The 126135-nt window shown below is 49.2% G+C and overlaps 1 protein-coding gene and 2 long non-coding RNA genes across 3 annotated transcripts; 2 read left to right on the forward strand and 1 right to left on the reverse strand.

The window, feature by feature from the left end:
• Nucleotides 1-41485: 41485 nt before the first annotated feature.
• On the forward strand, nucleotides 41486-59810 carry GTF2H4 (general transcription factor IIH subunit 4). The gene is made up of 13 exons (XM_059715073.1): nucleotides 41486-41853; nucleotides 45870-45974; nucleotides 46740-46871; nucleotides 47532-47628; nucleotides 49020-49108; nucleotides 49536-49647; nucleotides 49769-49837; nucleotides 51418-51501; nucleotides 51630-51762; nucleotides 52183-52313; nucleotides 56590-56637; nucleotides 57016-57094; nucleotides 57619-59810. The coding sequence occupies exons 1-13, from the start codon at nucleotides 41723-41725 to the stop codon at nucleotides 57789-57791; spliced, it is 1383 nt and encodes a 460-aa protein (XP_059571056.1). The 5' UTR covers nucleotides 41486-41722; the 3' UTR covers nucleotides 57792-59810.
• A 21813-nt stretch (nucleotides 59811-81623) lies between these two features.
• LOC106740111 (uncharacterized) lies at nucleotides 81624-97898 on the reverse strand. Its single transcript, XR_001373544.3, has 4 exons — nucleotides 97191-97898; nucleotides 83639-84169; nucleotides 82699-82903; nucleotides 81624-82153 (listed from the first exon to the last, which is right to left on the reverse strand). It is a non-coding gene; the product is annotated as an uncharacterized LOC106740111 (long non-coding RNA).
• Nucleotides 97899-107981: 10083 nt separating this feature from the next.
• Nucleotides 107982-121542, forward strand: LOC106738046 (uncharacterized). Its single transcript, XR_009455686.1, has 5 exons — nucleotides 107982-108253; nucleotides 108396-108561; nucleotides 109327-109623; nucleotides 110603-110653; nucleotides 112721-121542. It is a non-coding gene; the product is annotated as an uncharacterized LOC106738046 (long non-coding RNA).
• The last annotated feature ends 4593 nt before the right edge of the window (nucleotides 121543-126135 follow it).

Here is a 126135-nt window from a genome sequence, read left to right on the forward strand (position 1 = left end):
ACTTTTCACTCCCTCGTCCAAGTCGCTGATGAGGACATTAAAGAGTATCGGTCCAAGGACCGAACCCTGCGGGACCCCACTGCCCACACCCTTCCAGGTCAAAACTGACCCATCCACCACGACTCTCTGGGTTTGACCCTCCAGCCAATTCGCCACCCACCGGACTGTGTAGTCATCCAAGTCACAGCCTCTTAATTTGTTCACCAGTATGGGGTGGGATACCATATCGAAGGCCTTCCTGAAGTCTATAGGGGAAGGCACATGTCCCCCAGTCATGGGGGACATGTGCCCGCCAGGTCTGTGCACAGGGCTTTGCGGAGGCAACTGCTGCTGCGGACTGGGCTCTGCACCCTGCTGCGGATGCGCAGCCAGCTCGCAGGAGGCCTCTGCTGTCGCATGGCTGCCAGGACACCGGCAGTGGGGCGCAGAGCCCAGCCCACAGCAGCAGCTGGCTTGGCAAAGCCCAGCACACAGAGCTGGGGGCTGTGTGTGCCCCATGCCTGCCTTGGGGGTGTGCACAGGGGTGGGACCCCCTCCGCACCTCTGCACAAGCTGCCCGGGCAACGACTCTCCCTCATCCTGCGCTGGCCCTGGGGCCCCGTTCACCCCAAGCCTTGCCCCTGCCCCACTCCCTCCCTCCCTCACTGCAGGGCCTCGATCTGCACCCACACCCCCTTCCCTCCTCCATGCCCCTTCCTCTCCACACCTTTACCGACTGGGTCATGTCAAATAGCTGGATGTGAAGTCAGTTCCCCAGCAGGCAAGTTTCAGTTTTACTCAGCCCCCGCAAATAATATTTTCTCCCTCCACCATTGACTCCTACTGAATGGTTCCTGGTGTCAGGCAGGGAAGGCTTCAAACAGTTGGATGCAAAGTCAGTCCCCGAGCAGGATGTGTGGTTTTTCTGTGTCTATAGCTGCACCATAACCACAAGGTTTTGTTAGACCTGCTGTATTTCTCATCTGCAGAGCTTCTGATGCTGTCCCCAGCGGGAACACCATATCTGGTGAGCAGAGCCCAAGGGGCAGGGTGGCGGGTGGCTTCTGTCCCAGGTTTTCTGCTCTTCCCCTCAGGGTCACTCTCAGGGCTGGGATCTTGTTCCGACCTGTAGTAGTTTTACTAAACTTGAAATTTAAAGCAGGCTAATTAAGCCATTGTTAACTGCTGTGAGAGCTGTCCTGATACTATCACCACTGCCTGTTTTGTTAGGTACTAGGAGCCCTGGTCTTTACATCAGCCTGCAAAGGTGTCTGAAATGGCACCTGATTTGTGTTCATCAAGGTGTTCAGATGCATTAGTTGGAGACAAGGAAGATGAAACTGCTTCACTGTTAACCAGTATTAGTTAATATAGCTGGAAGCCTTACTACTTATTTGATCTTTTTTCTCTTTTGCTTGGCACCTCCTCACAGGGGAGTGTGTGCTGGGGAAAGGCCAGCACCGCCAAGAAGGTAGCAAGCTCAGGGACAGATCTCACTCTACTTATTAGGCATCTAAGTGCACTTAGGCACACAAATGTGCCCTTGTTTCACCCTGAAAAATCTCCATTGCCAAGGGTGGGTGAGAATGAGTGTGTGTGTGTGTGTGTGTGTGTGTGTGTGTGTGTGTGTGTTTAGAAGTATCTTTTAAGTTTTACTCAGCTCCCCCAAAAAATATTTTCTCCCTCCAGCTATGGAAAGTAGTCTCCCTCCTGACCGCTTTTCTGTGATGTATACTTAAGACTCAGGTGATGGCATGTTGCAAAAGACCCTTTTGTGAAGGGACTTGCACAAAGTGGAGCAGGGACACTCTCAAGTGTATATAGGCTCTTGCCTGCACTGTCTCAGTAGTACTGTCTCAGTATTTTTCTGGCATCCTATTACCAATCTCACTTGTGTCCTTCCTTGTATTAGTTAGTAGGATTGCCTATCCTTTCCTGCATTAGTGACACTGGAAGTGGATCGGGGAGGATTATCACAGCAGACCTGACAGACAAACTGCTTTATCCCCCACTTCCCTGGCATCAGACCCCAGCCTCCCAGGCTGCATTTTATAATGTTAAGTGGAAGTGACAAGGTCTCTCACAGCTGAATGGGTTTCACCTGTTCCTGGTTGGCTCTCACCTTCCTGACCTGCTAAGAGCCTAAAACAAATGCTGGAGAATATATTTTATTTAGTTGCCTGTCTCACTGCTTAATAGTGTATGGCTTGTGTATGGCCATGCTCTTTGTGTATGGCTTGTTTGATGCTGCTGGGCCATTGGCATGGATATGAGTAATGAGTACATCTAGAGTTATGATAGACCACATTGAAAATTAAGAGTGTCTGTGTATGTTTGTGTGTGTCTGTGTAAAATTATATATAAGAATCCAATAAAATACGAGCCCTCCTGTAACAGTGTTAGAGATTCGGCCTCTAAGGGACAAGGCTTAGGAGTGCCTTGCTGTCAGTTTATCTCATTACAGCAGATCAGGACTGAGCTCGTCTGATCTGCATCCAGAATCGTGTTTCAGAAAACCACATCCGTAACTTGTATAACTATAAGCCCTGGCTGTCTGCCTGCTCTGCAGCCAGAGGGCAGCAAGGGGAACTCCATCACCAAGGGACGTAAGGAGACTCTGCTGCTCTCCTAAAGGTGTAAGAGCTTTGTGGGGTAGCCCCTAGGGGAAATTTTGCAGGACTTGCTCACAGAAGGAAGCACAGACTTTTTAATAGAAAATACAGGTTTTTATCTGGAATTTTCTTGTCAAACTGCGTGTAAGTGCCAAACATGGCAGTTTAGCCACACAAGTGCTGCTTAGGCACAAGAGGGCATTAACGATGTATGCAGTGACAAGAAATCTGCAAAGCAATGGAAAGTAATGCTGGCAGAAATGCTTTGCAAACCAAGCTTTGGGTTGCTATTTGTTGCCTCTAAGAGGGAATTTGAAAACTTAGCATTGTGGTTTTTTTTTAATTTGGACATGAGCTCTCAAAAGCAAAGCAGCTAGAAGCCCAGAGTTGCTTTTAATCAGAATAGCAATGTGTGTAGATATCCTGGCAGCAAATTGCTCCCTAGTTGTCACTGGCCACGTCTTTACAAGATGCCGGCTGTGCAGTAGCTCATTACAACTGCACAGAAGCGTTGAGTGGCAGGAAGTGTGATGAGGCTACTGCATGGCAGTAATTTATACAAGTTTGTTTCTACAAGTAATAATTGACTGCACAGGAATGACTGTGCAGCCAGTGTCTCATGTAGATGTAGTCAACTCATCACTAGGCTCAGGTCCACAAAGGGATTTAGATGCTCAACTTACTCTTGAAATCACTGATAAGTTCAGTACCTTACAAAAAATGTCTTCTGGGCTGTTTTTTTGTACATCATGACAAATTCACATATTGAGCCCTGGAAACCCACACATCCACCCATGGGTTTTTTTCTAGAGAGACAAGAATTTCTCTCTAGAAACCAGTTATGACATGTGAGTTGGTGAGGGAGGTGTGAGTCAAGAGGAAAATTAGGAAGGGTCACAAAGAAAGGGAGGTTCATGATCAGGAACAGAAAGGCAGAAGCGGGGGAAAGAGGAGGGGAGGTTACCAAGTGAGCCTTGTTTGTATTACCTGCCCCATATTATAAAGACTGAGAGTCCCAACTCATGGGGAAGAAGAGCTGATAGAAAAACCACAACTTTCCCTCAGAACTATCCTTTGATGGACATGTGGGTGTCTGCTTTTCCTCAAAAATTTCAGCTTTTTATTAAAAGTTTCAACAGTGCCTTAGGGCAGTTGTAGCCAGGGTGTCGCATGTACTCATACTGACTTGCAAGCTGAACTCCAAATCTGGGGTGTACGTCCCCGAGGTACCACAGCCAGCAGTCCCAAAAGGCCTCCACCCTCCTCGCCAAAAGGGATGACCAGGGCAGAGCAGGGAGTTGTGCTCTAGCGCCCTCCAGTTTCTGGCCTGGGCCACTGCAGGCATGTGGCTGCATTTCCAGAATTGAAAGTGAATGTCGGTTTGCTTATCAGTTCAATCTATGCAGTTTCGACTAACTTACGAAGATTGAAACAACTCAGCCTTGGGCTTTTTGACTGTACCTAGCCCAAGAAGTTGTGAGAGATGGAGTTCAGTGAAAGACTAGCCCCTACAGGACAGTAGGATGACCAGCAGGGATCTAGGTTTTCCATTTCCCACAGGAAAACAGAAAAAAAAATGTGAATTTCCCCTTTTACCCAAGAAAGACCTGGATTTTTTTATTATAATGGAGAAACATGTTGATTTTTCACTTTTGCAAAGAGCTGTCTGCAGGTTGGCAGAGGTCCACCCTGCAGGGGGCTGGGGGAACGGGAGGAGGGTGGTCAGGCAGAGGACACTATGTGCATGTATATGCACATGGCCCCAGGCAGCCTGGAAAGCAGCTCCTCAGGTAAGTCCGGCACGGGTGGGGAAGGGGGATTGAGGTCCCCATAGGGAAGGATGGAGTTGGGCAGGGCTGGGGCTGGGGCTGCTGCCCAGTCAGGCAGTGCCAGGGGCCTGGGGCCCAGGGCTGAAATGCACGGCTGCAGGGCCCTGGCAGGGAATGGGATGGGGCCACAGGTAGCTTGTCCTGGAGGCGGGGTGGATGAGACCAGCTCCCCCTGCTGTGCGCACTCCTGGGGCGGTAGGGGGAACCCATGCCCCGCAGCTCTATGCACGGGTTGGGTGCAGGGGCAGGCTGCCCACTGTGGGAATGGGATCCCCAGTCTGCTGCCCCACCCTGGGTCTCTGCAGCCCAGCAGGTTGGACCTGGCATAGAAGGGGAGGGCAAGGTGGGGCTGCGTGGGCAAGCTCCTACCAGCTGCGAGCCCCACTTCTCCCTGGCAAGGTGTCCCCTGGCGTCCGCACAAAAGCAGGTGGAGCAGTACGTTGTGCCCCTCGCTGCTGCTGGGGAGGCAGGGAATGCCTCGTCAGGGCAGCACAGGGCTTGCAGCAGCATGGAGCTTCCCCGCTCGGCCCCAGTCTGTCCTGCCATGCTGGGTCCCACCCACGGCGCTGCAGAGACCCAAGGGGCTGGCATCAGGGTGGGGAGCCTGAGCTCACAGAAGGCATCCTGCCCCCACCTCATGCACAGATCTGAGGGGCATGGGTGCCCATGCCCCTCTGGGAGTGCATGCATTGGTGGGAAGCTGCCCTCCCACACCTGAGCCCACAACAGGCAGCATACACCCACCCACCCACCCATCACCCACCACAGGCTCCAGTTTGGCCATGGTGCCCATGGGGGAAGGGGAGTTGGGATCCATGGTCCGCTCTGCTGCAGCAGCCACTACGTCCTATAAGAGGCAGCCCTCTGGCAGGGATGGGGGAGCATGGGGCTGGGGGTGTGGGGTGATGGCACCAGTAGGGCTGGGGAGGTTGTGAGTGAGGCGTGAGGGCACCAGCTGGGCTGTGGGGCTGTGGGTGGAGAGTGAGGGGCACCGGCAGGGCTGGGGCTTGGGAGGGAGAGGCCTTGACCTGCATTCTGTGAGCAAAGGGAGCAGGGGGAGCTCTGATTTTCCATTATAATTCCCCCCCCCCCCCAAAATCAACCCCCAAAATGTATAGGTATTTAGAATGTATTTGATTATAGTGATTGAGGCACTGGTAGGCCTCCAATTTGCTTTACAATTGGAAATATATCAAGAAAACATTGTGTTCAATTGATACCTATATATATAGTGGTGTTTCATTTTAATAATGGATTTTGTGGTCTTTATCAGAGAATTTATGATTTTTTTATTATAGGAAACCAGGACCCCTGATAATCAGACACCTGACTGATGGCTCGGAAGAGGAACAACACGAGCATCACCAAAATCCAAATATTTTGATTTTCAAATTTTTGCCCCAGCTTCATATTTCCCTCAAGAACTCAAACATATGAGAGTTAATTTCTCCAAATTTTCAGAAGGGAGATTTTTTTTTCCAGTCAGTTCTGGTCTCTTTCCAACATAAAATGATATTGTCTCTTTTTTAAGGTCTATCTGGACATTTCCAAGGAGGATATGGTAAACCAAAATGGAAAAAAGCATGTAAACATCCCACAAAAGGATGACGAGAGGGGCGAGAAATTTCCTACAGGTACAAACTATGCTTCTTTGGGACCTTTTCCCCTAAGTCAAGGGCTGCTCTTATTAATGGTGTAGGTCTTTATCCCTCTCTAGTGGATGGTTAGGCATCTGCTACTGATCCAAAAAGGTTGGTTCTTTTGGTACAGTGACAGAAAGATTTGTACATTTAATGAGGATTAAACCCTGAGATGTGTACAAGCGCCTTTGGATGCACAGATCCCAGATGCCACACCTACCTAATAACTCCCATTCTTCCTCCTGATGCTATCTATGTGCACCAGTTAAATTCAGCTCCCTCATCAGCCGTTTTCACATGACCCCTGTTTGTGTCCGCATATATGGAATGATTCGTAACAATGTAAATTTATATATAACTGAACTTCCCAGCTATCTGGGAAACTAAGTGAATGAACTGGGGATGGCCATTTAGGTGGTGGGGGCAAAGTTAGGCTTCATCTGAACTTCCTCTCACCTGTAGGGAGCACAAGGAAAAGTCTTTAAGAGGATGCTGTTTGGTCCAAAATAGCCAAAAGGCCTTCATAAAAAATATTTTGTTCAGTTTACTGAGGCAAACATTTTCTTTTTGAACAAAACAAACAAAACATTTCATTACAAATTTTTAGGGATTGATTTTCTTAAAAAGCAATGAAATGAATAAGGAAAATTTTCACTGAAAATTGTAAAAAAAGTTTCATTTTACATTTTCGTCTCCCCAAGCCAGAAAATGTTTAGAGCTTTTGATTTCATCCATTTGAATACCTCTCCCCTCCTTCCCTGTTCACTTCACTCATTTATCCCCTACTGAAAAAGTTACAAAAAAGGGAAAATACATCTAGAAAAAAATCTTACATCAACAATTATTTTTTTAAGTATATGTTTAGGTTAATGAAATTGAGAAAATGTATCTTAACAGGGAGAAGATCTATTCTTTAAATTTTAAAAAAATGTTTAGTGAAGCCGGTTTATATTACTTAAAATTTTGTACCATCTTGATACCGTTAACAACAGAGTGGTCCTAGGGTCAGTACTTTGGGAAGAGTAGCCATAAGCACCTTAGATGAATTGTATTAATGACTCTTTCTCTTTCAGCCTTTGTCCCTAGGGTCCAGCTATGCCTGTATCCCGTCGTAGTGATGAGCATGGCTCTCAACATTGTTCTGATCGGACACTTCATTGTACACATATGTGAGTAGAAACACTCCTTTGGCCCACCTCTGCTTTATTTACAGAGCTGAAAATGTCAGTATCTAACATTGGGCCGTTCCTCAGCTGACCATATTGTTTTAGTCAATGCCACATTTTCAGCTTTAATTTTAGGGGACAAAAGAAAGCCCTCCCCCCCCCCAAATCTGAGGCAGTAATCAAAGATAAAGACCCAGCACTGCTATGGCTCCTTATAAAATCCCACAGGAAACCAAAACACCAAGGAAAGCCCAACAGTTGAATACACTAAAATACTGGGGGGAAATTGCACTCATGGGGTTTCACACTTGGTATTTCTATTGCATGTGCAGAAGCACTGCAAGTGCAAATGTCAGTTTTGTAGGGTGCTGGAGGGTAGGTCAACCCTGTATATAAGGCAAATATGAGTGTTATGACTTTCTGGAGGGGAATGGGAGGAAGGGCAGATTTTTCATCACAATACTAGTGTAAAGCACTGACTTTTCACCAAGGCCTCCCCCACCACTGTCTCTTGAATGGCTCAGGTCATACAGGTGACTGCCTCACTGCAAGGTGACTGAACCATCCAGTGGAAGATGTCCACACTGGGCATGACTGTACTACCATGGGGCGTCCCCTTTGCAGCTTGTCTTGAGACCGCGGCCTCTGGCCACTGGCGATGACCCCAGATCATGCTCACCACTTCGGAAGCTGGAGGAAGTGGTGTGTAAGACATGTTGGGAAACATCAGAGCGGGGGCAGGGTGTCACTACAGTGTAGACATGTTCTTTGAGCACATCAGTGGGAGAATTGCAGTGAGGAAAGCCCCTTGCATTTCCAGGGCAGGGTGCGTGATGGGGAAGGTGCCTTGTGATGAATAGTAGAGGATTGCTGGGAAGACGGGGTTGATGTTGAGAGATGTGTCTGTTTGGTGTCTCTAAGATGCTTTCTCCCGACCAGGGAGAACACCTGAAATACATATGGCCAGCCCATGCTGGGATGACTGGATTGTGTACAGGAAGAAATGCTACTATTTCTCAGAGGCCGAAGGGAACTGGACGCAAGGCCAGAGCCACTGCTCTGCGCTCAATTCTTCACTGGTTGCGATTGACAGTGAGGAGGAACAGGTGAGGGAGGGACCCTGAGATGCCCAATCCAGGAGGTGTGGAGTGGTTTGGGATGACCAAGGTGGCTTGGTGCCCCTTGTAATCTAGGGCTTCTCCCAGTGTGGTCAGTCCCGCATCAGCTACCCAGGTACCACACACGCAGGCGCCTACACTCTCCTGCTTCAGCCTGCTGCTTTGTGAGAGGATGTGACATGGAGTGGTTTAGTCTACAACAGGCAGTTATTTTTAGGGCATATGCTGCAGCTCAGCCACCTGCTGCTGGTTTGCATGAGTAGTGCCAACTTGTCCTGATGGTGGAGAAACTCTCTGGGCTGAGGGATTTCCATCTGGGGGTATCCCGCTGCTCTCCAGTCCCGCCTCTCAGGCAAGGAGACAGGCACTTTTTAGATGCACGAGACTGGGCTCGCCTTGCTGTGTAAATTAAATCCAAGCATGACTGAGTACAGCCCCTAGAGGGGCAGAAAGGTCAGAGCCCAGGGAGGAAGCCCAACACCTGAAGCCCACTGCTGTTTTAATGCCAGGGATGGGAAGTAGGGAGTAAAACAACTTTGAAGCTGCTGCTTCTCCAAAAGCCTGGACAGGAGGGGGAGCCAGACAGCGAGAGCCTTTTATGTCAGCAGGAGTATGGACAATGCGGATTATTTAATTTGAAGAGAGAACTCGAGGGTCGTGATGGGGGTTTGAGAATAGTCTTCAAATGCAACAAAGGCTTCTGTAGAGACAACCATAGAGTCATAGGGCACGTCTACACATGCATTTGGCATGCCTAAATTTAATGCACATTAGTTTAATGTACATTAGGCAGTTTGGACTCACAGCTACACATGCAGACGTTAATAGCACAATAACGCCATGTGCACAGACTGGCATAGGACTAAAGTTAGTCCCAAATCAGTCTATTCATAGCATTAATGTGCCTGAATGCATCAACAGCATGGTGATGCACTTTGGCTATTTGCACCTTAATTTGATATCTGCTTTTGCAGGTTTCAATTTGAGGTATGAATAGCCTAAAATTGCCATTTTAAGGTGCTTTTAAGGGCGCACATATGTAGACCAGTGCCCTTAATGTTCCTTAAATCAGGCTAAGGCGCCCTAGTTAGCATGTGTAGACACACCCATAGAGAAGTAGGGCTAGAAGGGATCTCCAGAGGTCAACCAGTCCCACTCCCTGCCTATGGCAAGATCATCCCTAGCTACATTAGCCACACACTCCTGGATGGAGACTGGACTAGAAGTCACTTCTCTAGAGCCACGCCAGTCCTCTTTTTTTCATGATTTCATGAGACTACCTGGGAAGGGGACAATATGGTTTCAAAGGAGACGAGGGTGCCACGCTTCAGGAGGGCTTGCTGCTTGGATGGCAACATTCAAAACTTGCCCATCTCTTTTCATCACCACCTGCTGCCATGCTAGGCTTTCCCCTTGGTAATATGTCCATCCTAAGGTGGGAGACACCTCTGAGCAGTGGAAACTCTGGGTGAAAAGCTCCCAGTGAGGACCTTCGGCCCAATGACGCATGTGGCAGCTTTCAGCAAGTCACTTCAGCAAAGCAACAAAGTCCATGAACTTTCCTGGGATTATTCATGTGCTTCAAGTTAGGCAGGTGCTTCAAACAGAGTACAGAAGTGGGGACTGTAGAGAAAATTAGGAAGATTGAGCTTTTCAATGTACATTTACTTATCTCTTTAAAAAGGTGTTCATGCTGCGTTACAAAGGGACTTCTGATCATTGGATCAGCCTCTGGAGGGATCTGGACCAATCCTGGAAATGGGCCAATGGCACAACATTCAACGAAGGGTGAGCTTTTTGTCCAGTGAGTTAAAGCACGCATTTGCAATGCTCCCCATACACAAAGACTAGCTCTTGGTTTTCTGTGTATTAGATGCAGACTAGTATAGTGGTGGCTCTCGATGTTCTTAGATGTAGAGCTGGTTTGAGAGTGGTGCTTTTTAGGTGGGACGTGGGAAAATTCTGCAGTCACCTTCAGCTTGAAAGGTAGGACAAGGTGCAGGTTTTCACAAAAAAATTGTTTTAAAATGTTGGGTTTGAGATGTCACCGCTGCCTCTCTCTCCTTCCCTCCTTCTCCTCTGCCTTTAAAGAAAAGGGAGTATAGAGATAAAATAATTATGTGATTTTATCCCAAGCTAGAATATATACATATTTTAATCTAAACATTTCATGGAAATCTTTCATTTTTTTTTTTTTAAAAGAAACTTTTTCACTGGATTTTTCATTTGAAAAATTTCAACCCATTCTGATGATACCTATTATAGCAGCTCCCAGAGTCCCTAAACAAAAACAGGCCTCCTGGTTTTGGGCACTGCAAGTGCACAGACACATATGAAATACCTCTCTTCTAGACAATTCTTCCCCAAATTTTGGGCTTGATATGCGATATTGATTTCTCAAAATCCTCACTACAGACAGCAGTTCCAGTTAACGGGGCCCAGACAGTGAGCTTCTGGGCTGATTCTGTTCATCAGTGACATGCACTGGTAGGCCCATGAGCAGATGGTTCACCATTGAATTGTTCTTGGTGAGCAGTTAGTGGATACATAGAGGGAGTGAAACTCATGGGCAGCTGGTGCCCCCTGAGTCAGTGGTGACACCAGATTGCAGACGGGGCAGGGGACCCCAGCCACAGATCACCGACCCGGGGGGGCCGACCCCCAGTGTCTAATCACTGAGCCAGCGGCAAAACTGGAATTGCGCTTCTGCCAGCATTTCTGGTTTCACAGCTGGTGCTTCCATGGGGTTCACAGCCAAGCTCAGGGGGTGCACATGCACCCGCATGCACCACCTACACATCACCAGTGGTTACACTGGACCCTTCTCAGCCTCCAAATATCTAGTGAGCGAATCCAGAACTCATTCCCTGAGAGCACAGAACAGGGCTGAGTATTTATTAGATAGGAGCTGTGTCTACAAGAGACACTGATTGTGCAATTGTTACTGTGCAATCATTTAGTACTTGCATTACTAGCAGCGCCAAACGGCTTTTTGGTGACACTGACTGCACAGCATCTCATGACTACTGCGTAGTAGCATCATGTCACGCTTCATGCCACGTGACGCTATTGTGCAGTAGTAATTAGCTACTGCACAGTCAATACCTTGTGAATATGCAGTCCCTGAGTAGCAAGAATAATTTGCTTCTGTTGGTGGTGCAGGATCACAGTACAAGGTGGAGGCGACTGTGCTTTTCTGAATAACGGGGAAATTGGCAGTTCCAGTTGTTCCACAGACAAGAAATGGATTTGTAGCATCTTGCACCCACTCCTCATCTGATCACCACTGAGGCAAGTGAGCCTTCCAATCGTCCCCTTCCCAAATAGACTATAACTTTTTAAGGTAAATCACTATACTTGCGTGTTCCTGCCCCTGCCATTGAATGACCTTTAGGAGCTGATGCAACTCTGTTACTTGAAGTAAGAAGGAAGGCAGTACTCAGACCCTGAACACCTTACACTACAGGACTTCAGAGGGAGACAGAAAAAAGATACCAAAGTGCTGAGTGGGCCTGTTCCAGCCGAGCCATCCGGTGCAGTTCCGTCACTTTAGGTGTGTGAAGAGACATTGACTAACGCTGCAAGGATAGAGAACGAAGTGACGAAAAGAGGAGAACGCCACTTCCAGAGCAGCTGTCGCTTTAGGACAGACCAGCTGGGAAGAGGGTGCAGCGGCGTGCGGAGCGAGTCTACAAAGATGGTGCAGAAGGAGAGGGAGAAGTCCACAGGGGGGAAGGGAACACCCGAGGACTAATCCTGTGAACAGTGGTGTAACACACCCCCCGTTTTTCTTTTTCTTTAATTTTAAAATTAATTCCCTCCCCTTCCCCAACCATTTCTGACTTTCTCTTTGCCCTCTCTATCCCTTTTAAGTGATTACATAGACATTAGGGCTGGAAGGGACCTTGGAAGATCATTGAGTCCAGCCCCCTTCCCCAGGGGCAGGAAGTCAGCTGGGGTCACAGGATCCCAGGAACATAAGCATCCAATTTACTCTTGAAGGTGCTCAATGTAGGTGCTTGAACCACCTCCGGTGGCAGGCTGTTCCAGACCTTGGGGGCTCGGACAGTAAATAAATTCTTCCTTATGTCCAGCCTGAAACAGTCTTGTAGTAGTTTATAACCGTTCGACCTCATCATCCCTTGGGGAGCTCTAGTGAACAAACATCCCCCCAGATACTGGTGGTCACCCCTGATAAACTTATAGGTGGCCATCAGATCACCCCTGAGCCTGTGCTTTTCCAGGCTAAAGAGCCCCATAGCTCTCAGCCTGTCATCGTAGGGTCTGCTTCCCTGACCTCTGATCATGCGCGTGGCTCTTCTCTGGACTCCCTCAAGCTTCTCCACATCCTTTTTGAATTGTGGAGCCCAAAACTGGACGCAGTACTCCAGCTGCAGCCTCACCAAGGCTGAGTACAAGGGGAGAATGATGTCCTGGGATTTGCTTGAGAAGCATCTATGGATGCAAGCCAGCGTTTTGGCCACTTTACTAGTCGCAGCATTGCACTGCAGGCTCATGTTCATCTTGTGGTCAATGATGACCCCCAAGTCTCTTTCTTCCGTAGTACTAGCCAGCGTAGCACTGCCGAGCCTATATGGATGCTGCAGGTTTTTCCTCCCAAGGTGGAGAACCTTGCATTTTTCAGTGTTAAACACCATCAGGTTCTCATCTGCCCATTTGCTGAGCCTGTCCAGGTCAGCCTGGATCGCCCTCCTGTCTTCAGGTGTGGATGCTTTGCCCCAAAGTTTGTTGTCATCGGTGAACTTGGCCAGTCCGCTTCTGACTCCAATGTCCACATCATTAATGAGATGTTGAACAATATGGGTCCAAACAGAGCCTTGAGGAACCCCACTGGTCACAGGGTATCATGATGATTGACTTCTGTCAACCACCACCCTCTGGGTCTGACCACAGAGCCAATTTCCCAGCCAGCGGATCATAGTGGGCCCAAGTCCACAATTGGCCAGTTTCTGGGATACCAGATAGAAGGCTTTTTTGAAGTCAAGATATATGACATCAATCTCTTCTCCTTTGTCCAGGTAATAGGTCACTTGGTCATAAAAGTAAATGAGATTGGTCAAGCAAGACCTACGCGCAACAAACCTGTGCTGGCTATCCCTCAGGATGTTGGCATCAGCCAATCCATTAAGGATGGCCTCTTTAATAAACTTTTCTAAGATCTTCCCCAGGATAGAAGTCAGGCTGGTGGGCCTATAGTTTGCTGGATCCACTTTCCTCCCTTTTTTGAAGATAGGCACCACATTGGCCTTCTTCCAATCTTCAGGCACTTCACCAAAGCACCAGGAGTACTCAAAGATCCGTGCCAGAGGCTGGGCTATGATGCTCGCCAGCTCCTTGAGTACCCTGGGGTGTAGATTGTCAGGGCCTGCTGACTTGAAGGTATCCAGCCTCTCAAGATGTTCCTTCACAAGGTCAGCATTGAAGGAGGGCAGGGGATCTCCCTCACCTGGACCACCCTGTCCTATAGTGGGCATGGGCGTCCCATGGGACTGATGAAAGACCGATGCAAAGTACCCATTTAATAGGTTGGCTTTTTCCTGGGCGTCAGTTGTCAGTTGTCCCATCTGGTTCAGCAGGGGTCCAGTGTTGCCCTTGCTTTTCCTCCATCTCCCCGCATATCTGAAAAAGGACTTTTTATTATCCTTGATGCTCGAGGCTAGTTGGAGTTCAGTTGCAGCCTTGGTTTTCCTGGTTTGCTCCCTGCAGGTCCGGACCAGTGCAGATTATTCCTCCTTATTCATAGATTCATAGATTCATAGATGTTAGGGTCAGAAGGGACCTCAGTAGATCATCAAGTCCGACCCCCTGCATAGGCAGGAAAGAGTGCTGGGTCTAGATGACCCCAGCTAGATGCCCATCTAACCTCCTCTTGAAGACCCCCAGGGTAGGGGAGAGCACCACCTCCCTTGGGAGCCCATTCCAGACCTTGGCCACTCTAACTGTGAGGAAGATCTTCCTAATGTCTAGTCTAAATCTGCTCTCTGCTAGCTTGTGGCCATTATTTCTTGTAACCCACGGGGGCGCCTTGGTGAATAAAACCTCACCAATTCCCTTCTGTGCCCCCGTGATGAACTTACAGGCAGCCACAAGGTCGCCTCTCAACCTTCTCTTGCAGGGGCTGAAGAGGTCCAGGTGCCCCAGTCTCTCCTCATAGGGCTTGGTCTGCAAGCCCTTAACCACATGAGTGGCCCTTCTCTGGACCCTCTCCAGGTTCTCCACATCCCTCTTGAAGTGCGGCGCCCAAAATTGCACACAGTACTCCAACTGCAGTCTGACCAGCGACCGATAGAGGGGAAGTATCACCTCCTTGGATCTATTCGTCATGCATCTGCTGATGCACGATAAAGTGCCATAAGCTTTTCTGATGGCTTCGTCACACTGACGACTCATGTTCATCTTGGAGTCCACTAGGACTCCAAGATCCCTTTCTGCTTCCGTGCCACCCAGCAGGTCATTTCCTAGGCAGTAGGTATGCTGGACATTTTTCCTCCCTAGGTGCAGCACTTTGCATTTCTCCTTGTTGAATTGCATTCTGTTGTTTTCTGCCCACTTGTCCAACCTGTCCAGGTCTGCTTGTAGCTGTTCCCTGCCCTCCAGCGTGTCCACTTCTCCCCACAGTTTTGTGTCATCCACAAACTTGGACAGAGTACACTTCACTCCCTCGTCCAAGTCGCTGATGAAGACATTGAAGAGTATCAGTTCTAGGATCGATCCCTGTGGGACCCCACTGCCCACACCCTTCCAGGCCGATACCGACTCATCCATCTTTGGAGGTGAATCCCATCCTCCATCCTTTGTAAGTCTTTCTTTTTAGCCTCAGGAAGTCTGCTAGATCCCTGGAGAGCCAGGGGGGCTGCTGTGCCCTCTTGCTGCCTTTACTCCGAGATGGACTAGAATTAGCTTGTGCTTTGAGGATTGCTCCCTTGAGGAGCAACCACTCTTCCTGGACTCCCCTCCCCCTGGGGTCATGGTCCCTTAGGGCCTGTCACAGAGTACGGAGGTGCCCTGCTCCTAGAGAGGGGAAACTGCCAAGGAAAGAGCCCTAACAGGGAATAAGGAGCCCAGCTGTGGGTTGCCAGGGCAACCAGGAGGTCAGCTGATGGAAAGGGGCAGGGCCTGGCTCCTATATAAAGCACAGACAGGAGGCCAGCAGCAGTTCCCTGCCAGCTACCAAAGAGGAAGGAACTCTCTGCCCTGGGAGAGAGGGGAAACCTGATGCAGGGGCTGCATTTGAGACTTAAAGGGTCACTGGTAGGACCGAATGTTGTTTGGGCCGGTTGGCTTCTGTTTTGTTATAGCCGAAGGGCTTGTGTTTATGTTGATGTTTGTTACACCGGGGGTTTGGGTGAGGCTGTTAGGGGTTGGAGGAGGCCTCATAGGGGACCCCCAATAGCGTGAGGACCCCAGTGCCAGTACGGGCACAGCATACAGGGTACATAGACCCCGGCCCCAGAGAGGGGGCACTGTTGAGAAGCCCCAGAGCGGGCGTGGCGAGCCCCAGAGAGGGGGCACTGTTGAGAAGCCCCAGAGCGGGCGTGGCGAGCCCCAGAGAGGGGGCACTGTTGAGGAGCCCCAGAGTGGGCGTGGCGAGCCCCAGAGAGGGGGCACTGTTGAGGAGCCCCAGAGTGGGCGTGGCGAGCCCCAGAGAGGGGGCACTGTTGAGGAGCCCCAGAGTGGGCGTGGCGAGCCCCAGAGAGGGGGCACTGTTGAGGAGCCCCAGAGTGGGCGTGGCGAGCCCCAGAGAGGGGGCACTGTTGAGGAGCCCCAGAGTGGGCGTGGTGAGCCCCAGAGAGGGGGCACTGTTGAGGAGCCCCAGAGCGGGCGTGGCGAGCCCCAGAGGAGGGGGCAACACTTGAGAAGGCCCAAAGAGGGGCCTGATTGTGATAAGGCCAAGACATAACAGCTATTCCATCGGCGAGGTGTGGACTGCGGTGTAGGGGAGGAAACGGAGCCGCAGATAGAGCCCCCTGGCAGTGGGGCAGTATAAGGGCAGCCTCTTGCTAATTAACATCAATTAATTAACAGCAAGGCATGGCAGGTGAGAAGGCGGGTGGCTGCCCCAGGAACAGGTGTGCGGGCCCCATTTTAGCCCTAACCAGAGCAGTCACCTGTTACAGGGCCTCACTGACAAGCCTCCTGAGCTTGGCAAAGTCAGCTTTCCTGAAGTCAAGGAATTCAGTGTTGCTGACTAACTTGCCAGCTTTATGGCGGATGGTGAAGGTGATCAGCTCGTGGTCGTTGTCACTCATCTTCCCATCGGTCACTAGGTTGCCAATTAGGTCACTCCAGTAGCCAGTACCAGGTCAAGCAGTGCTTTACCTCTTATTGACCCATAGACTTCTTGAGACAGGTAGAGGTCATCCACACATGATAGGAAGCTTTGCGACCGTTCAGATTTTGCTGAGTGATCCTCCCATGAGATGTCTGGGTAATTGAAGTCACCCATGATGACCATGGTCCTGGAGTATGCGGCCACAGCCAGTTCCCGGGCGAACTCCTGGTCAAGCTCTTGACTTTGGGTGGGAGGTCTGTAGTAGACTCCCACTGTTTTGTCCCCTGTGCCGTGTTCCCCATGGATTTTAATCCAGAGGCTCTCCAGTTGTCCACCCTGGTTGCCAACATCTCTTTGCAGGGACATGTAGCTTTCCTTAACATAGAGAGCTACACCCCCACCCCTTTTATCTACTCAATCTTTCCTTTACAAGGTATAGCCATCTATACCCGTGGTCCTGTCATGGGTGGAGTCAACCAAGTGACCATCACTTGGTCGAGTTCACTATCCAGCGAAGGGTGGGTAAAGTATCTAGTGAGGCTAAGGTGTTGGACTTCAGAAGGGCCAACTTTAGCAAGCTTAGAAGGCTAGTTAGTGAGGGGCTGCAACTCAAGAACATAGAGCAAATGGGGGTCCAGGAGGGTTGAAGGTATCTCAAGGAAGTGATCCTTGGGGCTCAAAAGGAATCTATCCCATTACATAGGAAGGGAGGTAAGGAGGCAAAAAAGCCCCCTTGGCTGAACCAGGAACTCCAGGAGAGTCTGGGGGCAAAGAAAGTGATGTATAGGCAATGGAAGCAGGGAGCAGCCACCAAGGAAGAAAATATCTCCCTGGCGCGCTATTGCAGGGAACCAGTTAAGCCAAGGTGGGGCTATCACCTAGCTTGGAGACCTTCAAGAGGAGGGTAGATAGTCACTTGGTTAGGGTCATCTGACCTCAGTCCTCTTTCCTGCCGGGGCAGGGGGTTGGACACAATGATCCATTGTGGTCCCCTCCGACTCTACAATCTATGAATCTCTGAGTCCCACCAGGTCTCCATTATCCCTATGACATCGTAAAAGGGGTCAGATCCCTTAAGTGCTTTGGCCTGCTGGCTTTGCAAGGGTGGCTCAGTGGGCCAGCAGTGGCAGTAGTCGTCCCTGCCCCCGGTCCCTCGCTGGGCTTAGTTTAAAGCCAGTCTGACCAGTCTGACTAAGAGCTTCCTCCCCATGGGAGAGAGGTGGAGGCCGTCCCTTCCCTGCAGACTTCCCGGGCAAAGGGGTCGGGGTGGCAGATTACCCCCTCAGCCCCCTTCAGGATGGAGTCTCCCACAACAAACACTTTACATTTTGTCTTGGGGAGAGCAGGGGCAGTAGCTGTAGTTGGGCCTCTGTTGCTCTGCTGGGGCAAGAGAAGGTTGAGAGGCGACCTTGTGGCTGCCTGTAAGTTCATCATGGGGGCACAGAAGGGAATTGGTGAGTATTTATTCACCAAGGTGCCCCCGGGGGTTACAAGAAATAATGGCCACAGGCTAGCAGACAGCAGATTTAGATTGGGCATTAGGAAGAACTTCTTCACAGTTAGTGGCCGAGGTCTGGAACAGGCTCCCAAGGGAGGTGGTGCTCTCCCCTACCCTGGGAGTCTTCAAGAGGAGGTTAGATAGGCATCTAGCTGGGGTCATCTAAACCCAGCACTCTTTCCTGCCTATGCAGGGGGTCGGACTCGATGATCTATTGAGGTCCCTTCCGACCCTAACATCTATGAATGAATGGGGATGAATGAGGGCTCTTGAGAGACAATGGCAGAAGGGCTAAAAATAGCTCCCTCTTAATGACCGAACCATCAACTTGACGACCCAACCATCACCCTGCATTGCCCCTCCCTGGCTTACAATTTGGAAGACAGGGTGCTGCAGAAATCAGTGAGCCCACCACCGCAGACACCTGAAATTGCCTGTTCTTACCTAGGAGTGCACATGCTTAGTGCACCAGGGGCTCACTCTTCCCTGGGCCTGACCCTACTACTAGGGTCATGGGTAGTCTCCCCCATAAAAAGGGTGGTGAAGAGCCAGTGGCATGCCCTCTCCATCTGGACCAGCACCATGCCACACCACCTATCCACCCAGAGGCCCTGCCGGCAACCCCTCTCTGGACAACACCTGCTAGACAAAGACCCCTTTCCAGCCTGGATACGTAGCTATCACCCCCACTATCTCTTCAACCAAAGACTTGGACTCTATTTCTCTTCCCTACCTGGACTCCAACCCTTCCACTGAGTCTATTTTTTTTCTGATACCATTGTGAGTGCTTGTGTGTGTGCAGGAACCAAGAACTTCATGGGGTTGTGTAGTGTGTTGTCTGTTTAATAAACCTTTTCTTTTGAAACCCTGATTTGGGCTTTTGTCTGTTTCCTGACTGTTTCCTCCTTGCCACCACTTATCTGCTGCCTGAGCTCCCAGCTTCCTGCCGCTCTCTCTTTCCTGGCTGTCTCTTCCTTGGCACTGGGCTTTTTCCCTTGCACCAGTGACCTCAAGTAACCCTGGGCCCACTTGACCTTAAGTAACCCAAAGATTCAGTTCCTCAGCCAGCTCCTCTCTAGTCTACCAGTTGTAATCCCAGTTCTGGCAACTTTCACTCCTTACACTTTTTCTCTCTCACCTTAACCTTCCTCTAAGTATCCCAGGTACCCTGCGCGCGCGCGCGCGCGCGCGCGCGCGCGCGCGCACACACACACACACACACACACACACACACACACACACACACACACACACACACACACACACACACACACACACACACCCTATACCATCCAAGTTAGGAACTTACCTGTGTGTATGTGTAGGTGGGTGGTGTGTGTGTGTGATGGTGCAGGAGGAGACAGAAATCCATAGAGGTGAAGGGAATACCTGAGGACTAGTCCTGTGAACAATGGATAGCTTGATTGAAGCTCATTGAGCTGAGGGTGAAGAGAGAAGAAGCTTCATCATCAGGAAGAGACTCCGAGCAGCACAGGAATGTTGACCGAAGTGACAGCGAGATAAGAGAAGGCAATTAGTTTCCAGGGTATACACGACAGTTATGTATTGTTTCCTTGCTTGTGTTTGGACAGTTTGTGAAGTTAATTAGAATTTAGAGAAGTTCGTGAGTGAGAGAGCGCGAGTAACAGATACTCCATCACTGTGAAGAAACAGAACTATACGGAGGGATCTGGCAAGATAAGATCTCTACAGTAGACAGAGCATCCTGTACAAAGAAAAGAAAAGGAAAGAAGAAATTTCATTATTAATTTTAACTGTTAAGTTTCAGTTAATTTCCACTGTTCTCTAATATACAGGGGAGTCAGCCAATTGAAGATGTACTAAGTTAAAATTGAATACATACTTGAAAAGCATACAATAAGCATAGTCTGTTTAACTCTGAGTTGATTATAAATGTAAAAAAAAAATACAGAAAAGTGATTAACCCAAAGCAAACTGTACTCCCATAATTGATTTTAATCTTGGGTGTCATCAGGAAGAGATTCAGTGGAGATGGTGAACCAGTAAGTTCATACGTAGATTATTGTTGTGTGATTGCAGTAGAAAATAAATAACACCTCCCGACTAATAACATTGAGAAATCATCAAGACATGGCAGGCGAGAGTAGGACTATACGGTAAAGTCTCAAACAGTGGCAATCACACAAAAAAAAAAAAAAAAAAAAAAAAAAGAGAGAGAGTTAAAAAGTGAACATAAGCAGAATCAAGAGTGAACATAAGCAGAATCTCCACAAGGTGGCTTTCAGAACAGATTTTTTTTTTCTTTTTTAAATATATATATTTTGGGTTCCAGGTTGAATTAGCCAAATCAGTACCAAATCATGCCAAATGAGCAGAATTCAATCGTTCCAAAAACTATATCAGGCAGAACTCAATCATTCTAAACACCATGTACAGCGCTATAACTGACGAGCATCCTCCATCCCAACCTCTCACCCTGGGACTTCAGATACTCCCAAATCCATTGGCAGGCATCCTATGTGCAGGCCCCAGTCTGGAGGTTTTGGGATTTGGACACCCTCTACACTTGATCTGAGCCAAAAGGCCAAAGCAAAAACCATTTATGGGTCATGGTATTGCCACAGGTTCCTACCTCTGCTGCTGGGGGTTACTGCAATTACTCTTAAGTAGACCTGAGGAACAGCATCCTTTCATGTGCTTAGTCCCACTTATAATTTTCTCCTCTAACTTGAAACTAGCTGTCTTCCACTGCTCCAGTTTTGTTCAGTGACAAAGGAATCAGGACTCCTCCTCTTAGCACTACTTTTGGCTGTGGGGTCTTGTGGCTAGAACTCAAGTCCCAACCCCTCCTGCTCTGATCTCTATGTACAACAAAGCCTTGGACAAAAAGTAAACTCAGACAGTTCAATTTCTCTCTCCCTTCCTCCCTCTTCATAAAGGCAATGACACCACCAACTCAGTACGCACCCTGAAAGATGCTACAAAACAGAAAGGGTTTACATCATTTTATTACTATTTTAGGAAATTGAAGAAAAATCCCAGTTCATACTAAGATGGCATCTTTCTGGCATATCCGTGGAAATTCAGCACTGCACATTTCAGCTTGAAGCTGATTCCCTTTCACTGCCCCACAGCTGCTCTTCTCTGTGCTGCCTGCCACCTGGTACCTGCAGAACAAAGCAGACTATTAGAGGAGGGTGAAATTAGCAGGCGCCTCCACCACAGCTATTCTTCACTGTAATGTCTGTAGTGAGTTTTACTGAAGATTGTCCTTCTTTTCCTTTTCTTTCTCTCCAAAATTTTTTGTTTCATTTGAACTTTTCCCTTCCAAAAAATTGGGGAAAATGGTTCCCCCCAAAGGTCATGGAAAATATGTGCCATTTTTTCATGATCTCCACTTCTGGTATGTTACATTTTGATTTCTTCCAATTGTGCCAATGCCTCCCTACACATGAAAACAATAATGAGATCAATTCATTTGTGTTCAGGTAAGCTAAAAGGGGATAGAAACCATATCTGTTTTAGCTAATTTTATCCTAGGTAAGTAGACTGTGTTGGGAGGAAATATAGGGAAAGAGTGTGACCTTAAATAGTAGGGAAAGGGTGTAACCTTTTCTGCTTAAAACTGGTGAGGAGGATTTCATATTTCCTTACACCACCATGCTGTTTGTTTGGATCTCAAATTCAGAAGGTTTCCTTTTCAATCTGAGAGCAAGGGAAGACACTTCTCTGTCTGCAGGTCTGCAGATGTGACACAAGAATCTAGCAGCTGGAGATAGTTTACCACATCCACTCTCTTCCCTGGCAGTCTGCGGTCACACCATCTCTAAATGTGATGGCAAATGGTTTCTATATTTCTAAATAAACTCCTGTCCTCCCCTCTAACAGGACAGCTATTGTAGTAGTGAGTCTAAGGGCTACACTAGCTCCCCAGCTTTACCCTAACATCTGATTCCCTTCAGCTCAAACAAATTGGTCATTTCAGGGGTGGGAGTGACTGGCTGCAGCTCAGAAACCAGATGGGAACAAGAATAATGCCAGCAGCCTCCTTTCCTTTTTGAGCAATTTAAATTAAACCATTGAGAAATAGGTTATTTTGTAGTTTTGAAGTGGAGCCATTACAAGGTTTCTCCTCCAGTGACTGCTCTTGTCCTCCCATGATCTGTCCTTCATTTGTACCTACAACCCCAAGTCTGCCCACTGGAGACACCAGCACCCGGTCAGATGCCACTCAGGACAGAATGACACTCGGAACAGAAAATGCCCAAAGTGCAACCCAAGCAGCAGTATATGCCCAAGCTTGCAGGGGGGGTTAGATAGTAGCTCTGAGGATGCAGACAGAGGTAGCATCTGAAATATTTCAAAGTATAACAGGATTTGAAAAATTTTAAAAATAAAGCATTTCAGCCATGGATGGCTGCATGGTTCAGAAATGCACTGCATCCTCTCCAGTCAGGGGCATGACTGGAGGCTGTGGCAACCTGACTCTTCTCCTTCCACAGGGCAGGGGGAGTGGAGCAGCCTGGCAGTGTAGCTCTGCAGCCTGTCTCCCAGAAGCTGCAGCTCCTCTCCTCTGGGAAATGAGAAGGGAAGTGTAACTGATGTCAGGGAATACTTTCCAACTGTTCTACCTCCTCTCTCCCAGAGCACCCCTCCGGGAACCAGGCTTCCTGCCCCTCTCCCCAGGATGTATGGAGAACCAGCCAGCAACCTACCATACACCTGCAACATGGAATTCAATGCTACAAAACAGTACCTGCTCCCTCCAGGTACATGTTCTCAGGCTTTGGAGCATGTGCATTTGCATGCTAGCCGTTTGAAAACTTTCAGCACCTTTTTCCCTCCCCCTGACCCATCCCTGTCTCAAACCATCCAATGGGGGAAGGGAAGCTGTTTCACAAAGGGAAGCACTCACAGGGTCTGGTCTAAGCAGGAGCCATTCAGCCAGGTCCAGCTCTGCTCTGCAGCGGGGATGGAAAGTCCAATCCAAAAATAAGTGGATTTGCGTGTGATATTTCTGATGACCTCCTGTGTTAGAGAGAGCAAATTCTGGATAATTCCCCTGGGCCGGAGCACAAACCTTCCTGGTCTTATCCTTTGTTTTCCAGTTCTGAACAGCCTCAGCTCCCCATCTGCTGCCCTCTGTGCCCCCATTACCGTAATCAGGAGCTAACTCTCATCTTCTCCCACCAGGTTACTTCTTTCCCATAACCATGGGTGACTGGCTAGGAAACTGGCTAATGTGGTCCCAATTTTCAAGAAAGGGAGGAAGGAGGACCCAAGTAACTATAGGCCTGTAAGCCTCACCACAGTGCTCAGGAAGATCTTGGAGAGAATCATCAAGGAGCACATCTATGGGGGCCAGCAGGGGAGATCATGCTCTGGGGCAATCGGCACGGGTTCATCAAAGGCAGGCCCTGCCTGACCAACCTGATTGCTTTTTGTGACCAGGTGACTAAATCCTTGGATGATGGTGTCACCGTGGATGTAGTCTTTCTAGACTTTAAGAAGGCCTTTGACACTGTCTCTCACCCCATCCTCATCAACAAATTAAGCGACTGTGGCATTGATGCCTACACAGTTGGGTGGGTAAAAAATTGGCTGATGGGGCGCACCCAGAGAGTAGTGGTGGACGGGTTGTACTCAACCTGGCGAGATGTGAGCAGTGGGGTACCCCAGGGCTTGGTCCTCGGGCCTGCACTGTTTAACATCTTCATCAGCGACTTGGACGGGGGGATGGAAAGCACGTTGTCCAAGTTTGCTAATGACACTAAGATGTGGTGCGAGGTGGACACACTTGAAGGGAGAGAGAGGCTGCAACTAGATTTAGACAGACTACAAAAGTGGGCAGACGAGACTAGGATGGGGATCAATGTAGACAAATGCAGGGTGCTGCACCTTGGGAGAAGGAATCCACAGCATACATACAGGCTGGGGAGTTCCCCTCTTGAAAGCACAGAGGTGGAAAGGGATCTCGGAGTCATTATTGACTCCAAGATGAACATGAGCCGCCAATGCCACACTGCAGCCAGCAAAGCCAACCATACCTCGTCATGCATCCAAAGATGCATCTCAAGCCGGTCTAAAGAGGTGATACTCCCCCTCTATGCGACTTTGGTCAGGCCGCAGTTGAAGTACTGCGTCCAGTACTGAGTGCCGCACTTCAAGAGGGATGTGGCCAGCCTGGAGAGGGTTCAAAGAAGGGCCACCCACTTGGTGAGAGGGCAGCAGGACAGGCCCTACAAGAAGAGACTGAGGGACCTGAACCTGTTCAGCCTCAGCAGGAGGAGGCTGAGGGGGGACCTGGTGGCTGCCTACAAGCTCATCAGGGGAGACCAACAGCAAATAGACAGAGCCCTTTTCTCCCCAGCACCGCCTGGGATGATGAGAAACAATAGTAATAAGCTGATATCAGGAGAATAGATTTAGGTCGGAGATCAGAAGGCAATATTTTACAGTTAGGGTGGCCAAAATCTGGAACCAACTTCCCAGGAAGGTGGTCCTCGCCCCTACCTTGGACAAATTCAAGAGGAGGTTGGATGATTACCTGTCTGGGGTCTTGTGAACCCAGCATTCATTCCTGCCTGTGGCAGGGGGTCAGATTAGATGATTTGTTCAGGTCTCTCCTGACCCTAGCTACTATGAAACGATAAAACTATGACTGGTGCCTCCTAAGTCAGGGGGCGCACATGCCCCCCCAGCAGCCAGTTAGCACCCGGGGTGGGGGGTCCCCCCAAGGCTAATCACGCCGATTGCTGGGGGGGGGGGGGGGGGGCATGTGCCCCACCTGACTTGGGACGCACCAGTCGCCTATGGTTACGGGAAAGAAGTAACTTGGTGGGAGCAGATGAGAGTTAGTTTCCCCTGTGGCCGATTACACTGACCCAGAAGCGTGAATGGGGCACCCGGAGTGGCAGCAGCGCTACTGGAAGTGAGACCCCCACCCCAGTGCTCCCACTCCCTGGCCAGCACTCACAGGGGGGGCACCGGCAGTCCCGCATGCACCAGCGCTCTCAGGGGGTGCACGTGCATGCTTGTGCACCCCCAACTCATTGCCACCACCCATAACCATGCCAGTGGAGGAAAGTCACAATCACTTAAAGTCACTACTGTGTCCTCCTGGCCCAGAGTCTGGCTGGATCCCATTCAGAGCTGCCTGGGGCTTTGCGACACTAAATAAAACCCTATAACGTGCAGTCTTTGGGTCCTTAGTGGCTTTGAGAGCAACAAGTCCCCGGGCACTGTTCTGTAATGAGGGCCCATATCTGTGAGTGATGGCCCAGCAGGACATAGTCGTTCACTTTACCAGTTCCTCCCGGTCATGGAGCATCAGCAGATGGGAGCTCCTGGCTGCACAGTCCTCACGGCTCCAGCTCCAGTGCCCCGTGTCTCTGGAGACCCAGTAGCACTTGTCCCTGTGTAGCTGCCAGTCCACGGGGCAGAGTCTGCACCCAGGGCCCTCTGGAGGGGGAAATGGAAAAGAGCAGTGACTGCTTGGGAATATTCAGGCTCATGCTCCTTCCCTCCCTTTCTGCCTGGGGCAGCAGTGAGAAGAGGGGCCTGTCAGAGAGAAGATCATTTATTACTGTTACAGCTGTGCTGGCTGCCCAGGCGAAGATCAGGGCTCCGTTGTGTCAGGCACGGGGATATACACAACTCGCCCCTACTGACAGCAAGACTGTGTTGAGTTAGACGCTGCCCAGACACAGAGACAGCCCCACTTGACTCTGAGACCTCCCAACAAGTGAGGCAAAGTCCCCCGAGTCCCCAGGGCCTGAGGCATTTGACAGAGTTGATCGGTGGCCTGGCCACAGCACAGGGACGTGAGGCAACACCATGAAGAGAAACAACTGACTCCATCTGCCATAGCCACTGGGAGCTTCACCTGAGACACCACCAATGAATCTGAGTTGGGCAAACAAATACTCAGCCACCCTGAAATCAAGGCCCTCCAGACGGTATGGCTAATGTGGGCTCACTTTCCACGCAAGAAGCTACTGGAATTGCCACAGGGGCCATGTGTAGATGACACAGGCATTAATGTAGACCACCCAAAAATTTTAATGCGGCTTTTTTTTTTTTTGGTGCAGTGCATTTCTGTTTGCATGACACAACCTTCGTGTTTGCAGAAACAGCACTTTTGACTGAGTTAAACCCCCGTGTGTCATTCCCCACAGATGTCAGTAGAGGGAGTCAAATACCAGTTTACCCCCTAGAATGTCTTTCCTAATGTATTATAGCAGGAGGCGCATGTGAACCACCTGGAGAGGGAGAGGGGAAGGGAGAGGAAGAACAAGTGGAAAAGGGGTGGGTAAGATAAAAAGACCCTTGCTATCAAGACGAGGTCTCCCCCATGGAGATATTCGATAGAAAGAGGTAGTACCCATGAAGTCTGGAAGGTGTCACCATGCCATGCCTTCTATATGGAAATACTGGACTACCCTGTATCAGCATTTCTCAACCTATGGGTAGTAACCCAAAACGGGGTCACAAGAATATATGAGAGTGTCCCGAACAAACTTTAAAAATGGATTCTCCTTTAAAGAAGAAAAACATGGGAAATGGTGGCTTTTTCCTTGCAGGCTGGCAGAGCTCCATTCTGCCAGGGGCTGCTTGGAGCTCCCCATGCGACACATACACCCTCCGTGCCCCACACCCTGGAGGGCTGTAACCTGGGGGCAGCAGGTCAGGAGAGAGGGACACTGGGTCAAGACCGGCCATTGACATTTACAAATGGATCCTGGTACAAAATAGGTTGAAAATCACTTCCATATATCATTTCCTCACTGCAATTCAGCATTACCCTGAATGGCCACTAAATGCTCTAGCTCCCCAGAGCACCAGCTGAAATGGGTGCAGGTCCTGAGGGGTGCAGGCAGCCAAAGATCACAGGAAGATGAAAGGAGGGGACCTTGTGGGGGAAGAGGGCAGTGCAGAAACCCAGTGAGCAGCGGTTACCTGCAGAGCTGGTCCAAGTCAGGTGGCACAGGCTTTTTACCAAGTGGGATCGGAAATCTCTCAGGATGCTTTCTGGGGTGCAGATGTCTCCGCTTCCAGCACCATCGCTCTCAGGGACTGCCAGGGCCTCTTCTCTCTTGGATACCAGCTGGAAAACTTCAAAGCAGCAATGTATTGAGACTGAATTAAACCTTGTTGCCCTGCTTTATAATTAATCAGCCTTTGAATCAATAAAGCAAAATCTGGGTGCTCAACTTTGGGCAGAATCCTGTTTCCCTTGGTGTGCAAAACATGATCATGCTTTATAGCACAAACAAGATACACAGCAACTTGAAACCAGAACTTTATTATAGCATAGGGGTGGGCAAAATGCAGCCCATGGGCCAGATGTGGCCCACTAGCCCATTCTATCCGGCCCGTGGAGCCCCTAAAACATTTAGAAAATTAATACTTATCTGCCCTGGGTTGCCTGTCACGTGGCCCTCGATGGCTTGGTAAGAGGCCCTCCGCCCAAGATAATTGCCCACCCCTGTTATAGCACAACATCGTTTGTACATTTTGGGCATACTACCTTTATATACAGCATAAGCTTTCATGAATTGAATCTGACTTCATCACATACTGTGAAAGGATGTGTGCAAAAGGCAAAAGGGAGGGAGAGAGAGAGAGAGAAAGACAGGGGGGGAAGACGGTTGGGGGGGGGGGGCAGTGCTGGGAGAGGCCAAAGAGCAAAAAATAATCCTATGGAAACAAAGGAGTCATATACACCATCACCTGTTCACAGTGCCCCTGTCCTTTCTACACTGGACAGGTGAAGCAGTTCCTACGTGAAAGAAGAAATGAACACAGACCTGACATCAGCTGCAGAAAGACATACAAGCCCATGTCTGGGCCCTGGGTGTTTATCCTTAGGCAGCAAACATTTAGAAACTGGTTTGAAAGGAAAACTGCAGAACAAGAAATCCCCAGATCGGAGTGTGTCAAGTATGTTTGCACAAGGACTATGGATTCCCATTACCTGGATTAGTTTTTGTGAGTCCTTTTTTTAATGGACTTATTGCTTGCTTCTTTGCTTCTTCTAGCACTGCTCCTCCTCCCCTCTCTCTCTCCCTGGCCCCCATCCCCAGGGCCTTGGGATGCCTTCCCTGCCTACAAAGTATTTGTGTTCCTCTCTGCAGCATTCTGGTGCTGGCTCTCTTCAGAGGTATGCTGACACCCTGTCCCTTTTCTGCTCTCATGCTCCAAACCCAGGGATGTGGCAGCAAAAGTTGCTCTGGGAGCCTCCCCCTCAGCTGTTCTCAAGATCCATCTGAGACAGAGATCTCAAGAGCAACTATTGAAAAGCAGCTTCACTACCACCTTTCTGGGTTTGGTGCATGCTGGAGGGAGTCTGTGGGCAGGGTGTGCTCAAGAGCATCCCTCCCTGAGAGCACCAGAAACGTGAGGTAGACATAATCTGAGTATGCGTGTGTGTCTTTGTGTGTGTGTCCATGCATCTGCTTCTCCACAAACACACACACACACAGAGCATGATCTCATTATAATGAACTCCTTAGGATTTATTAAAAGGGGTGTTGAGTATAATAAGTTTAGTTCATTTGCATCGTCATCATTCTGAAAAAAATTGGTTCCTGCTGCTGCACAAGATTAAGAGCACAAGATTTCTATACGCAGGTTTTGTTGTAATGAAGTTCTCTATATATTTTACATGGGCACATATGTGTGTCTCTGTGTCGGTGTGTCTGCTTCTCCTATGGAAACATAATATTGGAAGGGACCTCCAGGGTAATCTAGTCGAAACCTCCACACATTTCTCTTTCTATCTCACACAAACCTCTCTCACCTCTCCCACCCCTCCACCCCCGGCCCACCCTCTCCCTAGCCCACTCAATCAACAGCCTTGTGTTATTTGCCCACAAGAGGCAGATGATACACAAAGGACAAATCCACCTGGGGGAGTGGGAGCATCCATTTGACATCAACAGACACCTACCCATATAAGTACATAGCTTTTCACTACTTACCCCAAATCCCCAGCACTAGAACAGCCATGCCAAGGATGGCATTCCCTACCCATGCGACCCAGAGAGCAATCCTGTGCCAGTGTGGCTGCTGGGGGACATCTGTGGGAGACAACATTTGGGGAGACACAATCACGATCTAGTTCTTAGGGCTGTGACTGCAAGGATGACATGGTCTTGAGCCAAAAGTGTGACATCAAGACCCCAAAATGCTGTGAAGGTACAGGGATCTGCTCATGTAGGCTCTATTGCTGTCATGGAGGAGGGCTGGTCCACTTTATGGCATACAGCTTAGGACATGGCAGAGCCAGGTTCAGTTCCCTGCTCTGCTATGCCCTGTTTGTGTGTCTATGGGCATGTCACTTTGGGGGCCAATCTGGAAAAGAACTTAGGGCCAGATCCTCCTCCAGCTATTAGGTGATTAAATGTGATCCTCAGGCATCTAAGTTCAATGAGTGATTCCCCAAAGCCACCCTTAGGCTGAAAGGCCAAAGATGCCTATGCTTTTCACAGAAAACTGATTTAACCACTTAGAATCATAGAAAAAGCTTAAAGCTTTGCCACTGAGCAGGCCCAGGGCAGTTGCTATCTTGGCTGAGCATGGTGTTTTGACACCCACCTCATACCCCAGGCTGTTTGGGATTCACAAACTAGGGTCCCCACCTTACTCAAAATCACAGAGGACCAATCCTGAGTTCTCAGAGCACTCCTAACATGCCCCGATAGCAATGAGCTTAGCACAAAGCACAGCAGGCATTTTTGAATGAAAGGGAGAAAGGGGGGATGAGGTTGGCTTCGAGCCTCCTTTGACCCTAGGGTTCTGGGTCACTCTGAAACAGTCCTGTCCACAAATCAGAGCAACCCCATGACTGCTCTAATCTGTTGCGCTGTCTCCAGCGCAAGCTCAGAGGCCATCTTTACACATGCTCCGGGGTTGGAAGGAGAGAAGGCACTTTAATTCCCTAATTATAGGCAGCTCTCAGGAACCACTCTAATTAAAGCATTTACCACTACCTCACACTTCAAAATGGTGGTGGGGGTGCTTTAACTAAAGCTCGTTCAATGAGCTTTAATTAAAGCGCCCCGCTGCCATTTTGAAGTATGGGGATGCTGAATACATGAGACACCGAGGCTTCTGGAGCGTACTATTAAATATGATTAATCGTGTTTACTCCAACATGTGCATGCACCGGAGCAGGCATTAGGAATGTGTATAGGTGCCCAGAGTGCCCAGACCAGCAGCAACTCTCCCCAGTGCTCTCAGGACTACCACTAGCACCTCCCCACCTCACTACCTCAGTACTAAGACTTTTAAAGAAGGGTAGTGAAGGGCAACCAATACTAATCCCGAAATAAGAGAGCTCTCCCCAGGCTGAGTACAGCAAAACTCCAGTTTTTGGGTACCACTAGGGCAATGCAGAGACGCTAAAGCTTGTGGTAAACTCTGTGCAGTCTAGGTACTGAGCTTCCTTAAAGATCCAACTCTGATTGTGAATAATCGGGCCCTAAACAAGCTTAAATAAGAGATCTCCTGCAGAGGCAGGAACAGATCCAGTCTCAGCCCTTAGGCAGAACCAGAAGTATGTGATTTCTCTGAGTTAACGTTCCAGCGTTCCACAGATGTTGGCCAAAAGTTGCATGGGCCATCCTAAATGAAGAGTGGCTACCCTTGTGCATCATCTCCTTGACTGCTTTCCACTCCTCTGAAGGCTCATCATTATTAATGTTACGCCAGCACCAACAGGTCTGCTAGCTGATACTAAGGAACCATCAGTTACTTAATAAAGGGGGAGTGATCAGGGCACCAGCCCCAGGTGCAAAAATAGCAGCATCTGTGCTCCCATCATTGCTACCAGTAGCACAGCCACTGACATTGCCCTGTGCACCACTACCACCCAGGGCATTCAAGCATCCAGTTTCACCTCTGGGCACCATTTTACCATGTGCTGCACAAACCCAAAGCAAGATATAGTCCATGCCTCCAAAGCATTCATACTCTCTATCATTGATTCTCATCCAGGGTGCTGTGGCACTCTGGGGTGCCCTGAGATCCGTCTAAGGGATCTACAGGGGACTGCATCATGTTGGCATTGTCAGGTGCACAAACATCTACACAAGTATATAAGTTGTAGCTGTGTTGCTCTAAAGGCATAGGCAGGCAAAGAACCTTGTCTGCAAACATCTACACATGATTCACAACATAAAACCAGAGATTTCAAATACGATCCAAAGTGTTGAAACCAGTCTGACCTATTGTGGCTTCTCTGAGTGCTTTGCAATGGAAGAATCACTCTATTATTTTTCCATAGTCAAAAGTGAGTGAAAGCTAAGAGCTGGTATTTTCTGAGGGGCGCCTTGAGTCTAAAAAGGTTGAGAACCGCTGCTCTAAGTAGATGAGAGATGAAGAAAAATGGGGACACGGAGAGAGGCAGGGGCTCTCCTGACAGCAGCAGCAAAAGCAGTAGTGGAAGCGTGGCCCTCTATTTTCTAACATAAAGCTCCTGGCCACTATGCCACACAGCCTCTGTAAGTTAAAATTTCCTTGGAATTACAGAAAAACAAGGCTAATGGGGTTCTCAGGATGTCATTGACTCCAACCCTCTGCTCAGGGCAGGGTCATTTTTATCTAATGCATTCCAGACAAACATGTGTCTTACAGGTTTTTAGAGAATTTCAGTGGTGAAGACTCCACAGCCTCTTCAGGTATCTGGTCCAGTGCTGAACCAGCCTCAGCGGTTAGCAAGTTCTTTCTAACCTAAATTGCCTTCATTACAATTTAAGCTTGTTACATCCCATCCCATCTTCTGTGAGTAGAGAGGACAATTAATCACAGTCCTCTTTATAAACCCCCCTCTTGTCTCTTTGGGGACTGTTCTCTAATTCTTCTACAATCTTCTACATTTAGATTTAACTGGGAATAATGAAAACAATAAGGAGGAGCTTTTTTGCTTAGGGGGAGCCCCCTGAAATGAAGAAGCTGATCCAGCTGCTATAGCCACCTGTCAGCAAAACCAGACTGAGACATGCAAGCAATTAAAGCAGTTCTTTCCAATGCCAATTGTCTTGTCTCTGCATGATACAGCTGTCTATAGGACTCTGTTAGCTGTTAAGAGCTCTGTTGGCCACAACTGAAGTATCCAATCCACCTTCCTAGTTGCTCCATGCAGGAATAAACTTTCCCCATCCTTGCAGGTAACATCCCTGCCCACCCATGCAAACAGCAGAGGAGTGCCAGTCAGAGGCCTGCAGTTACAAGGCCAAAGGGTTGCACATGATGTATGAGCCCTGGGTCATTTCCCAAATGCTGGGACTTAAAGAGAGCAAAGCCCAATTGCTGGTCTGGAACAAAATCCCTGGTAAATAAAAAGCCACTTACTGCGCTGTGAAGAAGAGAGGGATGGCCTTGGACAAGGAGACTCAAAGGGGATGTGGAGATCAGCATAGACTGTTTCTGCTGCCATGGTGCAGGCGGCTGATACGAGCACCCAGCCGCACGTCAGGGGCAGCAGGTTATTTTTATGCGAGCCAGGCTGGCCAGCTTCAGGAAGTGCTGTGTCTCAGAGCAGTGGTGAATTCTACCCCACTTGCTTGCATTCATGTCAGAGGTACAGACAGGGCAGGCAGCCTCCCGCCACTGGAGCTGTGCATAAAACACTGGGGCTAGGGCTGGGGCTGGGGCTGGGGTGCCCCAGGCTGAAGGGTTTCAAAGACCACACTCCTAAAGGAAAAAATAGGAGGGTCAATAAATAAGGGGACTGAAGTTGGAATGAGGAGGTGTGGGGGTCAAGTCCAGACTCTACCACTGACCTACCATGTGAATTTGAGCAAATCACTTCCTTCCTCTGTTTCTCTGTGGTCTCTTGTTTATTAAATTGTAAATTCCTTGAGGCAGGAGCCATCTCTCCTTGTGCCTGTTCAGTGCCCGACACAACAGGGCCCTGATCTCAGCTTGGGCTTTATATCTAGAAGCCAGTGAGACCAGTGCTCTGCTGTGCCCCCCATTCCTCTATCTGGCTTCTGTTGCAGATGGGCCAAAGCCAGCTAGTGGGAAGCTGATGGCATACCATGTGGTGCAGGCACTGGCTTGGATGAGTGGAAGGCTGTGTTCCACATCTGGCTCCCAAGCCTCTTTCTGTATTTTATCCAATGTCTTTTTTTAATGTAAAACACACAAAGAGTCCTCAGAGTAGTGACCACGACCCTCCCAGCTGAGTGCCCCTACCACAAGGAAGAAGGATCAGGCTCTTTCTTTATGGTGTCATGACTCTTGCATTTTTGCTGGACAGTGGCCTGATCTCAACAGGAGTAGTCTAAAGTGTGTTCCCCTGTACCTTCCCAGATTAGCCCATGGCTTTGGTAGTTTGGGCATTTTCACAGGCTATGTGGGACTGAATCATTTTTGGGTGAAGATGGAACTGAGATAATGTTTCCTGGTTTTTGGGCAAGTGCTCTAGCCCTTTGCTAGCATACAAAATGGTGCTGTCACGACAGCCACCCTAGCTTGAGAAAGAAAAGAGCAAGCCTTGATCCATTCTTTGAAAGAAAGGTTATGGGGACTTGCTCTTTACAAAAGGTCCCAAGATGGGGAGAGAGATGCCTTCTGTGCCTTCTCAAACCTTAAGCAGGGATCATAAGCCCCAAAAAGGGGCAGGTGCCAGACAGATCCTGTGCACAGAGTTTCTCTTACTGGCTGGATTCGTTGGTTCAGTGGGCTGGCTGTTTGGGAACCTGTGCTAAGGTACCCACTGTGTGCACTGCATAGGGAGCTTACAAAGCTCTGGGCTGTGTCCCAAGCATCTCACCCTGTAACTGGTGTCTACCCTAAGTGATTTTCCGAAGGCCACGGACTCCATGAGTGTCAGGAAACCCAGATCACCTTGTTCCCAGGCCAGTGTTTTAATCATGAGATAGCCATTCTGATACTGTTCACAAACAACATCTTAAGGATAGGTCCAGGTGTGGGATTCAGTCATCACCTTAACTCCAGTGCAGTGGTGGGAGAGGAGGTTTTTGTGAGGTGTTGTTCCAACAAGTCAGTATTACAGCACTAACTGGGGGAGGAGAGCTCAGCACAGGGCACTGAGCAAACTCTGCATCAGTTGAAGCTTTTGACACTTAATTTTGCAATTGGGTATTGAGCACGCAATGGAAAAAAATAGTCTCACCACAGCCAGGCAGCAGAGAAAGGTGTTGCTGAGAAAAAGTTTAAAAAAAAACAAGTAGAGGTGCAGAGCTGCTGTTCTCCAGTGGGCATAAATCACCTGTGGCACTCTAGGAGTCATTGGGCCAGAGTCAACTGGTGGAAATCAATGTAAGGCTACACACACCAAAGTCCATGGAGCTATGCTATGGAGAATCTGACCTGTTACTTCGTATGAGGCCATTTCTCTATCTGATGCTAACCACAGGCCTTTTTCTATGCACAGCTTGTTTCACACTCAACTTATCAGCCCCTCATATCTTTGTTTCACATCAGTCCCTCTGTACTTTCAATACAAAGGAAGCAGGGCTCTGGAGAGCATGAAAGAGCATATCCTTGCTTTAGCTGTCAGATGCAGCTGAGACGTGAAAGAAAACAACATAAAGCACCGCTTGGCTGTGCTAAAAGTTCACCCTGCCCTGGGTTCTAGAGCTCGTGGCGAGACAGGTAACCTGACTGACAGGACAAAAAAGTGGAGGGCAGCCCTGGTGTGATGCAGAGGCTAAAATCCACTGACAAAAAAAAGACTCGGTTATCACCTGCCTATGGACATCTGGTGGTGTCCTAGGTAGAGCTGGCCCAAAAGCACAGTTTCTTCTGGATCCTAAGGCTGGGAGGGACCTTCAGATCCATCTAGACTGACCCCCTGCATGGGCACAGGATTCCTGGTGCCCATCCAGCCTCTTCTTGAAAGGCTCCAGTAAAGCCTCCCTGGGCACCTTGTTCCACAACCACATTTGGCTGGCCACTAGGAAGACTTTCCTGAGGTTTTATGTAAATCTGCTTTGCTGCAGTGTAAGCAATAGTTTCCGTCTCATCCCATTCAGATCCTAGTTCATGTCAGGGTGGGAGAAGAGAGGAGCCGAACAGGACAAAGGACTCAGACATCTGCAGAAGAGCAAGTACCACCTCTATCCCCACACTCACTTTGCCAGCCACCCCCATGTCTCCTTTTCCAATGTTACCTTTGCATCTACCTCTTCTACCTACCCCTGTTTTTCATCTCCTGTCATGCCCCTCCCTACAGCCCCAAACTCATTCTGCCCATTCCTTTCCAGGCCTCAATCCCTCCTCCCCCCAGCCACTATTTGCCTGTGCAACTTGCTTGGAAAATAGCTTCAGTGACTTCTGGCTTTCCACCACCACCGTCTGAGTTTTCCTAAAATAAGAAGCTCCTGAACTTTCAGGACCTGATCCTTCTCCCTTCCTCCCATTGTTTTCAGATATCTGCAGAGTGCCATATTTGAACATGAACTAGTTGGGACTGAGTGCAGTGCAAATCACGCAATGTATGTCAAGTGGGAAGCTGGAAAAGTCCCCCACTGTCACCCATTTCAGTGTGTCTACCCATGTGCAGCAGAGTTCATATGTCTCTGTCTGTAGGTGTCATCCTATCTATAGTGTTAGGCTCTTTGTGGAGTTTTTTTTTATTTTTCTCAGCCAGTGCCATAGCAGGTAATATTATTTAGGATCATAAGACCATGGGGGGCATGATCATTGCCAGATCTGTAGGTCTGCTCTGCACATAGCTTCTTCCTAGTAAGCAGGGCTCCATTCCCTTTCAGGTGCATCTGGAAATTACAATATTAACACCATTGAGGAGAGTCTACAATGCAGCATAGGCTCTTGCTGCCTTGCTGTGATGGAGTCAAGCTTCCTGGTTTAACTTCTGCCCTTTGAGCTGCATGTTCCCATTAGAGACGGCAAGTGGAAGGAAGTGTATTGAGACCTGAAGCCCTGGAAACTGGCAAAGGAAGCCAAAAAGAAGGATTCCTAATATTCATATAGGGAATGCTGTTTGGTTAGGGTCACAGGCCAATGGGTTAAGGAGATGGGGAAAGGCAAAGGTGAATAAACATTACAGTACACACCTTCAGGAGACTCATAATGAGTAATTAACAGTTTCAGTGATGAAACTACTCAGGAGCTGATAGCAAGGTAACAGATAGGGAGCATTAACGATGTGGTATATCCACTTAAGACACTTTAGACCCTTGCCCAGCTCCAGAGGGAACTCCAAGCCAGTCTTTGGCCGCACAGAACACGTAGGGCACTTATACACATGCCCAGTGCCTGGTCCAATGCATGTTAATTAGCACATGGCAGAGCAGACATGATTAATTGAGTCTCCTGCAGCCTGCTAATTAGCATGCTCCAGCTGCCTCAGTGTCTCATGTATTCAGTGCCCCCATACTCCAGAATGGTTGCAGGGATGCTTGCTTTAACTAAAACTCTGAAAACAAGCTTTAGTTAAAGCCCCCCCACTGCCATTTTGAAGTGCAGGATGCTGAACATATGAAACGCTGTGGGTGCTTTCATTAGAGCAGCTCCTAATCTGTCCAGAAACAGGCAGGAGAAATGGAAATTCAGCTGTGAGCCAGTCATCAGCCTATACAGGACTCATGACTGTACATGGTTACCTTTCTGCCGTTAGCACTTGCTATGAATTGGGGTGAGCTGTGGGGATTTTTCTATATGAAAGGGCAGGTTGTCTGTGGACAGGACAGGACAGGAAATGCCAGAGGACCCCTAGAGCCATAGCCAGGCTCCAAAACCACTCTGCCATCATGCCCCTCTATAACAGCCTTTAGGAGAGAGTCTCAAACCAAACCAAAGTCATGTCACCGCTCAAAAAAAAAAAAGCAACATATGAGTTGGCTCAGGGATTAAACCTGTGAGGGCAGAGGGCTTTGGTGATATCGCTTCCAGAAAGGTGCAGCAGTCTATTCAGCAGAAGAACAGGCGTTTCTGGGATAGCAGAAAAAACAGGCCCAGTCACCAAAAAACAGCACAGCATACCTCAGAGAAAAAGCCTTTGGGTCAGGTGCTGGCTGCAGAGGTTTGGAGTCATGAGCAATGAAACTACTTCTGACTGATTCCTTCTGTGGCCTGGGGAATTGGGCTCTGTGGGGTGCTGTTTGACAGTAAAGAGTAGAGGCAGGTTCATTTTCTAGATATACCTACAAACAAACTTAACACCAGCCCAAACCCACACCCAGACACCAGAGACACTACATTACATCCTCTGGTATAAGCTGTAGATATGGTCAATGGCTGACAGACCACACTGACTGTGCAGACTATGAACCTAGCAAAAGTCTGACTTATGAATGATGTGTGTTTAAGATGGTATACTACCTATAATAAATACATTTGTGTTGCATTTTCAGCAGTAGCCTGGGAAAGTAGAATATGATTTTATTAAGCCACTAATTAGACTAGGCCAAGAATTAGTAACTGCTTTTTGGGAAAGTGTGTAACAGCAGCTAAAAGTAATAAATCATATTTTGATCCTATTGCAATAATATCATGTCTTTGAAAATCTGTTGTCAGCCTTGGCCACTTTCAAAGGGACATATGCTAAATTGCAAAAGTGTGGCTAAAGCCAACCGCAAAATCTCTTTCAGGATGAACCTTTAGAGATACCACAACTGTCATTGTCAGTAAAGGAAAAGAAAGAAAGTAGCAAGTAGCATTCCCAGATGGTGACGGAAAGAGATTAGAAGTCCTCTATTAAAATTACACTTTTCACAAAGATACAGTCTCCAGTTAATTGGCATCTTCCACTTCCATGGGAAAACTGGTTCTGTCCATTTCCAAAGCCTCAGTGAAACAAAGCAATTCAAATGACACCAATCAGAATAATTTATTTAGATATGTCACATATTGGGTGGAAACAAAGGGAATTTGGGGAAAATAATCTCATCAAATTCAAGACAACCTGCTGCTAGCCTTCAGCACCCTTCCTCCTCTCTCCTGTCTCCCACAGTCGGTGTATGTGATAATCTGTATTATGCTGTTGCGTGTGGCTAGATAGGCACAGAGACAAATTTTTATGCTTTAAGGTGTAACCAATAATAAGTTAGGTTATCTCTTGCCTCTTTATCTGACTTGCATAGTAGTAACATTTTACCTGCTAAGAGGGAATGGAGGATCACTGGGAAATGTGCCTGTCATTTGATTTGGTGTACAAAAACGGTAATCACTAAGGGAATTGTAACTGCCCCTGAATTATGAAATCCTGCCCATAGATGGGCTGTAGGCTTGCCTCTCAAAAGACTGAATGATGCTGGGGTTTTGGTAACAGTGGGGGCTCAAGGGGAACCCCAATGAAACAGTAAACCTGAAATCCAGAAGGAAAAACAACAGCAGGTGAAATTTCTCCTAGAAGTAGTCCTGAACCCAGTCCTCCACCCATGACGATGATGCAGCCGTCACTGCCTTCACCCCTGTGTTATTCCTTACTCATCTTTGCTTAGAGAAAACCAAATTTTGGGCAGGTCCATCTGTCTGCCGAGGAGCTCTGAGAACCCCATCTGACCCAGGTGGAGAGATCACAGCTCTGGGGTTGTGATCACAGCCCGCAGCAGAGTCTAGGCTGCTGCCTTCAGTCCAGGAAGACACCGCAAAACTCTGCTCTGATTTCTTACCGATGGCTCGTTGTTAATCACTACTTCAACCATGCTGTCTTCAGCTACCATTACAGCTCCACTCTGCCGCCAGGCTGCTCTGTACAGCCTCTGGTCTGTGAGTGACAGTTCAGTAACTTCTATATCAAGGGCTACCCGAAGTTAAGGTTAATCCTTCCCTAGCCCTGCAGCTGCTGCTAAAGACAGGCCTTTGGATATTCACTGGCCATATAAAAACGCAGCAGTTGTAGGACCAGGGAAAAGTGAAACCTCATCTCACAGTAGCATCCTGCCCTCCTTACCCCTCACAGGGCAGGAAGGGGGAGCAAAGCAGAGGCTGGAGACCCCCTGCCTCTATTCCAGCTTCCTAGGCTGCAAACCTTGACAGAACAAGGAGCAACTGTCTCATGTTGCAGCAAGGCAAGTTTACATTAGATATTAGGAAGAAATTTCTCACTAGGAGGGTAGTAAAACATTAGAACAGGTTCCCCGGAGAGGTGGTGCTATCTCCATCCTTGGAGATTTTCAAAACCTGGCTAGACAAAGCTTTGGCTGAGTTGATCTAGTTGGGGCTGGTCCTGCTTTGAGCAGGGGGTTGGACTGGAAGACTTTCTGAGGTCTCTGCCAACCCTCATTGTCTATAATTTCTATGAAACCCAATCACTGCCAGGGTGCCTGAGATCTTTTCAAGCGTGCTGCAGGGTGCCACGCATTGCTAGAGCCATGAACGGTGGTGAGCGCAGAGGTCCCGCAGGCAGCCGTGGCAGTTTCAGCAAGATCGGGGGGTGGCGAGCGCCAACCAGCCATTGGTGACTGTCCGCAAATGCTGCCAGCAGGGGTGGGGGGAAGCAGCGACTACCCACAGGCACCACTAGCAGCTTTGGCAGCGTTTCTCTCAGGGAATGCATTGCTAATCACAGGAGGTGCATGTGCACCTGCGTGCAGCCACTACGTGTCACCAGTGGCTAACAAATACGATTTGCAAGGGAACCGCAGAGATTTCAAACAAGAACCCGGAGTGTCAAAAGCATTCTGGCCTGCTGCATATCTTTGCAACACGCCTTTCCTGTAGTCAACAGGACAAGGGGCAGCATGGCACTTTCCGAGGAGCGCCCTGAGCCTGAGAATCGTCCCTTTTCCACCCAGGCCCTGAGGAGATTGTAAGCCCTCGTGTAGCTTGTCTAATTGCTAGCAGCCTTCAACCGTGCTGAACTTCTATGAATGTGTGTGCAGAGAGGGTATCCAGGTTGTAGCCGTATTGGTCTAGAGGAGAAGGCAATCAGGACTCATAGTAGAGATGATATCTTTTATTAAACCAACAAGAGTTTTGCAAAAAAATGTCTCTAATTGCAAGCTTTTGGGCACAAACACCCTTCATCAGGCATCAGAGAAAAGATGGTAAGAGTTCTCCTGGGTAGAAATGAAAGTTCATATTTCATAGGATTTCACAGGGGTCCTCTATGAGGTCCTCAGAGGTCCTCTAGCAAGAGGTGAAACTCCCACAGGAATCAATAAAGGACTCTTCAGTCCACGAGAGAGCAAAGAGGATCACCTTCTATCCACAAATCTGGCAGGAAAAAAATCCCCTTTGAATTCTGGGGAGAAAAATGAAAGTTCGCATTTCATAGGATTTCACAGAGGAGTCAATAGATGGAAAACTCCTCTGAGCAGTCATTTCATCACTGGTACAGAGCCTCTCACCTCCTGTGAGGATCTGTGATGATGCAAAAGACCTTGAAACAAAGGCAGGAGAGGGATCTCTGGTTTCAGGTGGTCCCAGTTGCTTCCTGCTTGGGAAAATATGAAGATTTCATTTGAAAAAATTGGCTAAAATTTGCTATCTTCCACATGTGTAAGGTATCCAGGTTGTGGCTGTATTGGCACTGGCGACGTGTAGGGGGTACCGCCTACCGCAACTGCACTCCCGCCACTGCCATGCCCCCCCTGCTGCCAGGGGCACGTGTCATTCATGCGTATTCATATTGGTCTAGAGCAGAGTTTCTCAACCGTTTAAGTAGCAAGTACTCCCTAACTTCTGAAAACTTTAATAAGTACCCCAACATTCAATTTTCCAGGGGATTTTGTATTTACAGACCAATATGTGCTATATGCTGGAAGAAGGGCTGTGTATATAAGGCCGTGCTATGACAGAGGGCTGATCTGGTGTGGATAGGGTTGCCACCTCTTACACCAGGGGTGCACAGCTCCAGCGTGTACCTGGGCTAGAGGTGACGCTGCCCAAAGCTAGGAGGGCTGCACCCAGTACCATGCAAAGCACCGCACACCAAATTATTACTGGGGAATTTAAAGTTAAATTTAAATGAAACATTTCTTGCCATAGCTTTAAGAGGAAAAGAGAGAGACAGTGTTGGGGTACCCCCGTACCGCTGCCTACGTCTCGCGTACCCCAGGGGCATGCATACCACGGGCTGAGACACTACAGTCTAGAAGAAAAGGCAATCCCGACTCGTAGCAGAAAGGATCTCTTTTATTAGCCCAAGATTTTAAGGACAATTCGAGAAATTAAAGATTCCAACAACAATTCAAGAAATTGCGGTGGTTTGTTCGGCTTTTTTGCCAAAACCCTTGTTGGTCTAATCAAGGATACCCTCCCCGCCAAGAGTCCGGCTCGCCTTGCGCAGGGAGGCGCTTCCAAGCGGGCCCGGCTGCAGCCCGCACCGGAGCGCGGCGCCGCGGGGCACGGATGGGCGGGCGGCAGGGAGGGGACCTTGTCCCGCCCCGCCCCGCCCCGCCCCGGGGAGGAGCGGCTCGCACTGCGCAGGCGGCGGAGCCTGCGCCGAGCTGGCCGCAGCCCGGGGCCTTGCAGCGCGGGGCGAGCAGTCGCATTGCATTGCATTGCATTGCATTGTCCTCCGCCGGCCCCGCGCTGCCCCCGGTCCGCCCAGCCCGGAGCCCGAGCCGCCTCCCCGGGTCGGGCCGGGCTCGGCAGCCCTGAACCGAGCCCAGGTGCCCGACTGCCCAGGCAGGCCCTGCCCGCGGGCCCCGCTCCGCCGCCGATGGACTCGGGCGCGAAGCTGCAGAAGGTGCAGCTGAAATGCAAGAACCTGCACGAGTTCCTGCGGGGGCTGAACCTGGGCACCCTGGACCGGCTCTACAACCACCCCGCCACCTGCCTGGCCGTCTTCCGGTGCGTGCGCGCCCCGAGCCCGGGGCATTCGCGGGTCGTGGGGCCACAGGCCGTGGGGGCCACCCCCCGCTCTAGGCAGGACAGACAGCCGCCGTCAAGCCACCCCAGCGCGGTGATCCGCCCGTCTCCTCTTGAAAACCGCCCGCCTGTGATGGGGAGGATGATGGGCAGCGTGTCTCGCCCTGCGGAGACGCGCAAGAGTATGCGAAGGGGCTGCGGACAAACTTTAAAAGTGGGTTCTCCTTTAAAGGAGGAAAACGTGGAAAACCGTGGCTTTCCCTTGCAGGCTGGCAGAGCCTCCAACTCCCTATGCCCCCCACACTCACCACTAGCCCCCTAGGGTAGCTGGTGCCCTGGGTGTACTGTACCTCGGCGCCCCGCCACTTCCAATACAGGCAGTCCTCGGGCTTACGGCACAGTTGGTTCCTGAAAACAGTCTTTTAAGTCAAAGCGTTGTAACTCGGAACCGCTTTTCCCATAGGAAACAATGTTATAAGTGGGGGATTGGTTCCTGAACCAAGGTCCGACACCCTATTTTCACTAAAAATACCCCAGAATTTTGTACTCCATCAATTATAGATGAGTAATGTAGCTACATTCATGTATTTATATTGTAAATAGCAATCACGTTGATTTGGAAGGACTTCTTTGAGGAGACTTTGCTGGACTTTTTGAAGGGCTCTTGGCTGGAGTCTTCTCAGGAGTCTTGGCTGCAGGTTTTTCTGGAGTCTTGTCTGCTTTCTTTAAGAAAGCATCCAGGGAAGTTTGGACAGATGTTCTCCAGAGAGCTGGGCGACACAGAGACTTGTTCACTGTCACGGTGTCGCATCAGATCAAGCGTTGGAAAGGCAAAACTGAGGTCAGAAAGTTGAAACAGGGTGTCAATTTATAAGCCTTGTAAGTGTGAAATGTTGTAAGTCAAGGACTACTTGTATAAATAGAGGAAAATAAGCAGTCTGGAATGAACTTTTCTGGCTCGGTGGGGAGAGCAGCGCAGAGGCCGGATCCTGCAGCCCCAGCCCCGCGGAGTGGGTCTGCTGGGCAGGAGTGAGGGGCACCGCTGGCCTGGGGGCAGGGGCTGCAGGTCAGGAGTGAGGGGCACTAGCAGGGCTGGAGGCAGGGCTGGTCCAAGGTGAAGCCATAGCCAGCCAGGGTTGTTATTCAGAATGATGTTCCTGTTACTTTGTTCTGCATATAATTTTGGAGCCCTAGATGACCTCCTAGTTCGCCTGATGGTTGGACCGGCCCTGCCCCCATGCTGGAGGCGGGGGGCAATGGGTTGGGAGTGCGGGGCAGTGGCTTGGGTCTGGGCATCTATGTTAAAGAAATGGGCCTGGTACAAAAAAGGTTGAGAACCGCTGGACTAGAGCAGGCGCTCCCACGGTTGACGCCTGCAGGAGCTGTTCCATCAAATGGTGGTATCTGGGATAGTTTGGCCAGTTGGTGTGATCCATCGTGAGGTTTCTTGTGCAAGGCTAGGAGGGAAGGACAGGATTTTTTTCAGGCCAGGTCTTAGATTTGGCTCTTGGGGGCTGATGCGTAACAAGGAAGGGGACCCCCAGTGAAAGAGTGAACCTGAAATCCAGAAGGAAAAAACAACAGTAGGTGAAATTTCCACCACAGAGTCCCCAAGTAGTAGTGCTGGACCCAGTCCTCCACCCGCGATGGTGATATAGCTGCCACAGCCTTCCCCGCTGTGTTATCCCTTACCCAGAACTCATCTTTACTTAGATTCTCCATGCTCTTAAAACATGGCCCTGAGACCTGCGTGCATGCACTACTCCAGCTGAGGCCTAAGCGGTGCTGAGTAGAGTGGTACTATCAACTCCTGTGTCTTGTATATGCTACTCCTATTAATGCAGCCCAAGACTCTGTTGGCCTTTTTTTATAAGTCTGAACAGGAGCGCAAACCCAGTAGCCTGGAATCCCTGGGTTTTCTAGTACTGTTTTTTTCTAGTCAAAAACCCTGGGTCATAGTCGTGGCTGATCACCTAATGATTCAAAAGGTAAAAAAAAACAACAAACCCCAGAAGCTAGTAAGTAGCCTTTGTGAAGGTGGCGAAAAATCATTCTTGGCCACAAGTGACCCGCAGAGCCCTGAGGAAGGGTTTGTTGATCCCATCCCACTACAGGAGGAGCTATCTTTATACCCAACATGGGGATCAACAAATATATGACTCCACATCTTGCACACTCCCTGTGTTTCATACCATCCCTTCCATGTACTTACCAAGGTCAGTCTTAAAGAGGTGCAAGTTCTTCGCTCCCACCATTTTGGAGAGCTGTTCCTAAACATCCTAAACTCTCCCTATGCCTGAACAAGGGTGTTTGTGCCTGACAGTTTGCAAAGAACAATTCTTCCAACTATTTAGTTGGTCCAATAAAGGATATCCCATCACCCAAAGTACCTTGTTTGCCTATGTCCTTAGACCAACACGGCTACAACCAACACCCTCATTCTTAAACTTTGCTCATCTGAAAGTTAGAAATCATCTAATTTGTCATCTAAATGTGTTTGTAACCAGTTTGTAGCCATTTGACTTTGTGACAGTGGGTTTTTGTTTTCAGCCTGTAAAGCACCCTTTCCCAGTATTCACCTTGTGTATATTCCTGCAACCAGAGAAAGGCTACGCATTCACTTCATATGCTTGTCTGAAGTTAAGTTAAACATTGCTCTTGAAGACCTGAGCTAGAGACAACAGTGTGACGTTGAACTCAGACAAATCTAATGTGCTGCACATAGGAAAGAATAACCTAATATGCATACAGAGTAACTAGCTAGGTAGGTGGTGGCATTGATGAGAAGGATCTGGGAGTTTTGGTGAATCATTGGCTCAACACGAGTCAGCAATGCAGTACAGTCACAACAAAAGTAAATTTATTTTTAAACTCCCATCCGTAGAAGTATTAGATGTAAAGTGCAAGAAGTGATGGTACTCTTCTTGGTGCTGGTTAGGTTTCCTCCTGTGTGTTGTGTGCAGTTTTGGGTTTCATGTTTTAAGAAGAATGTGGAGAAGTTAGGGGTTCAGAGGTTGGTAGCAAAAATGATAAGAGGTTTGGAAGGCAAGCCATACAAGGAAAGGTTGAGGAAGTGAGTATGTTTAGCTTGGAGAAAAGGTGATTAAGGGGGGGATGTAGTAGCAAAGGCTGTCGTGGAGGAGTGGCGGTGGCTGCGTGGAGGCCGGAGGAGGGTGGCTGGAGCCGCTGCCTGGGGGCATGGGGCTCCTGGCTCTGACCCCGGGTGGGGTGGGGTGGGGTGGGAAGAGCCGTGGGAATTGCTCCCGCAGTGGGCTCTTCCCAGGGGGCACGTGCCCCTGGATCTGCGCAGGACTAGAACAGGCTGCCGCCCACCCTGAGCACCAGGAAGAACCCAGTGCCGCTGCCGGCCCCCGGCAGCAGGCTGCAGCAAAAGCAGGCTGCCAAGCGCCTGGAAGATCCCAGTGTCGCTGCCAACCTGTACACAGATCTGGGGACACGCACCTCCCAAGGAAGAGCCCAGCGCAGGTCCACAGCCCTCGGGCTGTGCGTAGCAGCAAGAGCCGTGCCCCTGTACCCACTGACAGTTCCCCCCACGTTGCTCCCTGCTGCAGCCCGGGAGCAGCTGATGGGCTGCACCACAGCCCTCCCCCTGCCCCTTTCCTAATCCCAGCCTTACTCCAGTCCCTCCCTCACCGCTGTGGGAATGTATTATTATTTTCCCTGGTTTAAACCAATTTTTTTTGTTTTCTTCCTTTTATCCTGATTTCAACCCGGTTTTTACATTTGGAAGATAAACCCCCCCAAAATCCCGGAATTCTTTTTTTGGGTTTTTTTGTGGTTTTTTTTTAATAATAACCGAAAATGTGGACCACTAAGCATGCTGTTGCAACAATTGATGAATTGGATGCCAGGGGGTGCAGTGCTGGGGCTGTACATCTATCCATGGCTGAAGCACTCTAAATGTAAAGTGTTACAGGTTAGAGCAGCCATTCGGAGAACTTCAAACTTTACATCTGTCTCTGTGCTTTATTTCTCAGGGAGCTGCCGGGATTGGCTAAGAACTATGTGATGCGGATGCTTTTTCTGGAGCAGCCCCTCCCCCAGGCAGCTGTGGCATTTTGGGTAAAGAAGGAATATGTCAAGTAAGTACAGAACTGGTCAGAGGTTAAGATGGCCTGGGTTGGGGGATGGAGGAAACTTTGAACATGGGGCTGTGTGGATGGCCTGGCCAGAGGGACTTTTGAGCTGGTGGTTCGGGAACAAAGCTGATGCTCCATAGCAGGTAGGGGTCCTGTGACCCATTTCTTTGCACCTTCACTCAGACTGTCCCCCTAACCTGGGGCTGGATTGGAGACCCCTAGATAGGTCTCCAGTCCAGCTTTCTATACCATTCCCCTGAATGGCTTTCTGTACCATTTCCCACCCCCTGAGCCAGCCAGTCTCCTCAACTTGAGACCAGATCAGAGCCAGTGCCGCTAGAGGCCCAGGGCCCATATCTCATGCATCAGTCCCCTAATTCAGTGGTTTTTGACCTTTTTTTCATTTGTGGACTCCTAAACAATTTTGAATGGGTATACAGATCCCTTTGGAAATTTCAAATGGAGGTGTGGACCCCTTTGAATTGTAAGTGTGGATATTCACATACTTTTGAATGATCACAATCATCTTTTGCGGACCCCTTCAGCATAGTCTGCAGACCCCTAGGGATCTGCAGACCACAGGCTGAAAACCATTGCCCCAAACCCTTGGCCAGTGCCAGATACTTTGAAGGAAGCAGTACACTTTTCCCTCAGTACGTGTGGTTATCCCGGACACAAAATGCCTCCCTGAGCGGGACCCAGCATCTGTTCTGAAGCATGAAGGTATCTACGGCTATGGATTCACATGCTGCTTTGATCTCACTGTAGGGAGCAGGAGGAGAGCTCAGACGTCTTGTCGGGGTTGCGGCTCTGGCACACTCAGCTGCTCCCAGGGGGCCTCCAGGGGCTTGTCCTGAACCCCATCTTCAAAGAAAACCTGCGCATCGCCTTGCTGGGAGGGTAAGAGGCTGGTGATGGGGAAGGGCTAGTGAATAGCAGGACAGACCCCAAAGCAGCCCCCATACTGAAGGTGGGAGTTCTTAAGTGGGTTAGGGGCTCACCTCCCATTGATTGACTCAATTGACTCACTGGGAGTCGGGCAGCTTAGTCCCCATAAAGAACACAGCCTTCTGCACCACACTGTACCCATTACTTATTACTATTGTGACATCCCTGAGGGGGAGGGCCTTGTTCAACACCATACAGATGGGGTCAGGAGATTGAACCCAGGAGTCCTGACTCCCAATCCCTTGCTCCAATCACTAATTTTTATACTATCTAATCCTATAATGTCATGTTTGACTAGGATGATATAGGTATTATAGTATAGGCAGATAGTATAGCTCATCCAACTTCCGTGCAGGGAGTTGTATTAGATGACACTTCATGTCTCTGCTAACCCTATGATCTTATGACCCCATCCCCTCCCGGAGCTGGGGACAGAACCCAGGAATCCTGGCTTCCCACCTCCTTTTCTGGCCATTTGACTCCATTCCTGTGTCAGCTGCCTTTGCTGGCAGCATTTAAAAGGGCAGATTGCTATTTACTTACTTCACATTGATTTTGCTAATTCATTGCAGTGTGTATTGCTCCATTTCATGTTTCAGTCTTTGTTCCTAGGGGTAAAGCCTGGTCTGATGATACCAGTCAGCTCGGGCCAGACAAGCACGCACGGGATGTCCCATCACTGGATAAATATGCGGAGGAGAGGTGGGAGGTGAGTGCTGGGGAAATCCTCTCCTGCTCTGACCTATAAACTCTACTTCCCTCTTCTACCTCCACTCCAGCAAGCTAGCCAAGTTGCTGGTAGGTCCAACTCACAGACTCCTTAAGAGAGCTCCTTAAACACTTCCTCAACAACTTTCAACCTAGAGCATTCCATACTGAAGGTCACGTATCCCTTTACCGGTCTAGTGAAATGCATCAGGGTGTTGCATTGACTTTAGAGGAAGGACTGGGTATCGGGGTATAGTACACATACCAGATTGCTAGCTACTAAATGACTGCTTTTTAGAACAGTGGGTCCTAGAACCCAGAGGAGAAGAAACAACTCTAGGTTTTAGTCCCGGGTAATACACAGGCTCTGGTTCAAGTGTTATCTGTAGAAACATGGAATTGGAAGGAAGCTCAGGGGTCACCTAGTATAACTTCTGGGACAAATGCAGCTTGCGCTGCTCTAAACTATCCCGAACAAATGCCTCTTCTTGAACACCTCCAGTGAAAGCTGTTCTCCAACTTCCCTGGCAGGTTCCACTGCCCTACAGTTCAGGCAGTGAAGAGGTTTGTTTCTAATATGTAATCTTAAGTCTGCTTTGCTGCAAGTTAAACCCATTGCCTTGTGTCCTGCCATCTGGGGCAAAGCAGAACAGTTCAACTCCCCCTTTTTTATGGCAAGCTTTAAAATATTTGAAAATAGCTATTATTTTCCCCCACAATCTCCTTTTATCCAAGCTGAACATATCTTGTTCTCTCAACATTTCTTTCTACAGCTACCTTCCAACCCGTTATTACCTTTGTTTCCTGCCCCTGAATCCTCTCCAGTTTCTTCACAGAAAATCTGTTGTAGATCAGCCACTCCATAATAGTGACCATAGTATCATCAAATTCAGCCTTCTTGCAGAGGGTTATCAGCTAAAAAGATCTGTCACAGGAACATTTTGACTGTAAAAAAAGAAAACTACACCAAAGAGAAGAAGACAGAAAGAAGTTAAAAGGTGCAGCCAAAAGGATAAAATGTGTAGAGCCGTGGTTTTCAAACTTCCTCAAGTCACAGATCCCTCTCATATCACTTTTGCCATAGGACCCTTGCCCCTGTGCTAAAGACTGATGTGAAGCCAGGCAACCTGGCCCGCTGTGCCATTACCCCCAGTTTCTTTGCAGTCCCCTGGTGACCAGGCTTCTATGGAACATAGTTTGAAAACCACTGGCCTAGAGGCAGCCTGGAGACCATTTAAAACCACTATACTAGAGGCTCTGATCAAAATACCACAAAAAAGACACCCAAAGGTCCCTCAAAAACCAGCAGCAGCACATGCAGATGTATCTTCCTCTGAGTGATTTTCCGTTGCTGATTTGACATACATCTCTCTTCTGCTGCCGCTGTTCCAGGTGATCCTGCATTTCATGGTGGGTTCTCCAAGCGCTGCTGTCAGCCAGGATCTAGCTCAGCTCCTCATCCAAGCTGGGCTGATGAAGAGGTGTGTGCATATATGAGGTCTTTGAAACTGGCACCCTGAGGGACAGTTTGGCACAGGTCAGAGGCAGTGGCTGTCTTGGGGGTGGGGGTGCATATAGATATAGAACATAGGTCCTTTCCCATCAAAGAAGCAGCAGCTTGGCCCAGGAGGGTGGGAAATGGTTTATAAGGTCATTTCCCAGCATGGGACATTGTCTCTCATCCTGCCCTGGCTTAGCGTGACTGCTTGGCTTGGACTGATGATGGATGGGACATGGGGTGAGGCGTCTTTCTGCCTATGAGGTCAAGGGTTGACTGTGGAGACTGCATTCCCTGCTGTCCTCTTGTGGATGGCTGTAGATACTCAGGTCACCAGGTAGGGTATTTCCGTGCGTAGAGATGGGAGTTGGCTGGTGGAGTCCTGATCACTGTGCTTCCTGTCTCCTCAGCACTGAACCTGGGGAGCCCCCCTGCATTACCTCTGCTGGTTTCCAGTTCCTGCTGCTGGACACCTCTTCCCAGCTTTGGTACTTCATGCTGCAGTATCTGCAGACAGCTGAGGTGAGACCCCTTTTACCTCCATGTGTGCTTGCCTTCTACCCCCCCAACCCATCTTCCCAGCCACTGCCTCTTTTATCTACCTCCCCCGAACTATGTTAACCCCTCTCCCTTTCTCTTGCAGACTCGTGGCATGGATCTGGTAGAAATCCTGTCCTTCCTCTTCCAGCTGAGCTTCTCCACCCTTGGCAAGGTAAGACCCCCCACCCCTGTTCTAACAGCTAGACTGATTTCTCTCCTACAGCTGAGACGAGGACTTCAGGTCCTGGAACACTAGACCTCATTGAGAGCCAGGGGTAGAACACCAAAATCCTACTCTCAGCCCACTTTGATTGATTGGGTGCTATCATTAAGTTTTAACTTGATTTGGAGAGTGTACAGGGCAAGAAAAGGAAGTTACTTACAGATAACTGAAGTTTTTTGAGATGTTATCCTCACACACATGTTTATATATGGGTGGGCTCAGCCCCTGAGCTGTTTCCCAGAGACTTTTTTTAAAACTTAGCAGTGCCAATTAAGTACCCTCCCCCACCCCATCTTTCCACACTGATTACATCCTGTTCACTTCATTACCTTTCAATGACAATGGTCTTCCTGGTGGGGATCATTTTTGCCAGGCGCATTAGTGAGATCCAAACCCTGACGGCAGATTCAACATATACAGCCTTCTCTCCGGACAGGGTGGTCCCACAGATTCGCTTTCAATTCCTGCCAAGGGCTCATCTAGCAGAATTCCCTGCCAGTTTTTCCCAAAGCTGCAAACTTCCTGTTGCAAGTTACCCTGCCACACCCTGGATATGAAGAGAGCTTGGTTACTACTTACATAAGACCCAGCCATTTAGAAGGTCTCCATGTCTTTTGGGCTATAGGTGAGAGGCCCAAGGAGTCCCCTACTTCTGCCCAAAGGCTCTCATCTGGATTCCCAGTCCTATTGACTTTGTTATGAATTAATCAAGGTGAATCTTTCCTCCATGGTTTGAGTGGTCTACGCCAGGATGCAGGCTCTCTCTGCTATCTCCTTCTGTGAGGTCTCCATGACAGATATCTACAGGGCAGTAATGAGCTATATGCAACTGTTGAGGCCTCCAGAAGTGACACCACCTTCGGAGTAGCCATTTTTTTCCTGAGAAACATTTGGGAACATATGTAGGTGGATAGCTACTGCAAGGGGAAGAGGCCAGAAACTAGGGTCTTTTGAGATGGTTTGTCCAGAAACCCACACATTCAAGCAGCATGTGGCCTGCAGCATGTGGCCTCAGCCAACTCCCTGGCAAGCTCCTGGTGAAACTCTTGACTTTGGGTTGGAGGTCTGTAGTAGACTCCCACCGTTGTGTCACCTGTGCTGTGTTCCCCACGGATTTTAACCCAGAGGGTCTCAAGTCGTCCACCCTGGTCGCCAATGTCAGCTTGCAGGAACACATAGCTCTCCTTGACATAGAGAGCTACACCCCCGCCCCTTTTGTCTACTCGATCTCTCCTATACAGGGTATAGCTGGTTATACCCATGGTCCAGTCATAGGTGGAGTCCCACCAGGTCGCCGTCATCCCTATGACACAATTTTTTGCGCTAAGCAGGAGGACAAGTTCCTCCTGTTTATTCCCCAAGCTCCTGGCATTTGTGTACAGGCACGCAAGCATCCCCTTGGGGGCCCTTGCCTTGCCTACCGGTTGTTCCAGGGCTAGGACATGAGCTTACAGGGACTTTGATTGGATGTTACTTAGGTCTGGTTTCCAAGGAGACTGTGCATCTAATTTCACTTCTCCTGTCCCCAGGATTACTCAGTGGAAGGGATGAGTGACTCTTTGCTGACGTTTCTACAACACCTTCGGGAATTTGGTCTAGTGTTCCAGAGGAAGGTAGGACGGCAAGGTGTAAGGAGCATTGATTTGAAGGGCTGGGGAGGCTGTGGGTCAAGGTTGAAGGACATCAGCATTGCTGGGGGGAGCTGGGATAGGCTTTCTAACCTGGCCCATCTCTCCTGCAGAGGAAATCTCGGCGCTATTACCCTACCCGTTTAGCCATTAACCTGTCATCCGGTATCTCTGGGACCACTGTGGACACCCACAATCAAGGCTTCATCATCGTGGAGACCAATTACAGGATCTATGCCTACACAGGTGAGAGGTGTTTGCTTGTCTCAGACTCGTAATCCAGGTGCCTTATGCTGCCTCCTAGGGGTGTCACTGGGGTAATGAGCAGCATCTAACTGCTTGACCCCCACTCTTCTCAAAATTGAGAACAGAATTCAGGAGTCCTGACTCTGTCACCACCCTGCTCTAACCCACAAGACCCCATGCCTCCTTACACCTGGTGATAAAACCCATGAGTCTTGATTCCCACTGTTCCTGCCTCCCAGAGCTGGGGGGAGAACCCCGGGGTCCTAAATGACTTGACCTGTAAATAATAGAATAAGAGATTAATTACTTTGTAGGTGGGGAAGGGGTTCTGAGAACTGGCCACAACCGAGAGGAAAAAGGTTTGCCATGACCAATTCTTGTCCCCTATGGAAGTGACCTATGTCCCTCTTCCCCTTCCAGATTCGGAGCTTCAGATCGCACTCATTGCGCTGTTCTCTGAGATGCTGTACCGCTTCCCCAACCTGGTGGTGGCACAAGTGACTCGTGACAGTGTCCAGCAAGCCATCGCCAATGGCATAACAGCCGACCAGGTAAGACCAGGGTGATGGGTCCATGAGATCATAGAGCAACACCCTGAGGTCTCAGCCCTAAGGCAATATTGTCCCCTCCACTCTATTCCCACTAGTGCAAGTCAGATGAAAAAAAGGCAGATGCAGTCCCAGGATGTCAGGCAAGGCATTTCCAGCAAAGCTTGGGAAGCAGTAAGGGCCTGTTAAGACCTCACCTAAGACAGTATGGTCAGTTCTAGTCACCTCTGTTCATGACCAATAAACTCAAAACAGGAGCAGGTGGAGAGAAGAGCTGTTAGAATGAATCTGTTCTTTGAGAGGAGACTGAAAGACTCTGGCCTGTTCAGGGGTGACCAAACTTCCCATCCCTTCAGACTTAAGTTAGAAGGCTGACAGAGCCAAGAGCCATTGAGAATGCAAAGCTTCAGAGATGTATATGCCCAGTGTTGGTGATCTGCACACAGTTTGTGGTGCAAATACAATTTTGTCATTAGATGACTTCTCAGAGCAAATAAGCAAGAACTGAAGAAAACCAAAAATAGAAAATAAGGCCCTCACTCCACATTAAATTTATACTGACATAAACGTTAATCACAATTTAAGGTGCCATCAAATGGCAAAACCAGCCATAAAAATGTTCTTCGTATGTGTATAGGCAGACACGGTTGTTTGGATAAATGTAATATCTTTTATTAGACCAACTATATAGTTGGAAGAATTGCTCTTTACAAGCTTTTGTGCAGAAACACCTGTCTCCAAGTATAGGGAGAGTCTGCTGGTGTTTGTGTGCTCTCCTGGGTGGAATAAAAGCTTAAGCCAATATGCAAAACGCAGGTCTCTGAAAATGCAGATGCGTGGCAGGGAAGGCCAGAGAGGATGGGAGACAATAGGTGTGAGACAGGTAGGTGAGGAGGGTGGGAAGCAAGAAGGGAAATGTTGACTAGTGATAAAATGTAGCTGGTAAAATGTAGAAAGATGACCTGGGGTTATTGGTTGGCAGGCAGGTGTATAATGTGCCATGAATCCAATGTCTATATTTAGTCCATGATTTTTTGTACCCAGTAGATTTTATGAAGTGAAGTTCATAGGCTCATCTACGAAAGGTGTTTTGCAAGTTGTCTTTGAGGATTAGAACTGAGAGATTGTAGAGAGAGCGGTTGTCTTGTGAGAAATGTGCTCCCACCGGTAATTAGGTATTCTTGTTTTTGATAGATTTTCGGCGTGCGTTCGTTCTGATGTGCAATTGTTGTTTGGTTTCTCCTGCGTAGTTTCCATCAGGGCATTCGGTGCACTGGATGAGACGTAGTACATTTTTAGAAGTGCAGGTGTAAGATCCAGGAATGGTAATGGTTCTGTTCTGGGATGTAGTTAATATGGGACCGGTGGAGATGTGTTGGCGGGTTTTACATATCTTGTCCTGGCATGGTCTGGATCCATTTGGTATGCTTTGGGCCATAGGAAGTTTGCTTCTGGTGATGAGGTTGGCAAGATTCAGTGCTTGGTTAAATGCTAGGATGGGTGGCTCTGGGAAGACCTTTAAGAATTGGGTCTTCTCCTAGTCTGGGTTGCAGTTATTTGAGGATTTTCCGTATATGTTCCAGGGAGGGACGATAACTAATGGTGTACAATTCACGGGGATTTTCTTTTTGTATTGCAGCAATTCTTCATGTGGTATCCGAGTGGCTCTTTCAAAAGTGCCGTTTTTCTCTCTAGAGGAGTGTCCTTGTTTGAGTAAAAGCCCTTTTGAGATTTTCGAGGTGATGATCATGGGTGCTCTTATTGCAAATTTAGTGGTACCGGAGGGCTTGGCTGTATATCACAGCTCTCTTGGTGTGTTTAGGGTGATTGCTGGTTCTGTGTAGATATGTATGTTGGTCTGTGGGTTTCTTGTTTGTGGTGGTTTGTATTTCATCTTTCTGGATATTGATCATGGTATCTAAAAAGGAAATGCTGGTGCCAGAGTATTCAAGAGCGAGTCTAATGGAGGGGTGGTGATGATTGAACTTGTGATGGAAATCAATCAGAGATTTCAGGTTTTCAGTCCAAATGATGATGACGTCATCTGTATATCTTAGGTATAGCATGGGCTTGATGGTGCCGTTCTTGAGGAATTCTTCTTCTACACACACACACACACACACACACACACTCTCTAAATATGCATATAATGTTGTAGACCATTAAAATGGCAAACCATCCAAAAAAATGTTCTCCATGTGTATGTGCGCACGCGCGCGCACACACACACACACACACAGAGCATTTTTATGGATAGTTTGTATGGCACCTTAAATTGACCATGTGCCGCATCCCAACTGAGGATGACAATTGAATGATTGTTAGCTTAGGCACCAGGGCCAACCATCAATTAATTGTTGACCCCAGCCCCAGACTACACTGGGTGCATTTCAAGGTTGCCGTGCATATTTGGAAGAAAATGCAATTTTGGGGTCAGAGATCAGCCCCCTTGGTGCTTTTAAATGAACATGTGCCAGGGACCTAAGAAAAAGAGAGAAGAAAACAATATTTTTGCTTACCTATTCCCCTGTCTTCAGGAGCCACATCTAAACAGCTTGGGAGCCAAGTGCAGCTCATGAGCCACAGTGTCGTTCCACCCCCTCCAAGTCTAGTATAAAAGAGGCATATTGCTGTCCTTAAATTTGTCAGGGATCTAATGTCAGGGAGGGGGAAGAGTCTCTGGCACCAAGGGGAACAAATAGGAACAACTTGATGGTAACTATATGTAGGCTGATAGTTAAAGGTTCCTAGCCTTTGGAGCAATGGTGGGGTCTGGGCTGGCCTCTTTATGGAAGAGTAGGGACAAAAGTCAAATTCCTTTAAAGACGGAGCTGGATCCGTTTCTGAAGGGAATTCTCTGATGCTGCCTGTGACAGCAGGGGCCTGGACTCTGACTCAGGGGGCTGGTCCCTGCCCTGTGCCCCTGCAAGATGGGAGATGCTCTGTTCCCAAGCAGTGGAGCTCCTCTCTCCACCCAGCCACTGGGAGCCAGCACTTCTGGGTTCTCTGGGAAGAGTTATGATCCTTCCCTCCTCCTTGCCCCGCTTGGAGAATTAGGCCTATCAGGTGCTGCTGGGTAGGTAATTTTTGTGTGCATCTTCCCCTCCCAGTTCCCTTGCCTGTCATATGGCCAGACTCTCCAGCCGTTCGGTCTTTCACAGGTGTTCACCTTACAGTGTTGTTAAATTTATGACTGCCAAGGATTTCCACACTACCACTCACCTGCTCCATCTGCTGTCCTGCAGCAGCACAAGGGCTTGAAGTTGGGGCTGCCCAGTATTCCTCCTCTCCCTGCTTTTTGGTGGGAGTAGCCTAGTCTTTGGGTTTGTCTGTATAGAGTCCTCAGGGCTTAGGAATGAGGCTCAGTCCCCCAAGCCAAATTTTTAAGCGAGGTGTTAAAAAAAACAAACAAGAGAGGCAAGGATTTTTTTTTCTGAGGATTTCATTGGACTAAACACTATAGTTGAGATTGCTGCTGGACAAGGTTTTTTGGGCATCAGGTACCCTTCCTGACCTCTTATACATTTCCCACTCTACTGAAAAATATATGCAGATTCTCAGAGTTGCTCAAAAAATCAGCTTTTCTGGGGAAAGATGCCTCTGAAAAATCACTGCCTTTCCATATGCTGTTTTGGTTGCTGAAGATGAGCTCCTGGAGTGTTTCTTTATTAAGAAGCATATAATGTCATAGATTTCATAGACATTAGGGCTGGAAGGGACCTCGGGAGATCAAGTCCAGCCCCCTGCCCAAGGGGCAGGAAGTCAGCTAGGGTCAAAGGATCCCAGCAACATAAGTGTCCAGGAAATGTCTTCTTTCCTGTGTGTTGATTTAAGAAATATTATTTTATGACTTCTTAATTGAGGGAAAAATAAGCATAAGTTTATAAATTTAAACCAAGCTTTTGAGAGTCATGTCCAGCCTGGATTGGGACAAGGACTGTGATGACACAGGCTGTAGGGAGAGGGGGAGGCTCCTTCGCACTGAGCCATTGTTTTATAGGGAAATGGGACCCTGGGTCCGTTTGCATGCTTAAATATGTACAAACATCTCTGTTTCTGCAGTGTAAATGGTCTACCAACCCCCCCAGCGCGCGCGTGCGCGCACACACACACACACACACACACACTTTTCAGAAGGAAAAAAATCCTTGCAAATTTTAGATGCATTCTCTACTGATTTCCAGTGTCCTTGGTTATAACCCCAGCCCTGGGATAAGACCCAGGCCATGGATGGCTGCTAATGGACGCCAGCCACTAACACTGTCCCCACTGCCCTCAGATCATCCACTTCTTGAGGACCAGAGCTCACCCCGTGATGCTGAAACAGGTGAGGGAGGAGGACCTAGGCCTCCTCAGCTTCAGTGACTGCTCTGACAGGGGCGTGGGGTTTCTACAAGGCCAAAGCCTTTTTGATTGTTGACAGGGAAAAGGCAAATACAGGGGTGGCGTGGGGAGGCATTGGGAAAATGGGGCAATTGAGGATCGTGGGTGGTGAGGGGAGAGGAACGGTACCTCCTTGTGGTGACACCTACTAGCCATTCTGACTGCAGTCAAGAGGGGTGGGGATCAGAGAGGGGGGCCATACAGTTTCCTAGTTGCCCAAGGTGTAGGCCATGATCGGGGTGCACAGTGATCCAGTGTAAGGAGGGTGGGGCAGAGGCTGGCATGTGCTAAGGAGTGACTCCCCATCCAACTGGCCCTGCAGATCCCGGTGCTGCCCCCGACCATCACAGATCAAATCCGCCTCTGGGAGCTGGAGCGTGACCGGCTGCGCTTCTCCGAGGGTGAGTGTCTGAGGGAAGGAGAGGGGTCCCAGAGTCGGCAGGGGGAGGGGAGGGAGTTGTGATGGGCTCTGGTATGTGATTTTTTTTCTTCCTCCACTCAGTCCCTTCCATGTACACATTCACTCTCCCTCCTCCCCCAGTCCCTGTCCTGTTCTACCCACAGCTTTGTGGGCACAGTGGCAGCACAGTTTAAGGCATCGCACTATGGATTCAGAGGTGTGAGTGTAAGCCTTGCTCCAGACTTGTGCCAAGGATTGTCCCCTGTCAACGCAGCTGTACAAAGGCACCTGGTCATTCAGACTGCGGTGTCAAAGGCTGATTCCTTCATTCCCATTTGCGATGTTGCCTACAGAAAACGTCTTGCCTTTCCTCGTGGTAGCTCAGTGGGCTGCTAGGCTTGGGGTGGGAGAAGAGGCAGGCTTCTCTGCTCAGTTCTGCCACACACTCATTTTCCTCCCTTGAACTCATCTGATTTGCTCTCCCCATCGCTAATCTTTCTCTTCTTACCATCCTGTTCCTTTCAGGTGTCCTGTACAACCAGTTCCTGTCCCAGGTGGACTTTGAGCTACTGAGGAACCACGCACGGGACCTAGGCGTCCTGGTCTTTGAAAACCCTGCCAAGCGCCTCATGGTGGTGACGCCTGCTGGACACTCTGATGTCAAGCGCTTCTGGAAAAGGCAGAAGCACAGCACATGAGGACAGTGGCCAAAGGAGGCAGACCCTCCCTGTCTCCTTGTCAGTGCTGCCATTGCCCTTCATCCTGCGACTGATGGTACACTAACCCTGGCTCCATGCTGCTCTCAAGACCTGCCACCAAAAAGTAAGTCCCACCCACCTGCTCCTGCTCTCCGTGCTCCAGACCAGGAATTGAGGGTGTGAGGATGCTTCAGGGCACCCCTTCTCTGCTGTCAAATGTGCCAGAACTGACAATCTAGAGAATGGTGATGGAGATGACTTGCCATCTCACTTCCAGATGTGGAGTATGCAGAGCCAGGGCAGGTGAGCAGGGTTTAGTTTTCAGTAGCAGTCTTGAGAGTGCTGCAGAGGCAGTGTGGACGTGCCCTCAGATGTGACTGGGGGAAGGGGATCCATGTCCAGTGGTTCTCCAGCAGGAAGTAAATTACACTCTGGAGCTGCCAGTCCCTCCCTCCCATCAGAGAAATTGGGGGTGCAAACTGCTTTTCCCTCCTTGGCTTAGATATTTTGGAGCTGCGATCACCAACCACACTGGAAGCCTGAGAGGTTGGAGGCATCTTCTAATACATGGGTTAAGATCACACTGAAAGCAGGTAGCACTGGGGGGAGGGTGGGTCTGCATTGATCTGAAATCCAGAATGGGATGTAGGATCTTCCCCCTTCTGGATCTGATTTGCCTAGCAGAAAACTGTTCTCCATTGGTGGGTGCGTGGCAGTGATGATGCAGCTGAAACCACCCTCCAGTGGGAACAGAACAACTTGGGCCTCTGAATGTTGGCCTTGGGGTGGCAAAGGAATGAACTGGGCTGCAGAGACTAAGTGGTTCGTTCTGTCTTCTAGAGCTCACACAGTTATTAGTAACAGTGATTGCTTGCATTCATCACATGCTTCTGACCTCTGAATATAGATTGATCCCTTAAAGTTCCATTTGTAAAGGGTGGCTTGGTAGTCACTAGAGAATTACAACCTTGTAAGTTGATGCTTGTGGGTAGATGTCTACCCAGTAGCCGTGTAGTTCTCTGCAGATATAAGATACTACATGTGGGTTCTGCTTACAGGTTCAGGGCTAAAGGGTTCAGCCTGGAGGCTTGCAAGGGAGGCAGAGTTAAAGTTGTGAAAAGCCAAAAGGACTTTCTTATGATCCGGCCATTTTTGAGCTAGGGCGACACAAAACTTTCGTGCATGTTTGATGTTTCGTGTACATCCCATGACAAAGGGTGTAAGGGGGAGTCTTGTAATTTCCCATGGTGGTCGTGGCAGCCAATGGCTAAACATAGATGACATTTTAAAGTAAAAAATAATCCTGAAGAAGAAATGTCCTTCCCTTGCAGTCCTCTCTTTGGGTCTGTTGCTAAGCTCAGCCATTCCCAAGCGTTATAACCCCAGGTGGTAGCTTCAGTTCCAAGTGGGCTCATGAGCCTGATAGAGCTGCTAGATCCCCCCAAGTTGGTAGTTTTCCTGTCTGCCTGCAGTTAATAGCAGGTAGGGACTTCCCTTGCCTGCTCCCCCACAGAGAAGCTGCCCTCTCTGTGCCTGCTCTTGCCCTGGTGCAAGTGACAACTAAACCAAGACATCTTAGCCCTGTTGCATGCAGGGAGAAGGTGCCATGTGGTGGGGTAAGAGCAGGCACAAGGTCAGTTGCCGTAGTGTAGAAGCAACATCGCATTCCCCACCTCCTGGCAGCTGAAGAGCAGGGCTTGTGAGCATGGGACTAAATGAAGTTGTCCTCACTCATCATGGGTTTGCACTGGAAAATGTCTAGGAATGGTTGCTGGGACGTGGCGGGGTTGTTTCATGCTGGTCAGAAGTTTCCATTTAAACTGTTTACAATTTTTTTGATAGGAGAAATCATATTTGATTAAATGAAATGTTTGCTTTCTACTGAAATTGCCAAGTTTGTCTTTCCTTATCAAAGAAAACCAGGTGCCCCAAACCTGAATTACAGCTGTGTGTTGTTTTGAAATGCTACTGTGGGTAAAAGGAAGACAAGAAGGGAAATAAAGAAAATAACCAGTTAAAGCACGTGGAAGTTTTTCTGTGACATTGCCAGACCAGTGACACAGCCTCCTCCTGCTTATAGAAGGGTTTTCTGGCTCCCTGGCTGCGTGAAACTGCAAAACACTCCTCATGTAAATGCAGTTGTGTTAGTTTAAAAATGCTGATAATAGGTTTTTTTGGCAAAAAAAAAAATATATAACTTCACCTTCAACACTGCCAAGTGCCAAATTCTGGTTCACTTGGCAGTTCAAAGCACATTAAAAAACCTGTTACACAGTTTGCACCGCACACCCATCTCTTTACCTGTACCCTATGTCCCCTCTAAGGCAGGGGTGAACAAAATACGTCCCACAGGCCGGATGTGGCCCACCAGGCCATTCTATCCGGCCCGCGGGCCCCCTAAAAAAAGTTAGAAAATTAATATTTATCTGCCCCAGGGCTGCCTATCGTGCGGCCCTCAATGGCTTGCCAAAAGTCAGTAAGCGGCCCTCCACCCTAAATAATTGCCTGCCCCTGCTCTAAGGTGTAGTGATCCATCAGCGCGCTGCTTTGGTCCGTTCCCGAAATGGTCCCACCTCCCCCTTTCGGCACGTGCCACTTTGGTGCACCCCACAGTATAACACAGAAGCCTACAAGTTTCTTTTTTTTTTTTTCTTTCAAATTATATCTGAAATACTTTGTAAAATATCTTGGTGTAGCAGAGGCGGGCAATTATTTTGGGCAGAGGGCCACTTGCTAAGCTTTGGCAAGTCATCGAGGGCCGCATGACAGGCAGCCAGGGGCAGATAAATATTAATTTTCTAAATTTTTTATGGACTCCACCGGCCGGATAGAATGGCCTGGTGGATGGCACCTGGCCCCCAGGCCACATTTTGCCCACCCACCATTTAGTGTGTCAAGATAGGTGCAGAGTGCCACCTAGCTTCCAAATGTGGAAATGTTTAAAAAAAAGTGTTAGATATTATTTCCATGAAAATGGTTGAGCTAAAGCTACATTTATTTTTAAAAAGAGTTCAGGGAGGCAAAGGAGGATATATAGACAAACCTCAAGAGAGCTGAAAATATTGCCATGTTTCAAAAAGCATTAAAAAGCCATATGAAAAAATCAGTTTAGAAAATGTAATTTTCCATCAGAAAGACTTAAAGGAGAATTTAAGAAGCAATTTACTATGCGAAGCTTGCCCGAAAGGACTGGGGAGCGGAGCAGTTCCATGGAGCTCGCGCTCTGCCTCTTCCCCAGCCCCCGCCTGGCCTCAGGGAGGAGCTGCTGCCTGCCCCGCGCTGCTCTCCCTCCCCATGGAGATGCCAGCCCAGTGAGGAGCAGAGCAGAGTGGCCCCCGCGCAGCCAAGGTAAGTGTCCCACGCTGGCCCTGGTGCCTCTGTCCCAAGCCACACTCCGGGGGCAGCACCCAAAGTTTCCAGGAAGCTGCAGCTAGCTCCTCTCTGGGCAGGTGTGAAGCATTAAAGTTACTGTGTGGCAAGATTTTTTTATTGCGCATGGTTGGAGAGGAGCTGGAACCTCCGACAGAAGGAACTTTGCTTGTACCCCGACCCGCTGCCCTCCTCAGAGGGTCTACTTCTGAAAAAGGCTATACCAGACCCCTCTCCACCAGATGAAGTCTGCTATTTCTTTCCCGTTGTCCTCTTCTGTCTTCCTATAGTACCAGTGCATTCCACTCGGCCACATTTTAATACCGTCCTTCACCATGGATGACTGGTGCCTCCTGATCCTGGGGGGGGCACCGGCCGGCGATTGCCAACTGGGGGGGATCCCCCAGTGGCCAATCACTGCTGGCAGAACTGCTGGCAGTGCTTCTCTTGCTCCCCCACGTTCTCGGGGGGGGCAACAGCTATCACCTCCCATTCCCCGGCTGGCAGTGGGCAATCTAAGGGGGGCACATGCCCCGTGTGCCCTCCCTACGCATTGCCTATGTCCTCAACTGTGGGGTCTGACTGTCTCTTCGTGAGCAGGTTCCTGGCTTTCCATAGCGCAGACCTGAAGCAGGTGACAACCTGGTGGAAGCAAACTGTCGGGGTCCCTTGCTGTCTGGTCAAGTGCCCATAGAGAACGGCTTCCCCGGTCAGGTTTCTGAAACCTGTCGCCACCAGAAGGAGCACACAGACTTTCTTCCACACCTCTCTGGCATATGGGTAGTCCCAAAAGATGTGGTTGATGGTTTCTGCCTGCCAGTGGCAGATCTGTCTCTGGCAGTTGGATGGACCTCTCTGCCCTGCACTGTTTCTCCATGCCTGCATGGGAAGTACCTGGTGGGCTGCCTGCCAGTTGAGGTCTCTGTGCTCCTTCTGCAGGTCCTCGTGGAAGATTCGCTCCCGCACGGCCAGGCAGCTGCCAACATATAGTAAGTTTACCAGTAATGTGGTGTCTCTTGTCCATACCACTTCCCATATCTTGCAGTGGTTAACCAGAGTCGCTAGGGTAGTGTTGTGCAACTTGTATTTCTCTCAAAAGCTCTTCAGGATCTCATAAAATCATAGGGAAAACATGGTCCATGGGCTCCTGTTAGATGTTGTTTGCACTTGCCACTGTTGCAGCAACTGCCCTGCAAAATACTTAACAAAGTGGCTCTTTTAGATTCCACCCCTGTCACTAGTTTGCCAACCTGGCTCATGTGCATGGCCCAGAGGAAGAGCAGGACATCCGGCCTTCCTCTGCCCCCAAACCGTTTCACTTTGTACAGTTTGGTCCTTGCCACCTTCTCCCATGTGGAGATCCAAAAGAAAACACACCTGGCTCTCTGGATTCTGCAAATGACTTGTTCTGAGCGGGGGAGACTAGAGCGGTGTGTAGCAGCAGGAGCACCACCTTCATCAGCGCCATCTGCCCCACCCATGGACAGGCAGTGTGATTGCCATAGCCCCAGTCTGTGTCTGGCCTTGGCCCTCTGTCTTTTCCCATGCTGTCAGCTCTTGGTCAAACTCCATCCCAAGGATCTTTACCTCTTCCTGGGGGTGGAGACCCCCAGAGGCGACAGGTCCTTGAGCTTACCCAGGACTAGGGAGGAGCTTTTGCTCACGTTGAGCTTGGCCCCTGCTGCAGTGGCTGGAGTCTCCAATCTTCCCCATTCTCCTCTAGCTTCTGGTTCCTGTCCCAGCTCCAGGTGAGGGGCAGTACAGTATAGTGTGGGAGCTGAGGGTGAGCCTGTTGGGGGTCAAGGGGTGTGCGCTTGCACACAGTGTAGTGATTGGGGGATGCAGGGAAGTGTCCACACCGTGCAGTTGGCAGGGCATCCATGCAGTCTGAAGCAATCTGCAGTCCTGTGGCCCCCTTATAGTTTCCAGTCACTTAAAAGCTGGACGTTCATGTTGTACAGATTCCGATATAACTGGATGCGCTTCAGAATAAAGTACTTCAAAAAGTTGCTGTTGGATCAAGGGTTATTTCTGGAGCGCTTCAAAAGGCATATCTGTCTGTCCACTTCCTCTCTGGAGCACTCCAAATGTTTTGTGTTCTCATTCTTGGATGTAACTTTTCTAGATGGATCAGTCTTAGTTGTGACAACACTGTACACTATTATGTCTAAAATTTTGCTGGGCACATCTGTACTGGAGCTTCATGCAGAGCAAACAAGAAGTAGCCTTTCTTTAGGCCAGTGGGATGGTCTGTCCACAGAAGACCAAAAGTCTTAAGTTCTGCTTCCTGCTCTGGACGCGGCTTATGCATTTTATCCAATAACTACTTGAGGTAAGATGCAGCACTTCATTCCCCCAGTGACTAGATTGTTGGGCCTTCCTCCTCTATTAGTCACATTAGAGTATATGTATTGAGGAGGGGCCCTATAGGCACAGGGATGATTAGCTGAAATCCAAAATTGCCATGGGCAGGTCAGACACTACTGTATACAACTTGTTTAAATGATAAACAAACTCAGCCTGTGTACACAGGCCTTTACACATGCACAATAGCTAAGTGAAACTTTGGCAACTTCTGCTTTAGAGAGAGAATTGTGACTAAAGAGTGATATCTAGAGGTGCACTGATACATTAGTCCAATATCGTATCGGTACCAATATAAAAAAAATTGCTGTATCAGAAATCAGCCTAATGGGGCCGATAATTTGGAAAATAAATGCCGTGCTGCGTGCAGCTGCAGCACAACATGCAGGTAGTAAGAAGCAGAGCCAGCAGCTTGGAGAGCTGCCTCCAGCTGGTAAATCCGTTGTGGTGGAAGGGGAGGGGGAAGGGAAGGGGCATGGGGGGCCCCTTTAATTAATGCCCCCTGTGGTGAGGGAGGGGGCAGATGCAGGGGCAGGCACTGCCCAGCCAGGGGAGGGCGGGCACAGGACAAAGCTGCAACTTATGGGGGTGGGGGGTGGTTCCCACTGCGCGCACCCCGGGAGGACGGGAGGGGATGGGGGCAGGGGGTGCCCCTGCAAGTTCAAAGCTGAGTCTACAGCAATTCCCATGCAAATATTGCTGCAAAGGTGCTTTTGGAGCCAGAAGAGCAGGGTCAGAGTTATTCCCTAAAATAATGCCAAAATAAAGATATTAACAATATATCAATAGTATATGATTATTATAATACCCTTATTCTAGTAATATTAACAGCTGATCTCCCATATTGTGGAGAGGTCCTAATTGAGCAATCAGAACTAAGTGCACTTGATTTTGTCCATACTGTGCTATCACAAAATAATTAAGCTTTTCTGAGACAGCAAGAGGAATAAAACTGTTCAGGCTTGGGAAAATCTTTGTCAGAAGAAAATACTATTTACGTGCAATCTAAAGATTTAGCAGAGAAAAATTACATGGCAACAGGGGGCCAAAGGAATGCAACTAAGTTCAAAGGCAGGCTCTTCCGGTGGTAATTCAGCTGCTTCCACTTCCTTCGCTGCTGCATGCTAGCACTTATCTCTCCTGCAAAACGCTACTGAACGGTACCACAGACCAGATACAATCTCTCTGTGAGCTAGATGTGCTGTAGGTTGCTGACCCCTGTGCTATGGTGTTTTTAATGATAAATGAATTAGCCTGTGCATAGCTGGAAGTCAAATTAATGCTGAAAGTTGATGGCATTAACTAATGTGTAAGGTATCCAAGATGGGCCTTTACAGGCTCTTTCCCAGAGAGTGACACAAACTGAAGAGGACCTGGAGCACAGAATTGCACCGACTGTGAGAAACGGTTACTACCTCAAATAACACGCACCAAGTCTGACATCAACCTTGCAGACGCCATAATCAAGATCAAGGAGAGCACCCTACAAACCATTATACAGGCAGTCCTCGGACTTACGACACAACTGGTTCCTGAAAACCGTGTCTTAAATCGAAACGTAACTCAGAACCAATTTTCCTATACAAAACAATGTTATAAATGGGGAATTGGTTCCTGAACCAAAGCCCGATACCCTATTTTCACCAAAAATAACCCAGAATTTTGTACTCAATCAATTATAGATGACTAACATAGCTACGTTAATGTATTTATATCATAAATAGCAATCATATTGATTTGGAAGAACTTCTTTGAGGTGACTTTGCTGGACTTTTTGAAGGGCTCTTGGCTGGAGTCTTCTCAGGAGTCTTGTCTGCTTTCTTAAAGTGTCCAAGGAAGTTTGAACAGATGTTCTCCAGGGAGACGGGCAACACAGTGAACTCGTTTGCTGGCACCGTGTCATGTCAGATCAAATGTTGTAAAGTCGAAACTGATATCAGAAAGTTGAAACAGGGTGTCAATTTACAAACCTTGTAAGTGCAAAACATTGTAACTCGATCCATTGTAAGTCAAGGACTGCCTGTATACAGAAACCCATGGATCACCACGCTTGCGGCCACAAAACCAGAAATCATCCAAACACACCAAAAAAGCAGTGATCAACAGTCGGCCCCTCAGATCCAACCACATCTGCTCTGAGGATAATACTCGCGACACCCATCTTGCTAAATTGGAAACTGCCTTACCCAACGAGGACACTGCAGCTGAGAAATAGACTATATCTCTGAAAAAGCCACCATAATACCCTGCAGCAACATACGACAATACAAGGGGAAAAACCCCCCACTGATCGCATGTGGGCTGTTGCAAGGACCGAGCATGAAACACAGTGACAGCCTCAGATGGCTGTACTGCAAGAGGCATTTATGTGACCAGCAGCATTGATGGGCTCTGATCCCACAGCACTGATGGGCCCAGTGGTGTCTCCCTCCCCCAAGCCTGGACCATGAGACTCAATGCAGGTTCTGTTTCAAGCTCTCTAATGAACCTCCACTACCACCCAACAGGCATCTGAATTTCTAAGCTGTTGGGAAGGGGGAGATCCTGAGGACACAGGAGAGCTGCAGTGGGTGAAGAGTGAGAGCTGTAAACTCAGTTGTTCTGGAGGAAACTAAAGAGCATCTGCATCAGGTGAGGTGAGAAGGTGAGCAGGGCCCAATGGATGGGGTAGTGAGCTGCCATGTTCTTGCTTTACAGGAGCAGGCTTTCTCCAGAAGGCACAGCTCTCTATTGTCTGTGTCAGCGTGTCTATGTCGAGTACCCCCTATCCCCGGGATTCTCGCCTGCCACGACTTTTGATCTTAAAAAAAACAATGGGGAGGAAGGGATGTTGACTGCGCAGGTACCCGCGGGAAGGACCACACTATATCGATGTAGGTTAGTGGCACTTTATTATTCTAGGTCTTTGTACTATTCTTCCCAGGTACACCCAGAGGAGGAGGCAGCCCGGCAGACCCTCCGTGGAAACCCCCTGTGTATTCGGGCCGATCCCCATCAATTTACTCAGGCAGTAAGGATCTCGTGGCGTCCCAGTCATCCACCGCTAATTGCCTCATTAGCAGCTACTTGCTGTCGGGACCGGGAGTCTCCTGTCGTACTCTGAGCCAGGAGCCCCACGCCGGCGCAGTCTCAATCTTCTGTCCCCCCCACCCTCTCTCCTCCAGGTGAGGGTGCTGGGGCTCTGTCTCTTCAGGGCTGGGTTGGGTGTCCCCCTGCCCCTGTTTCCCTCCTGGGTAATCCCACTGCAGCTTAACCAGGAGCCACGGCTTTTCTCTGCACCACTGCTCCACTCTCCAGGACTCACCACGGTTGCTGAGAATTTCAGGTACTTAACGAGGAGGGAAGGCTCAGTCCCGGCTTCCCGTCCCCATTTGGGAGAGTGAGCCCCCCCGCCTCTGGGTTCTCCTCGGGATCCCTTGTCACGGTGCTCCTCGCCGGCATTTTGCAATCTCTTGGTGCCCGAAGGCAGCTTCTGGCGGGTCTTCTCCCCTTCTTATCCCTCCATCCTGAGCCTCATTGGCTCCAGGGTGTGAGGTATGTCTCTCCCCCAACTGTGTTTATCATCTTCAGCTGTTACCCCTCTTAGTAACAGAGTTGCAGCCGGGACTCTTACAATCTGCATAGCACCTCTGCTCACACCTCACATGCTCTACCAACATCTCCCAGGCTGCTTATTTCCACCCGCCCTACCTCTTTCCTGCTTCTGTCTTCAGTGCACCCTTCCCCCTGCCCCCATTGTCCACTCCTGTTTGACGCACCCGTGCATTACTCAGAACTGCCATTTGTCACTGTTCATTTTCTGCCTGTTTGAAGGCCACTTTTCTTTGAAGCAGGTGCTGCTGGATACATCTGCTGTGCCGCTGACTGGCTAAATAGAGTCATAGCATTTCCTGTGGTTGGGGTAGAGCTCTCCAGTTGTGATGCCACATCCTCAGCGGCTGAGACCTCCTCAGATTATCACTCTACACTGGTCATCTCGCACACCCAAAGAAGAAATCTGGAAGAGGACTTTCATTTCCCTGGAAGAGGCATACATGAAGGCATACCTGGTGGATACCTTTACCTCCCTGAAGGACAACGAGAAGCTGAGTTTTTGGTTCAACTGAGGGGTGCCTGTGGTGTGGGGCAAGAACTGGGCCTCCTATGGCCATGATCAAAGTGGTGCTTTTTTGGACCTTGGTAGGTGAGTAGCAATTTAATCCTTAATCATTCCTGTTTTCACAGGCCTGAGTTACAAAAGGGGAGAAAGTTTGATGTCTCCTAATCAGAGCATTGATTCATGCTGTGTTAGAGCCACTGGGGTAAAGGAATCGGTCCCACTGTGGTAGCACACAGCCAAATGCAGGCTGATCTAGCCTAAAAAACAAACTCTTGTTGCTTCCAGTACCCCAGCTAGCACATTTATTCAGTGCTGCCACAAAGGATTCCTGTGGCTTTAGGGGCTCTCTCAGCCCAGGGACCAGCTAAAACAGATATGGGAATTGACCATCTGGTCAGGGCAGCAAGCTGACTTAGCGATCAGGGGTGATGAATGGAGGCCACTGGGAAAAAATTAAAATCCCCAATTAACAGCCTGTTTCCTACTGGCCTGTCCCATGTGGATCCCAAACCTTGTGCTGCCTGGAGGAGCAGAGTAGCTTGGAGTAACACAGATGGGAAATACTCTTATTAAAATTGAGGCTCTCCCATTGAGGGGGTAGAGAAATTTCTTTGCTGGAACCCTATTGATTTGAGTTGATTCCCATAAGTGATTTCACCCCCTGTCCTTCTCCAACACAGCTGCCTCTGCTGCCTTCTCCATCCTTCCACAGCAGAACCCAGTCCAGGTCTTTGTCCATGATACTGCTCTTCTCCTTGTCTCCATCCACTTTGAGAACCCAGCCTGGGAGTACTACCATGTCAAGTGGGTTTTCCTCACAAAGAATCATCCCATCTTGGTTTACATGGTGGACAACTGCAGAGGGGCCCCTGGGACACAGGAACGCACCTGCCATCATAGCACAGAGCTGCATGAGGTTTATCAGCAGCGGGCAAACATCTCCCAGGAAGCTTCCTTGGTGCTGAAGAACGTGCAACCAGAGGATGCTGGGATGTACCAGATAACGGTGCAAGGTCTGGATGTGTTAGGCGCTGCACGGGTGACCCTGATTGTGGAAGAAAGCAGACAGGATGCGATCCCAGCAGTGGGGAAAGGTATCACACTTGAAGTGAATCCAGTCATGAGGAAAGTAAGCCCAAGTTTAATAAGAGATAACACAAGGATAGAGGGTAGCAGAAAGGAAGTCAGCCCTATGGTGACAAAAGGTTGCCAAGGGGAGACGAGCCCCCTGGTGACAGAAGATGATGGAGGGGAAGCCAAAACTGTGGTGATGGGAGATTACCCAAAGGAGACAAACCCATCCAGGAGAGAAGGTAACAGAGGTCATGATGGGCCATAACAGAGGGGAAGGAGGAAGGACTGAGTCTCTCTGTTCATAAGAATGGAGCAGAGTGGGTTGAGGAATAGATGTCAGGTCTCTAAGCAGTAGGCAGAGAACAAAAAGAGCCAAGAAGGCTGACAGCCCTATGTCTGCTGGGGCTGGTGTGTACTGGAGCAGCACTTGGGCACTGCTCTACCCTATCGTGGTGCAAGCAGCCTGCACAGAGCACCACAGAGGTAAGCCTGGCGCCATCACCCCATAGCACCCAGTAAACTGTGCACTCTGCATAATTCACTGTCATTCCCACCAGATCCCCTCTGATTCTCTGTCATCCCCACCAGATCCCCTCTCAGCCTCCACAAAAGAAGGCTGAGAGGGGATCTGGTGGCCGTTTACAAACTCACCAGGGTGGACCAGCAGGAACTGGTTGAGGCTCTGTTCCCTCGGGCACCACCCGAGGTTACTAGGAATAATAGCTACAAATTGTTAGAGAGAAGGTTCAGGCTGGACATCAGGAGACATTACTTTACAGTTAGGGCTGCCAGGCTCTGGAATGGACTCCCAAGGGAGGTGGTGCTGTCTCCTACCTTGGGGGTCTTCAAGAGGAGGCTGGACAGATATTTGGCTGGGGTGTTATGACCCTGCACTCATTCCTGTCCGGAGCAGGGGGCCGGACCTGATGATCTGTTTAGGTCCCTTCTGACCCTAAGCACTATGAAACTATCTCTAGACCTGGTCTGCTCCCTTGCCCTCACCCCTCTGAGGAGCTGCATCACTTTTGCTGCCCTTCTTGCAGTTCCCCCTCAGTACATTGCTGACTTGGGTGTCAAGATGCTTAGAGTAAAACAAACACGACCTACAGAAATATAGCATACAGTCCCATACAAGTGCAAGTTAGGAAGTAGTTTCTTCCTGGCTGACAAACAAAACAGGAGTGTTTGGGGAATCTATAAAACTCCCTGCAATGGTGTGACTCAAACTTTACCAAAAACAAAAAAACAAAACAAAAAAATCCTCCATCAGCAGCTAAGAGATGAACCCTTCTCTTTTCCAAGCACTTAAATATCAGTGAGGGGGCACTGTAAAATTCGGAGAAAAGTAGCAACCACTTTACCAATAAATTCTTAGTGTTTGATGCTAGGCTGCCTTCCATAGGGTTATGTACTACATAAGCTGAAGTAAAGGAGCGGGTATTGATGCTGAAAGGAAAGGAAGCCTTCAGTGAAAATGCTGGCGGAGGCAGGGCTGGGGCAGTGGGGTAAGGGGGCGATAAGAAGAGTTCTGAGGGAGACAGAGCACATTGATGGAAAGGGAGTGCAAGCACGAGACCCAAGTTGAGGGAACAGATTGTCCAGAGAGGCTGTGGAATTCCCCATCAATAGAAACATTTATATGCAGGTTAAGTAAACTGGAATGGGATCCATCCCTAGAAGCAGGACTGGCACTCCTTTGGGATACTCTAATCCCATTCCTGGCATGCTGGTATCCTGGGAAACTCCCTTGTCCTCGTCTGCCACACCTTGGATGTTAGTACTATAGGTGGGATGTTGCCTTCCGAGAAACAAAGCATGGTCACGGGCACTCTGCTTTGCCCAGTCTCTTGGGGTTCCTGCCCCTCTGCCCTAGGTGTCCCAGGGCTCTGGCAGCCTGGTCACCCTTCTCTGACCTTCTGTCAGCCCACCAATGCAGCAGTAGTCTAGGTCCCTCTGTGGGGTATCTCTAGTGGCCTCCTTCCCTCCCCTTCTACCACTCCCTTGCCTGGTGGCCTAAACAGCAAACAAAGGCAAACACAGATGCAATCAGTCACAGCTGGGGTGCCTTCTAAGCTCCCCCAGGTTCCTACCCAGCTCCGCAGGCTTCTCCCCACTTGGGCCCTGCTGGACCTACTCACAGTTGCCTCTGCAGTCTCTGGCTTTGCTGCTCAGGTTCCATCAGGATCCGTCTCCAACTCTCCACGGTTCTTTACAGAGCTCCCAGCGGTGAGCTCCTTCCTCCAGCTCTGCCCAGGTGAGACTGCTTTCTCTGCCTTGGGTGCAGGGAATCTCTAGCCTGCCTCTTCCAGCCTCCCAGGAGCTTCTCTTAAAGGCACTGTTCCCAATCCCTTGCTCTCAATAACAGGGCAAGGGCCCCTGTTTCACAAACACTTGGCTGGGATCATTCATATAGGGTGACCCTAGTCTGAGCAAATGGCTGGACTGGGTGGCCTTTTCAGGTCCCTTCCAGCCCTGCCTCTCATTCTGTAAAGGTTTTTCTACTTTGTGTTCACTTTGTGTACAGAAATAAATCTTTTGTTTTGAGACACCAAGCTTTAAGGGGCAGAAATGAAACCACAAAGGAACTTAGACAAGATGTACCAAAACTACACCTCAAAAAGGCTATTAGAAAAGTTTGTGGATAGTTAAGTAACCGTGAGTGTGACAAAGCCAAGATAAACATTAAGAGGGAAAAAAAGGTGATGCGAAAAACTAGCAGAAAAAGGCAGAAGGCTGAAAATTGGATTCACTGGGATGCACAATGGCAAAGGGGAGGGAGAAAAGCAAAGAAGAGGAAATGGTGGAACATGAGCAGGGATCCTGGTTTTCTCTGATAAAAAAACAATCCCCAAGTTTCAGATATAAAAAAATAATCCCAAATCCACATTTTCCCATGATTAAAATGAAACACCACTAATATAGCTATAGATATATACAGTGCTGTTTCATTTTCATCTTTGCTTTTCTTCCTTTCCCCACAAGGGGACTTGTGCAAGCTCTCTACATTACTGCCTCCAAGGCTCATTGCTGGTTCAGGGGGCAGGACAGTGATCCTTTCTAGCCCTTGATGGATAGCTGCAGCTGGATAATTCGAGACGAGGAAGTGACTATCTAACATCTGTTCCCTCCCTTGTCTCTCCATGGCTGATTCATCTCCTCTTCCTTCGGCTCTCCCGGAAGGACTCAGCATTACTACCATTGTTCGGCTGGTGTTAGCCTTCCTGGTTCTCTGTGTCTTGGGACTGATAGTGGGAGAGGTGAGTGACCCTGCCAACCTCATCAAAACTCCCTATAAAGGATCACAAGGAACTGTAGAGGGAGAGGAGACGAAGGGTATTTTTAATGAGCCAGTAGTTGTGTGCATGTGTGCATGCATGCGAGATGACTGCCTCTCATATCTTGCCTTCAGCTGAAAACAGCATCAGATGAGAACATGGCCTTACAGAGGCATGTCAGTCAATGTCGTGTTCACCCCAGTGTTGCAATCTGTGTAGACAGGAATAGTCACATTCAGCCATGGGATAGTTAAGACCATTCCTCCAGCTTGCACCTGCACTTGATGTAACTTTCCTTGTGAATAGGGGGGCAAAACAACCATGAACTGATTAGTTGATTCACATGCATAAGGGAGATGTTGGGATAGATTTTCTTCCACTTGGTGGGTGCATAAGGAGATTTAAGCGTGTAAGTGTGATCCCATTTCAGCCGAATCAAGTCCCTGAAAACCTGTTAATACGAAAGTGGGGTGGGGCCATCTCCTCACCACTTTTTTGGGGACTTGCATATTAAGGGTAAGATGACTGACAGTTATAAAAGGAGGTAAGTTGATGGATTTTCACAAGATCATTAATGAGACCAAAAATACCCAATTATGATGTTTCTTCCCTACTCTAGAACGTGCTTGCCTAAGACCGACACAGCATCAGAGCCCAACTACAGCTGCAGTCCTGGCTGAACCTGCACAACCCTTCGCATCTGATCTACCCAGTTCAGCTGCCTCTTGTGGAGAAAGACCAGCCTGCGGTGGTTTGGGGAAAAGAGGGCACTGCCTGTAGTGACTGGTCCGTGGTGCAATACCAAACTGCTGCTTTGAGCTTTCTTCTTCAGGCTAATCTATCATCTTCAAACACTGACCTAGAATTATCCAACCAGCATGAAAACAGCTTGGGAAATACCATATTTTCTCACATACAGCATGCCCTGGAATATAATCTGCAACTTGTTTTTGAAAGGCAGAATGAAGGAAAAAATATCTTTTCTTGTAGTAACTGAGTAAGAGCAACTAGGGAGCAGAGCCTGCTTATTCTGCTCCCTATGAGTTGAGTGCAGATTTTTACTTTGACTTTTGCCTGTAACTCACAGAAACTGTTCTTACCATATTTCTTGCATGTAAAGTTCACTACAAGTTCCAGTAGTTGGTTTGAGGGGGGGAAATGTGTTGTATGCAAAAAAAAAAACCCAAAAACCCTCTTATCCAAGAAAAAAAAATCAGTGACAGCCTTCATATCTCCGTACATACCAGCTGTAACAAGTTTTGCAGGATCATCCACACATCATAAGGATGTAACTTCTGCCTGTGTCAGTCCTAAATTTAAGTGTAACAATCTCCTGTTTCCTTTGCTTTACCTACAAGAGGAAGAAAAAATTAAAACAGGATATTGCAGGTCTCTGAGAGGCGTGGAGGAATGCTTTGAGAACCACAAAGCTCCCAGAGCAAGGGTTGTATTGGCACCCCCAACAGTTCTGCTCTTTGCAAACCACTGAAAGCTAGCCTGAGTTCCCCCAAACAGGCACTGTTGTGAACAGTGACCTGCCCCTCACTTGTGCCGCCGCCTTTTGTTTTAAAGCAAGTGGTGAAAGACACCACGATCTTCAGCCAACTAGTGCTGCTTTCATATTTTGGAAAAGCTCCAGACATTTGTTTCCCATTCCTGATGTGAAGAGGATCTGAGAGAAGGAAGGAGGTGAGGTGGAAATTCACCTGCCTCTTCAGAGTCCAGAGGCAGAGTTCACACCAGATTTGGGATTCCTGAGATCTCTCCTTTTTTACATAGTTATTGCTTTGTAATGAAAATAAATATTGGTTAGCTTCTGTGGCACATCAGACCCAGTCTGACTGGTCTAGCTGATCCCATGTCTTAGCTCAAGCAGCAAGCAGTTTTTGTTACTATAATGCTGTCAGTGTTTCTGATCAATGCTGTGCATAAGTCACGACTCTGATTTTTGGGGCTGGAAGAATGTATCCAACCCCTAAAAATCCAAGGACAGCCTGGAGGTTCAGTGAAAAATAGCACTTCCGCAATTTCAAGAGAAGCTAAAATTCATGCTATAGTTAATTGTGATACATTGTCAATCAACTTTCCACTCAATAAATTCTAGAAAGTGTAAGTAGCCCTGTGTCTCTCGCCTTTGTTTAGCCTTCTTCCCTTCCTGACTTCATGCCTCTTCTGCTCCTTTTCCTTCCCTTCCTGACTTCATGCCTCTTCTGCTCCTTTTCCTTTCCCCTAATAAACTATGATGTTTCATTTCTTATGAGGTCTGTAATGAACAGGAGTTTCAGTGAAGACAGTCGGGCATGAGTGAGAAGACCTAAACACCTTTTTTGTGGACTGCTAGATACATCTGCAGACCCTTTGTTTCTCTAACTAACTGGTACTCTCTGACTGAGAGACCTCTCCCAATTCCCATCTCTTCTGAATTACAGAGTCTCTCTAAATTATAACTTTTGGGGTCTACACCACCCCATTGCCCTGACTCCTTCTCTACCCTTTGTCCATCTCTGCTTTTCCGCCCTCAATAAATCGTCTCAACTGCTTCCCCATGTTTTCCATCTCTTTTGTCCCCCATCTCCCAGAAGCATCCCCTCTTTTTGAGCTACACTTCTGTTTAAGTTACCCTTCTCTCTTTCTCGATAGTACTATATCCACAGTGGGAGGGACTGAAAAGTATCTTACTAGGCACATCTACACATGCTTATTTACTGTGCAGTAACCAAAATTACTGCGCAGCACAGGCCTGCATCTACACGTGCATACCTGTACTGTGCAGTAAATATGGTGACTTAAGCCAACTTGAGTGTAAATTTGATACCTGCATCATGCAGGTATCAAATTTATGCCCAATTAGTTACTGCACAGTTAATGCTACACACAGTGTTAATGCACTTAAATGCCTGCTTACTGTGCAGTAACTTACTGTGCAGTAAATTTAAACTGGCGTAAATGCGCATGTAGACGTGCCCACTAGGTACCAATTAGACAAGGATTAGTGAAACCCACTAGGCAGACCAGGGATCAAGACACAAAACCAGAACTTCTCCTGCTCTAAGCTTCTGCAAACAAATCTACTGAGGATCTGTCCCAAGAGTTGTGCTAGTCACTGACTCCACCTTTGATATCAGTTTCTACCTCACACCCACCCAATATACTTAACCCCCAGCCCCAACTCTCCCTTTAATCCACATTCCAAGCCTTTTCAGCATCTAAACTTAGGAGCAGTGGGCACATCTACATGAGATACCTTAATATTCAGTGGACTGCTGTACTGCACCTTAGCATGAGATGGCAAAAACCATGCTAATTCACTAATGTGCAGTAGAATTAGTCTACTGCACATTAAGCATCACAAAAAAAAGTTCACCTTCACTACTCAGCATTAGCGCAGCTACTGCGCCTTTATCTAGTACTCCACAGTAGAGGTACTAAACTTAATGTGCAGTAGCAAAGGCTCATTGGTGACCATATAGACACTCCTGCTGTTTCAGAAACAGACCTATCCCTACTTAAGCAGTAGTAACAGCAGTCTTTCCGGTAAAGGGCAATTAAAGTGAGGATGGAGTCAGAAGAGGGACAGTGTTACCAAGGATGTGTCTTAGCTTCTGCTGTGAACAAGGCTGAAACATCCTCAAAATGAGCCATCCATATCAGAAGGCCAAATGGGTGGCTTTGCATGGGGCCCATGTTTTTTTCCTTAAGTTCTCCAGGTGGTCAGCCTGACATCTTTCAGCAGACACGGAGCATGTCTCCATGTGTGCTTTAAAGTACATTATCCTACTTTAACACGCATTAAAGCATCACTAAAAAAGCTGGGTTTCATAGATTCATAGATTGCAGAGTCAGAAGGGACCACAATGGATCATCGTGTCCAACCCCCTGCCCCTGGCAAGAAAGAGGACCGAGGTCAGATGACCCCAGCCAAGTGACTAGCCTCCTCTTGAAGACCTCCAAGCTAGGTGATAGCACCACCTCTCTTGGAAGCCCATTCCAGATCCTGGCCACCCTTACTGTGAAAAATTTCTTCCTAATATCTAACCGAAATCCACTCTCAACTAGTTTACACCCATTATTCCTAGTCACCCCCTGGGGCGCCTTAGTAAACAGTGCGTCCCCTATTCCTCATTGACCTCCCCTAATAAATTTATAGGCGGCCACAAGATCTCCCCTCAGCCGTCTCTTGTGAAGGCTAAAGAGATTCAGCTCTCTCAACCTCCCCCCGTAGGGTCTATCACGAAGGCCACTAATCATGTGAGTGGCCCTCCTCTGGAAGTGTAGCGCCCAAAACTGGACACAGTACTCCAACTGCGACCTGACCAGTGCCGCATAGAGGGGGAGCATCACCTCCTTTGATCTATTAGCCATGCACCTGCTAATGCATGACAAGGTGCGATTGGCCTTGTTGATGGCCTCGTTACACTGCCGGCTCATGTTCATCTTGGAGTCAATTATGACTCCAAGATCCCTCTCTGCCTCCGAGCTGCTGAGAAGGATACTCCCCAACCTATAGGTGTGCTGGGGGTTCCTCCTTCCCAGGTGGAGTACCTTACATTTATCTTTATTACACTGCATCCTATTTCTCTCTGCCCATTGATCCAACCTGTCCAGGTCGGTCTGAATCTGCTCCCTGCCCTCCAGTGTACTAACTTTGCCCCATAACTTGGTATCATCAGCAAACTTGGAGAGGGTGCTCTCCATGCCCTCCTCCAAATCGCTGATGAAGATATTAAATAATATCGGTCCGAGGACCAAACTCTGCGGGACCCCACTGCCCACCTCCCTCCAGGCCAAGAAGGAACCATGCACCACCACTCTCTGGGTGCGGTCCTTAAGCCACTTGGCCACCCACCTGGGCGTGTAGGCATCCACTCCACAGTCTGCTAGCTTCCCAACGAGGATAGGGTGCGAAACTGTGTCGAAGGCCTTCCTAATTCCAGGAAGATGACATCGGCCTCAGCTCCCGCATCCAGGCAGTGTGTGACCTGGTCATAGAAGGCTACAAGGTTTACCGGGCAGGAGCTACCTGTGACAAACCCATGCTGGCTTCCCCTCAGCATCGTTTCCCCTGCTGGGCCTGCACAAATGTGTTCTTTGATTATTTTCTCTAGCATTTTCCCAGGAATAGAGGTAAGACTGACTGGTCTAAAGTTACCCAGCTCGTCCCTTCTCCCTTTCTTGAATATGGGCACCACCTTGGCCCTTCTCTAGTCCTCAGGGACCTGCCCAGAGCACCACGAGTGCTCGAACAGCTGTGCCAGCGGCTCAGCTATGACACTGGCCAATTCTTTCAGCAGCTGTGGATGGAGGTCATCCGGGCCTACTGATTTGTACCCATCCAGCTCCTCCAGGAGCTCCTTAACTATTTCAGAACTAACCATGTTCATACAAGTGCTCCAGGAGTGGGGAGGTGGGGGTTGGGGCTTTAATTACAGAGGCTCCAAGAGCCACTCTAATTAAAGCACCCAGAGCATCTCATGTATTAGCATTCCTACACTTCAAAATGGTGGTGGGGCCCTTTACCTAGATTTAATTGAACGAGCTTTAGCTAAAGCACCCCTGTCACCATTTTGAAATGTGGGGATGCTGATACACAAGATGCTGGAAGCTATTGGAGCGTGGTAATTGTCATGCTCCAGCAGACTTAGTCAATCAAGTCTGCTCTGATGCATTGGAGCAGAGTGGTGGAGCAGCCTTCCTGCTTGTGTATAGGCACCCTGTGCTATTTAGCTAATATGCATTAAGCTACGGTAATGCACATTAAGCGTCACTTCAAAACTGTGCTCTTTAGTTAATGTGCATTAAGACAGGCTAATGCACAGTTTCCTAGTACCTCACAATGTAGGGCATTTATACATATACTTTTTCACGCTACAACATGCCGGAGATCCAGCGTGTCAAAGCAGATTTGATTAATCCAACTTGACTGATTAATCGAGTCTGCTCCACATGTGAACTGATGCACACTGTGCAGCATCGCTTGCAGTTGTATAAGTAGCAAAATGTGCTTCAGCACAGATAAAATGGCATTGGTGTGCTTTTGAACTAAAACACCTTCGATATGTTTTAGTTCAAAAGCAGACCACCACCATTTTCTGCATGCTGATGTGCATTTGGCTGTTTATACAACTGTACTCACTGCAGTACTGGGCGTTCTTGAAAGCACCCAGTGCTGCAGTGCATACATGTGTAAAAATGCCCAAAGGTACTAGATTTCATGTGCCTTAACTAAAGCATGTTAATGCATGCGTAGACACAACCACAGAGGTTCTCTTTAAACCTGCAGGTGGAAACAGCCTTTAGCCTTGTCTCCATGCAACACTTCAGCTGCATCTATCATTACACTGCAGAACCCAGTCTGAGTTTTCCCTGGCAGGACCACACTTCTATCCCTGCCCCACCAGTTTCCAAACCCAGCATAGGAACTCTACCATGCTGAGTGGGATTTTGTGACAGGAAACTCTCCTGTCCTAGTTTATCTGGCCCTGGTGTCCCAGGGCTATACCTGCCAGTCCAGCATGATGCAAGTTTTCACCCCCAACAGGCAAACACCTGTTTCCAGATGTTTCCAGGGTGCTCCTGAGTGTGCAACAAGAGGATGTTGGCATGTACCAGGTAACAGCAAGGAGCCTCGCTATGGCTTCCAGTGCTATGACAAACCTGACAGTGAGGGAAGGTAAATAATAGAGCACAGGGAAGTGGAGGTGGACATTTGGATTCAGAAGAGAAAGAAGGAAAGAGAGAGATGGGTCTTGTCAGAGTGGAGAGGGAATGGGAAAAAAAGTAAAGGAATAGGAGTAAGGGGGAAGAAAATTTAAAAAAAGGAAATGTAAAGAAAATGGGAAAGGAAAAAAGGAAGAGAGAGCTTCAAAGGCAGTGGAAAGGCATGTTTGTGCGAGATAAGGAAACTATTTTATTCCTAACCATTACAACAATCGTGTTTTGTCGAAGCATGAGCAGAAAGCCCAGGTTGTGCCTGGCTACAAACATTGATTTTAAGAACAATTATGTAGACCAGGGGGTTGCTGATACCTCATACCTACCTACTCATCAGATTCCCCTCCCATTCCTTCTTCACTCTGTGCACAGAACACTTTCCCTGTACAAAAGACAACTAGCACTTTACTTGCTTCAAATTTCTCCTGAAGGCTCACCTGTACCAAAATGCCTGTGGGAAATCAGATAGCTAATGACAATTTGATAAGCAGATGAAAGTAACAGGCACACTATCCATTTGTAGTGATCATTTTACATACTGTATGTGGACTATAGGTGCTACAGGGCTTATGGTCCTCACAGGATGACACTGTAGTTTTCAGCTTTATAGAGGAAAAGGGATCATATATTACCCCCTTTTTAACCCCTCTCCCTTGAAAAGATCTCACCTGCCACAACTTTGATGTTTAATAATGATGTTTTATTATTTTCTTTGGCTTTATGGGAGGATGTTCCACATGAAAGAAACACATAAACAGAAGAAACTAGGCCCTGTATGGCACAACCCCGCAACCCGCGGTTATGGTGAAATATGGGGCTCCACCATCTCCTACACCCATTCCTCATGCCACCTGGACCCTGTACATCTTTTCAGGGTAAAACAAAGTTCAATAAACAAAGGAAATAAAAATAAACAGGTCTTTTTTGTTTCTATGGCTTCTAGAAATTTCTCGCTCCCTTGTCCTTTATTTCAAACTGTTTTCATCCTGCTGTGGTTCTTTTATCCCTTTCTCCGAGGCTGTTAAATTCACAGCCTTTGGTTCCCCATCGTCTGTGTCCCTCACCGGGTCCGCGCCCAGGGTTTCTAGAGTTGCCGCATTCCTCAGTGTACAGCCCTTCCCCCCCTGTTCACTGCAAGACTTCCCCGGGCCTGAGGTGCCCCCCCCCCCTCTTTTCCCCAGTTGGGGATCCCCAAGGGTGTCCCACCTCTCTGCCACCAGCTCTCCCTCGTGGGCTCCCAGCTCTCTCCTGTGGGGCGGGTCCCACCCTTCTGGGTTGGGTTCTCTCTCACCAGCCTCGGGTTGTCATCCTCCACGTGTGTCCAGACCCTCCACTCCGGACTCCTTCCTGGCTCCCAGTCCGGGTTGTCCAGGTGTATCCCGCCCCTCTCACTTCAGCTGTCTCCCTCCTGCTGGAAGCAAAGCCTCCTCGGGTGTGTCTCGACTCTCTCCCCTGTGCTTGGGGTAGAGCCTCCTTGGGCATGTCCCATGCTTCCAGGCTTCCCGCTCTCTTCCCAGCTCGGCCTCGAGCCTCCCCAGGCTCGGCTCCTTCCCTCCAGCTTGGAGCAGAGCCTCTGTGGGCGTGTCTTCCCCTCCAGCCTCCTTGACTTTCTGGTTCTGGGCCCAGAGCTCCTCTCGCCAGGCTGGAACTGCAGCGTCTGCTCTCCCTTTGTGTGCGCCGCTCTTCTCGAGTAAGTAGGAAGAGAGAGGAGATGGTTCCCTGGGCATTCCTCTCACCCAGTCCTTCTCCCTCTCACACCCTTATTTACTCAGTTAGAAGATGAGGTTTCTTCCTCCCATTTAACATGAGGTAAAAAGCTCCTTGCCTTACAGTTGAGCAAGAAGCAGTGGGGTGGGGTGGGGTGGGGTGGGACTCCCCAACAGCCCCCAGTCTCCCCCCACCCCACCCTCCACCCCACAACTCCTCCTCTCTTCCCTTCTGCTGCAGTCCTCCTTGCCAGATCTCCATGCCCACATGCTCCTTCCCTGCTGCAGCCTGGGGCACGGAGCATGCTCCAGCCGGAGCCCATAGCAGCAGCACGGAGCTGCACTGCCGCTCCATCCCAGCCTCATACAGCAGTGCCAACATGGAGCAAAAGTGTTGGGGGGGATAGAGGGGAGGCAGGGACCTGAGGCTGTGGGTGGCAGAAGCAGTGTGGACACAGGAGGAAGAAGGAACAGGGGAAAGGGGAATGGGGCAGCCTGAGGTTTCTGTGTAGGGCATCAAGCCAAGATAGTAGACACTTCTGTAAAACCCCTAAGTCTGAACTAGTGCCCAGTACAAGGGTTACATGTGTATTTTGTTAGCAAAGTTTTATGCCACAGATCTAGTAATAACAGTTCTAGAAACGTGGCAACATCAATTCCATTTGGTGGAGCTGCACATGCTTTCTCTCTCTCTGTCTCCTTTTTTTTAGCAAAGCAGAAACAGTTACGTGTGTAGTTAGTTTAACTTGGTTTCCATGTTTTCAGGGCAAATAACAACAATAATAATACTAAATATAATCCCACAGTGAGGGAGGAGTGGGCCTGGGGCTGGGGTAGGTGCTGCCCAGCCAGGGCAGGGTGGGTGCAGGACAGAGCTGCAGCTCATCTGGGGGGTGCAGGGAGGGGGGTGGCAGCTCCTGTTGCTCCACACTGCTGGTCTGGGAGCGGCTCATCCTGCAGCTTTTCTGCTCATCCAGCAGCTCCCACCACTGCTCCCGCCACTCATCCAGGAAGATCCTGGGGGGGAGGGCTGCCCCCATATCTCTGCAGGGCAGGCCAGGCAAACTGCAGCTGCAGGCTGGGACCAGGGACTCCACTGTACTGTGCTCGGAGTGGGTGCTGTTACAGCCCGACTCCATGCAACGCCCAATGACTGGGGAGACAATGATCCAATTGCCCATGGATCCTGATACTCATGAGCCAGAGCAGAGCAGGGAGCAAACACCAGCACACATTGCTCGCAACAGCTTTTATTCAGAATGGAGGCAGCTTTGGGTGAGCTCTCGCCATAAACGATGGGCAGCAGTCCTAAACAACAGTTTTTTCCAACATTTATACACCTTGGTTCATACATATTAATATTTACTCCACCCTTGTTCCACCTCTGGTTCTACCCATTTCTCCTCCCATCTCAAGTTCCACCTTTGTTTATTGTTTACCTTTGTTTATTGTTTACTTCATTAACATGGAATTGCCGATGCATTTCCTTCATTTACATGCCTCTCTGCTAAGAGCGCGCGCCTAAGACCATGAACTCGGGTACTCTCGGTCACTTGCTGGTTCTTTCTTGTTCTTTGCTGATTTCAGCACCATCTCCAAGGTTTGGCTTCCATCTTATCTCCTGACGATAGCTGATGGCCTGCATCTTGTTCTTCTTACACAATGGGCTCTAACACTACTTTGTTTAGAAAACCGCTTGCCTAAGCATTTGCAAAGTTAGTTACTTTTAATACATCATCCAGCCTTGTGACCAATAGCTTTTTGCTGAAAAGCAGGAAAAAGCTTTCACTCAGCTGCACACGCAGCACCCCCAGATTCTATATCATTATCCCAACATCCAAAATCCACATAATTACCCTAACAGGTGCCAGCGGCACTAGGAGGGGAACTAAGGGGAGGGGGCTGCAGCCATCCTAAATTTAATCGTAGCCTCCCTGTAGTACCCTCCCAGTGCTGCCGGCGCCCACTCCAAATGCAGTGCAGCCCCTGACCCCATCCCACAGCTGCAGCCCACCCAGTGCAGATCCAAGGGCACACCCCCCTGCCTCCATGCCTTCCCAGATGAGCAGTGGGAGCCACCAGATGAGCAGACAAGCCGCTGGATGAGCCATTCCTGGACCAACAGCATGCAGCAGCAGGAGCCGCCGCCCCCTTCCCCATGCCCCCCGGACAAGCTGTGGCTCCATCCAATGCCCACCCCACCCCAGCTGGGCAGCACCTACCCCAGCCCCACTTTCTCACCACAGGGGGCATTGATTGCACCCCCCATGCCCCTTCCCTCCCCCCCACCCCAACCCCAGCAGATTTACCAGCTGCATGCAGCTCTTCATGCTGCCAGGCTACGCTCCTTGCTGCCTGCATACTACACTGTGGCTGTGCACATGCACAGGCATTTATTGGCCAAATTATCGGCCACATAATGCCAATTTCCGATATAGTCAATTTTCTTTATATTGGTGCCAATCCGATATCAGACTGATGTATCGATGCACCTCTACTGGAAACAGCCTGAAACTGCAGAGGAGAGGGATGGTGGGGAAAAAAGGAAAAATAAAAACTTAACTGAAGCCCCAAGACAAAAGGCAGCAGAGTGTCAGAAACACTGTGGAAGCCCTGTGCTCTTCCAGGGACAGCCTAGTACATGCTGATCCCCTTTAGGGCCTTAGCCCATCAGGTTGTTTGATCCCTAGCTTTGGCAGGGAGTTTAAAAGCCCTGCCCAGAGTGGAGCAGGTAAGCACCCCCTGCCCTAGGGGCTGCAGGAATAGGCATCCTGGGTGCCTGCCCTCACAGCCAGGCATGAGGCATAAGGTGCCCCCACCGCAGGGGCTTCCCCCCACCCAGCATGGTTCTCCCCAGGCCCCACTTTGTTTTGCTGCTACATGGGAATGGAGGGGAATTTCCACCTCCCCTTCTCTGCATAAGAACAGTTCCTCTCAGCCAGTCAGAGGCATGGGAGAGCCTGCCCTGAAAAAAACCTGAAATTGGCTCTGGGGAGCCTGCCAGGAGCCTGCTTTTCCTCCTGCTGGAGCCTGAATTCCAGTGGTCCCTGATCATGGCTACACCACTACTACTATTCACCCCTGCCTGCCATTTCTCATGCATTTTTCTCCCCTAGCATCATTAAACTATTACGTAAATAGCAAAGCGCTTTGTCACCACTGCTCTAGGAATTGTGTTCATAAGCCTACCAGCTCTGAAAGGTCAGGGAGAAAGTCTTTCTAGCTGGTATCACTGAATTCAAATCTTACCTTTTCAGTGTCGGTCATCCCTGAAGATCCCTAGGGTGGCCATCACAGAGGACAATCCAGTTGTCCTCTGTCCTCTATTGCTACAAAACCGGATGCCTTTATGTCCTCTATTTTTCTCTTCAAGAGAAAAGGACTGGACTGGTCACATGCTGAACACCGGGAACTAGCAGACTTTAATGCAAGATGTCCAAGTTGTAGGGGTTAAGTTGCAGATCCTGGGGACCTGCTCAGCTGCTGCTCCCACTGTTGCTCTGTCTGCAATAGCAGCTGGGGGCTCCTCTGGCTGCCACTTCCTGCCCTATCCCCAGGGAGTGGGACAGTGAGGTATGCAGCATGGGGAGGTAAAGGTGAGTCTAGGGCCGTGTAGCATAAAGGTGTTGAGTTTCATATCAATAGAGGACAGATGACAGGGTAACAGAAAACTGGAATGTCCTCTATGATGGCCATGACACTGTTTCCCCATGTTCAAGGGGAGATACAACAGATGTGAAATTTTTCAGCTGGCATCTCTGACTTTTTTGGAAGAAAAACCTGCAATAGAGTAAAGATGGTAAGTGTAACTATAGCCATATGTGCTTGGAACAGAAATCCTGAACACATCAATTCTCAGACCATCCTTCCAGTCTCCAGAGACATCGTGGGCAGCGCCTGACACTCCAAGCCATACACAGCCTTCTTATACACCTTCCTATTAGAGGTGTTGATCCCTCTGGGGGACTAGGATATTTTCTGTATCTGATGGTCTCTCACCACATAAAAATCCATGACTAGAGCTAAACTGTGGAAACATCTGAATAGTTAGATTTAGCCAGAAGAGGGCCCCAATAGGCAGTTTGCTGAGTGCCAAGGTTGTTGTCAGCAGACTGCAGCACAGGAAAGGGCGTCCATGCTACAATATCATTCGTTGCTGCTCTTCGGGTAAGAAATGTTTCTGCTTATTTGGAAGGGGGGAGTTGTGGAGGGTGAATATCTGCATGTGAGAGGTGTCTGCACAGCAGAGCAGGCTGATTCCTAGGGGAGGAGTTGGTGGGTGTGCAGGGAGAGGTGTACTATTTTTAAGCTGTTTTGCTCAGTAGTTCTAATGAGACTATAAGGGGAAGTCCCTACCAAACTGATTTTCCACTGTTCCTGTTGTTGCAAAACGCAGAGTGCTCAGCCCTGCTCTGTGCCAATGTGGGATGTGGGGAAGGAACTACATTTTAAGCCTCCAAAACCACGAAATGCGGCGCTCTGTAAACACCACCTACGCGTCCCACAGCTCTGCTCCACCCCTCTGCCCAAGCTCTTCCCTTCTCTGACTTGGGCTTGCCAGCAAGGTTCGCCCACGCCTTGGCAGACATCGACAGCTGCTGTTGTTTCCCAGCTGCAGCCTTTCTCTCCTTCCTTTTTCAGCCCTCTCATCTTCATAAGATGTTCTCAGTAGGGTGTACGAAACGGGCCCTATTCAATTCGGATTCAGCCCAAATCGGGGACAGCGATTCGATTCGTTGATTTGGATCACTGTCCCCAATTCAGATTCGGCCGAATCCGTATCTGAAGATTCAATGCCAATTAGGAGAATCATCGATTCGGACATACGTTTTTTCTACATACCTCGAGGTACCAGCGCATCTCGGGATCGCTGTGATGCTGGGGCACATGAAGCGTCCCACAGGAGTGGCGGGGGACCTCCACGTGCTCGGCAGCAAACCCGGAAGTATTTCCGGTCCACTTCTGGGTCTACTGTTGTGCATGCTTGGGGTCCCCCCATGCCTCCCCAGCTTGGGGACTGGTCATGGGGGGACTCCAGGTAACCACCCCAGACCCAGGAGGCACCAGTCACCGAGCTGGGAGGACATGGAAGGGGCCCCCAGCACACTCCCCCGTGGACCCGGCAGTGAACCAGAAGTGCTTCTGGTCCACGCCTGGGTCTGCTGCCGAGGGCGCTGGGGAGCCCCCACGCTCCTGTGGGATGCTCTGTGCACCCCAGAATCGCAGCAATCACGAGCCCCTGCTACCTAGAGCTATGTAGAAAAAACATTTAAAGCTGTGTCTGTGTCCGAATCACCAGATCTTTCTAGTTGTCTCCAAATCGAAGCTTTGCACAGCCCTCGTTCTCAGGTGCATAAAAGTGCCCAGGGAGTGGAAGACGGCCTGAATCAGTAGCTCACAGAGATGCTTTGCTCCAGTCCAGTGGGGGTCTCACTTCCTGTCCCTTCCCAGTGCTTGAGAGCCTATGACATGCATTGAGCATGCCTGCTCTCAGCTCCCCACCGTGATCACAGCACTGTGCTTTTCATGGGTACACTAAAGCAGGGATGTTCAACTTCCAAGCAGGCAGGGGCCATGCCCCCTGTGCTCCATGCAAGCAAGAGTGCAGGACCTGCAGGCTGTACCAGGGCAAGCTATGGGCTGCTGGGCCCCATATGAGAAATCCCCACATCCCCCCCACTGCTGCACTACCCAGCCCTAGACTCACCCTCACCTCCCCATGCTGCACACCTCACTGTCCCACTCCCTGGGGATGGGGCAGGAAGTGGCAGCCAGAGGAGCCCCCAGCTGCTATTGCAGACAGAGCAACAATGGGAGCAGCAGCTGAGCAAATCCCCAGGATCTGCAACTTAACCCCTGCAACTTCCACATCTTGCATTAAAGTCTGCTAGTTCCCGGTGTTCAGCATGTGACCAGTCCAGTCCTAGCCCAGCACTGCCTGGTGGGAGCTCAGTAAGCCCATCCTCTGGCTTGGACTCTTCAACTGATTTCTTTGGTGGCACTTGAAGAGTGGCATCTCCCATAAATGCCAAGACTTTCCCTCTGTTTCCATGTTGTCAACTTCATGTCCAGTCCCCAGCTTTGAAGATCCAGGAGATTCATTTTTGCCAAACATCTGCCCTTCAGCTTGCCCAACATGGGGTCCACTACCGGAGTAGAGCTCCTACCAGTAGAGCTTGTTTGGTCTCAGGCTGTAAAAGGAACGGGCCCAGGGGAGGGTGGCAACAGTTGTTCAGCACCTAATGGTGCAATGAATGGATTGGTCCCATTAAAGATGGGTGTGTTGCAAGGGCAGTGGAAGAGTTGTGAAGGTTTGTGTAGAGGCCTGGCTCTGTTCTTCGGGTGTGTGGAGAGCTGCCCCAATCTGTAAATGGGTGCCTGAGCAATCAGGCTGAGGAGTCTGGGGAGTCAAAGTAGGGTGTACCTGAACCATGGGCCTTCTGGGCTCAGGCACACATCTAGAGCAGATAAACAAAGAGTTACCCTGGTGTAGTTGCCACAACAATGGCTATTACAGTACCCCACCACTAGACAACAGGGAGCAGATAAAGACCTGTTTGCCTCGATAGTAGGGTATGAACTTATGACCCATAAGCTCTCTAGATTTTGTTGTCCTAGGCAACTCATTGCCAGAAGCAGCATCCATAGTTTCAAGTAGAGGTGGTTTGCCCATGCCAAAAAAGTCATGTTACCAATCTGGCAAGCAGTGTAAGTAGCTGCCATATTGGAATCCAAGACAGCTGCCATGAATTCACGTTTTGCTTAATATTTCAGCCCCTACTAGGGGGCACCTTAGTTGATGCGCATTAAATCTAGTACCTCTGGGCACATTTACATGTGCTCGGGTGGGGGTGCTCTAACTAAAGTTCTGCCACATCTCCTGTATCAGCATTCCCGCGCTTAAAAATGGCAGCAAGGGCTCTTGAACTTAAACTCATTCAAGCTTGAGCTTTAGATCTAGTACCCCCGCCACCATTGTTAAGCATAGGGATGCTGATACAGAAGAGCAGGAGACTGCTGTAGTTGCCATGCTGCAGCAGACTCGATCAAGTCTGCTCCGGTGCGCTGGAATTCCAGTGCGTCAGAGCAGCCTCGATAGTTGCGTATAGGCACCCTCCATTGTGAAGTACTAGAAAAATGTTCTTTAGCCTAGCTCAGGGGTTTTCAACCTTTTTTAGTCTAAGTTCCCCCGGCAGCCAGACTCTGAGCAGGGGGTGGGGGGAGTAGTATGCGGCCGGATGCCAAGTGGGGCAGGGGGTGGCGCGCAGCCAGACACAGAGCAGGGAGGCGGGGACAGTGTGGGCAAGAGGGACAGAATGCCACCGCCTCCCAGGAGCAGGGTTGGGATGGGGCTGCAAAGCTCACCGGGCTGGGGTGAGAGCAGTGGTGCCCCTCTGCAGGACAAGGAAGCTCACCAGGCTGGTGTGTGGTGGCAGCAGCCGCCACGTGCAAGCTTCCCCATCCTGCAGAGGGGTGCCACTGTCCTCGCCCTGCCTCAGCCCTGCTCCTGGGAGATGTTGGCGCTCCATCCCCGCCTGCCCGCACATACCCGCTAGGCATTCTGTCTTGCACTTGCAACTTGTTATCCAAAGGCATTGTGTTGGTAGTGGCTCAAGCATGTTTATGATAGGAACATAACCATCATTTTCATCATGCCAACCACACTGGTCAGGTGATGGCAATGGTGGATTAGGTTCAAGTGCACTTTGCCAAACAAGACTTTGATAACTGACTCTATGTACATGGTGAACAAGGGACGTGTATGTAGGCAAAAGTTTACCCAGAGCTTTTCCTTGGTGGAATAATTTTGCCCTAACATCCAGAAGGGTTGTAAAAGATGTTGACAGCTGATACAGCAACACAACAAACTTTTCTGCACAACTGTACAAATCCTTATCAACATCAGACCTACTTCCCAGACCTGCCAATAGATGTAGATGTTGAATGAACACTTTCCAAGCAGTTTTCTTAGCATGACCACTGAACTGACTTGTGGTATCACAACCAGTAACACTATGGAATCCAGTTAGAGATGCACGGACTGGCTCAGACAGTTCTGAGACAATATCATGAACTGGAATGAATCTTACTGGGCTGCTTCTCTTCATCCAAACCTTAGGTGCAAGATTGTGCCATAGAAGAAGGACCAGCAGGCACGTGTACATGAGACTGAGCAGTAGCTGAAAAATACTGTGTAGTAGTGAATCACAGCATGGACAGTGCTAATACACTACTGGACACTAGTATTAGGCTACTGCACAGTAGTGTCACCTAAAAGACATTCACCAGTGCTACTGCCCAGTAACTCCAGTTACTGCACACTTATTTAGTACTTGCTAATGTAAGTACTAAATAAATGCACAGTAACAACTGCACAGTAGCATCTCGTGCAGATATGTCCAGTATGTCTGTCACTGCAAGAGAATACTAGAGAGGAGCATCCCTGAACGACTGCATGTTTGCCATGTAAGAGCATTCTTTTGTCCACCTCTTCTTCTTCAAAAGAATATTCTTGTACAATCTCCACACGTAAATGGGAATGAGAGGCTTGTCCCTTCCATTGTTCCTCCCACCTGCATTCAGGATGGTAGCATGCCTCAGCAGCTTATTAGATCTTTGACATCAATTCAGCAATGTAACACTTCATTCTTCTCTGCCAGCGTGTGTTTTTATTGACTGATTCAAATAACAACACTTGACTCGGTCTCTTCTTATTAGAACATCACTGGAGGAGGTGCATATTCTGCCAGAAAACTACTGGAATAGATGATCTGCTTGATGTCCTAGTGCAGGGGTAGGCAATGTTTTTTGGCCGGAGTACCGAAAAACACCACAATGCCTACCTCAGAAGGTGCCGGAGTGCCAGCATGGCAGAAAAACAAAATGAGGGCAAGGGGTACATGGCAGCATGCCCTGCTTGTGCCCCTTGCCCCCCACCCAAAGCTCCTGCCCCACAGCCCGGGCTCTGTGGCTGCCGGCAGCTACCCTGGCTCTGGGTAGCTGCTGGATCCCAGGCTGCTCCCAGCAGGTCTTGCAGCATCCCAGCTGCCTGCTGGGAGCAGCCCAGGATCCCAGCTGGCAGCAGCTCCCCAGAGCCGGGGCTGGCTGCAGCTGGGAGACTTCAACCAGCTGCACCAGGCTCCAGGCTCCAGGATCCGGCATCAGCTCCGCACTGGTGTGTGCAGGTGCGTCTCTGAGCGGGCGGTGGGGGAGGGGCCTGAGGCAGCACAGTCCTGCTCCCTCCCCTGCTCCTGGCACGCAGGTGATGAGACCAGCGCAGCTGTTTGGAGCCGGCCCGGGCTCTGGACAGCTGCAGCAAGCATTGGGCAAGCTGCAAACAGCTGTGCCGGGCTGCACAGCTCCAGCATCAGCTCCATGCTGGCAGTGACTGCATGTGCACCTCGGGGCGGGCTGCCCTGCCCCACTGTCTGCCCCGAGGTGCCTGTGTAGTCGCCGCCAGCCCGGAGCTGATGCCAGAGCTGTGGAGCCTGGGCAGCTGCCCAGAGCCGGGGCTGGCTCCAAACAGCTGTGCCGGGCTCATCACCTCCATGCCAGAGAGAGACCAAAGCTGTGCTGCCTCAGGCCCCTCCCCCACCACCAGCTCCGAGGCGCGACTGCACGCGCCGGTGCGGAGCTGATGCTGGAGACCAGTGCAGCTGTTTGGAGCCTCTGGGCTGCAGCTGGCCCCAGCTATGGGGAGCTGCTGCCAGCCGGGATCCCAGGCTGCTCTCAGCAGGCAGCAGGGATGCTGCAAGCCCTGCTGGAAGCAGCCTGGGCTCCATCGCTGGCAGCAGCAACCTGGAGCCGGGCCTGGCAGCAGCGTGCCAAGCAAAATAGCTTTGCATGTCACGCTCGGCATGTGTGCCAGGGGTTGACAACCCCTGTCCTAGTGTGTTCTTCACTTGATACTGTTGGTAGGGTTTCCCTTTCATCTTCTACCTCGCAAGATTTTCTTAACAGTCTCTCAATGCAGTAGTCATGATGAAAACTCACAGGGAAGCTAGACAATCTGAAACTCTCTCTTTCTCACGAAGAATGAACTGCCTGCCTCCAGAGGAAATCTCCACCTACCTCTGGATTATACTTGTGAGTAAGATACCTGAGATCTAACTAGATATATAGCTTGGAGTAACTCAGGCTACATGCCACTGTTTGCTCTATGGGATTTCTCTGATATTGCTCTACCCTGTCCCCTATTCCAAACCTACTCTTTCTAACCAATAAAGTTCTACTTTGTATCAAGCGTGCGAGATTTACTGGCATGACAGAAATGTTATGGTTGATTTCTTTGGTTCACATCATGTTGGTTTTGTCACTGGAATTAATTTTCTAACCCTAGGAGCGGTTGAAATCTTAACCAAAACATGAATTCACAGCAGACATCTTGGATTCCAATATGGCAACTACACACACTGCTTGCCAGATCAGTAACATGACTTTTTTGGCATGGATAGACCACCTCTACCTGAAACACAGTGCTGCCATTTCTGGCAATGAATTGTCTACAGGGTGCCACCTTTACACCAGTGTAATTTTACCCTGAGTTTTTCCTGGGGTAATTCTGCACCAGATTAAAGAAAGGTACAGTGATGGAGGGCTGTATGCCGTGTGTCCACTCCTTTTTTTTTCCTCCACTGTGAATAATGTGTTGGGTATCCATGCCCTGATACTTATAGATTCATAGATTCATAGATGTTAGGGTCGGAAGGGACCTCAATAGATCATCAAGTCCGACCCCCTGCATAACCAGGAAAGAGTGCTGGGTCTAGATGACCCCAGCTAGATACTCGTCTAACCTCCTCTTGAAGACCCCCAGGGTAGGGGAGAGCACCACCTCCCTTGGGAGTCCGTTCCAGACCTTGGCCACTCGAACTATGAAGAAGTTCTTCCTAATGTCCAATCTGAATCTGCTCTCTGCTAGCTTGTGCTAGCTCTCTGCTACTTGTCACCATGGAATGGCTCAGGAGCACCCCAACAGTTCTGCATAGGCGGGACCCTGCCATCCAACCCACACGTCACTGTGTTTATCAGTATTGCCTTCAGCTGTGGGAGAAGACGGGGTGTGGAGTGGGGTTTTGGACTTTGCTTCCATACTCCTTATCTAGCTGCCGCAGAGCAGGGCATGTGGCATTGCAGTAACGGTTCTGCTTTCTTTTTATGCAAAAATACAGAAAGAGTAGCTGTGTATCCTGGAGGCACAAAGCAGGAGTAAGTCTAAAGGCTCAACTACATGCAAAACCACACAGCTGGATGTTGCTTTTGCAATTAGAGAGTTGATGCAGACAGCAGGGACCAGTTGTGGAAAACACTGTGCACCTGACTGATTTTTTCTTTCCTCTTTCCCTAAAAGAGTTCAGATCCAAGCCTGTCTGGAAATAACATGGCTCTCAGGAAGGCTGAGATGTACAGCAGGAGTGGCTGGGTAGCACACCACATCCTCTTACTCATCACCATAGGACTCTCCCTCACAGAAATGCACCCCGGTGTTCACGCCCAGGAGTGTCGTCAGACCTCAGGTATAGCCATGCCTTCCTTGGGCCAACCATCCTACTTCCCCGTCCCTGCCAGCATCACTGTGGGGGGGAGAACAAATAGGGAAAATATGGTTGCACTGCTCTTGCAGTGGGTGCAGCTCTGTCCATAGGAGAGGTGTCTATTTTCATTCGTGGGGGTGATGAACAGAAGCCAGCAAAAAAAACGCTTTTGAGACTGCAGGGCTCTGGAGCTGCAGACAAGTCCTCTGTCTGGGATGGAAGTGTGGAGAAAGCAGCCAATCAGCGAGGATTTCTACAAAGACTTGTGCTCAGTTAGGAAAATGAGCAGGAAAACCCATCCAGGAAAACCCATCGAGATTGGGGCCAGGTTGCCCCTGAGGCTAAGAAACTTGACTGGGACCCGAGTGTTCCCAGGTCCTTTCTCATTGCTTACCCAGAGCCCCTACACAACCGTGGTCAAGTCACTCCACCTCTCTGTCCCCCATCCTTAATGGGAGGGGAGCGGGGAGCAGTTATATTACTTTTCTACCTTCTCCAGACACACCAGGCCCCGGCTGACTTTAACAACAGTGGGCAGGTTTGTAAATTAAAATTAAGATGGATGCTCAGATTCTACTGAAAGCTAAGAGGAGTTGAGCTGGAGCTGTGTGTGTATGCAGGGCATCTAGGACCATGGGGCCCCAATCTCAGTTGGCACTGCTTGATGCTACTCCTATCATTATAGTAAAAGATAAATGGAAGCCTATACAGCACCTCTCTATCAATTCTTTTCCCAGCTGAGAAATGTCCGTCATATACCTGCTCCGCACCTGCAGAATCCAAAGTGAGCCTCCCATTATCATTGCCCAGAGAAACGGTTGTTGTGTGCAGGCAGACCAGGGCTCCTGACTGTGTGGATATTCTGCAATTCAGATCAGGCTCCCCAAGCTACTACAACAGCACTTTTCAAGGTTATGTGTCTTTGTCAAGCAACGAGTTCACTGCTACTCTGCACCGATGGCTGGAGGGAAGATACCTGATCCAAACTTCTATGGATAAAAGATGCATCGCAAATGTTGATCTGGCTACAAGAAGTAAGTACTGTATTCAACGACCTATAGGTACCTGAGTTTAATGCAGATCTGTGATGCCGAAAATTAGTTTGCATTTGTAACATAACCTTAGAAACACAATAGAAGGCAGGGCAGCGTGGCATCTTAGAGATTAACTCTAAGATGCCACCCTGCCCCACCTTCTTTCAGATTTCAGACTAACAGAGCTAACTACCTCTTTCTCAAAAATATAAAGCAGGTTTAATCTAATGCCTTGATGTCTGCCTCAGTCTGCACAGAACCTGAAATGAATACTCCAAAAGGAGAGATCTGCCCTGTTCACCTCGGGGTATGCAAAAATGGGAGTTTGCATTAGTTTTTATCTTCTGTTATATCTTTATGATCCTGTAATGGTACAAGTCAGACACATTGCCCTCACTTAGGCTCTGGATGAAGCAGGGTTAAAGTTGAAACAGTTTTAACACACGTCTATCACTACAGAATCATGCAGACATAGCAGTTGTGTGATAACAGCTTGTAGGGTACTCTTGGATGTTCCTACACTGGTTATGTCCATCCATACTCTTAGGCCGTTGTTGACCGTAAAGCTCAACGTCAACTACTGGCGTGCAAGTGTCCACTAGAGCTGAACAACCATAGGATCCCTTGTAAAAAAAATGGCAAAAATTAAAATATCTCTGTAGTAATAAATCAGCAACTTCTCTTACTAACTCTTCCATTTACTACCTCCAAACCAACCAAGCCCCTCCGCCTCCCCCTACACAGAGTTGTCAGAATCTAACAAATGAAATAGTTTGGCTGGTTGCCATTATTTTGTATATCCCCTGCTGAACGGGGATGTTTTCAGGTTTGGAGTTTTCTCTGTGTTTGTTGCGGGAGGGGTGTTGGCACGTGTCCATATGGGTTTTTTGGCTGCTGCTGTTTTGTTTTCTATGAAAACGTGAGGAATTTTGGAAAGTGGATGTTCCCTGCAGAAATGTTCATTGCCATGTAATTTGCACTTGCCAGCAAATATCCTGATGGAAATCTTTTTTGACCAATTCTGATGGCAACATTGGTCAGTACTTCTCTGCCCAGTACTTTTGCAGGAATATGCAGCAAATGCTTTTTCCCCGCAGAAGCCCAAACTGCTGTTCCCAGCCTTCAAAACTCCAAACAGCTTCTACAACAGAGCTGTGTGTTCCTGGAACCAGAGGCCATTGATAACCTGGAGACTGATTAAAATAAATCTTATTTAATCTAATTAATAGTCCCACACAGAGCAGTGCACTAATCCGTTGTTAGGGTTATAGTAACTTCCACACACCCTGATCAGTGACTGTAGTCACATTGTATTGGACATGCCCATAATAAAAAGACAGTTCCTGGCCAAAGCATTTGAATTCGAACCAGGTCTTTATAAACCTCCATTGCTCAAAGCTGCCCTACAGCAGCAACCAGGGGGCCTTACAGCAGCATGCAGGTCTAGCTAGCAACAGCGCACACAGGGTTGTTCACCTCTGGCCTAGCACTGTGCTGAGGTTGCTTGGGGTATGAGGTTTGGGATCACCGTTATATAGCCCACTGGGTGATACATGTGTGTTTTCATATATATTCAAGTCAGCAAAGCATCCTCAAGGCTTCTCTGAGGAGGCCAAATGGGTGAATTAGCACTTACTCCTGTCACCCTGGGGTCAACTCCTGATCTGTTCTTCTCTCCTATAAGGTTCTGTACAAAACCCTTCTGATTGTCATTCCAGGTCCCACCCGTATCTTGCCTCTAGCACCAGGTCCTTCACATGCTGAAGTACCTGGGAGCACATAGGGGAATAGTAGGTGAAACAAAATGCCTCTCTTCTGTACAAAAAGGCTAAGCCATCTGGGCACCTGGTAGTTGCCCCCCGAAACTTTGGGAGCCAGCAGCAATGAGGGGAAGAGGATCTCTTTGTCCTTTGAGTTAATGGTTTGTGAAAGCTTTTGGAGCACTTTAACAGAGCAGGCACTTTAGCCCTGTATATTTCTTGTAACATTATCTCCTCTCCTTTCTACAGATTCTGCAACTCAGACCTGGAGTCTGTCTATGGGAAGTCTTGTGGCAATGTGTCTACTTTTGGTCCCAGGGTTTCAATTTTAAGCTGGTGATCCTTAGAAGAAATCTGCATAACAAAAGATGCTGACACTTCCTTGAAAATGCCGACCCCCCCACAAAAATCAGATTAGACACCTCACAGTGGACAAAACTCTAACCTTGACTGCTACATTGACTGCTTTAGGGAAAGAATGAACAATGAAATAATCAGCAACGCACACCACCATAACAACCTCTCTACCAGAGAGAAAAGCCATAGACTCTCTAAAATCTAACCACCAAATAGTAATAAAACCAGCAGATAAAGGAGGAGCCATAGTCATCCTAAACCGTGAAGGCTACATAAAGGAAGCCAACAGACAACTCTCTGACACCACCTACTACAAAGAACTACAAGAAGATCCTACTTCCCTTTTCACCATGAAACTCAAAATTACCATCAAATCATTTCCATCAGAATTACAAGAAAAACTACAGACCTCAATACCCCCACTACCCAGCCCAGGAACTTTTTACATGCTCCCTAAAATCCACAAACAAGGGAAGCAAGTGCTGGGAGCCATCCGGTGCTTCCTTTCCTTCCCTTCACCTTGACTTAACCACCCAACTAGGGATGGACCAGTTTCTGGAGCTGACACAAGTGACCCAGACTCCCCAGAAGATCTGCCCTTAACCTGTGCTTTGGCTAAGGTGGCCACAGCTTCAAGCACTGTCTCCAGCCCACACCAAAGCCCTTAGCTGTTTGCATGACAGTCCTGGGCTCCCTGCACAACTCCCAGGTCAAAGCTGGGCTTTTCCCCCTTCTCTTCTGGTACTCAGGCCATGTCTACCGAATAGAAAGCCTCAACTTCAGCCTCTGAATCCCCAGCAGGAACATGGAACATCACTGCTCCCCGTGTCTCAGGGAAAAAAGCCAAGGATTGTTTCGCCCCATGGAAATCAATTGGCCACCTGCTCTTGCCCATCTCCCCTGCTCCTTGCTTTCTTCATGGCATCACCCTTGGGCAATTTTGGCCTTGTATCCCCCAACCTGCAGCTGTATGGCTCAGTGTCCATTCACATGTGTCATTGTGAGCCCACCTTTCCTATGCACAGACTCTGTGCACATGCCCAGCTCCCAGGCTGTCCTGTCTCCCTCCTCCACCTCCCGGTAGTGCCTCCCACCCAAAACCCCTTCAGAGCCTAGGACAGGGACACAAGGATTCGATTTCTCAGAGCTGTCAGGAACATCATGTTTCTATGTTTCCATGTCTCACGCAGCACTAAATGGATCCAGACCGTGCCAGGACAAAAAATGCAAAACCTGCCAACACATCTCCACCACCACCACAATTACTACACCCCACAACAGAGCCAGCAGCATCCCAGGATCTTACAGCTGCACCTCTACAAATGTAATATACCTTATTCAATGCACCAAATGCCCTGAAGGAAATACGTAGGAGAGACCAAACAACAACTGCGCACCAGAATGAACGCACACTGGACATCTATCGAAGACAGGAATACCCAGCTACCAGTGGGAGCACATTTCTCAGAAGAAAACCACTCTCTCTCTCTCCAATCTCTCAGTTCTGATCCTCAAAGGGAACTTACAAAACACTTCTCACACATGAGCCTATGAACCTCACTTCATCGACCTCCTGGATACAAAAAATTATGGACTAAGTACAGACACTGGATTTCTGACACATTATAACCTGCCTGACATCTGACACCCCAGGTACCTCTCAACTATCCAACTGCTACCTACATTCATCCCCCTTCTCTCTCTGTTCCCCACAGCCTGTCTCTCACCCACTGACCCCTCAATTTACATCTTCACTGACTGCCTGTCAGACTTGCAGCCCAGCCCAGCCTCTACCTTCTTTACTATTCATGCCATCCAGGAAGAGCACACACCAACTGCAGACTTCCTCGGCCTGACTTTCAGCTTTAAACCCGAAAGCTTGCTGAGACAATTTTTTTCCAGCTATTTAAGTTGGTCTAATAAAAGATGTCAGATTCACCCAAAGAACCTTGTCTGCCATTTCTCAGGCATTTTTCTCCCCTGTGTCATTAAATTATTACAGAAATAGCGTACAGCTTTGTCACCACTGCTCTAGGAACAGTGTTCATAAGCCTACCGTCTGAGAAAGGCCAGGGGGAAAGTCTTTCTAGCTGGGATTGCTGAATTCAAATCTTACCTTTTCAGCATGGGTCATCCCTGAAGATCCTGTTTCCCTATGTTCAAGGGGAGATACAACAGATCTTAAATTTTTCAGCTGGCATCTCTGACTTCTTTGGAAGGAGGAGCTGCACCCAAGATAAAGATGGTAAAGGTAACTATAGCCATATACGCTTAGAACAGAAATCCTAAACACATCAATTCCCAGACCATCCTTCCAGTCTCCAGAGACATCATGGACAGAGCCTCCCTCTCCAAACCATTCACAGCCTTCTCATACACCTTCCTATTAGAGGGGTGGATCCCTCTGGGGGACTAGGATGTTTTCTGTATCTGATGGTCTCTCACCACATAAAAATCCATGATTAGAGCTAAACTGCGGAAGTGTCGGGATAGCTAGATACAGCCAGAAGAGGGCCCCAACAGGCTGAGTGCCAAGGGTGTTGTCAGTGGATTGCAGCACAGGAAGGGGCGTCCATGCTGCAATATCCTCTGCTGTTGTTCATCGGGTAAGAAACGTCTTTGTTTATTTGGAAGGGGGGAGCGATGGAGGGCAAATATCTGCATGTGAGAGGTGTCTGGACAGAAGGGCAGGCTGTTGTTCCCCGGAGGAGGAGTTTGCGGGGGAAGGGGTTGTATTTTTAAGCTATTCTGCCCAGAAGATTCAAGGTTTCCTGTTTCTGCGGAGAGGGGAGCTATTTGTGGCTATATAAGGGGAACTGCCTTGGTCCCTGCTGTTGCAAAATGCAGAGTGCTCATTCCTGCTCTGTGCTAAGCTGGGATGTGGCAAAAGAGCTACATTTTAAGCCTCCAAAAGCACGAAATGCAGCGCTCTGTAAACATCGCCTACATGTCCCACAGCTCTGCTCCACCCCTCTTCTTTCTTCTCCTTGTCAACAAGGATCTACCAGGGCTCCGCAGTCACCAACAGCTCCTGTTCTTTCCTCGGCTGCAGTTTTTCTCTGCCCCTTGTTCAGCCCCTTCCTCTTAATGAGATGTCCTCAGCTGCATTTCTTTTTTCAGTAATATATTTCGTAATATATTTCGTGTTCCAGGTCAAATCAGTCAAATCAGTTCCAAATCATGGCGATTGAGCAAAACTCAATCGTTCCCAAAACCGTATCAATTGAGCAGGCAGAACTCAATCGTTCTAAACGTCTTGTATGGCACTACAAATGGTGAGCATCCTTCATCCCAGATCCTTACCCTAGGACTTCAGATACTCCCAAATTCATTGGCAGCCATCCTATGTCTGGGCCCAAGCCCAGAGGTCTTGGGATTCGGATGCCCCTGACACAAGCTGCATAAAAATGCCCAGGGAGAGGAAGATGTCCGAAGCACTAGGTCACACAGATGCCTTGCTTCATCCCAGTGGGGATTCTCATTTCCTATCCCCTTCCCAGCGCTTGAGAGCCTGAGACATAGGATCATAGAAAATGAGGGTTGGAAGGGACCTCAGAAGGTCACATCTAGTCCACCATCTCTCTGGGTAACCTCTTCCAGCGTTTCACTACCCTTCTCATGAGAAAGTTTGTCCTTATATTTAACCTCAATTTCCCTTGCTGCAACTTGAAATAGTTGCTCCTTGTTCTGTCATCTGCCGCCACTGAGAATAGTCCAGCTCCGTCCTCTTTTGAACCTCCCGTGCAGGTAGCTGAAGGTTCCTAGTCAATCCCCCTCAGTCTTCTCTTCTGCAGGCTAAATAAGCCCAGTTCCCTCAGCCTCTCCTCATAAGTCATGCGCCCCAGCTCCAGGATGGATTTGATTCAAATCACATCGATTTAAATCGTGATTTAAATCACTGGTCAGGAAGCCTCAATTTAATCACTGTTTTACAGCAAAAATTCATTCCTGTTGTTTGATATAACCTTCATTAAAATCTTCCCAAACAAGGTCTTTTGCTACCATGATAGGTTTTCCCTCTCACCATGCCATTCCCTCACTAGATCTCAAATCAATGGAGAGGCTATAACTGATCCCTCCAGGCTTCTGGAATAGTCTGCTCAAATTGTTTCTCTTTTGTTTCTACTGCCTCTCCCTCTTTGCATTTATCTCCAGACTCCTCCTTGCCCAGATCTACTCCACCCCCAACAATCTACTCATTTAACTTCCTGAAACTTTTAGAGAGAGGAAAGGGCTTGACTCTCTGTACACAAACTTGCAAAGTGAAAATAGGGCTGATGGGTAGGTAATCAGTCCTCCCCATGCTGCATACCTCACTGTCCTACTCCCTGGGGATGGCGCAGGAAGTGGCAGCCAGAGGAGCCCCCAGCTGCTATTGCAGACAGAACAACAGTGGGAGCAGCAGCTGAGCAAGTCCCTGGGATCTGCAACTTAACCCCTGCAACCTTGACATCTTGCATTAAAGTCTGTGTGTAGCTGCCATATTGGAATCCAAGATGGCTGCTGTGAATTCACGTTTTGGTCAATATTTCAGCCCCGCTAGCATTAGAACATTAATTCCAGTGACAAAACCAACAGTGTATGCATGGAGATCAACTGTAACATTTGTCATCATAGCCATATTGGATTTCAGGATGCCTGACACATTACAGATTCACAGAAGTTTAGGACTGGAAGGGACCTCGTGAGATCATCAGGTCCAGGCCTCCTGCTTGGGGCAGAAAAGACTGCTGAAGTCAAATAACCCCAGTAAGGTGTGTGTCCAGTCTCCTTTTGACGATCACAGAATCATAGAACAGTAGGACTGGAAGGGACCTGAATGATGATCAAGTCTGGTCTCCTGCCATGGACAGGAAGTAGTTGGATTCAAACGAGCTCAATGAGGTGTTCGTCTAGCCCAGGGGAGGGCAAAATGCGGCCCGGAGGCCGGATGCGGCCCGCCAGGCCATTCTATCCAGCCAAAATAATTGCCTGCCCCTGGTCTAGCCTCTTCTTGAACATCTCCAGGGATGGTGACTAGGCCTGTGCAAAAAGGGAACTAATCGTTTTGGATTCGGATTCAGCTGATTCGGATGCTAGAGATTCAGTTCAGAGATCTGAATCATTTTTCCAAAATTGATAGCTTTAATCATTGGCTAGAGGGTCGCACCCAGAGAGTCATGGTGGATGGGTCAGCTTCGACCTGGAAGGGTGTGGGCAGTGGGGTCCCGCAGGGCTCGGTCCATGGACCGATACTCTTTAATGTCTTCATCAGCGACTTGGACGAGGAGTGAAATGTACTCTGTCCAAGTTTGCAGATGACACAAAGCTGTGGGGAGAAGTGGACACGCCGGAGGGCAGGGAACAGCTGCAAGCAGACCTGGACAGGTTAGACAAGTGGGCAGAAAACAACAGAATGCAATTCAACAAGGAGAAATGCAAAGTGGTGCACCTAGGGAGGAAAAATGTCCAGCACACCTACAGCCTAGGGAATGACCTGCTGGGTGGCATGGAAGTGGAAAGAGATCTTGGAGTCCTAGTGGACTCCAAGATGAACATGAGTTGGCAGTGTGACGAAGCCATCAGAAAAGCCAATGGCACTTTATCGTGCATCAGCAGATGCATGACGAATAGGTCCAAGGAGGTGATACTTCCCCTCTATCAGGCGCTGGTCAGACCGCAGTTGGAGTACTGCGTGCAATTCTGGGTGCGGCACTTCAAGAGGGATGCGGATAACCTGGAGAGGGTCCAGAGAAGGGCCATTCGTATGGTTAAGGGCCTGCAGACCAAGCCCTACGAGGAGAGACTAGAGAACCTGGACCTTTTCAGCCTCCGCAAGAAAAGGTTGAGAGGCGACCTTGTGGCTGCCTATAATAAGTTCATCACGGGGGCACAGAAGGGAATTGGTGAGTATTTATTCACCAAGGCGCCCCCGGGGGTTAGAAGAAATAATGGCCACAAGCTAGCAGAGAGCAGATTTAGATTGGACATTAGGAAGAACTTCTTCACAGTTAGAGTGGCCAAGGGAGGTGGTGCTCTCCCCTACCCTGGGGGTCTTCAAGAGGAGGTTAGATATGCATCTAGCTGGGGTCATCTAGACCCAGCACTCTTTCTTGCCTATGCAGGGGGTCAGACTCGATGATCTGTTGAGGTCCCTTCTGACCCTAACATCTATGAATCTATGAATCATGGTGGGGGAGAGGGTTGCATAAATGTATGTATTATTTTACGGAATCGCAGTATCACAAAGTTTGAGAACCCCTAGTCTAATCCAGTGGTAATATAAAGGTAATGCAATGGTATATATAACATTGTAACAATGGGTAATTGCAGTTTTTCAGATCTCTTCATCACTTGAATCGGTTTCTGAATCCCTGTCGTTATTATGTGGGTTGCATCATGATGCCTCATAGCATTTGCAGCTGAGACTGCATGGCATGTGAACCTGCTTGCACGAGTATGCTGGTCCCCAAGATACTGTCTGGCACTTGGAACTTGTTATCTGAAGATATTCTGCTGGTAGTGACTCACACGCAGTTAAGATTATAACATAATAAAGGGCTTAATCAGTCTGTCTGGCTGGCTGTCCATAATGCCTTTGCTCAAGTGTGCATGTGCTGCCGAGATAGGGTTACCATACATCTGCGTTTCCCCAGATGCATCCCTGCTATTTTAAGCCCTCTGATTGCCATCCAGGCAGGTTTCTTTAAATTTGCCCAAATGTCCAGGATTTCCCTTTGCTCCACTGGTGGGAGCCGGGGGAGGGTGAGGGGAGGCAGCGGGGAGCACACACGGACCTGCCTGCAGCTGCGGAGGCGGCAGACCCATGCGGTGCTCCTGCTGTCTCAGATCGCCTCCCCTCTCCCACCTCCAGAGCACAGCAAGATCCCGGACATTCGGGCAGGACAAGGGGAGTGGGGGCTGCAGCTGTGAAAGGGCAGGGGGGGAAGGGAACAGTTGCCTGTTTTTCAGTGGGGAAAAAGGTGGGGCGGCAGCACCGGCGCCAGTGCCTGTACTCAGAGGGGCTGGGCAACCAGTAGCCGCTGCCTGGGGAGGGGGTGAAGAAAGCGGAGGGGGAGAAAGGCCCTGGCCAAGCTGCCCGCAGGGCACTGCAGCCCTATCCCAGGGATGCCACAAGCCTCCCGTCCTCTTCCCTCAGCCTGCGCTGGGGCGAACACACACCACTGCCACCTGCATGAATCGGAGCCACCACGCTCCAGCCCGGGCAGGACGGGGACAGATGGGGCTCCTCTGGCAGGGTGGTGGGGGCAGGGTACTGCAGTTTGGTGAGTGAGGGGCACTGACAGTGCCAGGAGGCTGTGGGTCAGGAGTGGGGGGCACCAGCAGGGTCCAGGGGGGCAGGGTTTGGTGAGTGAGGGGCACTGGCAGGGCTGGGGTCAGTGGGTTGGCAGTGGGGGCAGCAGCAGGGGTGGGGGGTTGTGGCTTGGCAGTGAGGGGCAACAGAATGGGCCGTGCCAGGGCCACTCCTCTGAAATCCATCATTCATCACAGGCAATTGGCTAGTAGGAATATAACCATCATTTCCAACTTGGCAACCACATTGGTCAGGTGATGGCAATGGTGGATTAGGGTCAAGCAGATGTCACCAAACAAGACTTTGATAATTGGTTCTACATACATGGTGCATAACGGAGTCATATGTAGGCAGAAATTTATCCAGAGCTTTTCCTTAGTGGAATAATTTCACCCTAACGTCCAGAAGGATTATAAAAAATGTTGACAGCTAATACAACAATGCGACAAGCTTTTCTACACAACTGGACAAATCATTAACAACATGAGGCCTACTTCCCAGACCTGCCACTTTCCAAGCAGTTTTCTTAGTGTGACCACTGAGCTGGCTTGTGGTATCACAACCAGTGACACTATGAAATCCAGTTAGAGATCCATGGACTGGTTCAGGCAGTTCTGACACAATATCACGAACTGGAACTAATCTTACTGGGTTGCTTCTCTTCATCTAAACCTCATCATCCCATGAGCCGGAGTGCTCTGCTTTTCCATCAGCAAAACCACCAACAATGAGTGCTTGTTCACTTTGGAAACATCAACGTGATTCCTAAAGAAGTTCCTTGCTTAGAAAATGAACTGGGTTTTCTTTGCTTGCTGGTAAGGGTATGGAACTACACCATGATACTGATAGCAGAAGAGATCTGCTGCTAATGATTCTGCAGATCGGCCTAGAAGTTTGAATCTTTAATATTCCTGTGTCTGCCTTTATGGATGGTGATGTGTATTGATTGAAGACAATGTTGATTCGATCACATGTGCTGGCATAGTTGGTAAACACTTGTTGTACAAAAGAATCAGCCAAATCCCCAAATGTTTGTGCAGTTTCCAGCTTTCTTATCCTCTGTACAATATGCCGTGCTATTGATCATATCAGTTGATTTCTCAGAAGTAGCATCTGGCAGAACAGTTACTGCTTTATCTCCAATCAAGATCTGTGACAAAGCTGCTTTGTGAGTCACGCTGAATGAATTGTTAGGTTTAAAAAGTGATGGAGGGTATTCAGACAGCTCATGCTGCAGGAAAGAATGCACGTTGAACCTTCTGCAACTGCTGTGAGTAGCCTTCGCTGGATCTCTTTTGCATTCTGCTCCTGTTTCATTTTGCTGCACATTCCCACAGCTGACTTTACATCCTAGAAGGTTTTCAGTTTTGATTTGGGTACGCTTACATAGAAGCTCTTGGCAGCATCTGCAGTAAGATGTTTCCAGACAATGGCGTTCATGATTTTTCTTCCTTTGTCATGTATATTCAGAGTGTCTGTGCAAGTCTGAAGTTCTTGCTTCATTTGCTTCAGTGTGGTCAGAGGACATTCACCACTTTCATCTTCTATGAAACTGCAGTATCTTTCAAATATATCTTTCACACTGAACATATTTTTCCATACAAAACTGGCATCTAGTTCAGGGGTGGGCAAAATAAAGCCTGTGGGAAAGATTAGGCTTGCAGAGGGACTTTGTTGGCCTGCCGTAGGTCTCTCAGTCCTGTCCGGCCCAGACACCATCCAGCCCGTGGCACATCCTGCCACCCCCTAGGCATACAGTGGGGCTGAGGCAGCTCCACAGCTGGCCTGCTTTCCTAGGCAGCCCAGGCAGCAGTGGTTCCTTCTGGCTGCCACCACCTCTGGCCTCAGTCCCATGGTACTGGCGGGGACCCACACACACAGCTCTGACTCCAGCCTGCCCTGTGCCTGCTCCAAACTCAGCCTGATGGAGCAAATCAGCTCTGGACAAACCAGAACCTGCATGCAGAGCCCTGACCCCGGCCTGCTAAACAGTGGCAGCAGCTGGGCAGAAGCTGCTGCTCAGCACAGGGGAAAAGCAGTCCCTCTTCTTTGCCACTGCTGGGCCCTTCTTGCTGCAGCATCCCAGAGCTCATGCCCAGGCTGCCCTGCAGGTTCTCTGCATTGCCACGGAGGCAGCAGTGGAGAGGAGCTGCAGGGCAGCCAGGTGCAGGCTCCAGGCAACTGCAGCAAGAAGAGCGCTGCATTGGTAAGGGGGACGGGCTGCTTTTCCCCTGTGCCAAGCAGCAGCTTCTGCCCGGCCACGGCCATGGCCACTTCTCAGCGTGGGTGGGTGGTCCAGAGAAGGCGCAGGGCAGGCCAGGGTTGGGGCTGTGCATGCAGGTTCCTGCTCACCCACTCTGGCCAGGGCAAGTCCAGAGCGGGTGCAGGGTGGGCCAGGGTTGGGGCTGGGGCTGTGCACTGTTGGCGTTGGCAGAGAGGAGCTGCAGGCCATGCAGGCTCCAGGCTGTTCCAGGGTGAGGGAGGGGGAGGTTGCTGACTGGCCTGCAGCAGGTCCCCAGAACTGCCTATGTGGCCCACAGGCCCAAATAATTGTCCTCCCATGATCTAGTTCATCAAATCACTTGATGCCATGCTTGTGCTTCAGCGGAAGGAAAAATATCTTTTTGCATGATCTCCACATGCAAATGGGAATGAGAGACTTATTGCTCCCACCTGCATTCAGGATGGTAACATGCCTCAGCAGCTATTAGATCTTCAACAGCAATTCGGCAACGTAACACTTCATTCTACTCTGCCAGCCTGCGTACTGCATTGGCTAATTCAAACGACAACGCTTAACTCAGTCTCTTCTTATTAGCACTTTTCTGACAGAATATGCACATCCTTCTGCCCCACAGCTGCCCGAGCCCTGCTGTGTGCCCAGGGGGTGGGAGGATGTGCCACAGGCTGGACGGTGCCTGGACCAGACAGGACCAAGGGACCTACTACAGGCCAGACAAAGTCACTCCACAAACCTAATCCTTCCCGCAGGCTGTATTTTTAACTGCTAGAGTTAGATGGCCTGCTTGATGTCCTAGCGTGTTCTTCACTTGGCATTGATGGCAGGGCTTCCTTTTCATCTTCTACCTTGCACAATTGTCTTAAAAGTCTCTCAACATGTCTTTTGTGTGTGAAAGAAATGTTAATATAATAAAAGGCTTAGTCTATCTGTATCTCTGTAATGCTTCTGGCCAACTGTGCATGTGCAGCTGAGAGGGCGGGCTGCGAGTGGCCGGGCAGCCCAGCTGCATGGGCCAGCGAACAAGCCCCGGCCCCCCAGCAGCAGTGCTTTCCCGCCTCCCTGCCTGAGGGCAAAGTGGGGGGTCACGCTGGCGGCGCCCCCAACTGCCCAGACCAGAGGCCCCCAGAATGGGCCAGGCAGACCCAAAGGGTGGGGGGGAGCAGGGTCGGACCCAAAGTGGCAGGGGGAGAGGGAGGGAGGGGAGTGGGGCCAGACCAAAGCAGTGGGGGGGGAGGGAAAGAGCAAAGATGGCCCAAAGCGGTGCGGGGGAAGGAGGGGAAGTGGGATGGGACCCAAAGCAGCAGGGGGGAGGGGGGGGTGAAGTGTAGTTGAACCTGAAGCGGGACAGGGGGGAACGGGGTCAGACCCGAAGTGGCAGGGTGGTGGGGGAAGTGGGGTTGGACCTGAAGTGGCAGGGTGGTGCGGGGAGTAGGGTCAGACCCCAAGTGGCAGGGTGGTGGGGGGAGTGAGGTTGGACCTGAAGTGGCAGGGTGGTGGGGGAAGTGGGGTTGGACCCGAAGTGGCAGGGTGGTGCGGGGAGTAGGGTCAGACCCGAAGTGGCAGGGTGGTGGGGGGAGTGAGGTTGGACCTGAAGTGGCAGGGTGGTGGGGGGAGTGAGGTCGGACCCGAAGTGGCAGGGTGGTGGGGGAAGTGGGGTTGGACCTGAAGTGGCAGGGTGGTGCGGGGAGTAGGGTCAGACCCGAAGTGGCAGGGTGGTGGGGGGAGTGAGGTTGGACCTGAAGTGGCAGGGTGGTGGGGGGAGTGAGGTCGGACCCGAAGTGGCAGGGTGGTGGGGGAAGTGGGGTTGGACCTGAAGTGGCAGGGTGGTGCGGGGAGTAGGGTCAGACCCGAAGTGGCAGGGTGGTGGGGGGAGTGAGGTTGGACCTGAAGTGGCAGGGTGGTGGGGGGAGTGGGGTCGGACCCCAAGTGGCAGGGTGGTGCGGGGAGTAGGGTCAGACCCCAAGTGGCAGGGTGGTGGGGGGAGTGAGGTTGGACCCGAAGTGGCAGGGTAGTGGGGGAAGTGGGGTTAGACCCCAAGTGGCAGGGTGGTGCGGGGAGTAGGGTCAGACCCCAAGTGGCAGGGTGGTGGGGGGAGTGAGGTTGGACCTGAAGTGGCAGGGTGGTGGGGGGAGTGAGGTTGGACCCGAAGTGGCAGGGTGGTGGGGGAAGTGGGGTCAGACCCCAAGCCACGGGGGGAGTGGGGTTCGACCCGAAGCAGCAGGGGGGAGCGTGGTTGGACCTGAAGTGGCGGGGAGTGTGGGGGGAGCGGGGACAGACCCCAAGTGGTGGGGGGAGGGGGGGGGCAACAGAGTCAGACCCAAAGCAGCAGGAGGGGGGTAGGGGTAGAGGCAGCCGGACGAGGAGCCGCACAGGGGGCTGGAGGTGGACCCAGAGTGGCGGTGGGGTGTGGAGCAAGGCCAGATGAGGAGCTACAGGGGGGTGAGGTGCAGGCCTGGATGCATGGCTCCATCCCCGGTGCCCCGCCCCCACCCCCCCATCGTTCTTGATGGACAGCTTCCTACCATAGCAAGAACGGGGCCGATTGTGGCTTTTGGAAGGTTACACTGCAGGATCAACACAATGTGAGAGTCTGTCAAGAATACGGCCGTACAAAGTGTCAAATTCAGCAACTTTGCTATGTTGAATGAGTGCCTCGTTTGTTCGCGCAGTTCCAGCAGGTGTACTTTGGTTGATTGTTGACTGCAAACCTGCTTTGAGACATAGGATGCGTCTTGTAGATTGCAAGTCATACCTCCTGTACTTCGCTGGACTCATCGAGGCCATCAGCTCCATTGTAACATCTCCTTAGGGTGATAAGGGTGACTCTCTTGACAACAATCTCCATCAGAGATTTTCATGTCGAGGTAATCTGAAACAGAAGAGAGTTGATGTAGCAATTTTGCAAAACTTGTGGGAATCTAATAACAAACAAAACTGTAAATGCCCAGCAGCTACCTTGGAATCCACAATGACTACCATGACAAAAAGGTTACTGTTGGTCTCCTCAGTTCATGCAAGGAATCACTGGAATCCATTTCTAACCCTAGTGGGGGTTGAAATCTTGACCAAAACATGAATTCACAGCAGCCATCTTGGGTTCCAAAATGGCAACTACACACACTGCTTGCCAGATCGGTAACATGACTTTTTTGGCATGGATAGACCACCTCTACCTGAAACACAGTGCTGCCATTTCTGGCAATGAATTGTCTACAGGGTGCCACCTTTACACCAGTGTAATTTTACCCTGAGTTTTTCCTGGGGTAATTCTGCACCAGATTAAAGAAAGGTACAGTGATGGAGGGCTGTATACCGTGTGTCCGCTCCTTTTTTTTCCTCCACTGTGAATAATGTGTTGGGTATCCATGCCCTGATCCTTCTCACCATGGAATGGCTCAGGAGCACCCCAACAGTTCTGCATAGGCGGGACCCTGCCATCCAACCCACACGTCACTGTGTTTATCAGTATTGCCTTCAGCTGTGGGAGAAGACGGGGTGTGGAGTGGGGTTTTGGACTTTGCTTCCATACTCCTTATCTAGCTGCCGCAGAGCAGGGCATGTGGCATTGCAGTAACGGTTCTGCTTTCTTTTTATGCAAAAACACAGAAAGAGTAGCTGTGTATCCTGGAGGCACAAAGCAGGGGTAAGTCTAAAGGCTCAACTACATGCAAAACCACACAGCTGGATGTTGCTTTTGCAATTAGAGAGTTGATGCAGACAGCAGGGACCAGTTGTGGAAAACACTGTGCACCTGTCTGATTTTTTCTTTCCTCTTTCCCTAAAAGAGTTCAGATCCAAGCCTGTCTGGATATAACATGGCTCTCAGGAAGGCTGAGATGTGCAGCAGCAGTGGCTGGGTAGCCCGCCACATCCTCTTACTCATCACCACAGGACTCTCCCTCATTGAAATGCACCCCGGTGTTCACGCCCAGGAGTGTCGTCAGACCTCAGGTATAGCCATGCCTTCCTTGGGCCAACCATCCTACTTCCCCGTCCCTGCCAGCATCACCGGGGGGGGGGGGGGGGGGGAGAACAAATAGGGAAAATATGGTTGCACTGCTCTTGCAGTGGGTGCAGCTCTGTCCATAGGAGAGGTGTCTATTTTCATTCGTGGGGGTGATGAACAGAAGCCAGCAAAAAAACCGCTTTTGAGACTGCGGGGCTCTGGAGCTGCAGACAAGTCCTCTGTCTGGGATGGAAGTGTGGAGAAAGCAGCCAATCAGCGAGGATTTCTACAAAGACTTGTGCTCAGTTAGGAAAATGAGCAGGAAAACCCATCCAGGAAAACCCATCGAGATTGGGGCCAGGTTGCCCCTGAGGCTAAGAAACTTGACTGGGACCCGAGTGTTCCCAGGTCCTTTCTCATTGCTTACCCAGAGCCCCTACACAACCGTGGTCAAGTCACTCCACCTCTCTGTCCCCCATCCTTAATGGGAGGGGAGCGGGGAGCAGTTATATTACTTTTCTACCTTCTCCAGACACACCAGGCCCCGGCTGACTTTAACAACAGTGGGCAGGTTTGTAAATTAAAATTAAGATGGATGCTCAGATTCTACTGAAAGCTAAGAGGAGTTGAGCTGGAGCTGTGTGTGTATGCAGGGCATCTAGGACCATGGGGCCCCAATCTCAGCTGGCACTGCTTGATGCTACTCCTATCATTATAGTAAAAGATAAATGGAAGCCTATACAGCACCTCTCTATCAATTCTTTTCCCAGCTGAGAAATGTCCGTCATATACCTGCTCCGCACCTGCAGAATCCAAAGTGAGCCTCCCATTATCATTGCCCAGAGAAATGGTTGTTGTGTGCAGGCAGACCAGGGCTCCTGACTGTGTGGATATTCTGCAATTCAGATCAGGCTCCCCAAGCTACTACAACAGCACTTTTCAAGGTTATGTGTCTTTGTCAAGCAACGAGTTCACTGCTACTCTGCACCGATGGCTGGAGGGAAGATACCTGATCCAAACTTCTATGGATAAAAGATGCATCGCAAATGTTGATCTGGCTACAAGAAGTAAGTACTGTATTCAACGACCTATAGGTACCTGAGTTTAATGCAGATCTGTGATGCCGAAAATTAGTTTGCATTTGTAACATAACCTTAGAAACACAATAGAAGGCAGAGCAGCGTGGCATCTTAGAGATTAACTCTAAGATGCCACCCTGCCCCACCTTCTTTCAGATTTCAGACTAACAGAGCTAACTACCTCTTTCTCAAAAATATAAAGCAGGTTTAATCTAATGCCTTGATGTCTGCCTCAGTCTGCACAGAACCTGAAATGAATAGTCCAAAAGGAGAGATCTGCCCTGTTCACCTCGGGGTATGCAAAAATGGGAGTTTGCATTAGTTTTTATCTTCTGTTATATCTTTATGATCCTGTAATGGTACAAGTCAGACACATTGCCCTCACTTAGGCTCTGGATGAAGCAGGGTTAAAGTTGAAACAGTTTTAACACACGTCTATCACTACAGAATCATGCAGACATAGCAGTTGTGTGATAACAGCTTGTAGGGTACTCTTGGATGTTCCTACACTGGTTATGTCCATCCATACTCTTAGGCCGTTGTTGACCGTAAAGCTCAACGTCAACTACTGGCGTGCAAGTGTCCACTAGAGCTGAACAACCATAGGATCCCTTGTAAAAAAAATGGCAAAAATTAAAATATCTCTGTAGTAATAAATCAGCAACTTCTCTTACTAACTCTTCCATTTACTACCTCCAAACCAACCAAGCCCCTCCGCCTCCCCCTACACAGAGTTGTCAGAATCTAACAAATGAAATAGTTTGGCTGGTTGCCATTATTTTGTATATCCCCTGCTGAACGGGGATGTTTTCAGGTTTGGAGTTTTCTCTGTGTTTGTTGCGGGAGGGGTGTTGGCACGTGTCCATATGGGTTTTTGGCTGCTGCTGTTTTGTTTTTTATGAAAACCTGAAAATTTTTGGAAAGTGGATGTGCCCCGCAGAAATGTTCATTGCTATGTAATTTCCAGGTCCTTCACATGCTGGTGGGGAACAAGCTCCTGGGAGCCCGCAGGGGAACAGTAAGTGAAATGAAATTCCTCTCTTCTGTACTAAGAAGCTAAACCAGCTGGGTGCCTGTCAGTGACCCCAAACCTTGGGTGCCAGCTTGAAGGCATGAAAATATGAGTGTAAGACATGTTTTCCTCCATAAACTGCTTCCAAGTTCTCCACCACTGTCCCATATCCTATATCCAGTATTACAAGTATCTGATGCATACAGTTCCCACACTGCAGCTAGCATCTGGCAGATTGTAATCCACTTCCACTTTTTAAGCCCCTAACTGGACACAGCCACCCAACTCTGCTGCTTCTCTGCCCTGCCTGGAAAAAGGGTCCCTGGAAAACTGTTATCCTATGTACTCTTCCAGTACATCATCACTTCAGCCTTAAGATTAAGTCACAAAACAGCAGCAAGCGGAGAAGAGGATCCCATCATCCTTTGACTTAATGGTTTTTCAGGGATCCCAGTTATGTGCCAAGTCCATCTAGATGTCTAAAGATGATACTAGACAGCATGGTACTGTCCTGAGGTGGCCATTAGAGCTTTGTGGCATGATGTGAGACAGTGAGGGAATAATCATTCAGCCAGGTTTGGGAAAAAAGGATTTGTTATTCCACTGATTCCTTCTCCATCCTGTACCAGATCAGATCTTTGGTCCAGGTCATGGACAACTGGGCAACATTTTGGGTCCAACCCCGTCCCCCCTCCCACCCCAGTTCAGGTCCAACCCCACCCCACCGCCCTCCTCCACTTCAGGTCCAACCTGACTATGACCGAGGGGCTCCTGCTTTTCCTCGGCTGGCCCTGCTGCTTTTAAAGTTCTCTACCCAATGTTTTTTTAGCTCCTGTGGAGGTGGGGAGGAGGGAGCCACTGCACTGGAGGCTGCAAGAGGAGGTGGTGCCGGTGGAGGAGCTCCTATTTTAACTCAGCTGGCCCCATCCCTGTCCACCCAGCCCATAGCCAATCAGCGCATGTGCAGTTGGGCAAAAGCGCTACGGACAGACAGACACACAGACTAAGCCTTTTATTATATTAGAATTTTGAGTTTTCATCTTAAGTGAAAAACTTTTAGGAATTAGACAACTGCCAGGATTCTGCTAAGATAAAAGAAAATACTGAGCACCCTGAAAAGGGATGAGCCTGTTCATCTTTAATGACGCAGATCTGAATCCAGGCATTAGGAGATGAAGAGACTTGCCCACGGTCAGACAGCAGTCTAGTGACAGGACTAGGCATTGAACCCATGTCTCCCGCTTCCCAATCCAGTGATCTGTAAGAATTGTGAAGTGAAATGACATCTATTCTGTGGGGTAAAGGAAGTCAGACTAGATCAGTGGCCCTCAAACTCTTCTGTTTTTCCTGGTCCAGTCCCTCCTCTTCCCCTACCATATACTTTGTCGCTCAGGGAACAGTGGGCTGGATGGTCATGCCAGACCTAAAACCAAATTTAATCTAATCAATAATCCCACAAGGATCAGTGCACTAATCCATTATTAGGGTTATAGTAACTTCCACAAACCCTGAGAGGGGACCTAGTGGCCGTCTATAAACTTACCAGGGGGAACCAATGGGGAATGGGAGAGACCCTGTTCCCCTGAGCACCTCCCAGAGTAACAAGGAATAATGGCCATAAATTGTTTGAGAGTAGGTTCAGGCTGGACATCAGGAGGCGCTACTTCGCTGTCAGGGCGGCTAGGATCTGGAACCAACTTGCAAGAGAAGTGGTGCTGGCTCCTACCCTGGGGGTCTTTAAGAGGAGGCTTGACAATTACCTAGCTGGGGTCATATGAGCCCAGTGTTCACTCCTGCCCAGGGCAGGGGGTCGGACTTGATGATCTACTCAGGTCCCTTCCGACCCTACATCTATGAAACTATTAAACCTATGAATTTTCCTATGTTGTGTTTTTATACAGGATCCAGCACAGTGAAGGCCTGACCCAGATTGATATCTCTAGGCACTTATTGTCATAATATACACATTAAGTATTTTGTTTCTGTTTTTTTAATACTTTCTGGAGCACTTTACCGTGGCAGGCACTTTAGCCCTGTAAAATTCTTGTAACATTATCTCCTCTCTTTCTACAGAGTCTGCGACACAGACCTGGAGCCTTTCTATGGGGAATCTTGTGGCAATATGTCTACTTTTGGTCCTGGGGCTTAAATTTTAAGAAGCTGCTCCTTGGAAGAAATCTACATTACAAAATCTGCTGGCACCCCCTAACAGAAGGCCACCATAAAAACCAAGGCAGCCTTCGTATATAGTGGAAATTTATCTCCAAAATGCTAGTATTGATTTTGTTGCAATTGTTCCAGCAACTGTCAGCATACCTCTGTCCTCGTGAACCACCTCAGCACAAAGCTTGCGCCAACTGTTAATAGTGGCATTGTTAAAGTGGCAAATGCTTCAGGTATATATTTTATATACAGTTGTGTAAATCGGGGGGCGTGACTAGGATGGCAGCCATGGATGCTACATTCGTAGGAAGGCATAAAGGTAACCACCATTGCAGAAGCTGTCCTGCTATGCTGCGGGCTATATACACCACTAGCAGTATTTGTCTATGTTTGTACCTTAGGACAGGCTTCAAGTTTTATTTTGCTCACCTCCATTTTCAGATAGATCTGTTCTAGGTATTGAGTCTCAGGGCTTCTGGGTTTTGAGACACACTGCACTTCAGGGAAGATTTGGATGTCACTCTGGGTCAAATCCAAAATAACTGTTGACACTAATGAAGCTTCCCCTGATTCAGCAGTATAGCAGTAGAGTTCAGGATCCTGACCAGCTATAATTTATTCTGCTCCTTGCACTTTAGGGTTTTTTTGAGGGTTTTGTTTTTTTTAAGTGATGGAAACCCAAAAATCTCACCTTATGTTCACTCATCCACAATCTTTTAAGCTGGCTGCACAAGTAAGATTGGTGTCAGCTCCCCAATAGAAGCTGATATTTTCCCACCCAAGCTCTTGTCATGTAATTTCCCTATAACCACATGAAATTTTAGGCACTCCATCTTGTCTCAGGCAAAATGTTCTGTGGAAAACATACTACAAACCAGACAGATTTTAGAGTAGGGATGGGCAATTATTTGGGCTGGAGGGCCACTTAAGTTTTGGTGAATTGTTGAGGTCTGTGCGCACAAACATACGCGCACACGCACATGCAGACACACGTGCATATACATGCAGACACACGTGCTCCCTGCAGCTGGTCTGGGGCTGGCACCAGAGCAAGAACATAAGCATTCAGGGCCTGCCATGCGGTGCTGTCACCTGTGCCTCCTGCCCATGGGCTCGATAAAATCAATTGGCAGGCCAGATCTGGCCCACGGGCCATATTTTGTCCACCTCTGTTTTAGTGTGTGGCAAAGGTTTAAACATGCACTTGTAAAATCACACAAAAAATGAGGGTTGGAAGAGCTGTTTAGGACTGTTTATTTTTCATAAGCTTTTCTGGTGTGAATTTGTCTCAACATGAACCCTAGGTTTGCTTGTTGGGTTTTGTGTTTGGCTTTTTTACTACTATTTAATGTCTACTGATTTTAACATGCTTTTAACATTATAACAAAAGCTTTAAGACTGTTAATTCCATAAGGCCTATTATAAACACCATGTTGAAGAAAACAGGCCAAGCAGTTAGATAAATGTCTATACTTAGCTGAGACTCTCCCCCATGCATTGGCATCACCATTCCTGTCTCAGTCCACTATAAGGTTTGTAAAAAGAGATGATCATTCAAGGCCAAACAACAATCTGTTGTTAATAAGGATACTTCCTCTAAGGTCAATGAAGCCCCACTGAGGTAGATCAGAGAAGGACCTAGCCCATAGTTTATTAGGTTCATAGTTTGTTAGACTCATAGGGTTGGAAGGGATCTCCAGGATCATCTAGTCCAAGTTCCTGCACAGATTCAGGATGTGCTCTTCCTAAACAGTCCCTGGCATATGCTTCTCTTCCACATTGGAGAAAACCTCTAGGACTGCAGACAAAGGACTCCCAGAGGGGCACCGAAGAAGGAAAAGGACACAAGACTCCCAGGAAGGTGGAAGCTGGAAGCTTTTGACCTCTGGCAGCCAGCAGAAGTCTTTATTCCCCACCTGCAGTGGTTTGGCTGGAAAACAGATTGGGAGTGCTAGCAACAGAGGAGAAGGAGCGTGTTCCATCAATGGAAGAGGCCAGGACAGGCTTCCCCAACATTGGGAAGATCAAGACCGCTGTCACCAAAAGGAAGCAATGTGTGATGGTGGTTGGCAGCTCCCTTCTGTGGGCAAAAGAAGCATCCATCTGCTGATATAACCTGTTGTCTTGGGTGGTCTGCTGCCCAGAACCTGGATCCAAGATGTCATCGAGGGATTACCAAGACTCATCCAGCTCTGACCACTACCCCACACTGCTCCTGCTTAGGGGCACCAATGATACTGCCAGAGGGGACCCTGAGCAGATCAAAAGTGACACTGGGTGCAAGGGTGAAGTGGACAGGGGCTCAGGTGCTATTCTCCTCTATCCTTCCAGGCAAGGGGAAGGGCCCAGGCAGGAGCAGATGCATCCTGAAGCTCAATGCATAGCTGTGCAGATGGTGTCACCAGCAGGGCTCTGGCTTCTTCAACCAGGGGACGTTGTTCCAAGAAGGATTGGTAGGAAGAGATAGGATCCACCTTACAAAGAAAGGGAAGAGCATTTTTGAAGACAGACTCACTAACCTAGTGAGGAATGCTTCAAAGTAGGTTCTCTGGGGAATGGAAACCAAAGCCCAGAGGTAAGTGAGGAAGCTGGTGACCTGAAGAAAGCATGAGCCGGAGGGGGCAACAAGGGAGGCCTTCTCATTCTTCCTGAGAAAGCAGGGCAATCGGCTGGTTACCTCACATGTTCGTACATGAATGAATGGAGCCTGGGAAACAAGCAGGGATAATTGGAAACCCTCATACAGTCATGGAGCCATAAAGTGATTGGAATAACAAAGACTGGGATAGCTCACATGACTGGAGTACTGTCATGGAGGGGTATAAACTGTTCAGGAAAGATAGGCAAGGGAGAAGAAGAGGAGGAGTTTTTCTTTATGTAAAAGCTGTATGGCTGCTCAGAGCTACAGTATGATACTGGAGACAGGCATGTTGAAAGTCAGCCTAACCTCCATCCCTGGAAAAATCATGGAGCAGGTCCTCAAGAAATCTATTTCTAAGCACTAGTAGAAAGGGGTGATTAGGAACAGTCAGCATGGATTCGCCAGAGGCAAGTCATGACTGACCAACCTGATTGCCCTCAGTAACAAGATGACTAGTTCTGTGGATGTGGGAAGAGCGGTGAACAGGTAAGAGTGGTGGACGTGGTATACATTGACTTTAGCAAGGCATTTGATATGGTCTCTTTTAACATTCTTGCAAGCAAGCTAAGGAAGTACAGGTTGAATGAATGGCCTGTAAAGTGGATAGAAAATTGGCTGGATTATCAGGCTCAAAGGGCTCAATCAATGATTCAGTGTCTAGTTAGCAGTTGGCATCAAGTGGAGTGCCCCAGGGTTTGGTCCTTGGGCCGGTTGTATTCAATATCTTAATCCACAATCTGAAAGATGGGATGCAGTGCACCCTTAGCAAGTTTGCAGATGACACCAAGATGACACCTTTTGGCCCAAATTGGAGGATTGGACCAAAAGAAATATCACGAGGTTCAGCAAGAGAAAGTGCAAAGTCTTGCACTTTGGGGGGAACAACCTGTGCACTGGTACAAACTAAGGATTTACTGGCTAAGCAACAGCTCTGCAGAAACCGCAGGGGGTTACAGTGGACAACGAAATGAATATGAACCAACAGCATGCCATTGTTTTGATGAAGGCTCACAGCATACTGGGCTGCATTAGTAGGAGCGTTGGCAGCAGATAGAGGGAAGTGTTTCTTCTGCTCTGCTTGGCACTGATGAGGCCACATCTGGAGTATTGTGTCCAGTTTTGGGCCCTCCCATAAATGTTGCATGCCTCCAGAGGCTAAGAGGGCATGGCGACCACCCACAGGCGGCGGTGGGGGCAGGCTGAGCTGGGAGCTCCTGCAGGCAGCCACAGCAGTGGCGGTGGTGAGGGGATGGGGGAGTGGCAAGTGCCAAGTGGCAACCACCTGCAGACACCACCAGCAGCATTGGTGGCAGCCAGCGGTGATCAGCGACTGCCCGTAGATGCTGCTGGCACCATTGGAAGCGAGGCTGGGTGGTGGCGAGCAGCGACCACCTACAGGCAACACTGGCGGCAGCTAATCTCAGGGGGTGCACCACCAATCTCAGGGCGTGCAAGTGCACCCGCATGCACCCCCTATGTGTCGCCAATGGGTCCTCCACTACAGGAAGGATGTGGACAAATTGGAGAGAGTCTACCAGAGTGCAATGAAAATTGTTAGGGGTCTGGGACACGTGACTTTTGAAGAGAGGCTGAGAGAACTGGGCATATTCAGTCTGCAAAAGAGAAGACTGAGAGGGGATTTAATAGCAGCCTTCAACTACCTGGAGGAGATGGACTGTCCTCAGTGGTGGCAGATGGCAAAACAAGGAACAACAGTCTCAAGTTGCAGTAAGGGAAGTTTAGGTTAAACATTAGGAAAACTTTCTCACTAGGAAGGTGAGGCTAGAACAAGCTACCCAGAGAGGTGGTGGAATCTCCATCTTTGTTGGTTGTTAAGACCCAGGTAGACAAAGTCTTGACTGGGATGATCTATTTAGGGCTGGTCCTGTTTTGAGCAGAGGATCGAACTAGATGACCTCCTGAGATCCTCTCCAAACTTTATTTTCTATGGTTCTCCAGAATTGCCTTTGAAATCTCCAGTGAAGGAGATGCCACAATTTCCCTGGGTAACATGTCCCATTGTCCTATGGTTCTCCCAATTATGGCATTTTTTCCTGAAATTTAATATGAATCTATTTTGCTAAAAAACCCATTGCTACATATTCTGCCCAAAAGTAATAGGCTTATATAACATTTCCCAGCAACTGAAGTTTGCAGTTTAAAAAATAACACAGGAAAGTTTTGCATTCGAGAGCCAAGTTGGCTCAAAATGCATTAATGCTGTTGTGAGTGACGTTCTGGAATATCCTGCTTCTCTGTTGTAATGAAGCTAAGTGTGTGTGTGCACACGTGCCTGTGCATGTGCCCATACCTGTATGTGTGTGTGCACATGCTTGGTTTTATTACAACAGAAAAGCAGTATACGGGGATGTGCGTGTGTGTGCATGTGCATGAATCATATGTATTATACACATACATACACACACACACACGCGCACCAATGTTTTTGTAGTATATGTGTATTTACGTATACATCTATATTTAAAATGAAGTGGTTCCGTCTTGGATGGCATTGAATTAAAACAGAGTTGCAAGGCTTGGGGAACCAATATGGACTCTGTCTGCTGGGATTTTAGTTAAGTAGCCTGCATTCCTATGTGAGGTATTTAGTATGGGAATCTGTTGGGTTTTATATCAGCTCTGAACATAACCTTTGAAAAGGGAATGTAAAAGGATAAGCACCTGGTATACAGTGTGTCGCAGGGCACCTCGGTGCCTGCTCCTAGAGAGGAGAAACTGCCAGGGAGAGAGCCCTGGCAGAGCCAATTGAGCACAGCTGCGGGGTGCCGGAGCAACTAAGGGGAGCCAGCTGCCTGTAGTGGGCAGGGCCTGGCCCTTATCAAGCCCAGGGCTGGAGCCAGGCTGGTAGTTCCCTGCTGGCAGCTGGAGAGGCAGGAGGTCTGGGTTTGAGGATGTGGAAAGGAGCCGAGCAGCAAGTACCATGGTCATAGGGAGCAAGGTGTTATGGCCATAGGGCTTCAGGTTGGAGTTATAGCCAGATGGCTGGAGCTTGCATTTATGTTACAGCCTAGGGGCTTGTGGTTTTGCTTTGTGTTTGTGTTATTACACCCGGAGGTTTGGGTGAGGCTGTAGGGGTTGGAGGAGGCCTCATACAGGGGCCCCACGGGAGTGTGGGGGGCCCCAGCCCCAAGAGGGCGCATTGTCTGCATAGCGCCAGGGAAGGCGCAGCTCGCACGCCAGTGCGTGAGCAGCTGGCGGCGAGAAGCGCGGCCAGTGGGTCGCGGGTGCAACCCGTAGGTTGTGGACGGGGACCTAGACCCCGGATTGCATGTGGGGGGAAACATAGACCCCAGCCCCAGGAAAGGGGCAATATTATTGAGTAGCCCAGTGTGGGCACGGTGAACCCCAAAGAGGGGGAGCGCCATTGTATGCTGTTGAATAGCCCAGTGTGGGCATGGCGAGCCCCAGAGAGGGGGAGCGCCATACTAAGGAGCCCTAGAGAGGAGGGCAATTACCGAGGAGCCCGAGACGGGCATAGCGAGCCCGGCCGCAGGCTAGTGCGGTAACACCCCTCAGACTGAGGCAGGGCGCTGCAATTGCCCCGAGAAGATGGGGAGTAGCAGCGCGGGGAGCCAGGGTCAGAGAGGGTGCCCGTGCGGTTGGCCCATAGGACCGGGGCCCGCTAGGGAGTCCCTGAGCGGGACCGTACCATCAGGGGAGGCCCAGCGGGAGGCTGGGCACGAGAGAGACAGACCGGACAACGTCCATTACATCTGCGAGGCTTGGGGCGTGGTATTAGGTGCTGGTAGGAGCCACGCATAGCCCATAAGGCTGGGGTGCTTGGGCAGCGCCCATTGTACGGGGAGACCCACGAGGGGTCCAGGAGCTTACATGCCCGAGGAAACACAGGACAGCCTCCCTATTACATATATTCTATCAAGACGTGGCGGGCGAGAATGGAGGGTGCCCTCGGGCCGAAGTAGCACGGTGAGAGGGCCTCAAGGAGATCACGGCCTTCCGCGAGGACCCCGCTGTGACACAGTGAAAAGAAAAAGGGGAACAAAGAAACAAAAATGAGAACTGATGTTCGGGCCATTCTTCCCAGAGGCCCTGATCCTACACAATTATCACTTCCTCTCATTTCCTGTCTCCTAGGAGACCTTTTGAGAAAAAACAAGATATTTATGTCATCTTTGCATTTATTGCAGAAGGGACTGATTATCAGCCCCTGTGCGTAAAAACCACCAGAGGAGGGTTCTTCCCCTGGAAATCCTCTCCCACATCTTCCTTTTGAGAGTGCAATACCATTGACTCCCATAAAAAAGCTGCAGAGCTGTCTCCAAACCCTGTGAACAGTCTGTACCATAACAAGTCTAGTCTGTGGCAACACCACTTGTTTAGGGCCATGCTGACAGGCACTCCACCCTTGGGAAGGAACCTGGCACTATATTAATTATTCCAGGTATGTGCATGGGGCCAGGGATGGATTGCAGGGGACGGAGGAACACACTGGTGCACTTTGCACCTCCCTTTGATTTCCATTCCATCCAAAGCATAAACCAGCAGCCCAGGAAGAGCAGCGGTATTTCTATTCAGGCAGTGATGAGACAGTCAGTTGGCTTCGTGGCTCATAATCAGCTCCCTGATCCCTGCTAATCTCTCTCCACACCACAGGTGTTAATGGTCCTCTGTCCTTTTTAATCTTCTTAATGCCCCCCACTATTCAAACTGTTCCTTATTCTGCAATTGTGCTGTCTGTTAGCCACTCCTGGTAATGTCTTGCTTCTATTGCACATCTCTGCAGACTATTTCTAACTCTAGCTAAAAACCTTACCTCATGTGTTGTCATACTAACTCAAGTATAGAAATGACTGATAGTAAGGGACTATCAAGATCCTCAGGAAGGCTAGGTTTTGTTTTATGAATCTGAATAAGAGATGCACATTTAACCGTAATGACTACAGGACTAATATAACAGTATCTTTTGACTATGTTTTGCCTAATTTGGGGGGCTTTTTTCAAGCCATATATATATTCTAGCAAGTTAGTGCACATTCTAATGTTTATATTTATAAATAGAATGCAATCAGTTCAATTACAGCCCATTTCAGAGTGGATTTCTCTGCTGCTACTCCTAGCTAAATTCAGTGAGTTAGACTTAATCTTCTAGAAAGCCTAACCCAGAGGTATGAAAGCTGGGGTTTTCCAGTGGAGCTAAGCAAGTGAAACCACGGACTCTCACCAGCTGAAATTCAATGGAAAGTGGAAACATGACTCCCTAAGATTCCTTTGAAAATCTCAGCCCAAATGGCTCATGGTGCCTTGGGAACTGTTCTTTGATCTTAGTCCTGGTGCCATGCTTTACCCTCCAGTCCTCCTTCATAATAAAGTGCAGAAGGAGCCTTGTTTCCACTGAGGCAGTCAGACACCCAAGAAGCATCCCCACAAGCGTGCACGTGCAGTTTGCAGTGCTGCAAACCCGTCTGTGGCACCCCAAACTGCATGCATTTGCCATTCTGCAAATTAGCAGTATGGCAAGGGTTTTTTGACACCAGGGATCCTGGTGTCCAAAAAAATGCAAAGTAGTGTGGCACATATGGCTGCATTGTGTGCTTCCCAAAACCAGAACCTGGCCAGCTAGAACCACACTTCAGCTGTCGGCCAGGCTTCACACTCCCAGATCACTGCTGCATCCCTGGGAGGCCCCCAGAGCCTCAGGTAAGGTTGCTGGGGCCAGCTCAGGTGCTTTGGCTACCCCACCTGGGGCAACTAGCTGTAGCACAAATATGTTCCATACTATTTGTCCCCAGGGAAATGCACATACCCTTAGAGGCCTAATATTTTTCTGAACATACAAAACCAACTGGGACTAGAAAAGCAAATGACTTCAAACAAATCTCTAAAAGTTCAATTATGACACCGCCAGCTTGGAAATGAAGGCATGCGGCAGCTCCTTGAACATTAACTCCGCTTCCAGTTATATGTAGTTACACAGTAGCACAGGATTTTTTATTTTTACTTTTGCTCACTGTGCTCTTGTGGGTTATGAAAGTTTGGCCTGGGTGTTTTATTGTCATGTTGATGTTTGCCCAATAACATGCATGCAGTTGAATAAAATCTGAACAAGTCACCTGGCTTTCAGTTTGCACTGTGGAAGGGAATTTTATGAAGGGCCACATTCACAGAGGCACTTCAGTGCATTGTTCCTACTGAGGTCCTTACTGTTCAAATCAACGTGCTACAATACTTTTGTAGATCTGGCCATGGATCCTTATAAGATATTAGTCCCATGCGAAGTCTGAAACCCAGCACAGAGCCATCTAAAAGGAAGAGCAGGGACTTTCAGAAACAACTGGCAGTTTGGGCTGCCTTGTTTTTTGGGTGCCTCTGACATTTTGCTCTTTTTAAGGCCCCTCAGGTTGACCACCTGAAAGCTGCATTTGAAAATCTTGTCTGTGAGCGTATGCTCCCCATTCAACTTGGGCTCAGCCTCTTAACATAGCAAGGAGACTCCAGCCCTGGGGCCCAGCACTGTGTTGTACATGGTGTCTGAATTCATGCTTTCTTTAGAAGACTCAAGGGTGGCTTTGAAGGAGTGACTGTGATGGGAATGCTTAAAAATCCCTGCTAAGTAACAGGGAACTCTAGCCCCGCTGTGGAGAAGAGAAGAACAGGTTGGGGAAAGCAGCATCCCCCCTTTAAGGCTACAACTTTTGTTTCCCAAGGGTCAGTGGCCTGCGGAGGGGAAGCACTGACACCCCAGCCAGAGGGGCAGGAGCACCAGCAAAACAGGAAAAACACCATGGGGTGGTGGCAACCTGCAGGTAGAAGCAGGAACACCCCACAGAGGCACAATGGGCTCAGAGCAAAGCTTTCCCCACAACCTCTTTGGTTTTGCAAAGCTCAGCCTGCAGCTAGTCAGTGGCAGAAAACAATAGCAGGAAGGGAAAATAGGGCAGTGGTAGCACCTGAGCCAAGTAAGCAGGGGGCCCATCACCTGACTGAGGGGGGAGAGTTAACTGAGATATAAGGGGCAAAGGGGGTAGCCCCAGTGATGAAGCAAGATGAAGCTACCCTGAAAGACAGAGACCCAGGCAAGTCCTGCAAGAATTGCTGCTGCTGCTGCTAAGAAGAAGCATCTGCTGGCAGAGTGTGAGCGAGAGCCCAAGGGGTGCAGAGAACTGGGAACTTGTCTGTTGTGTTAACTCAGGAAGGGCCTTGGGAGGGGAAAAGTGAAGGCACACAGAGTGCACTGGACTGGTTAAACCCCAAAGGGGCCCTGTGGACTGAGTGCATCCAGTGGACTGAGGATGGTTCAGATGAGTCCAGGAAGGCTCCATGGGGTGGCTGCAACTTTCTGACACCTAAGAACAAAGTGCTAGCACCCCATTGCAGTTCACAGGCTGCTTACGTCAACAATGTATTCATCGTTGCAGCTGAATGGGAAAAACACCCTAAGGCTCTCAAGGCTGTTCTCCAGAAGTTGCGAAGGGCAAGGCTCATGGCCAACCCAAAAAATTGTGCCACAAGGAAGGAAGAGGCCCAGTATTTGAGATTCAGTGTGGGGTGAGGCCAAATATGTCCACTGCTTGATAAGGTAGGGATGTTTTATGTTAACGCAGCAAGGGTGTTTCCCCTGTTTATGTTTCCTCTGCTCAGTGTTGATAACACCCTGTGAACTGCAATGGCTATGAAGAGAGATACAGACACTGCAGAGCGGCGTACAAAACACCCACCCCAAATATTTCTTCTATGGCTTTGGGAGTGGGGTGGTATTAACCCGTTCCTATTATTTTGTGGCAGTCTCAGAGGGGAAGTAGGCAACTGCCTCTGCCATTTGGAGGCCTGGAAGGGGCCTGAAGCCCCACATGGAGGGAAAGAAAGGCATCCTGGTATTACCCAGATGGGTCAGTAGCCAGGGAAGGAGGAGGGGAGGCAAGGTACTCTCAGCTAGACTCGTTACCTAGAGGCAGCCTAAACAACATACTAACTATAACATCAAGGAATGGCAGGAGGGTGAGAGGAGCCAAATTTAGGGGAAGCAGGGAAGGGTAGGCAAATGGGTGCCGCTGTGCAGCTATCTGGGGGTGCTACAACCATCCCTGGGGGTGCACCTGTTACAGCAGCACTCTCTCCTCTCCACTTCCAGTGTGTAAGCAGCAGACTTTGATCAGGAGGACAGCACTTGGTTCTCTAGAGCTGTTGATTCAGGTTGATCAAGAACCCAGTCCATACAACATATGACAGTCCCAGATCAGTGGTCAGAGCCACAGCTAGTACATCACAACAGCACTTCCCACAAGCTGCCAGTTCACTTTCAGATCCTAAGCATCTTCCTCAAAGCTCTGAATGCCTTGGGAGTCCCTGTCCAATTACTTTGGCAAAGCTTTCTGCCACTTGTTGCACTGTTGAAAAGCACTGGGTTTTCAAGTGAAGAGAAATAGGAGGGTTGGCCATTTGCAGATCTGCACCTCTGATCTAAGTGCTGTTTCCCCAGACAAACTTTCTGAATACTGACACCTCGGCCACATCCCCACAAGCAGGAACATGCGGTTGGTAGTGACTCAAAGCTTTTGAAATGCACAAGATGCCTGTCATTCTGTTTTGCTACACTACTTGTTTGCAATACAGTGGCAAAATTGGATACTGGAAAATGCCAGTACGTATCTAAAAACCCTGCAGCAGAAAAAGGCAGGGTGGTTCACGCGTTTGCAGTGCATGCCTCGCAAAACTGGAGCCTGGCCGGCCAGAGCAATGCTCCAGCTGCTGGCCAGGCTCCACGTGCCTGGATCACTGCCACTACAACCTGGGAGGCCCTCAGGACACCACCTGTGCTGGCCCTAACCTCCCCTACCCCACCTGGGGTAATTTGCCATGCACCAGAGCACGCAGGCAGAGGCGTGCCCAAGCACAACTAGCAAGAGTACAAATATGTGCCACTGCTGTCTGTCCCCAGGGAAACGCATGTTCCCACTCACGGGGATGCACTTCACAAGCTATTTGAAAAATAACAATGAAATAAATTGTCATAACCAAATGAGTTGAGTGCCCCTGTCACAATAGAACTGCCCTGAATAACCGCAGTTACTTTCAAATTTGGTACGTTCTGCCTCATTAGCTATTCCCACCTGGCAGTCTGTTATTGGCTACTCTAAATGTATAAAAATCCGTGCAGCTTCCGCCCAAGTCGGAGAGCTCTGAGCACGTGGTAGAGTACGGAGAACTTTGCCACGTGGCAGAGAAAAGCTGGCGGACTGGCCATCCTCCAACATCTCCCAGTCACCGCCTGTTCCCGGCGTATCCTTCATCCTGCATGCTCGTTTCTGTCTACAAACTCGCCGGCTCATTTTGTTGCCAGTTACCTGTAACTACGCAAGCAACTCGTTACCTGTAAAGTTAAAGTTATTTTGCAACCAATACGCTGTGTCCCGCCTCTCCATCCACCAGCCCGCCTGACAGCCGAGTAATCAGCAATCCTCCTCGTGTCGGCTCCGGCCGTCTGAGACACAAATAGCCAGGGCAGAGAAACATTTTAGTTACTCCTGGAGAATGGAAAAAGGAAGTGGTTACAGGTAGGCAACAGATGCTTTTCTGTGACTTCTCTGTGGTTGAGAGGAACTGTGGTTCCTCAGATTTGTTAACTCCTGCATTCTTACCTGCTGGCAAGTACCAAGTGTGCGGGCGGGGTCAGGCCCCGGGCCCTTTTCGTCGCTCTGCTCGCGGGCTGTGGCCGGCAGCCCGGGCAGGCCAGGTCGGAGAGGGAGGTCGCCGAGCTAGAATTAGGCACAGACACGTAACGGTTGGTTTTAAGATTGTTTACTTACACCGAGATGGTCGCGGTGCAGGCTGAGAACTTGCTTGAGTTGCGGTTACAACAGAAAACACGAACACACGTGGAGTTTGCTAGGCTCCACGCAGACAGAACACGAACAATCGCATGGAGCTTGCTAGGCTCCACGCAGACAGAACTCCGGATGTCCAGGACAAGCGCACATAAAACTCGTCAGTACGTCTTATAGTAGGCTCCGTTCGAAGACGGGAAGAGGTAGGCGGTGGATCAGGCCGCCAAACTCCTCTGGGCAGCACACAGGGTTTCTATTACCCTGCCACGCACACCCAGAGTCCCCACGAGATGGATGCGGAGTCCTCTTCAGCTTGGGCGGAAACTGCTCAAGCCTCTTATACGGCTAGCAGGCCAATCGCTAGCCACCACGTGTGAATAATTTAGCACTAGCCAATTGCGGGGCACGAATTTGCATACGATGAGCGGGAACTCTTTGCACCGTGCATTTCTGTGTTGCAAAGGAAATGCACCCTGCAGAGACAGCTGCAAAGTGGCGGGAACACTCCTTTGCACATGGGTTCTCTGCGCAGCAGAACCCCTACATGCAATGAAGCTGTATACCCACAGGGATAATTCGAGTGCCGAAGCACACACAAAATCAGACCTTTGGGTCATGACACCAAGCAGTTAAAAGGAAAGCTTGAAAGAATTAGGAATTATTTAGCCTATAGAAGATAAGACTGAGGGGGGGATTTGGTAACAGTCTTCAGATACAGAAAGAGTTGTAAAGCAGATGGTGGTCAAATAATAGACAAGAAATAAGAGACGTAAATAACTGTAACAAAAGGAGATTTAGACTGGATATGAAAAAGAACTAATGATGAGGGTATTTAAACACTGGAACAAATGACCTAGAGAGGTGGTAGATGCTTTAAAGTA

The sequence above is a fragment of the Alligator mississippiensis genome, chromosome 11 (genome assembly GCF_030867095.1).
Source record: "Alligator mississippiensis isolate rAllMis1 chromosome 11, rAllMis1, whole genome shotgun sequence".
Classification (NCBI taxonomy): domain Eukaryota; kingdom Metazoa; phylum Chordata; order Crocodylia; family Alligatoridae; genus Alligator; species Alligator mississippiensis.

Coding starts and splice junctions, on each gene's coding strand:
- GTF2H4 (XM_059715073.1), top strand. CDS start 41,723: ATGGACTCGGGCGCGAAGCTGCAGAAGGTGCAGCTGAAATGCAAGAAC. Junction 45,975..46,739: donor GTAAAGAAGGAATATGTCAA/GTAAGTACAGAA, acceptor ATCTCACTGTAG/GGAGCAGGAGGAGAGCTCAG. Junction 49,838..51,417: donor GCTTCTCCACCCTTGGCAAG/GTAAGACCCCCC, acceptor TCCTGTCCCCAG/GATTACTCAGTGGAAGGGAT.